The sequence below is a fragment of the Mytilus galloprovincialis genome, chromosome 9 (assembly GCF_965363235.1).
Source record: "Mytilus galloprovincialis chromosome 9, xbMytGall1.hap1.1, whole genome shotgun sequence".
In the NCBI taxonomy this organism is placed as follows: domain Eukaryota; kingdom Metazoa; phylum Mollusca; class Bivalvia; order Mytilida; family Mytilidae; genus Mytilus; species Mytilus galloprovincialis.
The window spans coordinates 21984670-22094688 of record NC_134846.1 but is presented as its reverse complement, the minus strand read 5'-3'; the positions used below and the strand labels follow the sequence as shown (position 1 = coordinate 22094688).

At 32.5% G+C, this 110019-nt stretch overlaps 1 protein-coding gene and 2 long non-coding RNA genes across 4 annotated transcripts; 1 reads left to right on the top strand and 2 right to left on the bottom strand.

Annotated features, from left to right (window-relative positions):
- Nucleotides 1-6616: 6616 nt before the first annotated feature.
- On the bottom strand, nucleotides 6617-48939 carry LOC143046514 (immunoglobulin superfamily member 10-like). The gene is made up of 10 exons (XM_076219668.1): nucleotides 48654-48939; nucleotides 46090-46395; nucleotides 43882-44181; nucleotides 24383-24670; nucleotides 19254-19547; nucleotides 16504-16806; nucleotides 15117-15155; nucleotides 11691-11738; nucleotides 8108-8121; nucleotides 6617-7132 (listed from the first exon to the last, which is right to left on the bottom strand). Exons 1-10 carry the CDS (start codon nucleotides 48937-48939, stop codon nucleotides 6617-6619), a joined length of 2394 nt encoding a protein of 797 aa, XP_076075783.1.
- A 2530-nt stretch (nucleotides 48940-51469) lies between these two features.
- LOC143044624 (uncharacterized) lies at nucleotides 51470-56514 on the top strand. 2 transcript variants are annotated; one of them, XR_012968735.1, is made up of 3 exons: nucleotides 51470-53041; nucleotides 54762-54859; nucleotides 55936-56514. It is a non-coding gene; the product is annotated as an uncharacterized LOC143044624 (long non-coding RNA). The 2 variants fall into 2 exon arrangements; XR_012968736.1 differs by having other exon boundaries at nucleotides 51474-52951.
- A 9823-nt stretch (nucleotides 56515-66337) lies between these two features.
- Nucleotides 66338-77712, bottom strand: LOC143046698 (uncharacterized). The gene is made up of 6 exons (XR_012969234.1): nucleotides 77576-77712; nucleotides 73664-73707; nucleotides 71278-71589; nucleotides 70037-70354; nucleotides 68694-68960; nucleotides 66338-66625 (listed from the first exon to the last, which is right to left on the bottom strand). It is a non-coding gene; the product is annotated as an uncharacterized LOC143046698 (long non-coding RNA).
- Between the last annotated feature and the right edge of the window lie 32307 nt (nucleotides 77713-110019).

Here is a 110019-nt window from a genome sequence, read left to right as displayed (position 1 = left end):
GTATTGAATGCTTCTTTTTGTAACTTCATATGGTTGAAGTTTCCTGCTATTAATCATCAATGACCATGCGCACATTTTCAGAATGTACTTCGGTCAACGTTTTTACATGCCAATGAACTTACATAAAGAAGCATTCAATTCTTAAATATAGGTTTCAACGTCCTCATGCAGTGTGCTTATTTTTAGTTTTTTTTTTTGTTATGTAGACTGTTTTGTTTTTTAAACATTCTTAGCTTTCAAATATTTGGCTTTAAACTTCCGGATGAGGGTAATCCAGAAACACACTTCGGACGCATGCAATTGGTGGCGTTTTGTTTTGGTTGCTTTACAAACTTATTACACATGTTTCTTATGATATGGTCTTGCTAATTTCAATGCCAAATTAGAGTTCTTACCCCATTTTTAGGGTCCACTGAACATACAAAATGATAGTGCGGATTGGGCATCCATGTACTTGGGACACATTCTTGTTTGTCCAAGTATGGCCTTCAACACGAAGCATTGACCCACACTGAACGACAATCTATAAAATCCAAATAAAAACAAGAAATGAAACTGTCTGTCTCATCGATATACAGAACTAGAAACAAGAAACACATATGAAAAATAACAAACAATGACAACCACTGTACAACAAGGTCCTGACATAAGGCCGATGCTTAAACATGCAGCGGGTTTAAACGTGCACCAACCTTCATTCTTACACGAGACCGTAGTATAACATAACAACATAAAAAGACACAATGTAAAACATCAACTGAAATGCCTTCACTTAATCAAAAAGAAATTTAAACAAACACTGCACGAATACGTTTGATCGTAGACGCAATATTAGAACAATATTAAAACGTAGGTGTCGATATAACATAGACATTATACATTACAAATAGTTAAATACGATTTAAAGAATACATATGGTCCTGATGCATACCTCTGATGTCTTCATCAGGCTTGGCTATGCATGTTGTCCTTTTCGCTGTTTTCAGATCTTTTATTCTTTTATATATTTTTGATTTTCAAATATTTTTACATGGAACATTTATGAAGAAATATTTGTACAATGTAATATCAAAATGCTTGTCTTGTGCATATGAGCAGTAACGTTAATTGTATTACTATCACCAGATATGTTATTTAAGTGAATTATAATTAAGGTATCTAGATAGCCATCCGAGCAGCCAGTAACTCGGTATTAGCAATAAACCATATATCTCCTCCATAAACAGCTCTAATTCTATGTAAATTTTAGCTTTTTAGATATTTTGACCTTAACCATCACTGAGTGAAAATTTATTTTGGAAATGCGCAATATGTACAGTAAAATGGTACCGTTAATGTTATTGAACGTCATATTTGTCATTGTTTGAGACAACACAGTAACCTAAGGTCACGAGTTTCTTCTCTGATACAACTTGATTATTTCTATGATATGCGTAAAATTAAAAAAAAATTGTACAACTAATATGATTGAATTAAATTAAATTCACGTATATAACTATGATTTTTGCTGGTACAATAGAAAAAATACCAAACAGCTCAGTATTATAGATTAATGAATACTAGTAAGTAAGAAAGTTTAAAAAAACAACGTATGGTTAAAGAAATAATTGAATAAAATGCACTATTATAACCTCTTCATACATCTTAAATTGAACAAACAAATACAGTTTTACATATATGTGTTATAATCTGTTATGATACATACTTGGTTGTTTCGTTCCTAATTGTTCTTCACAATACAAATTTAGCCTGAAATAGTATGTTAACGGTTTCTAGGATTTGACCATTATATCATATACTCACACATTTGATATCCAAACAACAAATTAAATAAGACAGACAATATCAACTTTTAAATAATCCATTTAAACTCGACAGCAACGTTTGTAAAATGTCCGTTTATAAATTTTGAAATTATTAAGAAACTATGGTTTCAACTCCCTCAAGCAAAATTAATGAATTTGGCTATAAATTTTAGGTATTTTTGTCATATAGCTCTTCAACGGTTTCGGTACTTATACATCCTCGGATTTCAAATGTTTGGCTTTGAACGTTCCTGGTGGAGGTAAAACCAGAAAATCGCTTCGGACGCATTGACATTATTAAACATGTTTCAATTGTTTGGCATGTGCATTTTAATGACTATTTTATTATACTACATAAGGAAAAGAAAGACAGAAACCATTAAAACTAAAGAACGCACCAGAGCTTTTTATGTTGAATTTCTTGTAATAGCAATATTCTTTAGTACTCTTACCATGGGATACTTTGTCCTTAAAGCTGTCATCGATTTGATGCAACTTCTTATATTTGATTAATCACAATGTACAATATTTTTCCAAAGTTTGGAACAATTTACAGGGCATGGACTAGTTACGTTTCGTGTCTATTTTAGTCTAGACGCAATCTAGCTAACATTCAAGTTGACCCTCGTAGACCTCCGACGGTCATATAAGAGATATAAACATGAATATAGATATAAATAGATAGGGCACTCGTGCAATTGATTTTTGTTATGGTCTGTTTGATTTCATATTGTAGATTAAAAACATTTATCATCGTATGTACCTGTATAAGAATTATGTTTTGTGGATCAAATCAGTAAATCATACGATTTACCTTTGTTTCACTATCAATGTTGACAGTCTTTATCTTTAAATAACCCAAACAAGCACAATTCATGCGTTATCCATCTAAATCTAAAGGTTAGATTGAAGTTCACATGAATCTCGATTCAATGAGATAAAATTATTCACTTGCAAGTGAATAACTCATCATAAATATTACTTAGCTTATTTTGACAACTTTGAACCAGACTGTCAGCTAAAAGCGAATTATTATTTAACTATATATTTCACTTTCATTTATGATTGAACAAAAACAATCATATTTTAGATTTTTTTTATAAATTTGGTAGATAGTGCCTCTTTAATGAATAATTAATAAAATAGTATAAAACGATTTTTATTATTTTGATCATGATTATATAATAAACATAAATGCCTTTTACATGTTTTACTGGTTCATTTAATTCATAGTATTGGTGAAAAAGTACGATAATTCGTCTTCTGCATTTATAATATTTCTTTATTACCGATTTAATTTCTACTGATTTTTATATTCAAAATTCACAACAAGTATAAAAAAGGGACGAAAGATACCAAAGGGACAGTCAAACTCAAATCTAAAATAAACTGACAACGCCATGGCTTAAAATGAAAAAGACAAACAGACAAACAATAGTACACATAACACAACATAGAAAACTAAAGAATAAACAACACGAACCCCACCAAAAACTAGGGATGATCTCAGGTGCTCCGGAAGAATAAGCAGATCCTGCTCTACATGTGGCACCCGTCGTGTTGATTATGTGATAACAAATCCGGTAAATAGTCTAATTCGATAGGTCACATTCATGAAAGGGAAGGGAATTGTAGTGACGACGTAAGGAACATATCCGATATCATTTGTGAAACGGTTATTCCATAACGGTCAACCAACTCGTGATGGCGTCTGTAAAATTTACGAAGGGATGATTTGAACTTCACCATTTGGAACTCTTGGTTTAATAGCTTCCTTGTGAGCCGCAACCCTCTATCAAGAAAATCATGATAGGAAATGCAAGCACGGGAATATCGTATCAATTGGGAGATATATACCCCGTATTCAGGTTCTGCTGGAATATTGCTACTTAGAAATGGAAAGTTCACAATTGGAAACCTGAAATCATCTCTTTTGTCATAAAGTTTTATAAAACATGTGAATATTTACCTTTGCGCGTAAACCAAGTAGTATTTGACATCCATGGGTAGTAAATCACAAAACTGAATGACAACGTATACTGGATCAAACAGGAGTATGTAAAACTTTAATGGGTCACTGGTCCATTTTATATTAACGTTAATAAATTTCTGGTATATAATGGCAATCAAATAAGATGCTTTAGACCTATCAGACGACATGTATGTGGGTTTTTTTTATTAAACAAACAGAAAAAGAAAACATAATCACTGAAAATTAAAAAAAGAAAGAAACACCAGCATTTAGCTTCAACAACACAAAATCGTAGGAAACAACAGTCTTTGTCATTGAGTTGAACAAGCTTTTAGTAATTGCTAAGTTTTTAGATGGCCAGATTGTGTCTTCCGATCTTTTAATCTAAGTCGATTAGTTTTAGAAATATGAGACTTATACCACTTTCCAAGGTTAGGAGAAGAGTTGGGCACACACACACACCAATTACATTAAAAAACCATACAAAAGAACAAACACACGCAAAAAAATAACATCAAAAGAAAACAAAGAAATATATTTTGACCTCTCCCTTATCAATTTTGAAAGTGTGACGCCCTCAGTCCCTGCTTTAATCGTAAAAGTAAAATGTATTGATATAAATCAATTAAATAAAGAACAAAATACATAAGCATAGAAATAACTGTTTCTCTTGCTATCGGAAATAACATGCAGTGAAAAAAAATTAATTTTATCTCGTTTTAGATTTGATGTTGCCTTTATTCATGCTCGACATATTTTGAAAATAATATTTTCAAGTGTATGTTCTTGATCATTACGGCAATGTGATATTCGAGTTGACCAATATTTTGATCACGTGACCAATTTATCTATTTTTATTTTCAATCCCAATGTCCAAATTGGGAGGCTGGTTTTTTTCAACGTTGAGACTGATTTTGATTTGTCCCAATTCTAAGTTTAGTTCGATTAAAACGATTCGAAAGAAATGCGAAGTAACTCTAAAAGAGGTTAGTACATGACCACAGTATATTATTGCAGTTAATTTAGATTTGCAGTCAGTGACTTTGTCGACACTTTTTATAATTTCAACTTTAAAATTTGCATTTACTACGAAGACAATTTATTCAATATCAGCATTTTGGACGTAGTAACTAGTATCTTTTTTTGTGAATATAATTTTTATGAACACTTTTCATATAGATAATTTCTGTAAAGCCAAGCATAAGGTCGCCACATACAAAAATTAAGGGCATATCTAATAGGTTTTTTTCTGACGGTTAAAAATTTTCCCTTTTAAATATGTAGGTTATTTTTACCTGCTAAAAACAAAAATGTAATAAAATATACCTTCACGTCCCATTTTTTTTTTATTAAAATGAGGTCGAAATTTCATATATTTTTGCTCAAAATTCGGATTTGTGGACGTATTTTTTCTCCCCACAGACATGCATAACTTGTTTTGTTTTTTAAAAATAAACACAAGCTGGTTTGTTGTTATTAAGTTCTCTTCCATTTAAGTACCCTATATATTTATGAAATATTTTGTTTAGAACTAACGTAAATTTAACAAATGATGATGAATGAAGAAAAAATGTCTTTTTTGCTGTATATTTATAAAATAATTTTTTTTTACATCATTGACTTATTCATGAAATCTGGTACAAATAATCTTCATACGTAATCATACCAAATGAAATTTAAAAAAAGGGGGGTCGATGAAATTGTTTTCAAGTTAAATCAGTTTGAATGATGAAAATCAGCCGAAACATGCATCTTTTCCAGACATGTCACAGTTTGACGTCGCTAAACATTTTACGTTAGCAATGTCAATATCTCTTCTGTAACTGTATTGAAAGTGTATAATTATGTAGTCGACGAATGCACGAAAGAGGGACGAAAGATACCAAAGGGACAGTCAAACTCATAAATCTAAAACAAACTGACAACGCCATGGCTAAAAATGAAAAAGATAAACAGACAAACAATAGTACACATGACACAACATAGAAAACTAAAAAAATAAACAACACGAACCCCACCAAAAACTAGGGGTGATCTCAGGTGCTCCGGAAGGGTAAGCAGATCCAGCTGCTCCACATGTGGCAACCGTCGTGTTGCTTATGTGATAACAACTCTGGTAAATAGTCTAATTCGGTAGGTCACATTCATGAAAGGGAAGGGGGTTGTAGTTACGACGTAAGGAACATATCCGATATCATTTGTGAAACGTTATTCCATAACGGTCAACCAACTCGTGATGGCGTCGGTAAAATTTACGAAGGGATGATTTCAATTTCACCATTTGGAACTCTTGGTTTAATAGCTTCCTTGTGAGCCGCAACCCTCTATCAAGAAAATCATGATAGGAAATGCAAGCACGGAAATATCGTATCAATTGGGAGATATATATCCCGTATGCAGGTTCTGCTGAAATTTTGCTACTTAGAAATGGAAAGTTCACGAATCATCTCTTTTGTCGTAAAATTTTGTTTTTAACCGACATGAGTGAATCATGAGTGACTCGATTCATTAAATGTGCCCGTGTCACTTCGAAAAAAGTATCAGTGAAACATCCGCCAATGTACTGTTTGTTTCTATAGCCATGCGGGGTCAAATTCGTACTACATTCAATAGAGACTTTTTCCAAAAATAAGTAAACCGTTAGATAAATAAATTAATGATTATTTTTTCTGTATATTTTATAAATCGTCAATGTTAAAACATCATATAACGAGTTATTTAGAAAAATAGTTGGTGAAAAAAATTATTATAATTATAATATATAGTATAACAGATAAACATTTTTTGGGATACATTATCTAAAAAAAAAGAACCCACATCAAATGAATTGAAATTGTACTTACAGTTTGTCAAGTAGAATAGTTACATCTATATTTGCCGTCGTTGACACAACTTCCTTTTGTTTACAAAAAGCCAAACCTGTCGCACAATAACTTGCAAAATGTTCGCAGTTGAATGAAAAAGTTTTATAGTAAACGTTAAATCTAATTTTTTCAAAGGCCTCATAGAGCAGACAAGCTCTTTTTGAAACAATACTTTCTGCTGAATCTTCTTTTTGAATGCCTTGTATGTTTCTGTATATGTTGTCTATTGAATACTTCTTATAATCGTAAAAGCTTATTTCATCGTCGCCAAAACATTTATGTTGTTTCCTGGGCTCAGCAATGCCAGCAACTGTCTTATCCATAATTGTATCAAAATCACCAGTCATATGAATGACTTCATATGTGTTCTTGGTATTCATCACGTTTGTCACAATACCATGGTGTTTGTATCCTGGTCTTTTAAAACATACATGCATTCCTACTTTCAACATTTGTATATCTGTGATTAGAGGATGTTTTTCTCTTTGTTTCTGTAAACATAGTTTAAAAGCAATTGCAACTATTTTGATTAAGCAGCACTTGGAAACTTCAATAGTTATAATTACACTTTGCTTGTTTGCAGGATCTGATCTTAATTAATCTAAATGTATGGGGTTAATTAACCAACAAAGAAATCATCATCTGTTATATTGTTTTGTTTATGCATACCAACCGTACAATAAGATATTTATTACGTCTGTTTTTTTTTAATTATTCATGATTGAGTTTTGGTTTATTATGCACATGTGGACTATGCGTCTTTGAAACAGTTTTCACCAATGAAATGCCATACATAATAATCTTCCATGAGGTACTAAAAGTATACATAGCAATCTTCCATGAGGTCCGAAATGGTATTACTGTACATATAAATCTTCGATGACATACATATTATTCTTCCATGAGGTACGAAATGGAATAACATATTCATCTTCCATGAGGTACGAAATGATATTATATATAATTCTTCGATGAGGTACGATTTGGCATGCATATTAATCATCCATGGGGTACGAAATGGCATACATATCAATCAATCTTCCATGAGGTACGAAATGATATTACACAATGTTACATGTTAACATTCCATGAAATGGTCAAGGTACGAAATGGTCAGGGTACGAAATGGTTTTTAGCAGGGTACAAAATGGGAGGGACGAAATGGTTAGGGGTACGAAATCACTATAATTCGTTATTCTAGTATGATTTTCAATTTATGTTCATTTATATATTTCGATGTTCAGTATGACGTCCATAATCTCCGAATTAAGGGCCAACTGAAGCACGCCTCTAGGTTCGGTATTGTATTGCTGTGTTGAAGACCCATTAGTGGCTCTCAGCTGTTTTTTGCTGTTTTGGTCGGGTTGTTGTCATTTTTTCCGTTCTCAATTTTTTCCATTAGTACCTCTTTTTATAAATAAGTTAAAACATCTAAATATCTATATTATCAGAAATGTCATACTCACTAGACTTGGTGCATCTACAAATTGAAGAAAATGATATTACAAATTAAGTAAGTTTTAACACTGAATTTTAAATTAACTACAAAAAAATCAAAACAATTCTGCACTTTCCAAAGAAAAGTGCACTTTGTCTTCAACTGATGTCGAAATTGTGCATAATTAATTCTGAAGACGGTGTTACTTGTATCATGGTACTAGCTGTCAGTGTATTTTTCAAAATAAAACTTAACATATCACAAGCAGATTGTTACGAATTCTCAAAACACTAAATTCATTTTGATGACATGCAAATGATAATGTTGAGTTGCTTAAGGTGGTACCTAAATATAACACTACAGGGAGATAACTCTGTAAAATCAGCTAAACGTTTTAATTACGTTGGGTTGTTAAAGGGATACTAGGCTTCTAAATGATCAAAATGAGTGTTTGTCAAACTGCTATATAACCAATGTAATTTTTCTGATAAAACGGTTGGTTCAAAATTTCTGAAAATTTTATAATTTTGTCACAGGCACATACGTAAATAATGTGGCGGGGTTAAACATGTTCGCGGGATCCCAACCCTCCCCCTAACCTGGGACAGTGGTAAAGCAATACAACATAAGAACGAACTATAACTAGAGGCTCTTAAGAGCCTGTATCGCTCACCTGATTCTACTTGGGTTCTTGAAATCATATAAAAAAATATAAGATTTGGCTAAAAGTAACAACACAACCTCATAAGGAAAGGAACATTTAGGCTATGTTTGATTTCATTCAAAAGTCCCCCACTGGCGGCCATCTTGGATGATGGATCGGCTACAAAGTAACAACACTTGGTCAGCACCTCATAAGGAACATTCTTGCTATGTTTTGTTTTATTCCATTCAGTGGTTCTCTAAAAGAAGTAATTTGAATGCATTTCCCATAGAGTCCTATGTTAAACTAAGTCCTCCTGCTGGCGGCCATCTTGGGTGATGGATCAGCTACAAAGTAACACTTGGTCAGCACTTCATAAGGAGCATTCATGCCATGTCTGGTTTCATTCCATTCAGTGGTTCTCTAAAAGAAGACTTTTGTATATATTTCCCATAGGGTCCTATGTTAAACTAAGTCCCCCGCTGGCGGCCATCTTGGATGATGGATCCGCTACAAAGTAACAACACTTGGTCAGCACCTCAAAAGGAACATTCATGCCATGTTTAGTTTCATTCAATTCAGTGGTTCTCTAAAACAAGTCATTTGTATGCATTTCCCATAGGGTCCTATGTTAAACTAAGTCCCCCACTGGCGGCCATCTTGGAATACGGATCGGCTACAAAGTAACAACACTTGGTCAACACCTCATAAGGAACATTCATGCCATGTTTGGTTTCATTCCATTCAGTTATTCTTTAAAAGAAAGTCATTTGTATGCATTTCCCACAGGGTCCTATGTTAAACTAAGTCCCCTGCTGGCGGCCATCGTGGATAATGGATCGTCTACAAAGTAACAACACTTGGTCAGTACCTCATAAGAAACATTCATGCCATGTTTGGTTTCATTCCATTCAGTGGTTCTCTAAAAGAAGTCATTTGTATGCATTTCCCATAGGGTCCCATGTTAAACTAAGTCCCCCGCTGACAGCCATCTTGGATGATGGATCGGCTATAAAGTAACAACACTTGGTCAGCACTTCATAAGAAACATTCATGCCATTTTTGGTTTCATTCCATTCAGTGGTTCTCTAGAAGAAGTTCAAAATGTAAAAAGTTAACGACGACGACGACGGACGACGGACGCCAAGTGGTGAGAAAAGCTCACTTGGCCCTTCGGGCCAGGTGAGCTAAAAATCAGTTGAAAAAGGCTTAACTCATCAGATGGACAAAAATACAAGTGGACGTGGCAAGGTACTTATACATCCCGACACAAAAAGACACAATAAACAGATCTGAGAGTACTCGCAGTTATCTGGCAGCTAGTTCAAAGTCACTAACAACTAATAAAAAATCTTGCATCTAAGACTATCAATCTGTACATATTCCAACATACAAACAGCTTAACACAAACATTATGCAAATGGTGATAAAAGCATGACTTTTTGTGTGAATATGTCTTTATGCGTATTCAATCACACAAAAAGAGTAGACACGAAAAATTCTATCCGATCGTTAAATAATTTAAATGTAGCGATAAAAAGGTGTGTGTCTTCTTGTACATGCGTTAAGTCATCCTTAGTTTCTTGATATTTTGTTTATCAGTTTATCATACACGTTTTGTTTTGTATTTCATTTTAAATACGAATAAATACTACATATACTTCAGCGGATAGTTCAACAATGTTATGCAGCTCTATTCTTTCAGTATAAAATTGAAAGATAAATATTTATCCATTTAAAATCGAAAACAGTACATCTATATTTAAAAAAAGAAGATGTGGTATGATTGCCAATGAGACAACTCTCCACAAGAGACCAAAATGACACAGAAATTAACAACTATAGGTCACCGTACGGCTTTCAATAATGAGCAAAGCCCATACCGCATAGTCAGCTATAAATGGCCCCGAATTCAAGCAAGAATTGTTCCTTATAAACTACGATTTCTCACAAGTATTAATTTATTATTTAGTTCCACACATGCAAAAGAAATAATCTTCGACGATGTAACATTTCAATTTATTACAACAACCTGCCTTCACTGAATTCTTTCAGGTGCACCAATGATACGATTAAAGTTATTTTGTTTCTATCGTTGGGGGACAATTTCCTCCGTTTATGGAACGCTTATAGCTACATTTTTGTACTGTGTGTATGTTTTATAGCATGAAAATAATAAAAGAGGAATGTCAGTGCAACCCCTCATTAATTATTGTGATGGATCAGTATTATGAGATACTTATTATAAGTGACTACGACATTGTTAGGATAATAACCTATCGTCAATATGAAAGAAATTAAAAGTGGTTCATATATTCATCCGTATAAAAGCGGCACATGTATTTTATTTTATCCTTATATTTCTCATCATGCCGGGTACAAGATAATTGAGTTGCTGCATGCATAAAGAACTTAGAATATTACTTAAAACAAAATATCAGTATAATATTTCGACCCTACTATTTGGAGTTAACAAAAGATTTACTTAATTCTTTTGATCAAAGGTTTGTAAACTATACAAACATTGTAATTACGTTCGTAGTAACATAGTAAATTCCATTATCGGTCACCTGTGTCAATTCACGTGCACACTGACGATGACCTATAGTTGTTAATTCCTGTGTCATTTGGTCTCCTGTGGAGAGTTGTCTCATTGACAATCATACTACATCGTCTTTTAATAATTCATTATGTTTATAATTGTCACACAAGTGATATGTTTAACTAGCTTTAAAACAGGTTAAATCCACTATTTCCTACAAAAGAAAATGCATGTACGAAGCCAGGAATATGAAAGTTGTGTTGAATTTGTATGATGTGTTGGAGCTTTTGATTTTACCTTTTGATAAGGGACTTTTTGTTTTGAACTTCCTGGGAGATCAATATGTTTGAGATTTTACTTTTTATTGGTCTATCGTTTAACACATTTTTTTATTATCAAAGAGTCTGTTCATAATCAAAATCTTACCTGGCATGTATTTTAAATCTCGTGATTTGTGGTCATGTGGAACCAAAACTATAAAAAAAGTGATACATACAGTTTGAAAATTGTATGGTTTATGCATTTCATAAGATGCACTCCCATTTTTATTTTGTTCATTTTGCTTTATACAATTTAGTAGTTATTTTTATCAGTTAAATGGTGAATACATAGATATAAGAAGATGTGGTGTGAGTGCCAATGAGACAACTCTCCATCCAAATAACAATTTATAAAAGTAAACCATTATATTTCATTGTACGGCCTTCAACACGGAGCCTTGGCTCACACCGAACAACAAGCTATAAAGGGCCCCAAAATGTCTAGTGTAAAACCATTCAAACGGAAAAACCAGCAGTCTTATCTATATAAAAAAAAACGAGAAACGAGAAACAAGTATAAATTACATATAAACAAACAGCAACCCGTTTGTGCAATGTCATTGACAGTTCGTAACAAACCAATGAGTTTGATTATCTCACTTCCTTTTCCATGTTTTCATGAGATGTAGTTTTTGCTCTAGTGTTATATTGTTATCAGTAAATATAAGTTTAATAAATATAAATCATGACAGATACACTATTCATAGAGCAGTATTATTGCACAATCTGCCACTAGCTGTAATAACTATGTCTTACTCAATCATTTGTTTATCCATCAGGCATATATAAAAATTAAAAATATTTGATACCCTGTCGCCTTTGTTCTTAAAATCGAAATCAAAATAAAGTTCATAAAATGCATTTCAATGCAGGTATATCGCTATAAATAATAGTTTGTTATTCAGTCTTCGTGGAGAATGTAGTAAGACAAGGAGTTTCATATTCTGCAATTAGAATAATTAACGTTTCTCATTCAGAATGAGCATTTATATTCACATTTTGTGGATGCTGCTTTCCGTTTTGTGCAACATACATACATAATTATAGGTACATATAAATATAATACATGTAATATTGTTGATTTTTTAACTGTTTGATACTATACGCCAGGAGTTATAACTATGTCTTAGAGTTGAGTTATATTCATTCTGATGATCGCAAGATATGTTTTTGAAAATAAAGGCAACAGTAGTATACTGCTGTTCGAAACTCATAAATCTATGGACAAATCCAAAATCGGGGTAACAAACTTAAACTGAGGGAAACGCATTAAATATAAGAGAAGAACAACGACAACACATTAAAATGTAACACACACAGAAACGGACTAAGCATTAAACAAAATCCGATGAGAATAACAAATACAACATCAACACCAAATACATGAATTTGGGATAGAAAAGCACCGTGCCACGTCTTATAGTAATGTGAATTCACACTCAAATATAAGAGAAAACAAACGACACAATGGAAACACAACGTTAAAATGTTTCACACACAGAAACGAACTATTATATAACAATGGTCATTTTCCTGACTTGGTACAGGACATTTTTAAAGAACAAAATGGTGGGTTGAACCTTGTTTTGTGGCATGCTAAACCTCGAACTTTAATGGCAATGTTAACTATAACATTAAAATGACAACATAATATTACACGTATTAGACAAAGAAACACACGAATAAAAGATAATAAAAGGCATCAGGTTTAAAATTCAATACGCCAAAAACGCGCTTTGTCCACACTCGACTTATCAGTGACGCCCAGATATCTAAGTTCAAAAGTAAAAACAAGCACTGAGGATCAAAAATTGAAAAAAGGTTGTGCCAAATACGGCTAGGATTTTCTGCTTGGGATAAGAACATTCTTATTATTTAGAACAATTCATGCTATTGCAAACAGTGAATTTGATCAAATGAATATAAAAGATATACATGATAAAGTTTGTAATTTTGATTCTAATTATATATGAACAGTCGTTGAAAGATATAATGTTGCTTTAAAACCAAATATTAATCTACTATTTTCATCTTTCATTGGTTGATAAATTCGTTCGTTTGAATGCAGTCGAACATCGTAGAAAATCAAATTTTACCTCGTCATTCGTAAACTTTATATAAAAAAATAGATATAATAAGATTTTACGATGACAAAACTCTCAAATAAATTAAGGAAATATTAACAACTATAGGTTTGAATACGTCTCAACAATAAATTAAATCTTTACCTCAAAGTTAGCAATACAAGTCCCAAACATAACTGATAAAAACAATTCAAACGAGAAAACCAGCGTCATAGTCTATGAACAAAACAATAGAAGAACACGAATATGATAAACAGAAACAAACGACACACACTAAACAGTTACAGACTCCTTACTGGAGACAGGAACGTATAGAATGTACTTTATGATTGACATATAGTGTCAAACATTTGTCCTTTCTTTAAACGTCCCAATAACACAGCCTGTGACGTCAGTTTTACATATTATTTTTTTTTATCAAACTACTTACAGGTTATATCCCCAATTTCTCTTCAGTCAATCATGTCTGTTGAACATCTTAAAGTTAGTTTCTTAATGAGTATGGAATTTATATAAAAATGTTTAAATATGTATAGTTAATAAAACACGATCATAGTGTATCAAAACTATCCCTAACGATCTAGTTATCCTATGATACTATCGAGGACCACCAATTCAAAAGCAATATAATCGATACAGTGGTAATAAATAAAACAAACATCATTCGACAATCCGAAGCACATTTTGGATAATCTTCATCATGCGCACTCCATCTTAACATTTGAAATCCAGATACAAACAGAGACCAACAAAATACCTTGACATAATAGCTTATTTCCTCCAAAGTCGAATTTGTCTGACCGATTAAACACTTTTTGTTATCATTTCGTTATCTTTTAGCTGGCAATTTGATATTCAGTACCGACGCCAACAACAAAATCTCAAACCTAAACTAATAGCAGACAGAGATGCATTAAACCTGGTATATGCTGCAACTTTATAAGCTCTAAGACTAATACAGACATACTAGTCCAACTTATCAAAAATAGACATCCTTCACCATTAAGGATTCCTTGCTGGCTGTTCCAGATAGAATACTAGTAGTTAAAGTTTCATAACCTTAGTGTTTTTGACGGGTTATTCATATAATCAATAAAAGTTATAAGTACGACATCTGCTGTGATACGTTGGTTTTCCTGGTAAATTATAGTTCAGTACAGTGATGTCTCTACTCATATAATGTCATATTGTCTTAACGTTTATTTCAACCTCAATTAAACAGTATATTTTTAACAAATCATTAACGCATGAACTGATTTTTGACTAAATATATCATGTCTATCGTACAGCTAATATTTATATTTGTTAGGCATTTCAGAAAACTATGTAAGCAGAAATTTCCGATTATATAAGAAAGGTTTGCTGTGATCAAAATAAATGATTCTATTTGATCTGGTTTCGTATTATTAATATGTAAAAAAAAAAGTGGTCTAACGTGTTATACTAACCTTTTGACAGTATGAAGGTTTCCCGAAGCGACCTATAACCTACAGAAATAATCAAACAAAACAGAACGTTACTGATCATCCTACCTATCTACGAATATAAAATACCAAATACAAATTCAAGTGAATAAGGAATGTACTTTTTTGGAAATTCATGACAACATGAACAAATGTTCAGACTTCTTGGTGTTTTTCCAGAAAATACAATGTCAAATATTTTGCCCCGTAACACCCATTAATTTTTTCATATAAGACTTAATAGCTCATGAAAGGTCATTTACCAAAATTTTAGAAGATTTTTTATTTTCTTTGTTTTGTTTTGAGACCCAAATCATACCAATGCAAATGTAAGATAAAAGTCCGAATCAGCCTTTTCCCACCATATTTTAAATCTCAAATATCTCGAAAAGGAGGTCCATGACCGTTCAATATTTTTAGCGTATTTTTGTCCTTAACGAATGCTCTACCGGCTTATAGTACCAATTTTAGTTTCTTGATTTATTAGATTTCATCTAACCTCACCTAAGTACATCCTTAAGTAATGACAAATACAAAATATCCGTGTTGGTCCAATTATATACAGATATGTATACCGCAGGTCGTACTTTGACCTATAATGGTTTACTTTCATAGATTGTTACATGGATGGAGAGTTGTCTCATTGGCACTCATATGCATACCACATCTTCCTATATCTATGCTTTTGTTTAACGACTCTGGTGAAAGATAGTGATATACTCATAAAGATGAATGGTATACATGTATGAACAATTAATTTGACATACATCATCTATCATGCAATGTCGTTCTCTTTTCTGAGCTCAAAAATACTAAGATCTCACTCAGACATGTTAATATTGAATAAAACATGCAATCTGATACTTCATTAACATTGCATCACTTATTCCGATTTTCATGTGGCTGCATATGCGTAACAAGAAATATTCCTGAGAGTTTGATGAGTGATGTGTGACCTAATTATTGGTATGCAATATAATATTACGTGCATTGACATAAATAGCAAGAGTAAATTATATATGGCGAATTCAAATAATAATGGATAATTTTAAAATATATTCAAGGTGTTATTGTATCATTCTGTGTACTTATAAATACTCACTCAAATGTGTTTATATGTGTTGATATTTTTATGGACTTATTTATACACATCAATATATATCACACAATGCTTAAAATGTAAAAGGATTTTGTTTTTAATATTTATTTATAAAAGTTATAAAGCTTTTGAAAAAATTGTTACACATGTAAATTAAAGGACGCTTGCATCTAACCCTATCTATCAACTGTTTCTCTATTGTCTGGACATAACTATTTTACAATTATATACATTACTTAAGCGTTACTGTTGTTTATATTTAATTCATGTTACCTCCGACTACAGACAACTGGATTTCGTCACTTTGTATGTCCAAGTCCTGATTGACTGCTATGCATTTGTATACTCCTTCATCATTGTCATTAGCATCTTTAATCGGTAGAACCTCATTATTTACTTTTGTTGGCAAATAGTCAGAACAAGGTTTAGGTCGTACGACAGATTGTGTCCCGTCTTTCACCTTTATCCAGTAAACAAAATGTGGTGGAGGATTTCCAGATATGCTGCATTTAAGATTTACTGAGTCCTTAATCTTAACATTGTATGATTTCTCGGTCACACTAACTAATAATTTACCTAAAAAAACGATGTTGCATTAAATTAAATAGTATTTATGAAGAATGCAATATGTCTACAGTATATTTGGTTTCAATCATTACGCAATTATTTATAAGATTTGTGAATCAATATTTGTATTATTTTCAAACCAGAATTTTAAGTTGGTTTATATCAACATTTCCTCTTTTTTATTAGTTAATATTTTAAATTTCTTATCCATATTTGTATTTATAAATATATTTATATACCAAAGTTTCAATTATAAAAATATGTATCTGCCTTACTTTTATTTTTGTTTAAATAAAAGTATTTTAAAATAACAGTATATTCTATAAAGAGAAATAAAGATAAAAGATATATGTATATTGGTCATGATTTGTAAAACTCAGAATTTTCAAGTAAATTTAAGATACTATTCAACATGTTCAAAATGTTCAGAATATGTTAAGCGATACTGAGAATAAAAAACATATCTAGAATATGTCGAGTATTTAAAGACAGTATTCCAATTTCGAGAATTTGTCATTAAATGTTTAGAGCATATTCAGAACGTCGAGAAGTTGTTGAGTAAATTTCAAACAAATTTAATATAAAATTTAATCAACTTTGCCAAGAAAAATTAAGACACCAGTCATATTGTCGACAATTTCGAGTAATTGGTCATGCAAATTGGAACAACATATGGTCTGTTCAGACTTTTGAACTTTTTGTACTGATATACCCTTTATAATCATAAACGATACACAGATGAAGAGAACATAGAACAACACAATAGTTTTGATATTGTTGATACTATTGCTTACTAGATGATTTTGTTTCAGGGCATTACCTCAATTAATAATCAGTAGTTTAGGCAACATTTTTATCTTAATTTGTCAAAAACAAGATGACTGAACAATTTGATGATACCCATCAGTCAATAGTTTACATTTATTCTAATGATATGAATTTACGTTTAGATGTGCAAATCAAAAACGACAATTCGAGTCAAATTGGTGAACATGAATTGGACAGCCAATACCCCTTTAATTTCGGACTTGAATACTATTTACGAAAACAAAAGAAATATGTTACGGAACAACATCTGATAAACAAATATAATGATACTTTTAAATATTTGGATGATATTTTGGCTCTCAATAATGACGACTTCAGTATGTATATTAAAGAAATTTATCCTGTTGAACTTACTTTGAATAAAGTTAATATTAAAATGACCATTGCCCTTTCCTCGATCTTGATATCTATATCACTAACGGAAAGCTGAATACTCAAATTTATGATAAAAGAGATGATTTTTCATTTTCTATCGTTAATTATCCATGTTTAGATGGTGACGTTCCCTTGTCACCATCGTACGGTGTTTATATATCTCAACTTGTACGATTCGCTCGTGTTAGTAACAATGTTTTAGATTTTAACGAGAGAAATTTATGTATTACTAAAAATTATTACACAAGGGTTTTAGATATCACAAACTAGTCAAAACATTTTCTAAATTTTATCATCGGTATAAGGACATCGTTCGTAAATATAGCTCAACATGCAGACTTCTTATACGTTCAGGTATTTCACATCCAATTTTTGATGGAAATATTCTTTATAAAGCACAAAGGTGTCAGTATTCACCTCAGAAACTAACAAAACCATTGAATAGACTTTTTAAGAAGGGATATAATTACAATAATGTTGTCAAACCATTAAAGATTGCATATTTTGGCGTTAATATTGAGTCACTGATAGGGTCTTTGCATCGGATTTAAACACATTTATTCAAAAAAACAGTTGTTGGCATGACACGGGTTTTGTTCTTCTCATATATGTTATGATTTTATGATACTAAACCCCTAACGAGAAGGATTGTGCCTGATGTTCATATGATAAAATCATAATCTTTCAATCAGTTTAATTGAAGTCTGCCACTGGCATGTCAGTTAACTGCTAGTAGTCTGTTGTTATTTATGTATTATTGTCATTTTGTTTATTTTCTTTGGTTACATCTTCTGACATCAGACTTCTCTTGAACTGAATTTTAATGTGCGTATTGTTATGCGTTTACTTTTCTACATTGGCTAGAGGTGTAGGGGGAGGGTTGAGATCACACAAACTTGTTTAACCCCGCCGAATTTTTGCGCCTGTCCCAAGTCAGGAGCCTCTGGTCTTTGTTAGTCTTGTATCATTTTAGTTTAAGTTTCTTGTGTACAATTTGGAAATTAGTATGGCGTTCATTATCACTGATATATATTTGTTTAGGGGCCAGCTGAAGTACACCTCCGAATGCGGGAATTTCTCGCTACATTGAAGACCTATTGGTGACCTTGTGTTGTTGTGTTTTTTTCTTTGGTGGCTTTGGTGTCTCTTTAACACATTCCCCATTTCCATTCTCAATTTTACGGGTAGTATTATATAATTAGAGAAGCTTGACGTTTCTAATTTGGTATTACTCTTGAAAAGTATAGAAATACCTTTTACGCAAACTGATACAGTATGTCCTCTTAGCTCTAGATCTTCAATTTCTCCAAAAGTTGCTGTGCAAAAATAGGAACCGGAAGCATTGTCATTAGCATTTACTATTACGAGCGAAGGGCTACAGACAGTCGATCCCTGATATTTTGTTCCGTCAATGATGATACGTTCTATTGTATTGTCAAGTAAAGTTTTGTGCCAACAAACCGTTTTCGGACTTCCTGTTATAAAACACTCCAGTGTAACTGTAGTTCCATAGGTCACTGTGTACTCCAAAGTTACCATGTTAATCACTACAAAGACAAATAATGTATTAATCCAGTGCGTATAAAAATTTAATTTTCGTTTACAATAAATTTTACTACTTAACATTTTGAAGTCACGAATGTATAAACTATCATGTTTGTTTGTTGTCTCTTTGACAGATTCCCAATATCCCTTATAAACGTATAAAATAATTTTGAGGTCTAGTTGGCCTTATAGAGTCGGAACCTTTTTTTCTTAATTAGAAAAAAAAAACAAAGATTTTATTTTCAAACCAAAGACTTCTGATGACTTCCTTAAGCTGGGGTCACACATTCACGATTTTTACTACCGTCCTCGACAGGACCATTCCCGATTAAAATTTATCAAAAGTCTGATCAAGATCCTGTGAATCGTGGATGGAAATTCAAACTTAAATCAAAATTTGTAAAAAAAATTAATTTGATCACGACAACAATCAGATAGTGTTCGGGAAGCGACGATATTCAACCGTTTCTAAGCGAATAAGTCCCAATAATCCCGTTCTGAATCCGCTTCTAACCCGATTTGTATTTTTCACCAGGTAAAATTCGACCGAGTATGTCACGACTTCGTCCCGACTCTACCGAACGTAATCCTACAAAGATCAGACAGTGACCAGACAGTGAACCGACGCTGACGGAAGATATCCGTTAGAAAACTGTCGGCATATTCGGGATGATCAGGTACTGTCGGAACGTAATCCTATCACGGTCCGCTCTATCGCATTGCAAACGGCTTTGTCATGTCTCAGTCGTATTGTATTCAGTAATTGTCGGGACTCTGACGTGGGTATCATTGATTAATTTCGTATTAAAAACGGGACTGTTTCGGAACGTTTTCGGCAAAAAACGGTTCGCAATCGACAAGATCTGGATGCAATCTGGACTCAATCGTCAGAAAAACAACTATGAAAAATTACTCCAGATCATTCCCGTTCCACAAAACACCGTCCAGAATACACAAGACATTGTTCGGAATTCGATCCGATACAGCAGAATCTGTCACGACATAGCCACGATTGTAATCCGACTAGACAAAATCGGCTGAGTTGTCCCGAATGTTACGGGACGCACCTAACTGTCGGGATGCTTTGCCGAACTATTCGGACCCTTCCCGACCCGTAAGAATCTGTTACGAACTAAAACGACTGTGTTCAGACAATGATAAGGACATTCCAGATAATTGAGGATACTAATCCGACTTTTTAACTTTTCGTGTCGTATTGCTGTCTGATCTCAAACGGGAGCAATAATCGGCAATGTGTGAACCCCGCATTAACAATATTGTTCATTGCTTGCTATCTTGCCGAATGAGCAATGCATTAGGTGTTTTGAAACTAGAATTTACTAGACATAGTTTCAAAATTATTTTAACAACCAATCGTTTATTATATTTTCTTTTTTATCAATCATGTTTATCACCATGCACATGGTACTACTTTATAGTAAAACGTTGCTGCAACAACGATCTACTGATTTTCCTTATATTTTTAATTTATTCACTTTATTATACACACAAATTGAATGTTAAAAGAATCCAACTGTACACATGTATTGTCTCAGTTTTAGTTTGTAACCCGGATATGTTATTTAAGTTTTTTATAGACTTTGCAGATGACGTTTAGATTAAAATGTGATGAGTGTTGAGAATATTGATAATCGATTTAGACAATGTGAAAATAAAAATATTTTGTGATGAAAATTCATGTTGTTAAAACTCATCAATTGAACATGTTGAAAGAAAGTTAAAAAAAATTACAGATTTGTTAAAAAGTCAGAATGTTCGAAATAGGTTAAGCTTAAGTCAAATATACTTCATACTTTTCAGAATATGAAGACGAAATATATATATGAACACTTTTTTATTGCATATCTGGTGACTTTGTTGTGTAATATTATAAGTTTATCACTGTAGAGGATTTTTAATTTAAAATCATTAAATGGACATACATTTCCTATATGCAAAGAAACTTTAACATATTTCAATATTGAAAAAAATTAGATACTGTGTCACTATATTTATTTTAGAGTAATAACCCAAATAAACAATAAATAATGTATAATATTTTTGGATTTACACAGGTCAAACGAAAAAAAATGTACTATGCATTAACATGTTTATGTATTGTGATTTGTATGCTAATGTTTTATTTTTAACTTTGTTTTCAAAAGTTTTCTTATTCTAACACAGTAAGCTATCTCAGTTTCTTTCGACCTATTTATTCCAGATACGTTATAAAACGTTGCATGGTCTGTCCCTTTCAAATATTCAGAACATTTAAAAAAGGATAACCAAAAAATACCTAAGAGACTTTCAATATCAGTATTCGAACATTATTTTACAACTCAATTATAATTTAGTGTTTACCAAAACAACCGTATAAATATCAATAGGTGTTAGTAAAGGTTTCCCGATTTGCTACCGTTCCAACCGTAGTACGAACTTGGAGCCGTCATTTAACTTTATGAAATAATTAATGTATACACGTAATATCAACGTATGTTTTGTGAATCATATATAGAACTATTTTGAGAATTTTTAGCTGTAAGTTGGTACTAATTTCATGTGGTTGCTTCTTGTATTTATAGTAAACAACATTGTGTGCACTCGATTATGTTTTCAGTCAATTGTTGCAAGTAACCGTTGGTACGAAAGAATTATAGTTAAGAGTTATTTCCCCCTAAAACTTAATAGACAAAAAGAAACTTAATTACAAAACATATTTTAAACCTACATGTATATAAATTTTGTTCGATATAACTTTATATCAATATAAAATGTTAAAGTTTTGTATATTTTGGTAGGTTTTAATAAAAACATTATGATAAAATTCATTTTAACAAAACAATATTGACCTCAATAACAAAAACATAATGATAAAATAAATTTAAAGCCAAATCTTTGTTGTGCTTGACCGACCGTGCAAGAGCTATATAGCCAGTCAAGAATAACAAATTTAAAAAAAATAGCCAGTGAAGGTCGTTAAAAAGTTCCAATTGTTGTGCTTGCTTTGCAATAAAACAAATCTAAATGTTAGGGTTATACTTTCAGTCGTGTCTTAATAAATTGTTAATCTTAGAATAAATGAGTCAATAGTGTACGAGTACAATGTATGGAATAAATGCACTTTTGATATGGCATGTACAAAAAAGAATAAAGTCCCCGTTATATAGATCAACTTCTGTTCCATATAGATGTAAGAAAATGTGGTATGAGTGCCAGTGAGACAACTCTCCGTCAAAGTCACAATTTGTAAAAGTAAATCATTATAGGTCAAAGTACGGCTTATTATCTTGAAATCTTGAATAGAGAGAGATTTACTGTAGATGGTATTGTAAGTTGTTATATATGAAAGATTTTGCCCTTAAATGGCAATGTTTATACTTTTGTAAGTGTACGGCAAAATATGAAAGATAGAGAGAAATTGACAAAGAAAAATGATCAACACAAATGAGATTTTAGTCATGAATTATATTGTAGTCTTTATATCCTCTAGTTACTTTTAATTTCGATAACTTGATAGCAAAGATATAATTTGCCTTTGAGCAATTCGATAAATAAAAACAGAAGTCCATCATTACTATACGTCTATCTAGTAATGGACATCTGATATAACTGATATCGTATTCACTTTGCATATTTCCTTTTTGAAAATAACTGTACCCTCGACCTAGAAGTTTTTCTTTGAAAAAAAACTCCTTAAATAATTAAGCTATAAAAATTTAAAAACATATCCTATTTTAAAACACAACAGGTCTTTTTTTTTCGCAGTCATCCGAATGAGAAAAATAAGAAAACCTAGATTTAAAGTGTTTTTGGTAGGATCGTATTCATAATACATAATAATCGGAACAAATTATCTAGAAACATTTATCATCCGATGAAAATGATCCTTAATTTTGAGTCCAGAAATCAGCTTTTAATGGTGAAAAAAGACATTATATAGCAAAAAAGTATTTCCCGTAGAACAATACCAAGAGTTAGAAAGACATATTCATATAATAGCATTAGTGCAAATACAATGTCAAATTATTGCCGTAACCAGAAAACAAAATACGCTGTGGTGTAAGGAGTTTTTCTAGCATTGCTGTACGATAAAAGGATTAATAGATGGATATTGATTTACATTATCCGACTCTCGTAGATTATATATATTAGCACTACTCGCAAGCTCGGTTTTAACGAAACCAGTAAGATATTATTGATTCTATTTAAGTATGTGAAAAATTCTTTATTCTAATTTATTTGTTAAATAAAACATTTTTTTATTCTAATTTATGTGTTACACAAAACAAAATCAAAGCCAAAAAGCATAAACGCAAATCTATATTTAGAATCTAAAGGTCGAGGCAACTCAGTTCAAGTAAGCACTGTTTGATTTATTCTCTTATGCACAAAATAAATATTCTTGTTTAAAATCACAAACAAAGTGTTCTAGAAGCTGTGTAGTCGTAAATAAATAAAAGATTATGATTTATCGCTGATATTCAATTTGATTTCTTTAATTTCATCAGGATGAATACAATAATCTCATGCATTAAATGATACCGCCAAAACAGCATCAACGGTTGTGTTACGTACCAACCGTACCTGATACGTAGCAAATTGGTAAATATCTAGTAAGACGGAAATGCAATTAGATACGAGATATTCCGTACGGACATTGGTACCTTTACATGTCATTGGAAAAGACTAACAAAAAATAGACAAATTGAAGGATTTTCTGTACCTGTTTCTCAAATTGTCAATTGTTTGCAGCTTTCTGTGTTTCGTAATAATTATGTGATTTTTCTGCAAATTACGAACAGCTCAATTGATTTTCGAAACACGATTATTGACTAACCTTCGTTTAACCATACTTCTTCTCCTCGGATTTCCTTTTCCTTTCCAGCAATGGTACAAAAATAACCACCGCTATCAATTTGATTTATACTAGAAATGATTAAAGACGGATTTCCCACTGTCGATCCTTTATATTTTAAGCCGTCAATGATAATAATTTCTGTTGTTTTCTCCTGTGAATTTTTTTGCCAAAACAGTGACATTGGATTAAAACTCCCAACTAAATCACACTCTAATGTAATAGTTTTTCCATAGCTGACTACGTAGTTAAGTGATTTCATTATGATAGCTGCAAGAACATAGATTGGTTATGGTATGCACATTAATGGAAATGCTTTGGCAGAATTGATTTATAGATTATAAACTGTTTAACAATAAACAATTTACTTAGTAATGATTTTTTGTATGTATAATTTAAATTCAAAAGACAAACTAAAGTGTTTTAAAGCCACCTTGTGCGCTAGTACATGTATCCAAAAGTCAGATGATATTATGAATCAATCAATTGCCATTGTTCAGATACCGTTAGATATGCTTAGTGCCGAATAAAGTTTATTTTTTGTTTTATACATTTCAGTGGTTCTGAATCTAAATATGAATCTAATGCGAAATTTGGAGAAATATTGCGATATTAACATTATTTGACAGATATTAGTACTTTCCTTTCAATAATCTAGTATAAAGCTTTAAATCACTAGTAACCCGAATTTAACTTGATCGGACAAAAACGCATTAACGCATTTAAATGAGATTAATCGTCATTTGATAAATATTGACAAAAATTAAAAATCATTATTAATTTTTTTCAATGCATATCAAATCATTTTAATGCCAGTCAAATAGATTCGCTTGCAGTCGTTCAATTTAATTCAAGTTGGCGGTAAGTTACGTCGAACAAATAGGCCACGCCCCCGTTAAACTATTTCAAACTGGTATTAATTCGTTTTCAACCGTGTTGAGACCCGAGCTTTTAACAGGTAAATCACTCAAGCAAAACAACATCGATGTATCTTTCGTTTATTTGTTTCAAACTTTATCGACTTATATATATAAATGCGTGTATTCTTATTAAAGTCATATACTTCACAATTTAAACAAATGACTGATCAATACACGTAACATATAAGGAATTTAAATAAAAAAATAAAATTTTGATGCACGGTTTAAAAAATTTAAAACTTGTGAATCTGTTAAAAATAAAATAGTTAGATGTTTAACATATCTTTAATTTACCCAAATGCAGTAGATCTTTATCTCACATATTCGTTTCAAAACTTGCTGAGCGCTATGAAAACTTGTGACATGTCAGTAATTTATGGTCCATTGCAATGACTTACGAAACTTTAGGTATTCCTGTATATTTCCGTTTCTCTTTTTCTGTCTTACTATAGTGTACTCGTAAATTAAATGTAGACACGGAAATTAAAGTTACTTACAAAAATTATTAATTTTTCACATAGTTTAAATCGATGTATCTTATATTTTCGGTCAACAACAAATATTCCCTAGCTGTATATTGATATATGAAATAGCTTGTAATAAAAGCAATGTTGTGTTAAATAATAGAATTAATGAAGATAATGTTGACATTTGTTGAATTTAATAAACAGTTAAGTCTTGTACAACTTTGTAAATGAAGGAACAGCTCAATAAACTTTTAAAACTGTGTTTCAAATTGTAATATCGGTCACTGACGAAACGGGCGTTAATTGTGGAAAAGCAGCACAATACGAAAATTGTGAATTGTGGTTCCGATTCTGTAAAGGGATTATTGTGCTGTCATGCACAGTGACGTACAAAAAGTCTTGCTATAAATGAACATATATTCTGTTTATATGAGATAAATTTTAGTCTGCGATAACGATGGGTTGATTGATTTAAGTTTTACGACCTGACTTGCTCCAAGTCGACATTATCTTACGTCTAATGCATTTAAAAAAAACGTATATTTACGTTTAGGGCATTTAATGTAAGTCTACCTGCCAAATTAAAATCAACATAAACATTATTAAAAATAAACAAAAATGGAAAAGAAACAATTATGCATTGTTGCTCTGATATAATTTTTATTAACTATATTTGAGCGGTAATGTCTTAATAATTACATTAGATGTATGTTTCATTATAATACGTTATTCTGATTGGCTAACTGCACATCACGTACTATTCCTGAAACAATTGTATTAGACAATAACATTTATCATTCATGATGACACGAGGTCCCACAATAACGTGCACAGGTAAATTAAATGAAAACTTGATAAAAATCGTGTTTTCATGATTCTAGCTAAACAAATGTAATTATAAGTATTGAATGCTTCTTTTTGTAACTTAATAGGGTTGTAAAAGCGTTGACCGTGCGCACATTTTTAGTATGAAGCGCTCTGCGCTTCATACAAAATGTACTTCGGTCAACGCTTTTACACCCCAATAAATTTACAAAACGCAGCATTCAATTCTTAAATAAAAACTGATTGTCGTATACATAAAATATTTCATCTAGGTGCTTTCGTTGAAGTTGCGTTACATATCAAAATGAATTTCATTGGTTGAAATGTTTGCAAACTTTCAATCCAGGTGTTCTCATCGAGGTCCGCGTTCATGTTTCAATTCAATACACATTATTTCATCTAGGTGCTTTCGTTGAAGTTCGCGTTACATAGTAAAATGAATTTCATTGGTCGGGATATTTGCAAACTTTCAATCCATGTGTTCTCATCGAGGTCCGCGTTCGTGTTTCAATTCAATACACAGTATGGAGTCTAATATGGTAAAAAAAAAAAGAATTTTAAACTCTACGATGTCCGAGTAAATAAATAGAATTTAGAAAATAAAATACTTTTACGATTCTTCCAACACAATAAACTTCCAACACAATAAATATACTATCCTTTTCGCCGATGAATAATTATTACTATAATATAAGAACTAGGATTTGTATACTATTCAATCTGGGAACAATATACCTAACAATATATATGTTCCTGATTTGATTTATACCTCGAGAAAATAAATTTCATTTATTTACTTTAATCAATAACTGATCAACTTGAACTTTGAAAAAGTTACATTAATATATCTTTTCGCATCCTTTAATTTAAGGTAATTAAATCCGAAAAACTAAATAAAATTAATTGTATTATTTAATTTAGATTCTTTATTTCTTATAAAACCAAGTGAACGGTAAAAAGAAAGATATTTTTACATATAATATTAACATACGGATTTTGCGTATGACAAGTTTGCACAAAGCGAGCAACAAGAACGAGAGATTGGTGATCAGCCTGGAGAACATACTTTTATGTATATATAATTCAAATTAATTTACACAAATTTTTCAAAACACAATATTTTTTGAAATAAATAAAGTGCCCAATTTCGAAACATTTACTCGGCTTACATAGTTAGGTTTAAGAAAAGGTCTTCTACTTTCTGTTAGAGTTGTGCAGTTTAGAATATAGTGAAATACATCAACCTATCTCTTGAGAGTTACAAAGTACACAGTACCTTTCCTGTCTCATAATTCTACGCCATCTACCGGTTGCTATAGGTAACCGATGATTTCCAGTTCTAAACATATACAACGTTATCTTATCTTTATAACGTAATAAGTCTAAATATTCTGCAAACTCAAAGATTTCTTTAAACAGTTTTTAACATAATACTTTTGGAGAATATTCCATTTCTGATTTCCAAGTCTGCTGAAATTGGTAAACAAAAATCTCTGTTTAATGCTCAACTTTAACCCTTTTGGATTAAAACTATAGTTACTCTAATATAACCTCCTTGCTCTGATTTAACCAAATATTTTAAAATACATATTTATTCAAGATATTTTTTATACAAATCAACCAATCGAAAGTAAATCCACCATCTACGTTGAGTTTATAAATATATCTATATAATTTACTATCGGAACTGTTTACAATGTTAGACCAAAAAGATACCATACGGTGTTCCACATATACTGACATAGGATAAGCGCCTAGCTCTCCATAAACCATAATGCTTGGGTTTTTTTTCAAGTTTAAGAAAAGTTTACAAAACTTGAAATGCACTTTCTATTGCATCAATAAAACTAAATCTCCAAAATTCACAGCCATATAGCAATATAGGCCTTACAATCTTATCAAAAATATCGTACTGACATTTAATTACTAGTAGATTAACTAAAATAATTGATTCGATATTTTTATTAATCAATCGATAAATTGAAGAACTGAATGGAATAAAAACATAAATAAAGAAAATATTTTTTTAACGTCATTATCTTTGACTATTCTACAGGTATACTAGCCAGGAGACTGTACAGTGGCGGATGCGGGTTTTGTTCCGTAGATAAGACCTCCCGTTTGTTTGACGAAATTATTTTTTAATTGGGACATATGGTTTGAAACCCCTCTTTTCTGTGACCAGTGGTTGTCGTTGTTGTTTATATTTTTCTACAAGTGTTGTACATCAATCAGGCCGATAGTTTTCTTGTTTGAATTGTTTTAATTCATATTTTTAATTTTGGGAAATTTTATAAATGTTTAAGCGGTTAGGTTTTCGCTCGTTGTTGAAGGCTGTACGGTGATCTAATTCATTGGCAAGTACATTACATCTTCTTACATTTATTCGTTAAATCATGTAGATCTTCATCAAGTCTAAATAAATAAATCATTTTGAAAATGTACTTATTGATAACTATACAACTTTTAATTCCAAATAATTATGTTTATCTAACATAGAATTGTTATCATGGGAGACAAAGACACACTAAGTCTAAACTGGTTTAAAAAATTATTGTCACATGTATATGTAATAGTGTGTTTTTATGTAAAAAACCCTGTGAATATCTACTACTACTGTTACCGGCTTAAGAGATCAGCGTTTCTCGCGAGCTTTGAATAAACAAATCCAAACCAAAACAAGTACATAAAATGCATATTTTTAATCACAATATAGAAACACTTAAATTGTAATACATATTTTTTATGAATAATTCAATTTTATTAAATCTTTGTCAATCAGGCATGTACAGCAGCATCAAAGGATTATAAATATACAATTCCTTATTTACAATTCCTTGGCAGCATGTATTCTTCTATATTGTGACCTTATTTGAACTAAAAGAAAAAGAAGAAGAAGAAGAAGTCTGGAATTATCGCTATCTGTTCGACGGTCTAAAGATTACAGTGTGTTATCGATCTAGGTGTTCTCGTTGAGGTCCGCGTTCTAAATCTTAAGCATTTCATTGGTCAGTAGATTTGCAATCTTTCAATCCAAGGTGTTCTCAATGGAGTTCGCGTTCATGTTTCAATAGGATAAACTATATTGTTAGTTTTCTATCCGAGTTAACAAAGTAGATTTTTTTTATCCGAAAAGACGGATTTTTCTTCATGTTCTACAATAAATTTGTACAACGATTGAATATTGTTTAATGCATAACTGTCCAGGTCTAGATCGAACTTGCTTTCCTTCGACGAAAGTACGAATATAGAAAAATCACAGATTTAAATTAAAACTAGAACGTTCAAGAACAGTTAAAGAAATCATCACAATTTTTGTTGTTGTTAGTTATTTTGTACAAATATAACTATAATCCGAACCCGAGGTTGTGAAATAGCACGTGAAATCGCAACTGAGCGTGAATTTTTTGGAAAAGCGACGGTTCTATGAATACCTATTGTCAATTTCAAGTTCTGTTTCGACATCATTGTAATATATGTCACTGGACGTTAAAACTCAATCCTTAATTTCGTCTTCGTCAAATAGTGCTGTTGGTTTCTTTTTATTATTATTACATACTAGTATACATGAATACACCACAAGTAATTCCTATGTAATGTCATTTACTAGATATTTAGTGCAAAGTAAATTTTAAAGATGAAAGTCGTATTAGTTCGATAATGCTTCAAACTAAATATAAACTGATAATACATGTATAACTGCCATATTCCGAATCCCCGACATTCATTTGTGTAAATGAAGAAAAGATAACAATGATCGGTATCTGTGTGAATCTACGTCTCAATCAAGCTTCATACAGATGTTACAGAATATTCAAGATTTACAACTTTTCTTGAATATGATTGCCAATGGAATAAACCATGCAGGAGATTTCAAACTAGCCCAATTAATTTGTGTGTGAACTATAACAACTGAAATCGTAATTCTGTTGTAGTGTATATTGGTCGTTTCTGTAACATGAAGGCGCATGGCAACCATACTACCATACTCAGTTCAAAAATACACCACAACCCTTTTCTTTGCGCATAATACGCTCAGGAACATACATCTTACTATTTTGCATGGATTGGTAGTAAATGTAACTTTTTAACTGTAGTCCATTTGACATCAAAGTATCATACGGAGGCTAGGATTTATAATTCAGCTAGTCTGGATGATTTCGTACAATACCCCCGCTCCGCATTCATTATAGTTTAAACATACATAATTTAAAGTTTAGATCCTTTAGTTTGCATATATATGGATATGACATTTCAATTTTGTATTGCTTAGTTCAACCTGCAACACATTTTATTTGATGTCACCAATTGTAAACATGTAAAATGAAACAATAACTTACTATAATACCAATATAAACTTTTGTTGTATGATTATACAAACCGAAATCACTACTAGACTAGGTGTTGACACGCTCAAATTAACAAAATTGTGTTTCAAAGAACCAATGCACCAAATTGTTTCATAGGATTTAGTTTAACATTTAAACCAGTTCAAGGAATGTATTACTTGACAAGAACAATTAAAATGTAGGACAAATTCGGCTTACAACACGAACTTTGTTCAAAGAATAGTACCAAACATGTGACAAAAAGACGGGTATGTAACAGAGGTATCGCAATCACTGATGGATTGGTGGATAGTTACTGTTTGTTCAACGTTCAGTGACAAGTACCTCATGTGCATATTGCAATACCAAATTAAACTAACTTGGGCAGACGACAAAAGCGAAATTGTGACAAATTTTATTTCCTAGTGTTATTTAGGAAGTCAAACATGTATATGGAAAGTAAATTTTACTATTATTTATTGAACAAGATAAGAAGATCAGTCACTATTATTTATTGAACAAAACAAGACTGAGTTCAAAACCGCTAAAAGAAGTTAAACGACACTCCTTATTGCTGAATTTGGCTTTGGCTGACCTTAATTTCTATTACGTTTTAAAACAATTATTCAAATTAAATATACAATTATTTTACTGTTTTTTTAGGGGGGGGGAGTCATTGACCCTAAAAAAACCAATACCAGCCTATAGTATTTTGAAGCATTTTTGAAGTATTCAAATATAATGAAACGTCTTATATTTTTTACAAATACAAGGAACAAGCAAGTCTGTCCAAAAATGATTGATATTTCAGAAAATTGTATAGTGTGTTCATTGTAAACGTAAACCAGAATGCATATAGTTGTCTCTACTTAAAACAGGCACAAATCATTTCTAGAAATAAAAATCAGCGATTTACCATTCATGCAATAATATTTTGTCGAAAGTGATCGAGATAACCTCATCAGGTAATTCAAGTTATCGGACACTTATTTTTTTCCAGAACATGTTATAATAGTTAATATCCGAGCCATAAAATACATGTATTATATCTGGTATAGTCCCAGATTATATTCTTTGTTAATATGCATCCTTCATTTAAGGTAGCACAATACAAAGATTTTTTCACTCCCAATCAGACAACTTTAAACTGATGTAATTCATTTCATCCTTCTTTATATTTTATAAATGAGGTACCAAAAGAAAAAAGAAAGATTTATCTTTCAAATTGTAATAATGTCATTATGACAAAATTATTATATAATTAATTATTATGTAATTAGTTGCTATATTGTGATGTCCACACTTGAATGAATTTAGCGTCTTTGTTCTTCATAGCATCCCAAAATATTTTATAGATTCTTGTACAACACAGCTTGACCTCCAAAACTGTGTCTCAGATTTCCAAAAACATCAATAGAACAAATTTTACACCCAATTGAATTTAGTGGTCTCTTATGAATTGATGTTGCAAACTTCATTGAAGATTTATGAGAGAATGAAATGCAATAGGAAAAATCTGAGACACAGTTTTGGAGGTCAAACTGTGTTGTGCAAGAATCTATAAAATATTTTGGGATGCTATGAATAACAAAGAAGCTAAATTCATTCAAGTATGGACATCACAATATGGCAACTTATTACATAACAATTAATTATGTAATAATTATGTCATAATGAAATTATCACAATTTGAAAGATTAATCCTTCTTCTTTCTTTTGGTACCTCATTTATAAAATTTAAAGAAAGATGAGTGGAATTACATCAGTTTAAAGGTGTCTGATTGGGGATGAAAAATCTTTGTATTGTGCTACCTTAAAGTCTTGTTTTTCTTATAACACTTTACATCGTATATCAGGGGCACTGCCGAAAATAATCTTTCAAAAAGTAAATTTAAGTTGTAACCTTTAGAACTTGTATGTCTGATAATTTTGCTCACATGACAAATTTTTTTACAATAAACATTGGTCACGCACGATAGATTCTGATGTATGACACGTGCCGTTACAATAGCCAGTTTACACGCATCAGCGCACACATTTTTGTCGAATAGGCCAGTTGATTGGAGGAAAGTTACCGAAAACTACGCCTACCTTTAACTAATACCCAATCAAACGCCTTTGACATAAACATAAATAATACATGGGTAGGATTACAGAGGTTTTTTTTTATTTTTTATTAAACAAAATTATCTTTATATTATTTTATTATATTTATTTTTATATTCTTTTCTTTTCTTTATTTATTTACTTATTCATAAATTTTTATTCATTTATTTATTGAAATTGTTGTTTATTTAAAATATTTATTAAACTTATTATCATTCTAAATTATGTCAATAACCGCATGGTAAAAATTAAATTATTTAATGCCCAAAAAGGCGCAAGCCAGGACCGACCGTGCAAGGGCTGTATAGCCAGTCAAGGTCGTTAAAAACTTCCATTTGTTGTACAGAGATTTTGTTGCGTATTCAATATTTGAAAAACTTTAAGACTCTTGATTCAAACTTAAAATTATAGAATATGCTCGTAATGCACTTTCGCAATTTCGTTAAATTTAATTTTATACATAATTTCACCTACCTGGTGAGGATAAAATACAAAGGAGTAGGTTCAGTAAGACCCCTTTTTTGACCCAAAATATAGCAGTTTAACAAAGTTGTGATAATGTAATCGTTATACTATTTATTGGAAAGTAGAATGATTCTACTACATAAATATGGGCTGTTTTTGACAATACAATGCACATATATCGGGTACTAGCATCATAAAGTCATGCTAAATTATTGAAATCTTCACAATTTTAGCATTTTAGTTAAATTTAGATGGTTTCTGTCTAAAATGAAAATGCCCGCATTCGTGTTCATTCATTATATTGAAACGTAAGTTGTATTTGATGATAATACATAATATATATATAAGGGTTGAGGATGAAAAACGGATGCGGCCACTTTCATTTTTGACAAAAACCATCTGAAAAGTGACGATTTTTGGCAAATTTGATAGATTTTTCATATTCAAGCTTGAATCGGAGCGTTTTTAATGACTAAATCAGTTAAAATCTTTCACAAAAACTAATTGAATCAATTGAAATAGACACTTAAGTGTTTTAAAAGTGTCTAAAATATTTCGTCAGATGAACTTGAAAATTGAGGCCAAAATCGGCCCTTACTGGACCTACTCCTTTAAAAAAATTGCAAATTACAACTATTTCGAATTAAATTGTTGTGATAAATGGGTATCAAAATGTATTAAACAAAAAAACCAAAGACCAGTTTCAACAAGAATGCTTTGTTTTTATTGCAGAATCGCATAAAAAATTCATGTCGTATTTTCAAAAACAATAAACAATTTGAAAACTGTTTTTCATTTTTACCTTACTAAATTCATATATTACGCAAATATGCATATGTGGTAGTCACCACTTGCCGCTCAGTGAGTCTAGAAGGTGGTAGGATTTATATACACAGAGAAGACAGAATATGTCGTCTCTGTGACACAAACAACATTGATGACGAGTACCATTTCATTATGAATTGTAGAACATTTAAACTATAGAAAGGAGGAAATGTCCCGAACATGCATTAACTATTTGCCACTGAACGTAAACAACCATCAAAAACCGAGCAATTATAAAACTGTTTACTGAATCATATTTTTATAAAGTACTATATTTCTGCATGGATGAAGCAACGACCCCACCATTGCCTTAAATGATGGAATAAAAAACTCAGTAATTCAAATGAATCACACGTGAAATTTTTCATGTTATTTTCACGTGAACTTTGCAAAAATATGAAGGTATTTTTCATGATTTTAATTAAATTTAAGAAAAAAGATATTATTTTAATAATGTTATTTTCAAAAATAACGTGCATTTAACGTGTACCAAATTCCGGTGATTTATGCATGAACCATTATCATAAGTTTCACGTGTAACCAACCAGTATAAGCAAGTTTCAAGTATTTCAACTGACAATTTACACTTAAGACTATAGCCACACAGTAGGACAGTAAATGAACAAAAGACAAGTAAATCAGAAACATGCATGGATCACGCAAAAACATGTAGGGGCGACACCGGAGTAATGGGAGTTTGCTTCAATTTGATATGAAGACAAGCCTTTGTTTCAACTTTGTTTTAAAATTTCCAACATAAGGCTGTTACGGCCCAGGTCAATGTTCTTAAGCATCACATATTTTTCTTTCGTTGATTGTTAGCTTTCTTAAATAAATATTCACATATTATAGACTATATTTTTTATAATTTCTTTTTTGTTCAATTTCAGTTAAACTCTATTTCTGATTTCTTTTTTATAAATTTTAAATGTCTTTTTCTTTTTCTTCATCTTTTTGAAACCCTGGTTTTGTATTACCACTGACCAGTTCAGTAAAGAAACAACTGCTTTATGTTTGCATAAATGTGTTTGTAACCAATCTATAGCTAACATGTTATTATTTCCATATTTTTTATTCCGTGTCTATAGATAGTCTCGATCGGGGAGACAATATTTATTTTGTCTGTTGATTGCTTGGCTAGCGTAAACTGATCGATTTACCTCATACTTTGAAGTTAGATGGGGATTGTTTTTGAATAAATAAATTAATTTTAGTAATCTGTGATGTATTTATGATGGCTTGGTTTGAAGCGAGAACAGACGAAATATGCGGACTAGTCCTTCAATTAAAGGATGCGAAAAGATATATTAATGTAACTCTTTCAAAGTTCAAGTTGATCAATTATTGATTTAAGTGAATGAATCAAATTTATTTTCTCGAAGAATAAATCAAATCAGGAACATATATATTGTTAGGTATACTGTTCCCAAATTGAAAAGTATACAAATCCTAGTTCTTATATTATAGTAATAATTATTCATCGGCTAAAAGGATAGTATCTTTATTGTGTTGGAAGAATTGTAAAAGTGTTCTGTTTTCTAAATTCTTTTTATTTACTCGGACATCGTAGAGTTTAAAATTCTTTCTTTTTTTTACCATATTGGACTTCATATTGTGTATTGAATTGAAACACGAACGCGGACCTCGATGAGAACACCTGGATTGAAAGTTTGCAAATATTCCGACCAATGAAATTCATTTTACTATGTAATGCTAACTTCAACGAAAGTACCTAGATGAAATATTGTGTATTGAATTGAAACATGAACGACCTTCTACCTAGATTGAAAGTTTCCAAACGTTCCAACCAATGAAATTCATTTTGATATGTAACGCGAACTCTAACGAAAGCACCTAGATGAAATATTTTATGTATACGACAATTAGTTTTTATTAAGACATTACCGCTCAAATATAGTTAATAGAAATTATATCAGAGCAACAATGCATAATTGTTTCTTTTCCATTCTTGTTTATTTTAATAATGTTTATATTGATTTTAATTTGGTAGGTAGACTTATATTAATTGCCCTAAACGTAAATATACGTTTTTTTTAAAAATGCATTAGACGTAAGATAATGTCGACTTAGAGCAAGTCAAGGTCGTAAAACTTAAATCAACCAACCCATCGTTATCGCAGATTAAAATTTATCTCATATAAACAGAATATATGTTCATAGCAAGACTTTGTGTACGTCACGGTGCATGACAGCACACTAATCCCTGTACAAAATCGGAACCACAATTCACAATTTTCGTATTGTGCTGCTTTTCCACAATTTACGCCCGTTTCGCGTCAGTGACCGATATTACAATTTGAAACACAGTTTTAAAAGTTTATTGAGCTGTTCCTTCATTTACAATGTTGTGCAAGACTTAACTGTTTATTAAATTCAACAAATGTCAGCAGTATCTTCATTAATTTTATTATTTAACACAACATTGTTTTTATTACAAGCTATTTCATATATCAGTATACAGCTAGGGAATATTTGTTGTTGACCGAAAATATAAGATCGATTTAAACTATGTGAAAAATAAATAATTTTTGTAAGTTACTTTAATTTCCGTGTCTATATTTAATTTACGAGTACACTATAGTAAGACAGAAAAAGAGAAACGGAAATATACAGGAATACCTAAAGTTTCGTAAGTCATTGCAATGGACCATACATTACTTACATGTCACAAGTTTTCATAGCACTCAAAACTTACAAATTTCCTGTTAACAAAACTTTGAATTTTTCGAAAAATAAGGATTTTCTTATCCCAGGCATAGATTACCTTAGCCGTATTTGGCACAACTTTTTGGAATTTTGGATCCTCAATGCTCTTCGACTTTTTACTTGTTTGGCTTAATAAATATTTTGATATGAGCGTCATTGATGAGTCTTATGTAGACGAAACGCGCGTCTGGCGTACTAAATTATAATCCTGGTAACTTTGATAACTATTTACACCACTGGGTCGATGCCACTGCTGGTGGACGTTTCGTCCCCGAGGGTATCACCAGCCCAGTAGTCAACACTTCGGTGTTGACATGAATATCAATAAATTAACTGTGGTCATTTTTACAAATTTCCTGTTAACAAAACTTTGAATTTTTCGAAAACTAAGGATTTTCTTATCCCAGGCATAGATTACCTTAGCCGTATTTGGCACAACTTTTTGGAATTTTGGATCCTCAATGCTCTTCGACTTTTTACATGTTTGGCTTAATAAATATTTTAATATGAGCGTCATTGATGAGTCTTATGTAGACGAAACGCGCGTCTGGCGTACTAAATTATAATCCTGGTACCTTTGATAACTATTTACACCACTGGGTCGATGCCACTGCTGGTGGACGTTTCGTTCCCGAGGGTATCACCAGCCCAGTAGTCAACACTTCGGTGTTGACATGAATATCAATAAATTAACTGTGGTCATTTTTACAAATTTCCTGTTAACAAAACTTTGAATTTTTCGAAAACTAAGGATTTTCTTATCCCAGGCATAGATTACCTTAGCCGTATTTGGCACAACTTTTTGGAATTTTGAATCCTCAATGCTCTTCGACTTTTTACTTGTTTGGCTTAATAAATATTTTGATATGAGCGTCATTGATGAGTCTTATGTAGACGAAACGCGCGTCTGGCGTACTAAATTATAATCCTGGTACCTTTGATAACTATTTACACCACTGGGTCGATGACACTGCTGGTGGACGTTTCGTCCCCGAGGGTATCACCAGCCCAGTAGTCAACACTTCGGTGTTGACATGAATATCAATAAATTAACTGTGGTAATTTTTACAAATTTCCTGTTAACAAAACTTTGAATTTTTCGAAAACTAAGGATTTTCTTATCCCAGGCATAGATTACCTTAGCCGTATTTGGCACAACTTTTTGGAATTTTGGATCCTCAATGCTCTTCGACTTTTTACTTGTTTGCCTTAATAAAATTTTGATATGAGCGTCATTGATGAGTCTTATGTAGACGAAACGCGCGTCTGGCGTACAAAATTATAATCCTGGTACCTTTGATAACTATTTACACCACTGGGTCGATGCCACTGCTGGTGGACGTTTCGTCCCCGAGGGTATCACCAGCCCAGTAGTCAACACTTCGGTGTTGACATGAATATCAATAATGTGGTCATTTTTACAAATTTCCTGTTAACAAAACTTTGAATTTTTCGAAAACTAAGGATTTTCTTATCCCAGGCATAGATTACCTTAGCCGTATTTGGCACAACTTTTTGGAATTTTGGATCCTCAATGCTCTTCGACTTTTTACTTGTTTGGCTTAATAAATATTTTGATATGAGCGTCATTGATGAGTCTTATGTAGACGAAACGCGCGTCTGGCGTACTAAATTATAATCCTGGTACCTTTGATAACTATTTACACCACTGGGTCGATGCCACTGCTGGTGGACGTTTCGTCCCCGATGGTATCACCAGCCCAGTAGTCAACACTTCGGTGTTGACATGAATATCAATAAATTAACTGTGGTAATTTTTACAAATTTCCTGTTAACAAAACTTTGAATTTTTCGAAAACTAAGGATTTTCTTATCCCAGGCATAGATAACCTTAGCCGTATTTGGCACAACTTTTTGGAATTTTGGATCCTCAATGCTCTTCGACTTTTTACTTGTTTGCCTTAATAAATATTTTGATATGAGCGTCATTGATGAGTCTTATGTAGACGAAACGCGCGTCTGGCGTACTAAATTATAATCCTGGTACCTTTGATAACTATTTACACCACTGGGTCGATGCCACTGCTGGTGGACGTTTCGTCCCCGAGGGTATCACCAGCCCAGTAGTCAACACTTCGGTGGTGACATGAATATCAATAATGTGGTCATTTTTACAAATTTCCTGTTAACAAAACTTTGAATTTTTCGAAAACTAAGGATTTTCTTATCCCAGGCATAGATTACCTTAGCCGTATTTGGCACAACTTTTTGGAATTTTGGATCCTCAATGCTCTTCGACTTTTTACTTGTTTGGCTTAATAAATATTTTGATATGAGCGTCATTGATGAGTCTTATGTAGACGAAACGCGCGTCTGGCGTACTAAATTATAATCCTGGTACCTTTGATAACTATCAGCAAGTTTTGAAACGAATATGTGAGATAAAGATCTACTGCATTTGGGCAAATTAAAAATATGTTAAACATCTAACTATTTCATTTTTAACAGATTCACAAGTTTTGAATTTTTTATACCGTGCATCAATATTTTATTGTTTTTATTTAAATTCCTTATATGTTACGTGTATTGATCATTTATTTGTTTAAATTGTGAAGTATATGACTTTAATAAGAATACACGCATTTATATATATAAGTCGATAAAGTTTGAAACAAATAAACGAAAGATACATCGATGTTGTTTTGCTTGAGTGATTTACCTGTTAAAAGCTCTCAACACGGTTTAAAACGAATTAATACCAGTTTGAAATAGTTTAACGGGGACGTGGCCTATTTGTTTGACGTAACTTACCGTCAACTTGAATTAAATTGAACGACTGCAAGCGAATCTATTTGACTGGCATTAAAATGATTTGATATGCATTGAAATAAATGAAAAATGATTTTTAATTTTTGTCAATCTTTATCAAATGACGATTAATCTCATTTAAACAGCGTTAATGCGTTTTTTGTCCGATCAAGTTAAATTCGGGTTACTAGTGAATGCTTGTAAACGTTTTTATTGTATTAGGAAATTCCTCTTTGTTAACGTACGTAAACAATTACAATTTCAAATCTAGTATTTCTACTATGCACTGTGGTAACATTAAATATGAATAAATTCGCGAAATGTTTAGATAGATTGTTTAAACTCCAATACTATATTAACACTCGTTTTACACAGGTGTTGAATTGATTTTTTTATGCTTGAATTAAAACAATGCAACTGTTATTTCTTATTCTGAATACGCTTATTCAGATATGCTCTATAACTTTTTCACTCTAAATGTGCTCATTTCTTGATGGTATCCTTATTAAACATTTATGACATCATTGAAAGTTATTCGACCGTAATATAATCACTGATGCACGGATGATTTTTTTTTTATTTTTTTTTAATATATGAGAAATGCGACTGGTACAAACTCGGACCCCTATTAAGGCGAAGTGTACGTAATTAAACTACACAATGGATGTTTTTTAAATTTTACATGTAGATTCTGCTTGTAAAAATAAATCGGAAAATAAAATAAAAAAAGGGGGTAACCGTTTTCGTTTTTGAGATACGAGCTGTTGAAGTTAACAGCATCATACACCAAAATTACGAAGAATATATAGGGAAAATCGTGAAATTCGGCAGGAATTGTTATATTTCCAAGATTTTCTATTATATTAGACAATCGATTTTTTTTTAAATTTACGAGACGATTCTAAAATGTCTAAGGAACCGATTGGTGCAAAGAAAGTCCTTAGCAACCGTGCTACTTTTCAAGCTATACCCTGTTAAAGTTGAATCTTGAGTGTAAAAAAAAAAACAAAAAACAACGACAACGTTATTGACGTCGCCGCAACAGTTACGACGCTTCATATAGTCCTATACTTGTATGAAATATATACCGTTTTGTTGGAGTTCGTGTTGCTCGGTCTTAAGTTCTTTATGTTACGTTTTGTGTATTGTTGTATTGTATTTGTCTATTATATTCAGGTGCGTGCGGAGATCGCCAAGCTAGAAAACGGTTGACATTTTCTTCATTATGAACTAGAACTATTTTCTACCTCGGTGCCTTATTTTTTGTTAAAATCTAAACACTGCGACGTGTTTTCAAAATCTTTGTTCTCATAAAACTTCATTTCATCAAGGTCTCTTCTCAGAATATCAGCCATCTGTCTGGCACAGGATAACAAATCAATATTTAAGTAAATTTAAGTTGTGTGGTAATTCTTAGTACATTTGGGTAAATTAATCTTATCTTTGTGCCGCATAAGCATCTCTATAATTCAACACATCCCTGAGCCACGACATTATATATTTTATGCATCGCATGCGCTTCTTTTTATCACAATCCAGACCGGCTAGTAACCGTTGTATAACTTTACACGTCGAAGACGAATATTTGCGTGAAACATTTTTGTATGATTTTTATTTCTGGAAATCAATCTGAAATCTACAACAGTTCATTTCCGAAAGTCGGGCTGGACCTTTACTTTTATGTGCATTCGGGATTTACACAAATTGTAACCCGAATAATTCAGTCGTATTTTTCAGCTGATGTACGAATGCTACATATCTCGTGTGGGAGAAAATCGGACATGGAAAGGGCTTGCATTATTCGAGTTACTCAAATTGAAACTCGGGAATATATTTCTAGCTGTTCGGAATTCGTGGAAACAAATTTTCGGCATTACGGTATTGAATCAATAGAGATACCAATTATTTCTTTTAACAAATTCGAATACCAGTCAGTTTATAGGACTTCAGTTTGAAATAGGGGCGGCAATCCATTCGTTTTATCCAATCAATTGGAAAGGGGGGGGTCAACATTGATAGTCAAAAAGCCTTGAAATATTCAATAAAAAACGTTGAATGTAAATTATATGAACTCCAAAATCTCATATTATAAGACTAGTAAACCACAGGCTTCTCAATTCTTGTATGATAATGAACTAGGTGAAAACCTAGAGCTGACCGAGTGCGAGATCCTCATGGATAATCATCGAGGTCGTTAAACACCCCTTGCAGTAAACTTTGGTTAAATTTAAAAAAAAATCGAAATGTAATAGTCTGAACACATTTCACCGCTCATTCCACTAAATATTAAATTGCAGTTACAAGTATCACAAAACTTCCCTGGCCTCTTTTCTTTAACCATAATAGAGGGAGGAGGGGAGGAGGGATCCAGATATTGAAATCCCGGGCTTAAAAACACGAAATCCGGCGAGGTCCCGAATTAAAAAAAAATCAAATTCCGACTACCCGAAATTCGGAAATAGAATTCCCGGATCCCGGAGTTCCGATAAAGGTCCTACCCCCTCCCCCCTCGTAATTCTATATTCTATTCATTCTTAATCTTGAATTGAGACTTGATACTTCAAAATTACATTCTCTAATTTTGAATGATGCACACAGGCACAATAAAAGAAAACAGATTTCGCTATATATCTCTTCGAAATTGGAATTTGTGAAAGAAGAAATGACATGTTATATTTTATCTTACATGTGTACTTTCAATTTCAATATGGTTCTAAATTTAGATTTAGTTTTCCCATAAATTGCGGACGGAATAGAAGACACCTGTTTATTTTCTGCACATGTAGAAAAAGTTGAAAACTGGGAGTTGAATGACATAATTTTTACTTATTTTAAGATAAATGTTAGACTTTTTAAGTTACTGAGTAATTTTTGGGGCATAATTTGTTTATTTTTTGTTTGTTTTCCGTCTTTGTTCTTCCGACTTGTAAGTGTTGCACTAGTGATCAAATTATTCTCTTGGTATCGTCTGATTTCTTATATGAATATAAGTCATGTCCTTAAATTTTCAATTGCACAAAATACGAACATTTCAACGTCTTTTTGATTAAACAATTAAATTCACACGTCTTTCATTAATCATTTGTAACCTATTATAAAACTTTACGTTGAGTACTGTGTTTTTCGTTCAAGACTACGGCTTTGTAAAACGATATTGTTGGGTCAATTCAGGTTTCATTTTAATTAATTTGATATCAATAGAAGAAAATTTGTTACATGTTTATTTGTTTATTTGTTTATAATTTTGTTGTGAGGCGTTTTTTCTTTCTGTTGATATCATAAACACGAAATGCCTTCTCCTACGCGCCTAAAACAAACAAAAAACAGTGTTTTTAAGTCAGGCTGCACACAGAACAACGTACAGAATGCTGTGATTTCTAATTGGAGTTATTTAGACAATTTCTATGAGGTTTAAGACAGCACAGGCGTGCTTGTTGGATTCATTATAGACCGCAGAAAGTAGTTTCTCTTTCGTGTGTCCTTTCTTGGAGTAAGGGAGATAACTTGCGTAACTAACGACGAACGTTTTTAATCCCGTATTCCGCTAGAGGCGTGCAATTACGTACACTTCGCCTTAAATAAACTTTCGAAGCACCTTAAGCACCTGCAAACATCCTCGGTGTAAAGTACACCTAGTTTTAGTCAGTATTCTATGTTTTGTTTTGTAGACTGGGTTTATATTTTGTCGTTTTCTTGAAAAAATGTCCGTTTTGCTTTTTTGTTCGATAAATGGAATCATTCATGTCCCAAATGATCATGTGAACTATTATTAGTATGTTTGTCTTTTCATTTTGTAGCCATGACATTGTCAGTTTATTTTAGATTGATGTTTTTGACTGTTCCTTTTGGTATCTTTCGCCCCTCTTTTAAATCCATTCAATGTCAATTAAATGTTGGATGAGGTAACGTTTTGCGAAAAAAAGGAATCAATATAAAATATGTGTTGCAAGTAGTATTAGTAAAGCTTGACTCGTAATTATTTATCGTCAATACATGTTAAAATTCCTACAAAGATAGTTGGATGATACATTTAAAGAGTATTTACATACCTTGTACACAAACTGATACAGTATCTCCACAAAGCTCCAGATCTTCAATTCCGCCAAATATTGCTTTACAAAAATAGAAACCGGTATCATTTTCATCCGCATTTACTATTACGAGCGAAGGGCTACTGACAGTAGATCCCATATATTTTGAGCCATCCATAATTATACGATCTGTTGTATTGTCCAGTGATGTTTTGTGCCAACAAACCGATTTTGAATTCGAACTTCCTGTTAGAATACACTCTAGTGTAAGTGTCGTTCCATAGCTCTCTTTGTACTCCAAACTTACCATGCTTATCTCTACAAATACAAATAACACCTTATAAACGTAGTTTGTATGGGCCGTTTCCTTTATTTTCCTTACGTAGTAAAAATAATAAAAATTCATCTCTGGTCAATTTGACCAAGGCAGTCGTGACTTTATTTTCTTCATCATCATGAAAAAGAAAATGTTATTTTCATGTCTTTACCAAATGAGTGACTCCTGATGACTTTCTGTGTTATTATCTGTCCATTTGATTGTTGTCTCGATGATATGAACAAGGTATATAAATGTCCCTTTCTCAGTAGGTATTCTTTGAAATTAGCATTTGCCAATTGGATAAATGTTGTTACACTCGATTGATAATGTTTGTTTCTGTATCAGCATATACAAATTTTGGTATAATAACGTTACAGGAAAAAAGTTCTACTGCTTATTTTTATTATTTTATTATAATCACAGCATTATAAACAAGATTTCAAACGACTCTATATGTATTGTCGCCGTTATTTACCGGTGAGATAACCGTTTAAGGATATTCGCTATCTGTTTCTAAATAACAAGCGTTTGATATGACTGTTATAAATTTAAAGTATAAAAATAGAGGATCTAAGAAAGTAGTTGAAAATGAATGGTCAGTGTGCTTGTTTTCCAGATAAAAAATATTGAAAATTTGGTGGGAAATGATTATCTCTAGATTTTTCATACACTTAACCAATGTTATATCAAATTGATGAAATAATAGAAAGGGTATTAAAATGGGCAAGATTTGTAAAACGCTCTTCATGGATTAATCCAGAAGATTTCGAAATATGGCAAACATTTTAAAACAAAAGAAGCGAACATTCTTTAAACATCACCGTTGACAGAGTGTTTATACTCATTAGAATAAGTGACTTTCTGCCACTTATAGTTCATACTTTGAATGATGATGTAAGCATCTCTTTTGCTATTTTTGTTGAATTTTAAGTTTTTTTATTTATTTACTGACTTCAGAAAGATGATACATAATTAATTGGAAATACACTGCACAAGTGTATGGCATTAATTTGGCAGTCAACATAATATTTGAATCTGATGCCTTTTGTATAGTGAGCTGTATGCTTTCTGCAAGTAATATATTAATTGGAAGAATTTTCTGAAGGGTTTGTTGGTGGCAAAACTGCAAAACGAAATGTAAATCCCTATCCAACATTTTTTTCAGAGGCTGTTCCATTCTGTCTTCAATTTCTAATAATTGATAATAAATATTCCTTCTGAATATGCATGCTACCGGATTTATAGAGATACACAAAACATGTATAAACTCATTTAAATTCAATAAAATGAAAATCAACTTTTATTTCAATACAAAAATTGATTACTGAAAAAATGTTCTACCTTGCTTTTTCGGCACAGGTTCAAAGTTCAACTGGTTGGATGTATCAATAAGGTTCTGTTATGAATTTGATATTAGTATATCCCTATTTGTAGACTGGGGATTGAAGTCATAAAACTTTACTCAGTGCTCGGAGCACAAAAATCATGACCGAATCATGAAATCAAGTATTTTGATTGGTTGATTCTTGAGTCCGAGTACAGAAATCGTGCTCGAAAGTTTAATGACCGCAAGGCCGGGTATTACCAGGGTTTATGCAAAGTGTCTACCTTAAGTGCTTATGATCATTACAATTTCCTTGTGGAATTTATAAACATTGGAACGTAGTTGCTTCATAATTTCAAAAATGCTGACAGATTGCAGTTCATTACTGTCTCAGATATTAGCAGTTTAAGCTAACTAAAATGGCTGTTTCGGATCTAAAACTGTTCGTTTGAGGTAACTAAAGGGTTTTAATTTTCTGAAATGCAAATGATCATGGAAGTGATCGCTTTTTCGGTGTTTTTTAAATTAATGTAATGACTTTATTTTCAACTTACTAACGCCGTTTGATTACTTATTGACTTACCTTCAATGGTCAGGGAAACGTCGTCTCCTTTTATCTCTTCTCCTACTCCGGCAACAGTTGCAGTACAAAAATAAGAACCGGTATCACTTTGATTTGCATTAACAATCACCAATGATGGGTTTCTGAGATTCGATCCCTTATATTTGGAACCGTCTATGATAATGTTTTCTGTTCTATTTTCTTGTGATGATAATATTCTTTTCTGCCAAAACACAGACGTTGGTGTAGAAATATTTACTAAAGCACACTGTAATATAATTGTTTTTCCGTTCGCCACATAGTACTCTGCGGCTGTCATTCTGATTGCTGCAAACAAATTAAAAAAAAATAGTTTGAAGGCATAGAATGTTAAAATATATGAGGTACAATATAATATGCCAACGAAAAAAAGTAACTTTTTATTTATGAATAGTTTACATGTACTTATTCCACAAGCAAAGGTCAGTGAACGATAAAAACCAATTTCGGCCGTTGAAACCGAATGTCAAAAACATTCGAAAAATGATATTATGAATCTTTTAAATAACAATTTGTCAGTTTATGATTAGATTTCGTTGAGTCATATATTGTTTTTCTTATGTTTCGTATACATTGTTTCAAAGATCCCAGAACCTATTGCAGAATTTTCGATACCTAAACATAGACTTATTAATGTATCGGATTATTATTTACTATATCTGCACCATTGCAATACATGACGTCTTATGTGATACGATACATTCCAATGACATGTCTTCAAGGGAAACAGCGTCGTCTTCTTTTCTTTTCAAACTTACGAAACACGTGTAATTTAGAATATGTGATATAAGTTCAATGCTTCAACTATTAAACTAAGTCTAAATGACAGTGATAAAAGCCTTATATTTTGTATTCCTCACACATTGTCAATATGATGGAATTTTACGCAAATATTATACAAGTCACAGACTTAGGAACCTGATTTTGATCCACCATTTTCTACATAAGGAAATGCTTTTACCAAGTCAGGAATATGACAGTTGTTTCCCATACGTTTGTTGAGTATGAGGTTTTGATTTTAACAGTTTTTAAGGTATATGTATTATTTGTTTTTGAGTTCTTTACTTTTTTTGGGGACATTTTACTATGTATTGTCTTTTTTTTGTTGATATACAAACTATTATTAAATTCACCTGGCCAAATTAAATCGTAGAAAGTGTTTATATATTCCTAACTTAGTACATGCATTTTCTTGTAGAAAACGGTGTATTGAACCGGGTTTTATAGCTTGCTGAACCTCTCATCTGAATATAGATAATTCCATATCATTGACTTGCTGTGTATTTTTTTATTTCCTTTTTGCTGGAAGTATAGAGGGAGGGTTGATATTTCAGTACATATGTTTAACATGGTGTGTCTGCGTTTTTTCCATGTCAAGAGCCTCCGGCCTTTGTTAGTCTTGTTTCTTTAATGTAAGTTAATTTATATGTTTTTTTAATTTAGTTTGACATTCAGTTTCACTGATCTAAGGTTTCTTCATTGTTGAAGGCCGTACGGTGAACTTAATTGTTAATGTATGGGTCATTTGGTTTCTTGTTGAGAGTTGTCTCATTGACAAGCATACCACATCTCCTTTTATATAGTACACATTTGTGTTTCTGGGCCAGCTGTAGGTGATTTCAAGGTGCCGTATTTTCATGCTGTTTTGAAGACTTATGGGTGGTCTTGGGCTGTGTTCTGCTTTTTTGTAGTGTTATTGTCTCTTTGATATTTTCTCCATTTTCATTCTCAATTTTATTTTGATAAATGTCAAACCTCTTAGGTTTTCGAAAGTGTATGTTATACAGATGTTTTTTTGTGTTATTTAAAAATTAAGGCCAATGTGTCTTTCATACACAAATTGAAATCAAATTTTAGATAAGTTGATGTGACCAGACATATAGATCTCACTCTATCAAGACATGTCATACGAAAAGGCAAGATATAACCATGTGCAGGACTGATGTTTTCACATTGCACGATACACATTGTGAATATCGACGTTTATTTTTAATTGTCTAACTGCTAAAGCATTGCCTCCTTAAACATATTTGAAGATGAGTTTTTCCGGCCTTTGAATTAGTTTTGGGAATCAGGAATTTTAAAGCACATGGATGATCGATAAGTTAAAAGGTCTTTTGTGGGGTTCCCCCTTTTAAATAATTGTTTAATCATTGATTTAAATGGAAAGGGACATTGTAAGTATAGAAGTGAAATATTGTCATACCAAACTTATAGGTAGACTGTAGATAATGTAGGTAGCACAGTCGAAATACTCTTAATAAAGCTGTAGTTTTCGTAACCTTATATGGTTGGTTTCTTGTAAACCATTTTTGAGCTATATATCTTTAACGTACATTACAATGTTTCAGAAAATAATTTAATCAAATGTATCGGTCAACCTGTACTCTGTTAATTAAGATGATGTGAATCAAACAGTTATTGGCATAATCTTAGGTTTTCAGGCAAGTTGACTTCAGTCAAGATTCATTGTCTAATATATACCAGCAATACTTGTTTACTTTCCTGAAGAACAAAAGTATTATTTTTCAAATTTTATAACATACCTTGTACACAAACCGATACGGTTTCTCCCCTTAACTCTTCATTTTCATTAATTGTTGCAGTGCAAAAATAGGAACCAGTATTATTCTCCTTTGCATTTACTATTACAAGTGACGGGTTACTGATCTTTGATCCCATATATTTTACGCCATCAACGCAAATATCTTCCGTTGAGTTGTCCACTGGTGTTCTCTGCCAGGAAACCGATTTAACATTAGGATTTCCAATTAAATCACACTGTAGTGTAATACTTCTTCCATAGCCCACTGTGAATTCCAAAGCTGCCATTTTTAACGCTGCAATACATATAATGTATTTTTTATAATTAACCAATACTAAAAAGGTATGGACACCTTAACAAATGGTTTGCAAATTAAATAACACTAGAACACACCCGCGAAATCGCGGGCATTCAGAGCGTAGTTGAAAGTATGTAAAGTGTTGTTGGAAGAATTATGTAAAAAAATTTCAGCAAAAGTATCATAAGTCAAAGGTTATTGGGGACAGGAAAATGTGTTTTTTTTTTTATCCCTCCTCCTTTATTTCCAAAATTCCCAATTTTGGTTTTCTATCAATTTCAATATGAACATAATACATTGAGTATGTTCTGAACATTTAAGTAAGGAGCCTGTAATTCAGTGGTTGTCGTTTGTTTATGTGTTACATATTTGTTTTCGTTCATTTTTTGTACATGAATAAGGCCGCTAGTTTTCTGGTTTGGATTGTGTTACCTTGTCAGTTCGGGGCCTTTTAAAGCTGAGTATGCGGTATGGGCTTTGCTCGTTGTTGAAGGTCGTACGTTGACCTATAGTTGTTAATTTCTGTGTCATTTTGATCTCTTGTGGAGAGTTGTCTCAACATGGCTATCATACCACATCTTCTTTTTTGTAATCAATGAATTTTGTAAAAGATTTAATAACTGGAGAATTTCAGAAAAGGTATCAAAAGTTCACTTGAATAATTTTAGGGCTTATCTGTATATTATGAACATTCATTACTATATAAATATAGTGTATTTACTTTCAATTTTAAGTTTACTAATCGATCCATGGTGGTCATTGATGTAGTATACAGACCCTCTCTATTTAATAAACTATGTGACCGCCGTGGATACCATGGTGGTCATTGATATAGTATACAGACCCTCTCTATTTAATAAACTATGTGACCGCCGTGGATAGTAAACTTGAAAATGATAGCAGATAGAATTCTTAAAATACAGTATACAGAAAAACGCAAACCGGAAGTCTAATCAGACTTAAAATTTCGTCCAATGACGGGACAATATCCGGATGCCTTTTTCTCGTTTTTCTCCCAAAATAACTAAATCTGAATAATCATATGAATGGATGACAAATGCGACTATGCACTGTACCCATAGGACACAGAGGCGTGTTGATTAATTTGTTGTGGAAAGAAAAGAAGCGACACCAAAAATGAGGTCTTCTCGTTTAATAGTATAGATGTATATACGACAATTAAAGGTCAGAAACCTTGTACATGTAAATGATAATCATTTTTCTGTACTTTCATTTCAAAATTGGTTTATAATCAAATACTATACTGGTACGTGTTATACTACCCGTTATTGTGTTATTATTCTATGACAATTGTTTTATTCTAGTCTTTCATTTTTCTAATGTGTTTTGTCTATTCTATATGTGTGTTTCGTAGCTATGTTCTTTTAAACATCCCGTTTTTGTGTTTTTGTGCTCTTTTTTTAACGCAGCGACATTAAGGTGATTTTCCCGCAAAACCGAATAAAAAATAGTGCAGGAGTTATTTCCCCTATCTGGATCAAAATGTTTAATGGCGGGCGACTTTTGACGCAATCTCCGGCGCAGAGATCACATATCCGTTCCGTTCAATACTTTGTAACACTACACTCAATATGACTTATTAAATGAAACCTCCTTTTAATGTACATTTTATGCATATTAAAAAGCAAATTCAAATGAAACATAATTTTAAATATAAATAAAACTAAGTCACATACTTAAGTGAATATACTTGTATGGTTTGTTATAAAAAGGTCCATGTAAATATGCCTTGCATGACATTTCTATTGTTTATTGTTTATTTATATGTGCTGTACATATGTTGGAAATTTTGTTTTATCATTTTAAAAAATTTTAAGTTAAGGGAAAACTCCATATATATTTGGAGGTGCTCCTAATTAAAGGAGGCTTATACCAAGAAGAAGAAGAAGCAGACACAGTACTAAATGTAGCAATAGGTAAGCTACGCGTATCGCATAAATGATGAACTATATCTCATATGGTGTCTTTTTTCATATTATAATGTATTTTCACACAAAATAATGGAAATAATTTGAGTGAAAGCTGTATTTATCAAAAGAAAGATTGCAAGCGGAGTTTAAGCTCCGCCCACTTTTTACCTTATTTGGAAATTCAATGTAGTCGTGAAGCTTGCAGTTTGCAAGTCTGTTAATTGAAGATAATTGAAGCAGCCGTGCACTTGTCAGTTGAGATTAAAACGACCTGGTTGAAGAAACTGATGAGAACAAATGGAAAATTTATTCAATATGATCCATTTTCAGGGCAAAACATGATTTAAAAGGATAATCATGGTGTAATTTATCGCTTTCAGGTATTATAATCTAGAGATATACTAAAATTATGCAGACTGGCTTGTGCATCGGGTAGATCAGATATAACCACGTGTTGCAATATTTAATTTCAACCATAGCCAGTATCTATCACAGGGGTTCTTCTTCACAGGTGTTTGTTAATCCTATGGTCGGTCCACACAAATTATGAACGTTCATCTTGTGTCAGATAATTTAGGAAAATGAAGAAATAAAATAAAAAACATGTGCCTGTGCCTCTTATCGCCTTTTTAATAATAATATGCATTAACATACATGTATTTCAATTGCATGATGCCACAGGGGCGGATCCAGCCATTTTATAAAGGACGGGTTCCCGGCCAACCCAGGACAAAGGGGGGTTCCAACCCTTGGATCCGCCAATGTGCTAGTCCAAATAATTATGACGTCTTGAAAGGCTAATATAATTTTTTTCTTTGACGCCTTACTTTTTGGACTACCAATGTGCCATCAGTTATGTAAACATTGTACTTATTTACATCATGCCATTCGTCCAAAGTAAAAAAATTATTCCTGCAGGACACATCAAATAAAAAAACTTATTTACCGGGGCTAATTATTCTTCATCAAAACTACTCCAAATGAATATGACGTGTTGAAAGGCTATTATATTTTTTTATTTCGAAGTAAGGTGTCAAAGAAAAAAAAGAAAATAGCCTTTCAAGATCGAAAGTAATTAAGGTGTCAAAGAAAAAAAATAAACTAGCATTTCAAGACGTCATAATTATTTGGACATCAAAACCACCTTTAAATAATTATTTCAATTCATCATCCCTAACAAACATTTTTGTGTTGGTCTGTAATTGGTAATAGTCCAAATAATTAAGACGTCTGGCAAGACTATTTTTATTTTTTATCTGACACAGCCAGTAGGAAGCTTAAGGCGTCCAAGAAAAAAAAATTAGATAGCCTTGCCAGACATCATAATTATTTGGACTAGGTCTGTAATTTAGCAGTTCATGTTCAGATGTAATTGTAACCTCTTACAAGGCTACATGAAGCTATTTCATTTTTCGCAGGAAGGCTCAAAGCTAAAATAAAATAGCCTTGCAAGATGTCTTAATTTTTTAGACTAAGAATAGACCATTTGCTATTATTATTGTGTGCAATATAGATAAAGACTGAGAAAGCATTGTCCACTTGAATGTTTCGTACATGTAATGTGGGGCTGTATCTTGTAATTATTTGGAATAGAGGGAAGAACATTTTACACCAGAGTTGAATTTCTACAGTCTTACTCTAATGTTATTGCATGTATTTCTTCTTTCAATTTTTTTGCTGCAATTCCTTTCTAATAATGGATTTTGCCATTCATAGTATGAAAGTTATTATTACATGTATAAGGCAAACACAATATTTGTCTGTTTAAGGTTACATACATCAAATAAATAGGGTAGGTAGGTCGGTATTTCCATTTTATTTTATTTTTTCATTTTAATTTTTTGGCATGATTTTAGAGTTATGTGGTTTTATCTTGACATGGGCCGAGTTCACCTGTATTTTTAAAGATTGAATTATTTCCCTTTGTTATTGGTTGGAAAAAATGGTGGCGAAGTGTTTATTTCATCACACGAGTTGCGAAATTTCCTTAAAACAGCTGCTATATTTATGATTGTGAACATTAGGATGTATCAGGCAATTGACTTATATTATTGGCAACGCTACAAAAATGTAAATGCACTTTTGACTCTAGTTCAGTTTATTTTTCACTTTACGACGGAAATAAAATGACTATTTAAAGGATCGGTGCTCAAAAATAGGGTAGGTCAGGTAACCGTAAACAGACATATATTTTTTTGGCCTAATTAGGAAAGACTAAAAGAAGCAATAATCTGAGGCTTGTTAATATGTACTTTGCTCATCACGACTGCCTACTTTGACATATTATTTTTTTATATATATACAAAAAATGTATATATAATAATTATTATCAGTATTAAAATTGAATAGTCACTGCATGCATTTTCCCTCTAAAAAATAGAGTACATGTATGACATCAAATATCTGAACTGTGTCCCTGTTCAGTGTTGGTTGGAATTAAATCCATTACTCAAAGCTAAATCCCCAGTAAACAGAATCGAACTATAATGGTATTTGTAAAATTTTATTTGTGAAACCACATGACCAAGAGGCAGAAAAAAGCCCCACTTGTAATAAAGCTGTGTATTCTGTTACAACAGACAACTGTGTGCAAGCATGAAAGTATGCAAATCATCATTTTTTAAACTAAACAGCTGTTTAGAAACGGTCAAACCGATAGATGAGAGGGAGGGTCTCATATTCTTATTGCTGTGAATGTAAGTCTACCTCAATCTACTGATGATACAAAAAATAACACATACATGTACAAGTGTTTTTCATGACACTTAGCTGATATTGTAACATAAGCTCCCTTATGCTCATGATTTTTATTTATTTTAGATTTACTTATTCTAGTTGTCAGGATTTTATCTTTTTATATACCAAAACTTTTAATCTTTTAAAAAGTGCGGGTACAATTGCAAATGTATACTGTTTCTATTTCTATCTATCTATACATCTTTAAAACAGCCAGATTTTTGGATAGAGAGTCAGGGACGGATCCAGCCATTTTAAAAAGGGGGGGGTTCCAACTGTATGTCCCCATTCAAATGCATTGATCGGCCAAAAAAACGGGGGGTTCCAACCCCTGGAACAGACACCCCCCCCCCTTGGATTCGCCAATGAGAGTTGTCTCATTGGCACTCATACATTTTGTACCTATACATCTATATCTAGACAGACTGACTATATTAAAGTCAGTCTGTCTGTCTGTTCCATGAATTTTTTTCGTCCATCTTTCTCAGGAAAATAACAAGGATTTCTAAAATTTGCTTTCAGGGTTTATATGAATCAGCAATACCTTGTGATGCTTTTTCATATACATCATTCAACAACTTCCTGTGTACCTTAAAATTCTTAAAGTTTATGGGGGTATCATAAGCAATCAGTAGCTCACAGATTCACTTGTTTGTTTCAGATTATTTTATATATTTTTTGTTGGGGGAGGGAGCTGACTATTTTGAGCAGTGCTCTCAGCACTTCTATTTAATCATAAAAGTTACATTAAGACGAGCAAACATTAGCAACATGCGTATCATGGGTTTATTTAATTTGCATTATAAACAAACTTGTGTGGCAAAAGTAATTTCTTTATTTTAAAAAATATATGATTCATTATCATGATGATTATACACATGATACACAGATACATGTTACATGTATACACAGGTTCATACTATTTTTGTATATATAGCTCTGTAACAGTTTCTGTACTTCATTTGTTTGTACTTATACATCTTTGGATTTAAATGTAGGCTTTGATGAGTGTTCCTGACATGCCTGATGAAGGTAAATCCAGAAAAGCACTTTGGACGCATGAAATTATTAAACGTGTTGTTATCAATTTTTCATGCTCCTTATTTTAAAACTAAAGTATATTATTACAATCTTTTTCTTTTAGGTCGCCTGAGAATTACAGGACTAAGGTTACAGTATGCCATTCAAGCTTTGGTGATATATAAAGTAATGGTTTGAATTTGGGATCTTTATTATAGACAGGTAAATTGTTTATCCTGCAATTATCTAACTATTGTACAATGAGACCACTCTCCTCAAGAGTCCAAGTGAAAGAGAAATTAAAAACTATAGGTCACCATTTAGGCATTATGGCCTTCAACAATGAGAAAAACACATAAAAGGCCCAAAATCATAAATGTTAATAAACATGTTGAAGGAGAAAACTAATGGCCTAATTTATGTGGGAAAAAAATGAATGAACAAACAAACAAACAACAAGTGCTTAATTACAGACACAAACATACAGAATGTGGCGGGGTTTAAGTTGATTGTTTAATAACGGTTAAATATGTTAGCAAGCCAGGCTTTTCTTCCTGTTCTCATAATACATGTACATGCAAATAAATTTCTGTTTTCTTACATCGTGAGAAGATTGTATGATGTAAATTTAGAACTTTATACATGTGAAATGGCAATGATTTTAAAAGGCAACTTTGGATACATTTTTTTATAAGAACTGACATTCTGAAATCTATACATCATGTACATGCATGACAAATAAGTAACTGTACAAGTATGTAGATATATTCTGAAATAGCACAATTTTCCATTCTTCAAGAATTGCAATACAATAATTAATGTACCCAATATAAATCATGATAATTTCTTAATTAAAAATGAAGTGTCTGTACCAGCAATAATATTTATAAACACAGACATGACAGATACACCTATAACATGTATAATAATATACTGAACTTGCAAGCTAAAATTTCTTTTGGATTACTGATATTGATCATGTTGATATTGAAGTATTCCTGTCATTGTTCACATTTGGAAAAGGAGATATAAATACATAAATTTAAATATTTATTACATAGTGCTCTTTTTTAAAATGTGTGAAAATTTAATTTTTGTTCAAATGTTGAATGAAGACATTTATATACTACAGGTAAAAAAGGATGGGAATTATTTTGTTAGCATTTTAATTGTACCTTTTTGAAGAAGTATGTTTGCACTAACTTTTGATTACTTTTTTCATTTTGAAAATTTCATTTGATACATGTATATACATTTGTACATTGTACATGTATTATATTTGGATTTTTATATTTCAGGGATAAAGACCTTAGACCTGCAGTCAGACACCAGTTAAAAGTTACTTATTATATAACTCATGATCATCATGGCCATTATCATGATATCATGATTATGGAAGATCTGATTAAAATTTGTTTAGAAAGCTACCAAATATGTCCGTGAAAAATAGAAAAAAGACAGCAATTCTACATAATGTACCGTACTAAGCAGAAGCATTGAATGTTTCAAGACCAAATGAATTGGAATTTAGTGTTTTGATGCTGAAAAACGAGGAATATTAATTTTCATCATTAAAGAAGTTAATTATTGAATTGAAGATTTTTTTACCTCAGTTAAAATGAATTTCAAATATACATGATATCAGCAGTTCGGAGATTTGTGAATATTCTTAGAATAGGAGCTTCAAAAAGGATTTCAGTTAAAAAATTGTATTTCATGGATGTAAAAAATGTAATTTGTTGTCTCTTTCATGAAATATATGAAAAAATCTGCAATATCTAACCAAGACGAGTGAGAGATCTACAAATAGACATGCTATTCAGTTGAATTGTAAACATGGTAAAGAGGAATTTTGAAATATTCATTTATAAGACTTATATGAGTGTTTTGTTATTTTTATGGCGATTACAGGCAATTCAATATAAATATTAATCATACCAGTAAACCTACAGATATGTACATTTTCATGAGATATGTACATGTATGCATGCAAATCACTGATGCACCACTAATGGAGTTGCATGTTCATGTAATAATAAAAGTAAGAATATGACATATGAAACAACTCGCCATCAGGGAACAAATTATAGTCCTATACATTTTGTACATGTACATTTATGTATTGGCCACCAGAGAACAAGAAAATCATATTTTGTCATTATTTATATTTCAATCTCATTTCATAACACACAAACTACAGGTTTACAAAAGGTTCAAAAGCATAATAAAGTGTTTTGATTGCAGTTGTTGGTCATATTGATGTTGGCCTTCAATACTGAGCAAGACCTCTGTACAAGACTACAAGTGTAACAGCCACACAATGTTTGAACCAAAAAAAATGGGTAGTTTTCTTTGTTTGCATTTATATCATGTAGCTGCTATTTTGTACATGTGTACATTTACATACATGTTCATGTGTATCTAACTTTTCTACAGGTACGTACATACATGTATACTTGGGAAATCGGAATTATATTATATTTGTCCTGTCCCCTATATCATGATTCATTCATTTGATTACCACATTACAATGTATACATGTATGGCAATGAGACAGCATTCCCAACACACAGACAGAAATTACTTTCTTCTTATTTTAAATTTACATGTATCATATTTATGTACATAGTACAGACTGTACAGCTAGAATTTGATACAAAAATAAGATGATGTGGTATAATTGCCAATGAAGTTTTGATTAACAATTACAATTAAGTTTTGTTACTTTTGTGATTGGGTCAGGTAAAGATAGGTTATATATACTGGTACATAGAATTTCTTTTATTCTGACAGAAAAGTTGGCTCCAATCTCAGCAATGAAAACACGATTGATCATGTTGATTGTGCTGAATGTCACGTAAGCACTTGCAGCTATTTCTTGGCTGTCCATTTGTATTGGTGGCCACTTTGTACAGTAAACAGGATTTTAATACGAAATTAGCGACCTAAAAAAATAAGTCACTATTTCCAACGTCATGGTAAAAATGTATACTTTTAAAACTTTTGAAAATGTTAGAATAAGTAAAATTTTGCTCCAAATAGCATGAATAGCAATGAATGGGTTGAAAAGGAATATTCTGTCCAACAAAATACAAGAAATACAGGAAATAACAAGGGACATAAAAAAAAGCAAGCCATACAAAATTAACTAGCCTGACAACTGTTGAAAAATCAATCATTTAGAGGCAAAAAAAAATCACCCTGTGTATGCCCCCCCATGAAAATAAATTCAAAAAGACCTCCAAATCATGATTAACAAATTGATACCAGTCACTTAACAGCAGATATTCAACAAGTAAAATTTGAATATTTTTATGCAGGTAGGTTATTTTATTTAAATTTTAAAATTGACAATGACACACCGATCAAACAAAAAAATGAATTTCTGAATTCTTAATGAAAATGCAACTTTTCCCAGTAAAATGTTGATGGTTTACAATACAAAAACACTAGAAGAGACATAGTAGGGTAATCTATTAATTTATATTATGAACATACACTTGTGAAATCGGAGCTATAATACAAACACCCCAGATGGCGAATTTAAACAAAAAAAGGGGGAGGGCTGCGTGCCCCAACACTAATCGACGTTTGGAGTGCTACACATAAACATAATAATGACCTGAATAATTCTGAATTTGTTTCCTTCAAATGATAAAGCAAGCAATAAGGGCATATTTGTTTATTCGCTCAATTATATTATTACATAAAACGCCGGTGAAAACAAAATGTACACACAGTTTTTCCGTCAGCCGATACATGGTCTTTTAAACGCTTTTTTCTTGCATTTCATGGCGATTATGTTACTACACGTTAAATTAATTGAAAAGTGCAGGTACAAGAGCTATACCAACCCACTACATTCTGGTATTGGTAGAAAGGCCACATTTCATATTTTTCAAAAAGTGCTGCTACTAGTTATATAGCGTTCGTGTAAAGGAAATTTTACAACCCGAAGTGCCAAAAAGTCAATAAATCGATAAAATTCTCCATGTTTTATTGTTTTTTATTTACAAAACATCTAATAAAAAACTAGTAACAGCACTTTCGAAGTAAAACAATGTATGCCGATTACAGGGAGACCAAAATCAGGGTGATCCGATATCATCTTCAACCTGCACTTTTGACTTTTTTGGAAATTGTCGTTACTTTCAGTTTGAAGTCACGTGACACTAGTGTATTTATATTTTTCTAAAAATAAAAGTTTGGAATGTAAATCAGAATAGACCCTTTTCCATCCGTTTACTCCTTTGACGTGTATTTTGACTTTAAGACAGAGAAAAATATCTCTGAGTTCAATATGATGTTTCTTGTGTATAAAAATGGGAAATTTCTTGAAATGCCCTTAACATCGCTGCGAATGTTTAAAATTGAGAATAGAAATGGGGAATGTGTCAAAGAGACAACAACCCGACCAATTAAAAAACAACAGCAGAGGGTCACCAACAGGTCTTCAATGTAGCGAGAAATTCCCGCACCCGGAGGCGTCCTTCAACTGGCCCCTAAACAAATATATACTAGCCCAGTGATAATGAACGCCATACTAATTTCCAAATTGTACACAAGAAACTAAAATAAAAATAATACAAGACTAACAAAGGCAAGAGGCTCCTGACTTGGGACAGGCGCAAAAATGCGGCGGGGTTAACATGTTTGTGAGATCTCAACCCTCCCCCTATAATTCTAACCAATGTAGTAAAGTTAACGCATAACAATACGCACGTTAAAATTCAGTTAAAGAGAAATCCGAGTCTGATGTCAGAAGATGTAACCAAAGAAAAAAAAACAAAATGACAATAATACATAAATAACAACAGACTACTAGCAGTTAACTGACATGCCAGCTCCAGACTTCAATTAAACTGACTGAAAGATTATGATTTCATCATATGAACATCAGGCACAATCCTTCCCGTTAGGGGTTTAGTATCATACCATCATAACATATATGAGAAGAACATAACCCGTGTCATGCCAACAACTGTTTTTAGAATAAATGTGTTTAGTTCCGATGCAAAGACCTTATCAGTGACTCAATATTAACGCCAAAATATGCAATCTTTAATGACTTGACAACAGTATCGTAACTATATCCCTTCTTAATAAGTCTATTCTAAGGTTTTGTAAGTTTCTGAGGTGAATACTGACACCTTTGTGCTTTATAAAGAATATTACCATAAAAAATTGGATGTGAAATACCTGAACGTATTAGAAGTCTGCATGTTGAGCTATATTTACGAATGATGTCTTTATACCGATGATAAAATTTAGTAAATGTTTTGACTAGTTTGTGATATCGAAAACCCTGGTGTAATAATTTTTCAGTAATACATAAATTTCTCTCGTTAAAATCTAAAACATTGTTACATACACGAGCGAATCGTACAAGTTGAGATATATAAACACCGTAAGATGGTGACAAGGGAACGTCACCATCTAAAAACGGATAATTAACGATAGGAAATGAAAAATCATCCCTTTTATCATAAATTTTAGTATTCAACTTTCCATTAGTGATATAGATATCAAGATCGAGAAAAGGGCAGTGGTCATTGTAAGTATTAGCTTTATTTAAAGTAAGTTCAACAGGATAAATTTCATTAATATACATACTGAAGTCGTCATTATTGAGAGCCAAAATGTCATCCAAATATCTAAAAGTATTATTAAATTTGTTTATCAGATGTTGTTTCGATGGGTCTTTGCTTATTTTTGTCATAAATTGTAACTCATAACAATACAAAAACAGGTCCGCAATAAGTGGTGCACAGTTAGTCCCCATTGGAATTCCGATAATCTGACGATATACGGAATCCCCAAAGCGAACAAAAATGTTATCTAGTAAAAATTCAAGGGCATATATAGTATCAAAGCATGTCCAATTAACATAGTTTTTTTGTTTATTGCTACTAAAAAATGACCTTAAAGACTTTGAACATATATATTCACATTCTGATTTTTTGAATGCCCATTTGATTAGGTGTGTAATTTTTTTCTTAATGAGAATGTGAGGCAATGTGGTATACAGGGTAGAAAAATCAAAACTTTGAACAGATTCAAAATCACCAATATAAGCATGCAATTTATCAAGTACTTCCAACGAGTTCTTGACACTCTAAAAGTAATTTATTCCACTATTTTCGTTGTATTCTTGTCTTATATTCTGTTATTGTGTTTTGTCTGCATCCCTTTTTTACATGTTTTTTTGCTTTTATATTGATTAGGAATATAACATAATGTTGACTGCTGTACCCCTATTTTTGACATTTTTAACCATTAACCAATTATGTCTGTTTGTTTACACAACGTAATTAATATAATTGAATTTGATGCGACTGCAATACAAATAAGAAGGTTAGCTAGCTATAAAACAAGGTTTTATTCACTTTTTTACATTAGAAAATGCCTGACAATTGTCATCAGTTCGTTTGATGTGTTCGAGCTTTTGATTTTGCCATTTGATTAAGACTAAGACTTTCCGTTTTGAATATTCATCGGAGTTCATAATTTCTGTGATTTTACTATTTACTTTAATATTATATTAAAGCAACGTCGTGCAACTAATCGTATCAAAAATATAAGAACAATCACTTCATTGCTGCTAGCAAAAGTGTGCATAAGTATCAATTTGAATTTGATTGTATAAAGGAAAAAGACATCTTTGTAAGTAAATGGACAAACAAACAAACGTAGAATAAAGTATTAATAATAGTGTTGTCAAAGTAAATAATGCTGCTTTTTGTCTACAGTGCCCTAAACATATAAATATAAGACGATTTAAAGTTCTTACAAACCTGCTCTTGCATTTTTCATTGTTATTCAACGCAAAATAATTATCTAAGAAAGCTGGGACGATCTCATGTCACAAAAAATTTCTATTGTCTACTTATTGTACCTCGAACTTATTTACCCGGTGTAGGTCTTTAAGTTGAGGTTCAATTTACTTAAAGTTAATCGGGCATGACTAATTAGATACGCCCTCTTAAAATCAGGGGGTACGAAATAGGATCGGGAAATAACACCCAGCAAAAACCTTAATTTACAATTTAAGAATTTAAATATGGTGAGCCAACACCTGAGTTGGTAATTCTGTGATAGGGTAATAGAGGGTGGATACCACACGGACAGGTATTCACAGTTGTCCTCCACTATAAAAGTAAATAATCGACATTAAAGACAACAACAATTTAAAAATTTGTTTGATTCAAAGTGCTTTTGGTCAATAATCAGGCGGTATTTGTGGAAATAATAACCTGTCCCGAACCGGGAGATGTTGGCTTCAATACGAATTTATTTCTAAAAAAGTCCATATCTCATTTACTTATAGTAGCCGTTATTGATTGTAAATTCATGACGTTTTGTTTATGACATTCGTCTATCGTGGAAAAAAAAACTTTTTTTGGGCGTTTAATTTTTTTAAAGTGTCTTGCTGATCGGTTTTGTTATAATTTTTTTTTTCATCTACTATTGTTCTAGCAAAAGTCACCAAAAATGTTTTTTTAAATCAGCCATGCGACTTATATGAAAAGATTTAGCTGACCTTTCTTGTTGTTTTCATATTTCAATCATTCAACTCGTGCGTAGATCGTCTTCCCCAATAATGTTTTTTTAAGGTAAAGATGGCGTGAAATTCTCACTGCACCAGGATATACATGTACATTCCTATCATATTTTAATCGGACACAGCTGCGTATTTATATAACCAAAAAGCCAAACGAAGGCACCAATTTAGCAAGGGTATACTGTGGGACGGGGGAGGTCCAGAGATGTCAATATTTCTATACCCAAGCAAATCATTTGGTTTTGAATAAAAGGAGATAAAGGTATACATTATTGCGACAGCAACCCAAAGACACTGATAAATAAAAATATTGAAAATCAATATTGGTTTATTTTTTTATTTTTATACAATATATAATGATAATGGATGACGACCAGCGGCAAATAAAATTAATATTCAGGACGATTACATGTAAATATAATAAGAGTATTAACCCCGTTTTTTTACTAGACTGACAAGCTGAATCGGTTTTTTTTTATTGTGTAAGTTCACAAGATATTAGTTCGCAGGAAGAAAAGTCACCAGACCCGGACACATTTCCGACTCTGAGCCAGCCAGCCTGTGCTCTTAGTCCATGTGTTTAGCGTTAAAATATAATACCAATTTAATAAATGTCTTTGTTTGAGCCGTTCGGGATTCGAACAAATGACCTCCCGCTCTCGAGCCGAACGCCCCCACACGAGACAAACCAAGAGAGCGGGAGGGATCGGTAGTACAGAATGTCATACAAAAAACTAAAGTACAATACTAGTACACATTTAGTTTCACAGAATTATCACAGTTACTAAAGCTAGCTAAAAGTATCGAACCTAAATTGGATGCGTGAAATGATATTTTAAACTACACGGAAACATGGATGATCGACTTCAGGGTGGATTTTATGGATCAACGCTCTCGGCAAATAAAAAACTCTTGCACCTTAATTCGATTGGTCCGAATATTGCCAGCTTTTTCAAGTATTAATTTCTGTCCTTATTCAATATACATGTACCCTCATTTTCCAGTGGTATTTGAAAGTTACACTACACGTCCAACCTCACTGTCGACCTCCTATTGTACGACCTATCTATTGTATATAAATTTATGTGTTATAGTCATAAACATGCATGAAATATTTGCTACTGGACATAAAGCAAACAACAATCAATCAACTTAATTGATTTCTCTATACTAGTACATAGCACACGAAGACAAGATCTTGTAAAATGCTTTAATTTATTTACAATTCCCATTTAAATAGGAGAAAGGGGGGGTTTGGGGGGACTCTTCGGTTTATCACATAACTGACTGCTTATTTAAAAAGTTTTAAATATTTTTTTTACTATGGTTCTTATCTACTATTTTAATACGATTTATAACATATGAACGTTTTTGCCAGGCAAGGATAAAACTAAGAAAGATAAAAGTTTTTTTTAAGTGTTTTTGCTTTATTTAGACATGAAAAGGGAATAACAGACGACTAAATTAAAGAGTTTGTTTTCATATAATGCATTAACCTTGCGAATATATCTCACCTCACAAGTTTTGATCGGGCCAGTGAAACCTAGTTTAATACGGTTTTATTCATTGAAGTTTACATGCATAGTTTTTTATTTTAAAAAACACAAATAAAGCAAGATCTTTTTATTAATTGGACTGAATAGACAAAACTTATTTTGCATTCGCATGTAACGTAATGTAGGAAAATAACCAAATCAGATACAAAAGGAACATTTACCAGATGAATATTGTGAAGGATCTTATACATCTACGTCTGTCCGATTAGAAGTTCTAAATCAAGCTGTTTAAAAAACTAATTGTTGGAAGAGTTACTTACTGTTTTCTAAGATCAGATCTTTACGAATCTATTTCACGATTACTTACAGATCAAAAACATCAAGTATATATAGCATGAAGTTGTTGGGCATAATAATCATTGGTCAGTTATAAATGAGGTCTGTATGGGGTGTTCATGCCTAATTTATTAAATAAGAAATCGTTGTTTTGAAAAGTTGGATAGAAATTATAAATTTACCCCTTAATTTTGTAAAACTATCATTTAGTGTTATTTGCTAATTTTTTTTAATAAGAAATAATTAGTATATGATGGTATGCCATTAAATCGGTCCGTTTTCATTTCAATTTGGTAACTGTTAATTGTATATATCAGTCTGAGTACTGTTTAACTATCATTTAAGTTGAACATATTTAGACTCGTCCAGTTAAGGGGAATAAGGTTTCTGCAAGTGCTTTTTATGTACTTTTCTTATATTTTTGACGGTTTGTAAGTCAGTAACAGTTCAATGATTAAGTAAATATTGACATTAAAAGACCTCCTCACAAAAAGGGCTGTTCAAATCCCCTCGCCCTTCGGGCTCGGGGACTGAACATCCCTTTTTGTTCGGAGGTCTTTTAATCAATATTAACTTATCATTGAACTTTTACTATTACATATCGAATCGCATTTATTAGAAAGGTCCTAAAACAGGTTTTGAGATACATCACTCATCATTTTATATTTACAATCAAATGTTAAAAAATGCTATCAAAAAATAATAACCTTTATTACTTGTAATGTTGTATCCTTATTTCATGAAATAACTTTTCAGAATCACACAGAGCCGTTTCCAAAAATTCGCCGATTATATTCATTCAGATCAATACAAAACCAGGGTCGCGAAATTTTTGCATCCGATTGATTAAAATCATAACACGACTAAAAACGATCTTACTTAATCTAAATAACTTTTGAATATGACGTATTTTAACGCTTGGTAAGCAAAATCATGGTATAATTAGCACAAAATATGTGTGAAACATTTGCAAAAACTTCGGATCGGATTCAGAATTTGATGCATTACAGAAAATATCTTTGAAGCTTAAACTACACAATGTTGGATTAAAGTTTTGGCTTCTTAAACATGTTAAACAAAAATTTTAATGTGAAATTAACTTACTTTTAGAGATAAATTGTGTTTTTGTCCGGCCGTTGAACTGATTTCACTGATGCGGTTTTTGATGCACAAATTATAATAAATTAGTATGTAATTAGATGCTATATTGTGATGTCCACACTTGAATGAATTTAGCGTCTTTGTTCTTCATAGCATCCCAAAATATTTTATAGATGCTTGTACAACACAGCTTGACCTCAAACAGAAAAATCAGTCTAACTATTGAATTGCAAATCTGTCTCTAAATTTGCAGTTTTAGGCAAATAACTAGACCGATTTTGTACTGTGATTGTACAATCCAAGATGGCGGTATACCATCAATCTACCTTAATAACAAAAAAAGTATTGCAAATTTAAAATACTTAATTTCAAGGCAAAGTAAAAAAGGAAAGTCCATTAAAATTGAAAAAATCGAACGTTATGAATCAATGGAACAAGTGAAAGACACCTTCCGTATCTGTGACTTGGTAAAGGCACAATACGAAAAATACTGTGTGTTAACCCTAAATAAACTACTAAACTCCAAATTGTACACAAGAAACTAAAAGTTAAAATAATACAAGACTAACAAAGGCCAGAGGCTCCTGACTTGGGACAGACGCAAAAATGCGGCGGGGTTAAACATGTTTGTGAGATTTCAACCCTCCCTCTATACCTCTAGCCAATGCAGAAAAGTAAACGAATAACAATACGCACAATTAAATTCAGTCCGAGTCTGATGTCAGAAGATGTAACCAAAAAAAATAAACAAAATAACAATAATACATAAATAACATCAGACGACTATCAGTTAACTGACATGCCAGCTCCAGACTTCAATTAGTAGTTATCAAAGTTACCAGGATTATAATTTAGTACGCCAGACGCGCGTTTCGTCTATATAAGACTCATCAGTGACGCTTGAAAAATTATGTCTTCATCATATGAATACCAGGCACAATCCTCCCCGTAAGGGGTTTAGTATCATACCATCATAACATGTACGTGTAGAACATAACCCGTGTCATGCCAACAACTGTTCATTTATGCAAGCTAAACCCCAAATCTGTATAAAAGATGTTTATGTGAATTTTAGAATCAAAAGCCCGAAACACGCCAGTTGACTTCAATCAAGATACAATACCTAATGGTGACCTGCAATAATTGTTTACTTCCCTGAAGAAAAAGATTTGTTTTTCAAATGTATTGACACACTTGTACCTTGTACACGAACCGATACGGTTTCTCCCCTGAGCTCTTCATTCTCACCAAGCGTTGCAGTACAAAAATAGGAACCAGTATCATTCTCCTTTGCATTTATTATAACAAGTGACGGGTTACTGTCATTCGATCCCTCATATTTTAAGCCGTCAATATGAATATCTTCCATTGAGTTGTCTTGTTTTGTTCTCTGCCAATACACTGATTTTGTATTAGGATTTCCAATTAGATCACACTGTAGGGTAATATTACGACCATAGCTCACTGTATACTCCAAAGATGTCATTCTTAACGCTGCAATATACACACTATATGTTTCTTATACTTGATAAAAACTAAAAATGTAAGGATTGATACCGTAACAAATGAGTATTAATTTATCATTTGTGCATATGACATTTCCAGGTTAAAAATTTATACATGTTAATAATAATTATAGTTCTGTACTTTCATTACAATAGTCGTTAACTTATATATATATATAATTAAATAGTACATTGTAACATGGTCAAACAAATCGTATATGAAACCAATCGATAATTCAAAAAGAGCTGTATATAGTGTTAGTGTTATCATTTCCGATACTCAGAATAAGACACTGTTCATATTTTTCTTAAAATAATTCCAAATAAAAGACTGTAAAATTTTCAGTCCGTTTGCTTTGAAACAATTCTAGTTGATAATTTTCTTATTTGATAATATTTTAGCTGGTACTAAACACATTGACTAAATTTAAAATGGGTCGTTTAGTTTTCAGAAAAATTTGACAAAATGTTAACTTTTTTAACCCTTTGACAAAAAGATAAAAATTTCAAAAAAACTTAACCCGCTTTATCAGAAATATTTCATTGTATATGTAGCAGCTTTACTAACACTCATTTTGATTATTGAGAAGCTTGATATATCAATACCATTAAAATGAGATTAAAACGTTCTCTTGATTTTTATAGAGTTAGCTCCCTGTAGTATAATATACCACCTTAAAAATAATAAAGTTTCAGTAAGCTCAGGGAAAATGACCATAAATGGATTTGCTCAAAACAAAAATATTAATATAGCATGCTTAGGTATTCAAATCCTTCTATTCATATATATTCTTGGCTTTCGAAGTATCGGCTTTGGACGTTCATGATGAATTAAGGTATGCGTAGGTTAGTTAATAAAAGCGCTTAGGACGCTTGAAATTCATAACGTGTTATTTTCCTTTCTTTCAGTTTTTTTAGTGTGTTTTTTCTATAATACAGCAGATATTCAAAAATACATTGATTTTCTATATGCCTTTAATGTGTGTGTAATACACTAACATTTTAAATCGGAAATACAAGAACTCACTCATAAGTGAGCATCAAACGGTGTGTTTTTGTATCTGCTGTTTACAATAATTTTGGTTTACCGACTTGTAATATGTCTGAGTTTTTTCCACACATCGTTGACAATATAATGGAATTAAAATCGACTGTCATACTGATTAAAGGTTTAGCTAGCTATTAAACCAGGTTTAATCTACCATTTTCTACAAACGAAAATGCCTGTATCAAGTCAGAAATATGACAGTTGTTATCCCATGTATCCGTTCAGTTGATTTAACCTTGATAGTCACAATCAATCTTTTTTGTATATATATTCCAAATTTACTTTGATTTTCCTCAAACTGTACAGCTAGCATATATATTGAGCAGTATGTAGTGAAAACAATTAAAACAATTCAATTGACTTTGAGCGATTGTGATAATACAGTCAAAGAAAATTATACTATGGGATTTTTTGAGACATATAATTGACGCACATCCATATTTCTTGAAGAAAAGTTCGTCATCATGACATCAAATAAAACGTTTGCAAAGATATTTCAATGAAGTCATTTAGAATGCCAAAATAGTTATAAAATTTAAGTGGTCACATAAGCCTGGGTAAAATACTGTTGACTATATCAATGGTATAATAATGAAAAAAAAAATATATGTTTTATAAGATATGTATACGTACATACATGTAGCTCAGAATGCAAAAACGGTAATGTTATATTATCACAAAGGAGACATATATTCACCTGAATTAATTGAACTAGTGATAGGCATTCAACAGTGATGAGGACCAACAGTGCAAATTAGAAAATGTATGTTGTTTATTACGGATACGGCATAAAGGCCATGATATCAGCACAGAGCGTAATTCTAAATCAAAATGTTTTTGTCTTTTTTATTGTATTTTGTTTGCCTAGTTGATGAAATAAACTTTGATTTGTAATACCCAATAAGTTTTGAGTTTTGATTTGGTCATCTCTAACCTGATGTAATCGGTGAAACAGTAATATGTAATAAAATAAGTATTCTTATTTAATTTATGTTTTAATTTAATTTACCATGGACATTCAAACGAATGTTGACAGAAAATTCAGATCTGCATCCATTCAAATTGTAGTAGGCATGACATGCATATGCGCCTGCATCCTCCAGTTTACTGTTTCTAATAACTATACGTGGATCATGTTGGTCTTGCGGAACTAGCTCACTTTCATCGCAGTTTTTATGCCAATACACTGAGGTTTCAATTGGTCTTTCGACCCAGCGACATTTGAGAACAATAGTATTTCCCAAATTAACATCATATTTACCTTTATCGGCAATAACTGTAATCAAAAGTTAAAAGAATCGATATAAAACATGATATCAATATTTTAAGATATTCATTATTATTGTAACCGGACAGACGGACGAACAGACGGACGGACGAACGGGTGCACAGACCAGAAAACATAATGCCCCTCTACTATCGTAGGTGGGGCATAACAAACAAAGATTGAGCAAATTTCTGTTTGCATCACATCATCTGCGCATGCTTATCAGCACTATAAAATAACTTAGATTGAACGATAAATTTGATTAGCTTATTTTTCGAAACCTTGTAGATCTGATCTCAAAATCAATGACACAAAGTAGTTCATTCTTCTTTAATTATATACTATAAAATTATTATAAATATTGTTCGTTTTAAAATCTTATTACGACGAAAGAGAGGAAAACCTTACTTGTAGTTTAGTGTGTTAGCAATATAACGGAATGTTTGTCATATAAGGTAGAAGTTCAGCTGCCTATTAGAACAGGTTTAATTTACCATTTTCTACATAGGAACATGCCTGTATCAAGTTAGGAATATGACAGTTGTTTTTCATTCGTTTGGTGTGCGGAGTTGAACTTGTGTTTTAGAGGTCTCATTCGTCTCATTCGTCACCTTTTGATTTCTTTTTAATATTTTGCACATACCTCTTTTTTTAAATTTGTTGTGTTGAAAACTGGGAAAAAAAAAGGTATTTTGGCAGTCACCACAATATCATATAATATCATTTTCATTGCAATATATTATTCATGAGTTTATCCCAATCGTTTTGAAAACAAGATGATCTGACACAAGTGTAATTCGAAGTTCACGCCAAGAAAGTTTAATACACGTTTGTCTCAATTTGCAGAAGTTGTAAAAAGAAACACATTTTAATGGAAACCAAATCATTACACTTTCAAAATACGCAATCTAACATTCAAACCATGTATTGCTTCTGCGAAATTGTATAATCTCTGAAAGAAACTGTTTCTTATAGATACATATTGTAGTTGCCTTAATTACATTCATACACCATTTTTATAATCCTGAAAAGTGAGTGCTGTAAACAGTTGTCAGCAATATATATATATAAATCTATGTACTCACGTCCGTAAACACATAACTCTATGTCATCGCTTCGAAGCTCAGTTTCTTGATAGCACTTGTCGAGTCGTATTTTGCAACTATAAAAGCCAGAATCATTTTCATCTGCTTTTATTATTTTCAAACACGTCTTAAAAATGGAATCCCGTTGACAAAAACTCTCAATTGTGGTGTGGACTGTTTGTGCATCGGCTGCTAATGTTTTGTCCTTCCTTTCCCATATTACGTCCCCCTGAAATATTCTTGGAAAATCTTCAAATGTACATTGAAGTGTTGTCTCCTTCTGGTAATTCACTTCGTATTTAGTTTTCACAGGAGTTACTAAAACGTAAAAAAAAATACTACTAGTAAAAAGAGGCAGAAGATACAAACGAGATATCAAATGGAAGACAAAATGACAGCATCCTAGCAACAACAAAATATGACCAAAACAAAAACTACAAACTGAATACAAAAAATACAAACCCCGTCAAAAAATGATGGTGTTTTCAGGTGCTTCAGAAGGATAGATATTGTTCTAAACGTGGCATCATTCAAATCAATATTTAAATCATGGTGCTTAATTTAAAAATGAGTCCCTCCAATTTTGACATTACACAGAAAGACGCTTTTTGTAAAGTAGTATGCAAATTACAGTTTTAGATGTATTCATTTTTATTATCACATTTCTGATTCGTACTGAAATTCATAAATTAATTGGATATGTGGAGCAATTGTAACCTTCCCCTTTAGTATAATAATACACATTTTAAGTTGTACAGCAACAATCTGACCAAGAGCAAATCGAAGCCACAGGCTACCAATTGGTCTTAGATATATTTAAACAGTTTATGGTAAAGGGGCGAAAAAAAAATATTTGAAATGAATTAAAAGGAACATCAAAAGTACGAAATGTATCTGAAAAAAATCAAGAATAATTAATACGCCATAAATGATTATTATTAGCATATGCAGTACAGACGTTTTCATACATTTTTGTAAGTTCACTCTAGTAAAGATTAAGAGCTAGTTAAAATGCAAAGAAATCTTATTCGTAGATAACTTACAAGAGACTAACATAAAATATGTTTGACTTTTTTGTGTGTGTAGTTTATGTGCCCAAAAAATAGAGGTAAGATTTAAATGTACCAAAAGAGCCTTATTCCGAAATTGTTGCTATTTCATTACGACACTTTTATTTGTAAACTTTAGATCAGATGTATTCACATCAACCATACAATGACAAATGAATATGTAAATCTTACTTCTAACCACATTTATCTTCATGTCAGCACTTTTTAAATGTTCTGTTTTTTTTCGCAAGATACAGTTGTAAAACCCAGCGTCAGATGCAGTGGCAAACTTGATTGTTAGAGAACATGTCAATATTTTACTGTTTTTATTCCATTCTTCTGTTGCTATTCCTAGGTTTTCTGTTTCTGTTACTAATGTATCCGCCTGTTTTCGCCTTTCCCATGTAATGGACGGAATCAAGTCTCCAGAATCACCTTTAATGGTACATGTCAGCGTAACTTCTTTTCTATGAACAACAGTATAGCTTGTCTTTTTAGGCTGAACTGAATGGCGAAGATGAACAAAATATTACATGTGTAGCATTATTCTTTCAAAATATTGACATTGAATACAGTCTTAGTCTTCCTTTTTTCTAGGAAAAGATGTTAATTATATGTTTTCCGCAAAAAAAGATGTTTGGTAATTTAACAACATCCCTGAACTGTAAAGAGCAGGTCCGTGAAATCAAATAAGCCAAATTCTCGACTGTATCAACAGCTGACAAAAAGACTTGGTACAAACATTTTCCCCAAAAAATGGTTAGTTGAACTTGTCATAACAAATGTGTGACCAACCAACTACAGACAATCGGTTAACGTGACAATACTTTGGAATGAATAAGCATTTTTATATGATAACAAGCTGTGTAATGCGTTCAGAACTTTAATTACAGGATTTCTATCTATTCCAAGTGTATGCATCTATATATAATTTACATCTTTTAAGTAAAGTCTTCAGTTTTTAGATGGGATGTTTTACTAGATGTGTTAAATCCTATTTAGTCGTAGTTTGTGTGGGTTTGATATTATGATATCTGATGCATAATGTATGTATGAATGCTTTCCTAAAATTGCATAAATTTACCTAGTATTTATGCCCTTTCCTTCAAAATTGCAGTAATAACAAATGAATAAATGCATGTAATACATGTAATAATTTCTAAATTTACAGTATGCAAAGAAACTAAAATATATAAATATCTTGATGTGCAATACATTAATCAAACAATGTAGTAGTAATGTATGCCGTTTGTTCATGTTGTTGGTGGATTGCACTTAATTCGTAGATAAAAAAATAGTAGAGGTGGTCTGATTGCCAATGACATAACTCTCCAAAAATAACCTTCACTGTATTGAGGTAGAAATTAACAAGAATAGATCCCTATACGGTCGTCAACAATGAGGAAAACTCATACCGAGTTTTCATCTATAAAAGACCCCGAAAGTCAATTGTAAAGCAATTTAAATGTTAAAATTAACAGCCTGATTTATGTACAAACTAATGAACAGTTGTCGTATGTACAGCATTTAAACTTAGAATTGTATTATGATTTCATTTTGTTGTACATTCACGGTAAACCGTTTTCGTGGTCTACAATGTTTGTACAACATATGAAAATAACGAGTTATAAATTTCATGCGTCCAAGGCGCTTTTATGGATTTTTCTTCATCATGATCATCCTGACTGCTCAAAGCCGACTATTTTAGAGTCTGGGTTGAATAAAAAAGAAACAGTTGAAGAGCTTTATAACAAAAATATACCTAAAAAATAAAAACAATATAAAGCCAACTTTGTCCGACGGAGTTGATACCATAGTTTCTTATAATTTCAAAATATTTAAACGGCAATCTTCGGAAAAACGTGACACAATTAAGTTATCAAGTTTGTGGTTTTAGTTGGCTCTGATTTCTACTATAGTGTTGCTAATTTATGTTTATTTTGATAACGACTATGGTATGACAAAAATCAGTTGAGTTCAGATTAACGGCCATTTCTATAGTTCTGACGACTATTTCATACATCTCAGCTATTTTGCGTAAGCTTCACACAGTCATTGTTTGTTCCTGGTTTTTGTCCGTTTTTTCGTAAAACAACGAGTACAAGAAGGAATCCACATATATATGTATTCCGTGTCTGACCAACAGATTCAAGGCCTCTGGCGATTGCGTCCTATCTGTCATTAAATGAAATCATTTAATGGAAACGGGTAATGTGTCAAACAGACAAAAAAAACCAAAGAGCTGACGTACATAATGTTTTGAAAAAATAATTTTGACAAGAAGGTCCAACGGCACATATTCAATATTTCAAATAAATAGCAATATAAATCGCAATACAAATAAGCAAAAGGTACAAAATGCTTCGCAAATCCCTAATGTTTGCTTTCCTCCTTCCTCCTTATTTGAATATGCACAGCCGGCCGTAAGTTATTTTGTTGTTTACTTTAAAATGATATAATACATGAATACACTAAGTCAGAATTTAAAAATATATGCAAAAACCTTTAAATTTAAAAGTTTGTGTTTACTCATACACCACATGCATAATGAAGATAGTTTTAAACGTCAAATACTTACTTGACACATCACTCCCCATGGTTGCTTTCAGCTATTATACCATTCTGTGAACAAAAATTGATATATTGATATATTCAGTTGCAATCTTGCAGTATTAAAACTTATGAGATAAGATTTTACAAATATGCCAGAACAAAATAGATAGCTTATAAGTTTAAAAACGTTTCTAGTTTCTAAGAATGATAGACAAGTTTAAAGGAATAGAATATATTTTATAATTTGTATTCAATGAACAATAAATTTTATCATTTTGAAAGACATATGTAGAACAGAGGCGGATTTAGGGCGGCAGGGGCACGGGCCTCCCCTTTTGGGAAAACATTTGGTTGCTTATATAGGTAATTACTGAAACGTGACTGGAGCGGGCCTCCTCTTACGTCAGTCAGTTGGCCCCCACTTATGAAAAATTCTGGATCCGCCACTTTAGAATTAGTGTATACGAGTAAAGAAAAAGTGTTTGACATGTAGTTGACAAATGTCACATTTCTTGTGACAAAACAAGTCTTTGTTAGATTTAACCTTAAGGTGACAAGCGACTACATTGATTTGTAAGGGTATCCGATACCTTTTAACCCCTTTTAATCCGTCAAAATAACACAAAAATATTTTGTTTAAGTTTTAAAAACATTTTTGAAAAATGTTGTAAAAATATCGTAGAAAATATCAAAATCACGTTTAAATGTATGGCTCTAAAAATATTTTAAAAAATATTTTAAAAACATGTCCAGGATATTTTTTAAACATTATTAAAACGTTTCTGATTATTGTTGACAGTGTTTATAAAATGCTTTATAGATGCCTTAAATATGTTTAACCCCGCCGCATTTTTGCACCTGTCCTAAGTTAAACACCTCTGGCATTTGTTAGTCTTGTATTATTTATAATTTTAGTTTCTTGTGGATAATTTGAATTTTAGTATAGCGTTCATTATTACTGAACTAGTGTATATATTTGTTTAGAGGCCAGTTGAAGGACGCCTCCGGTGCAGGATTTTCTCGCTGCATTGCAGACCTATTGGTAACTTTCTGTGGTTGTCTGTTGTTTGGGTAGTTGTCTTTTTGACACACTCCCCATTTCCATTCAAAATTTTATTGTTTATAACATTCTTCAAACATAAAAAAAATATTTGCAAAATGAAATGTTCATCACAGTTTTCATGAGAACTATTGAAAGCGTGTTTGAGTTATTGTCCGAAAACTGGAAAATATCCCCTTGTTGATGAATAAAACCCCAGAACTCGGAAAAGTAAAATTTAAAAATTAGGGAGCTCATGGCAACAGATATAAACGATACAAAAAATCAACCAAAGTTTTCTTCAAATAAGTAAAAGCATTTTTGAGTAAATGTCCGACAAGTTGACGATGGTCAGATGAACGGACAGACGTACAATTGTATATCCTGATACGTCTGGTAAACAGGCGTATAATGCAATACAATTCAAACAATGAAACTAATTGCATAATTTATAAAGCAATTGAATCGACAACTACTGAATCAAATTTCTGTCTTGGGACCGGCACATAAATATTTATCTGGCCTTGGGAATGATTTTAGGGCTCAACACAACTATACAAGTTACATAAACAATATATATTCGAGGCAACAACACTCATTTTATCGAATAGCAAACGCTTTAATAACCATTGCGTGTTTGTGATTCCCTAGACTAGTAGATATGTAGACAGAAATTGAGCTAAATAAGAACTGCATAAATAGCTCAGTCTGCTAAAGCCAATACAGAGCGGACTTGTAACTCAGAACATTTCAAACATCATCACTGTTACAAGTGATTACATTTATGAATTTTAAAATCATATAAATTACCCTTGAGTTTAACCCTTTTTGTATGATTCGTAATGTTCACTGGACATAAACATCATAATATATAGGCAGACTTATTCATCACCCCACTCCCTTTTTGCATTGTGCTAGCTTACACTTGTATTAATTCTTGATATATATAGAATTAACTAAGACATTTCCAGAACCATAACAATGCTTTATAAATGTGAACTTATGTCATATCTTACGAGTTTTAATGCATGTTAAGGCTTTTCTTTATTTTTAGGTTTTATTTGTCTTTGTTTACAGCATGTCGGTAAATAAAACTTCAAGTTACTGGTTTCCAAAATTGCACCGTATCAAGTTCGTTGGTCTTTGGGAGCAGTTAAATTTCAAATGTTTTGTGCTACCTGGATGTTCTTTTACAAAGTATTTTGAAGATGAGTTTGTTCTGACTAATAATGTTCACTTGTACGAAATAAGGTATATAAACACGTTGCAATTATGTAATTTACAATATATTTTAGTTGTGGCTGTTGAACTAAAAAGTTTACACACGTTATACAATAGGATATTATTAGAGATTTCAAATCAAATGACATACGTACCTAACTCGACGTACGCATATGCACGGGACTGGTTATTGCTAACCTATTTATTTTGTAAAATGAGTCACTGAAATTTTAATATTCCTATACTATTAAACCCATTCATAATCAATTTCATCACTTTCATGTATTTTTAAGATGATGATAAACTAAAGAAATCAGGATTATTATATATCACGTGATTATTAAAACTCACGCCAAAACGTCACTGTCATAGAAACGTATATACACGTCTCTTTACCTATCATACGATCATTTGACTTGAGTTGTCTCTTATGGTTTTGACCATGACTTTGTGTTTCGATGCACTTTGCAAATGAAACTTTTTAATATTTGACATGCTTGTATTTGTAGTTATCAGATTGATGTCCTTTTACCTTTCGTCTCTTAAATATAGATTCTTACATTGATACCAGTGGATTATCGGATTTATCCAATCGAGATAGTTAAATTATCAATTTTAAAGTCCGAGCCTCTTTATTTTTTTATAAAAACAAAACAAGTGTCACTAGAATAATGCAATATACATTGTATCAACATTTTTTTTTTTAATTCAATATGGAATTGACTGGCTGGGTCAATTATTTTGTTGAACCCCAGATCGAATGGTTTTAAGACTTCGGCTTCTCCACCAAGTATGATACATTCACAAGTAAGAGAATGTGTTGGTTTAATCGAACAAAGACAAGTGCGTCTGTGTATCGTGCACCCTGTCTTGTTACCTCGCATATAATTATGCGACTCAAAGGGTTGGTCATGTACAAATCATTATCATTTCACCGTCCTTAATTTATTTGAAATGAATCATTTAATTTGCTTTGGTACTTTACAATTTGGGGTCAGAAGTTCCTTTTACAAAATATTCCAATGTTTACATACTGACAAAATCAGTGTAATTAACGCTCCTTGATATGGCGAGGTTACTACCTGTGGATAATGTATGATAAAATGAGATAATTAGGTCAACTTATTGAAATTAGTCAGTCTGTTGTGATTTACTTTTAATCTGTGGCATGTCAGGAGTGAAATAATATCAATTACAATCTTTTTCGTTAATCATTAAATGATTAAAAGCGGATCGATGACTGTTTTGACAGCTATTACCCATCTCGTAATTATAATAATGAAACGATTAGCTGTAAAGCATTTAAATACTAATGGTAAATGCAGATATATGTATTTAAAAATGAATGTTTTATATGGTTTTAATTTTATAAAAGTGAATGGTATGTTGACAATACTTTTTGTTTTTATAAACTTTTATCCGACGTATATGTGTACTGAAATTACTTTAACAACGGAATCACTTAACCCTACCTCAATGACTGAGGAAGTAATATCAAGTAGTAATCAATAATGTTTCAAAACATTTAATGCAAAAATCAAACATAAAATATTGAGTTCAAAATACAAAATTAAGTTTAATTTTGTATAATTAGCCAGGTAAGAGTCAATTTTAGATTTGTTACAAAAAACAATCTAATATAACTAGAGGAAAACAAAGAAAAAACATAAAACTTACTTTTATGAAATCTTTTACTGCATAAATATTTCTATCTTCTAGTACTAATATACATAGATGAAATTAAAATATCGATCCAGTTATAACACTTTGTTTTACTGTGTATAAATAAAATATCTAATTCATCCATCCTACACATGTAAATTGTACTTGGTCTGATAAGGAAACGTGCTCCACTAACACAACAATATTTCTGCTAAAAAGGTGTATTAATAGAAAACTTGGATTTCCTTTATTGTCGGACAAAGAAATGTTATACAAGTGTACATTTTTTTTTTAAATAGCAAAGGAAGAATATTAGAATTTAAGATTATTTGTATGATATAAAGGTTCAAAGTCTCATATTACCGTAATCCCGTTCAGTTGTTTCGGATAAGTTTCAAATATGAGGTGATTACTTCTTAAATTTAAAGTATTTTTATTTTAATTATTCAGTCTATAATCGACCATCCTACAATACAAATAAAAATCGACAGATTTAATGAAGCGATACACGTAGAATATACATTAAAAATAACCTTGTATACCGCTTATGTGTTTGATCGAGCGGTTACATTGCAATTACTGTACTGTATGCTGATAATATTAATAAAAATCAGCGACTGGAAGGCCCTGAAATGACAATTGTTAGACAATTCAAACGAGAAAACTAGCGGGATAATTTATGTACAAAAAAATGAACGAAAACAAATATGTAACACATCAACATACGACAACCACTAAATAGCAGGCTCCTGACTTCGGACAGGCGCACAAATACATTGTTTTCCTTGCATCTTGGACAGGTTTTCAAATACATTACATCTATTAAAAAACACTGTATTTTAGTTGGACTTTACAATTTTTTTATAATCAGCAAACTCTGTCAGTTTAGCAAGCCCATGTACATGTACATCAATATTTAACTTGTTTAGGTTATTGTGCATTGAGAACTTCATTACAGTTATTTCTTTAAAATCGCGCTCATAAATCATGTTAATCTCTATTCACCGGTATGTACATGTATGACTTGAGACTTGAACAGTAAACAATCTGTAATGAAAGTAAAAAGGGTGTTAAGAGAAGCAGTCAAATACTGATCCGTATAGATTGAAACCCACATACCCTACGAAAAAAGGTTGATAGATCGGAACAATTATAACCTCTTGAAAGCAGTAGGGAAGGAAGAGGAGTTTGTATTGGTGTCAGGTCACATTAAGAAGCGGGGAACTGTAAATGTTAATACAAATAATGCAAATGACAGGTATAGGAAAGACAATTACAATGAAAGTTACACTCAAAACTACTCCCGTGGGTCAGGGTATAGACAGAATGGTTCTACAGCTAAAAGCAATGTTAGTAAGAGAAAAACACAAAACTTTAATAACAATCAAAAAGATCAATGGTACGCCCCTGTTCGTGGTAGGACATGGTAATACCGAAGCGGGTTATGGAACATAAATGGATTATCAAAGAATGTAAATAGTGACAAAAACATTTTAATTGATGCATGTTTAAAAAACTTAGATTTTCATATGATAGGGATAGTAGAAACACATTTGGTGAATCATAGTATTTGCATTGATAATGATAAATGGTATGGTAATAACTGCAAGCTAATCCATACCCGTGCAAAGACGGGCTCAGGAGGGGTTGGCCTTTTAGTGAAAGAGGAATTACTAACTACGTTCAACATTGATATTGAAGACGAGCCAACGGATGGGATAATCTGGATAAAATTTGTAGAAAAAAACAACGATAGTTATAAATTTTATGTTAGTGTTGTGTATTTACCGCCTGAATTTTCTGCACGTTCAACACTTATGTCTCAAATATACTCTAATCCGAATGGATGTCCGTTTTATATTTGTGGTAATAGCAGGATTGGAGATATGGAGGATTATATTCCAGGGGTAGATAATTTGCCAGAACGTGGAGTAATTGATTTTAAGGCAAATAGATATGGAGAAATGTTTTGAGAATTTTTATCAAATGTTAATTGTTGTGTTTTGAATGGTCGTAATCATATTAGTAACGACTACACATATGTATCAACAAGGGGATCTTCAGTAGTTGATTTTTGTATCACCCCATTTTAAAATATTAATAGTTTTAAAAAATTTGAAGTTATTCGTGCAAGTGAGTTAGCAAATAAAAGTTTAACACAGGATCAATAGAGCCAAAATTTATCCCGGATCATTCAGTTTTTTGCTGGGAATTTGAAAGTGCAGTATTTGAAAATACCAATAAGCAAAGTTTAAATAGTCATTATAATAGAAGTAATCATATTGTTTATAATGTGAAAAATATTCCTGATACTTGGATGAATGATGAAAATAGTATTAATCTTATTAATTCATGTATTGCAAATATAGAAAGTTGTAATGGAATTCAAGTTGAATTAGATAATATATATAATGATTTTATAAATGTTATACATAATGAGATAAATGATAAATTAGACAAAAAGATAAAAAAATTATGAACAGTGTAAATAACAAAAAGCGCCGCTTTAAGAAACGATGGTGGACCGATGAACTAACTGTAAAATGGAATCAGGTATGCCTGGCAGAAAAACCGTATTTACATTGTACCAAAGTTAACAGTAACACACATTTACGACAAATTTATGTTAGTAAGCGAAAAGAGTTTGATATAATTGTTCAACAAAGTAAACGACAATATTGGCACAGTTGTCAAGAGGAACTTGTAAATTTAAACAACAATGATCCAAGACAATTTTGGCGTAAAATAGGCAATATTGGTATTGGTAATGCCAGACAATCGAAAATTCCAAATTAGGTGTTGCGAAGTGATGGATCCGTTACAAATATCATGGACGATGTTTTACAAAAATGGAAAGACAATTTTCGTGGTTTGTTGAATTCCGATTTGGATAACAACAAGAATTTTGGTGTGGAAAATTTAATTGTAAAGAATGATATTGTGTGTAATGATTTAGATGATTAAATATCTTTTGATGAAGTTTATAAGGTAGCAGTGACAGCCAAAAATGGGAAAAGTCCAGGTGAAAATTGTATTCAGGCAGAATTATGCAAAAAATATGCAGTTATTTTTACTTTAACTAAATTGCTTAATATTTGTTTTAAATTTGGCAAAGTTCCAAATATGTGGAATAAAGGTATTATTACTCCTATACCTAAATGTTCAACTACGGATCCTAGAGATCCATTATCATATAGAGGTATTACCTTAGCACCTTGTGCATATAAACTTTATTGTGGCAGTTTAAATAAAAGGTTAACTGAGTGGTTAGACAAAAGGGATATAATAAATGATGTACAAAATGGGTTTATTAAAGGTAGAAGTACAATAGATCATATCAGTACATTAACATCTGTTATTGAAACTAGGAAAAAATGTAAGCTGTCAACTTTTGTATCTTTCATTGATTTTAAGAAAGCTTATGATTCTATTGATAGAGTTTTGTTATTTAATAAATTAGGAAAACTGGGCGTTAGTACAAAATTTATGTATGGTTTAAAGGATTTTATTTTAATGTAGAATGCAGTGTCAGATTAAATGGTAACATGACTGAATGGTTCAATGTTAATACTGGTTTATAACAAGGCTGTGTATTGTCAACAGTAATGTTTAATATATTTGATAATGATTTAATTGATGATATAAAGTTGTTAGACATTGGTATTAATATTGATGGTGAAAATTATCTATCTTACTGTATGTCGATGACATAGTTTTATTAGCAGAAAATGCTGAGGATTTACAACAATTATTAGATGTTTTAGATGTATGGTGTAATCATAATAGTTTAAAAGTAAATTTATGAAAATCCAATGTTATACATTTTAGAAATCCTTCTGTCGCCAGATCAGATTTTCAGTTTAGATTAAATTATGAAAATATTGAGTATGCTTCAAATTACCAATACTTAGATTTATTGTTAACAGAGTTTTTAAACTACCAACTAATGGCAAAAGCTGTAGCCAGGTCAGCAAGTATGGCATTAGGTTTACTTATTGTTCAATGTAAAGCGCATGGATTGTGGTTTTCAGCACAATATCTACACAAAGCTATTTGATACGATGGTTTGGTCAGTCATAAGTTATGGCTCATCTTTTTGGGGCACGAGAGATTTCTCGTGCATTACTGCAGGACAGAATCGCGCCATGCGTTTCTACATGGGTGGGGGTAATTATACCCCAAACGATGCTGTGTCAGGTGACATGGGCTTGAAACCACCATGTGTTAAACAGTGGATAAATATTTCTAGACACTGGTCCAAATATACAAAAAATGGACAATAATAGAATTAATTATAAAGTTTTTAAATGTTCAGTGATCAAAGGTAGTTGTAAATTAAAAATAGGTGCTACAAAGTTATGGAGATGTTGAAATCCTTTGATTTTGAAAGAAAACTTTCTTGAATGTTATAGTATATCTCAGTTAGAAGAGAAAATGTTTGATAAATATAAAAAAAGACTAGTGTACAAGATTTTTTTCATATAGTACCTGTTGTAAATTGAGAACATATGAACTTTTAAACATACTTATAACACTGAGCAATATTTGCTACAGAAAATGCCACAGCGCCATCGTAGGGCTTTTTCAAAGTTTAGATGTGGTGTAGCACCATTAAAGATTGAAACTGGTCGATATGAAAGGAAATATTTAGACGAAAGAGTCTGTTTTAACTATTGATAACCTTTGATAACTATTTACACCACTGGGTCGATACCACTGCTGGTGGACGTTTCGTCCCCGAGAATATCACCAGCCCAGTAGTCAACACTTCGGTGTTGACATGAATATCAATAATGTGATCATTTTATAAATTTCCTGTTAACAAAAGTTTGAAATTTTCGAAAAACTAAGGATTTTCTTATTCCAGGCATAGATTACCTTAGCCGTATTTGGCACAACTTTTTGGAATTTTGGATCCTCAATGCTCTTCAACTTTGTACTTGTTTGGATTTATAAATATTTTGATATGAGCGTCACTGATGAGTCTTATGTAGACGAAACGCGCGTCTGGCGTACTAAATTATAATCCTGGTACCTTTGATAAATATTAACTGCAATATTTTAGAGGATGAAAAACATGTACTTTTAAATTGTCCCATGTATGAAGATCTAAGACATACTCTTTTTATTGATATATTGTGTCATAATGATATGTTTTTAAACTTGTCTGATGAAGAAAAATTTATATATAATATATGTTTAAAAATACTAATATTTGTAATATTGTTGCCAAAACCTGCAATAACATTTTTACAAGGAAAAACAGTATTTTATATCATTAATTACTGTATTTGTAGTATTTTATAAAATGAATAAGTATTATTTGTCTTTTAATAGTCTCTCATAATTCTTTTAAGAATGGGACATACATGTATTTAATTGTTTTAACTAAGTTTACTGTATATTTAATTTTATAATTGTATCTTGTTTTAATCATGTTGTATGTGGTGAGACTTTAATAAACTATTGAATCTGAATCTGAATCTGTATAATTCGTTGCAATATAAAAAATAGTGTTTGTGTATCATACGGGTTTAACTACTTGAGCTTGAATAGTTTTATTTCGGAATTGCTTTTTTTTGTAATTTTTTAGTGCAATATGTATGATATATGTAACTAATTTAAATTCACTTTAAGATACTTTAAAACAAGAATGTGTCCAAAGTACACGGATGCCCCATTGGCACTATCATTTTCCATGTTCCATCGACCGTGAAATTGGGTCAAAAGTCTAATTTGGCTTTAAAATTAAAAAGGTCATATCATGAGCATCAAGTTTCAAGTCGATTGGACTTCAGCTTCTTCAAAAACTACCTTGACCAAAAACTCAAACCTGAAACTCCCACTTTTTTTTTTCCATGGACCGTGAAATTAGGGTCAAAAGTTTAATTTGGCTTTAAAATTAGAAAGATCATATCATAAGCAACAAGTTTACTAAGTTTCAAGTTGATTGGACTTCAGCTTCATCAAAAACTACCATGACCAAAAACTTTAACCTTAGGACGAACGAACGAACGGAGCCACAGACCAGAAAACATAATGCCCCTCTACTATCGTAGGTGGAAAATCGAGCTATGCAGGAAATAAGAAAGAAGAGATAATTGCCTTTGTAATCAAACAAAAAACGAATGTTCATATTTGTCTATTTATAAAACTTGTTAGCATGCGTTATAATTTCTCCCTTTGACTTCTCATGAGTACTTACAACCTGCGATTCATTTGCGTCTATAATTCAATCTGCTCGTATTGTATATAACGCTTCAACTAAATCAAAATTTTACACACCTATCACATATTTGAGAATTTAAAATTGCATTTAAAATCAAAATAAATAATTTTGAATGTTATATTAAATCATTTATAATTTAAAGTGACCTTCAGAGATTAAATATTCATGTTGGTGTGAAGGTGTGTGTTTTTGTTCTTAAATTAATATATCAGATAATGGATCTTTTTTTAAATGACAAATACAACGGTTACTACGCTCTTCATTTTGACATGAATAGAATTTAAAAAAAAAATCGTGTTACATTACCGTCTATTTTATCAAAGGACATATTATTCTTGTTGTCTACTTATTTCAGACTGTTTCTGTAATTGTATGAGTTACAATGTATGACTTAAAACAGCAAATACCCATCGAAAAAATATCTGATTCAAAAATTATTCTGATGATATGTTGATTATCAAAATGAAGACTTCAGTATATACAACAAAGAGATTTATCCTGCCGATCTGACTTTAAGATGAAAACAAACAATGAACTCTGCCTTTTCTGGATCTTGATATCTTTATCTTTATTTGGAAACTGAATACCAAAATATTTGATAAAAAAATGATTTGTCATTTCCTGTTGTTAACTACATTGTATCTATTTTAAGTAGATGACGTTCCCTTGTCCCCATTTCATGGTTTTTATATATCTTAACTTGTTCGATTCGCTCGGGCTTGTGTATGTATCAACGATTTTTACTTTAACGAAACATCTGCATGACTGAAATATTATAACTCCAGGGTTTTCGATTTCACAAACTAGTAAACAAAAATACTAAATTTCATCATCAGTACAAGTAAAAAGTAAAACTTTAAAAATACTAAACTCTGAGGAAAAGTCAAAACCGAATGACTCTAATCAAATGGCAAAATATTAAGCTCAAACACATCAAACGAATGGATAACAACTGTCCTATTGCTGACTTGGTACGGGCATCTTCTGTTGTAAACTATGGTGGATTAAAACTGGTTTGAAGGCTAGCTAACCCTCTCACTTGTATGACAGTCGCATCACATTTCATTATATTGACAACAATGTGTGAACAAAACAAACAGACACAATAGGTAAAAATATCACAAAAAGGGGTACACCAGCAACCCGAACCACACCAATATTGGTGGTGATCTCAGGTGCGTCATAAAGGTAAGCAGATCATGTTCCACATGTGACATTAGTCGTGTTGCTCATCTTAATACAAAGCCTTTAAATAGTCTAACTCGGTAGGTCATACTCGTGAAAAAAGGGACATGGAAAGTAGTTATGACAAAAGGAACATCATTCGTTAAAAATCATTGTTGAGTTTCAAAAGTATTAATCAAAGTCAAGCTATAATCATTTAAGTTGGGTTTTTTTTCGTGCAATACAATTTGTGGTTATTGGCGGATCCAATATATTTGATAGACGGTGTAGTTTCCGATAATTGAATTTATACTGACGATTATAACCTAAACATTTGAATATAGATAATGTGGAAAACATGATATTTTAAAAATTATTTAGCTATCAAAAAGGGGGGAGAACACCCTCTACCCTTAAGCTGTCAGGCTGTGAATCGCATCTCATTGTATATAGTATAATTATGAATATTACTTTTAAAAAGTCTATAACAACCAAATAAATGTACACTATTTAACTAATGTCCTACCTTGGATTCGGCAGAACCAACGATATCTATTCGACATGAAATATTAACCAAATAATTGTGCAAGTTCTATCTAACATCAACAGTAATTAATTTAAACTGACTGTTAAATGATACAAATTCATATTGTATTCATACTAATTGTGTGACACATTTCCGTGGGCGACTTCCAAAAATTGAATTGAATAGTCGCTGAGGAGGTCCATGATATAATCATCTCATTTAAATGTGTAAAACTCAAACGTGCATAAATATGCTATTACAATGTTGTATGTTCTTAATTTAACATATCGCAAACAGTATGCCGTGATAAATAAGTACAATGGAATATCTGTTGTTTGGTCTTTATGTATTTTGATAAATTATTTTAAACTATGTTTCATGTCCTTCAAATCACTGCCCTTACATGTATATCTATGTAGTTACCATACACGATACTTTCTAATAGCTTTTAAAGAAATTTGCCTTTCTTTTATTATTTTATTCTGTTACTGTAGAATGGATAAAGCAGAATAACAAGGACACCTTTTATACATCTTTTTGAAAGTGGGGAGATGTGATATGATTACCCGTGAGACAATTTTGTACTACAATAACCAAATGACGTGTAATTCATATCATTTATGTATATTTTGTTTTTTTACTTAGCGAAATTGTGAATCCCGCATTGCACGAAAAAATGTGTTGTATTTCAATAAATAACACGTGTTCTCGGTTGATTGTAAACACGTAGTAGTCCATCATGCATTGTTACTCATTTAGTGGATTGGTCAAAAACCTAGGTAAAAATAAATTGCGTCACATGTAAATAAACAATTACATGTGCGAGAATATAAGTATGCTAATTTATGCATTTCCATATAAGGTAGTGGTCCCGACCTGTTATAAAGCTGATTTATATTTTAGATTTAAACTTTATTGACGAAAAATGTATTGTTATTTTAAGAAGTATAGGACGCAAGATATATCAATTACGTGTTACTATTATGTATTCCTATCTGTGTGTGATGATCAACTTTAAAATTGGGTGATTTAACGGTAAACCAATTTCAGCATGTTAGTTGACAGAGTCACGCAGCTTTGAATTACAAATAACGGTGTATCGTGTTTTAATATAATTGGTCATAGGTCATAGAAACCTAATAAACTTGTAAACAACATTAATGTGACTCAAGTAAGCAGATATAAATGCTTTAACAAGAAAAGATAAAAGACAAAGCGGATATATACTTGAAAGACTACCATTTAAGTAATTATTCATACACTATATTGTGAATAATCCTGAATGCCGAAAAAATATTTGTCAAAAATATTAAAATATATATCAATAATCCTTTAGCATTTTTAGGGGGCATTAGCTGTAAATATTCATCTTAACCAATTTGACCCAAACTCTCATATTTGACTTTTAACATACTACATTGTAGTACCAACACGTATATCCAAATTACAAAAAGGTCAGACATAAACAATTAGCAAACTGAACCATAAACGTCAAAATCATTCAATCGCGTAGTGGAATTAACTATTTGATGATTCTTATAAATTCTATATATAACTTTTGGTCTATTTTCAATCTCGGTCTATTTCTGAAATTTATCCTTACATACTTTTGATTTTTTAACCCTATATGCTAATATTGCCTATGTAAATTTTAAGATTGTTTGTATGCACATTGAACGACAAATCTATGTGACGTATAAAATTTTCTGACGTCAGACACACAAATCAATGAATGTGTTTGTAGATAGATGTTTTTGTGTTCTGTTAAATTGATCCTTTTAAAATTGTTATACGATGATGACTGACGTGCCAATGTTTTGACTGTAAAGTGTTATTTGGCCTGTCTCGCTGAGCTCTATTGTTACCCAAGGGGCTAATGCAAGCTATGCTTAGTGTTAGAATGCCCTTACCTTCCTACTTAGTGTCAGTCCCCGCTAACCTCGTCGGGTCCCAGATATCAGGCGCATTGCCTTGCTTGTTCATCCGTAACAGAGAGCTGTACTCGAGGAAGAGGCTGGAAGTACCCAACTGTTACGTCATGTCATGTGTCCCTTCTGATCCCTCGGTAATGTACCAGTACCCGTGTGATAGGTTGGGGAAACTCCCTAGAACTACGCGACAATTACACTACACCCCTCCATCTTATAAAGGACGAACTACAGTAACGACAAAAACGACTGTATAATCTTTCAAAAACTCACAAGGAGAAGACTGGCAACGTCTTTTACTAACTAAACCATGACACAGGGTATCTAAAATATCCACCCCCTTAATCCTGGATAAGGGAAAAATTGACAAAACTTAATATTTCCCAAGGAAAAAAAATGAATTACCCATGTACTTATTCAGTTCTAAACAGCTATCTAGCTATGGAGTACCAAACTCCCAACAATTTACACACCAGAGTTGCTACAGGGTGCCAACCTTAACAGGTTCTTCAGGACAAATAACAGCCGAACTCCATGTCGACCATAGCCATATACTATTTCAACTTATACAGTCCTGCACTCGGGTCTCACTATAAGACGATAAACTGCGTGTTTAACACGTCTAAAATCCCTGACTTTTGTGTAATGTTCACATGCATGCACATCTATCAACTGTTCAAAACTGAACTGACAAAAATCATACTTCATAATATAAATGCACAATATAAAACAATCTCAATGTCCACATGACAAGTTCATTAATTTCCAAATGAAAATAACTAACATGTATATCCTTATACATAATTTACAATCAACTAAATACTATAGGGCTATAATCCCAAAACTGGGAAGGATGTACATGACCATAAATAATTTGACTCTTGTCAAAAATCCCACATATATAGTGCCTCTATATAAGGATGCATTTAACTATTTTACTACTGTAATAGTTAGTATAACTACAATTTACATAATATCAAGGTCATGACACCACTCTACTATCTGTTGCAACTATTCAACATACTTGTACACTTTACATGTGAGTGTGTGAAGCAAAAAAAAAAATCACATAAAATACAAACTCAACACAATACTAAAGGCGTTAAATCCCGAACTGGGAAAACTGTTCTGTTATAACAATTTTACTTCTGAAGCCGCCTCACCTCAATGTGAGGACGGTGACCCAACGGGTCAAAGCATACACTATCTTCTAAGACTGTTCCTTCACAGATCAGTGAAACATGCCCACTTTCAGGGAATCGTTCTTTTACTACCTTGTACAGTTCCGTCATAGAACTTACTCTTGCCATACACTGCAAACCTTCATACTGTACAACCACAAGTGTTGGAACTTGAGGGCTCTGACTCAACTTGAGCTGCGAAGAAGAAGGTTCTACCTGGGATTCAGCTAGTTGTGAAACTTGGTGTCCCAGAAGAATTGCGTTTTCATTCTTCGGAGTATGGTGTGCATTTGTGTCAATGTCAGCAATACTGGACTGCAATTTTCTCTTTCTGCTAGATGTGTCAGTGGTCAAACTTTCATTCTCATAGTGAATTTCTTCTATTTCGTCCATTACTATGGTACGTCCTTCTTCTTCAGACTGACCATTGTCTTCCTCCCCTTCTTTTTTAAGGATTGCTGACTCATCTTGAGTTTTGTTTACAAACACTGGCCAGAAACTGGCATTCATCTTAGCAAGTTCCTCAGATTCTGGAGGATTTCTAGGATTGTAGTTAAATCCTTCGGCTACCATGTCTTGTTGTTCAGGAGTTAAAAAGTTAAGAACTGAAGTTAGAACTCTCCAGATGAGTAAACAAGCAGGACTGTTTAATGGTCTCAAACTATATCTGAAATAATCTGTCCATCCCATCTCTTTACACACTGTACGATGGATTTGCATCTGTATCCCGGTAACATGTGAAGAACGGGGCACAAAAGACTTTTCATTGAGGAAGTTCACTAATTCTTTGGCAGTCACTGTTTCCTGCCCGGTTAACCATTTTGTTATGAGCATTACTACATAAGCTCTATGTTGGTGAAATCTACTGTCATTCAGGAGTCTTTTGGATTGATAAGTCTGAAAGATTTCAGAAAGATATTCTTCGAAACAATGTCACTTTACGTCTCTTCTATCTACCACAACTGCGCAGTTCTTTGCAGGACATTTACGACCTGTTTGACTTTGAACACAAGTCTTCTCCTTTTTCCCACTTTTAGGACAAGTATAAAACCCAAGGTTTTCTCTTCATTGTACCTTGTTACTATAGCACTGATCCCCACTGTCTCTACATTGATCAGGCTTTTCTTGTATTCCTTTTTCATCAGATTCCTGTGTAGATTCCGAGGCCATCATGCCTAGGTTAGACTCTACTTGAGGAACTACTGTATCAAATATTTGTGTTAACCCTTCAGTACTGGGTTTCTCATCAGATGATGAATCTGAACCATGAACTATGTTGACAATTGGTTCACGAGCAGTATTATCATCTCCTATGATTAGCGGCATGCTCCTGTTCTGTACAGTTATAATTAATTCTCCAATATTCATGACAACCTTGTTTTGTAGTATAAAGTCACATCCCAGTATCATATCACATGAAACTGGAGCTACATACAGTTTTTGATTGAACTGCATATCTCCAATTTTAAACTTGATAGGACTAGTAAGTCTGCACGGCATTGTCATGTTGGTACCAGCACCATACATGGTGGCTTCCCTGATCACATAGGGATTAGGCTCCAAAGTGTCCAAAATTGTGTCCTTTAAAATTGTTACTTCAGAACAAGAGTCAACTAGAGCAAGTACTTTCCTTCTAGCTATATCTACTTCAACTCTGCAGAGTTTGGCTGCTCCTAGTGATCTAATTGTACTGACTCCTGATACTACTCCGTCAGATTCATAAAACTCATCGTTGTTCTCACTGAAAGATACTTGGTGAGATGTTGACTCTTTCTGTACTGACTGTCGACTTCCGGTATCTTGTACATATAGGTCTGGACAGTCTTTGACATAATGACCTTGCTTGTGACAATTAAAACATTCATTATTATAATATCCAGGTCTGATATATCTTCTGTCACCCGAATTATTCCTCGGCCCACTACCTCGGCCATAATTACGTCTAGGCGAATAATTGTTTGATCTGTCTTGGTTAGGTGACCTAGAACTAGGACTTGTTCCTTGTTTGGCTGATTGTTCCTGAACCAAACTGTTTACTGTTGACATAATTTTCTCTATATACTCCTCTATGCGAGAGAGACGATTATCCATACTGGACTTGGTGCTACCTACACCAAGAACTACTGGTGAGTTAACTGACTTCTCTGAAAGAGACTCATTTGCCTGCTTGCCTGTTTTCTGAATGGCACTAACTGCCTTTCTAGTGTGCTGACACCATCTTATCATATCCAAAGCTGCATCCATGGACCTAGGTTTAGAGATACAGGCTTCTGTTCCAGCAACAGTATCATTGCAACCTTGGCAAAATCTCATGATTGCCTGTTCAGTCATCAGTTGTTCACTATACATGCTATAGACTCTAGTGTCGAGAGTCAACACTCTTTCCGAACACTCCTCCAAGGTCTTCTTTTCTCCTTTGGCACTCGTCTGGAACTGAACCTGTGAGGTTTCTGGCAGTTTTGGATTACCAAATCACTTATTCATGTTAGATATGATTTTAGTAAAAGTAGCTGACTTGTTGTTTTCCAGCATTAATGTATAATACTCACTGGCTGCATCATCCAGACACCAGCAGAGCTGTTCCCTTTTGTGTTCGTCTGTCCATTCAGCAATCTTAGCGTAACCAGAGAACTTGGTATAAAATGCTTTCCAGTTGCCTTTCCCATTGTAGCGGAGCGTTTTAGAAATCGAGGACAGAAATTGTCTTTTCTCAATCTTTTTGTTCTTTTTAGACTGACTTTTATAATGTCCACTATCTGTCTCAGACCCTGAATGTGACTCTCTATCAGTAAGGCTTATCTTAGAACTATGTCTACTATGTGCTGGAGAGGTCCTTGTACTTCTCAAAGGTGAAAAGGCTCTGTGTGAATGATCACCCAGGTAAGCAGGTGTTGACCTACGCTTATTCCTGGTCTGGCGGTATGGTGAAGCATCTGACGTGTCCGAATCAGCTGTATAATAACGACCTGGATCACGCCTACGCTGTGTCTCGTGATAATCACTATCATACTCCTTTCGTCTTGCTGATTGTTGGTTGTTATGTGCTGGTGGTGCTCCAGATGAGGGAGGTTGTTGCTGTTGCACAGGTAATGTGTGGGACTGTGGCTGGTAATTACTTATGTCTGGAGGCCTTGAAAATGTAGGCTGACCCATGAGTGGGTACGTTACACTAGACATATTGTGTTAGTTAAAGGACTGTGTTGGTCCTTGTGGTGGTGGTCCAACCCTAGGAGATTGAAACATGGAAGTTGGGTGCCCAATCGTTGTATGTGGTTGGGTCCTTGGTACACAATTTGGTGGTTGATACCCTGGTTGTTGGTAAGCGGGTTGTTGTTGATGCAGCTGCTGTTGAGGTAAAGAAACCGGTGCAGTAGCTGGATTTTGTTTTCGTGTCGGTTGTGCATAGCTGTTGACCCCAAGTTGAAGATGGGCTAGCCGTTGGTGTAGGCCTTGTACCTGTTGTTGCCATTGCACACCTTTTTTAAACGGCAACATAGGCTGTTGAACCCTGTTGACACCGCTTTGTATGTTATTAGTACCAACTTGATATATGTTAGTTGAAGGTATCACTGTATCATATCCGTTGAATTGTAGTTGACGGTGGTAGTTGTCCTGTTGAATAGGTGGTTGGAACGGTTGGACACGTTCAACTGATGGCGTCTCAGGTTTGTATATATCTCTATGTTGTTTTACAGGACTGTCACTATTAAACAATCTGTGATATGCCGTTGAATAAAATTGAGAATGGAAATGGGGAATGTGCCAAAGAGACAACAACCCGACCATAGAAAAAAACACACAACAGCAGAAGGTCACCAACAGGTCTTCAATGTAGCGAGAAATTCCCGCACCCGGAGGAGTCCTTCAACTGGCCCCTAAACAAATACATGTATATACTAGTTCAGTGATAATGAACGCCATACTAATTTCCAAATTGTACACAAGAAACTAAAATTAAAATAATACAAGACTAACAAAGGCCACAGGCTCCTGACTTGGGACAGGCGCAAAAATGCGGCGGGGTTAAACATGTTTGTGAGATCTCAACCCTCCCCCTATACATCTAGCCAATGTAGAAAAGTAAACGCATAACAATACGCACATTAAAATTCAGTTCAAGAGAAGTCCGAGTCTGATGTCAGAAGATGTAACCAAAGAAAATATACAAAATGACAATAATACATAAATAACAACAGACTACTAGCGCCAGCTCCAGACTTCAATTCAACTGACTGAAAGATTATTATTTCATCATATGAACATCAGGCACAATCCTTCCCGTTAGGGGTTTAGTGTCATACCATCATAACATATATGAGAAGAACATAACCCGTGTCATGCCAACAACTGGTTTTTGAATAAATGTGTTTAGTTCCGATGCAAAGACCATATAAGTGAATCAATATTAACGCCAAAATATGCAATCTTTAATGACCTGACAACAGTATCGTAACTATATCCCTTCTTAATAAGTCTATTCAAAGGTTTTGTTAGTTTTTGAGGTGAATACTGACACCTTTGTGCTTTATAAAGAATATTTCCATAAAAAATTGGATGTGAAATACCTGAACGTATTAGGTCCGAGACCACAATTGTCGTCCCTTGAGTTTTCGTTGTTCACGAATATAGTCCCTAGTGTTGACAGTGGGTTACTTGCCATTAATTTTTATACCCCCTCCAAATTTATTTCTCCATGTTTAATGCCTCAAATTGCAAGTAGGGGGGGGGGGGGGGGGAATTTACACTGTAAAAAAATTTGGGTCCAGAATTTTAAAGGAAAGTAGTGATTTGGTCCAGCTGAAAAAGGTTAAAAATTAGCACTTTGGAAGCTGTCAAAAGATTTCAAGACGCCCTAAACATAGAATTGTCCATATTTTGAGTTAGAGCCGATGAAATTTTCTATAATTTTGATATAATTTGTCCCAAAAGTAGTACAACACACTGTAAAAAATTCTTTGAGAAAGCGCAGGTGGGATTTTTTTAATTTTCATTTATGTTCTAAAAGAAATGCACTACGAAATAATTGTGTTCTCGGACCGTCTGCATGTTGAGCTATATTTACGAATGATGTCCTTATACCGATGATAAAATTTAGTAAATGTTTTGACTAGTTTGTGATATTGAAAACCCTGGTGTAATAATTTTTCAGTAATACATAAATTTCTCTCGTTAAAATCTAAAACATTGTTACATACACGAGCGAATCGTACAAGCTGAGATATATAAACACCGTAAGATGGTGACAAGGGAACGTCACCATCTAAAAATGGATAATTAACGATAGGAAATAAAAAATCATCTCTTTTATCATAAATTTTAGTATTCAGCTTTCCGTTAGTGATATAGATATCCAGATCGAGGAAAGGACAGTGGTCATTGTAAGTATTAGTTTTATTTAAAGTAAGTTCAACAGGATAAATTTATTTGATATACATACTGAAGTCGTCATTATTGAGAGCCAAAATATCATCCAAATATCTAAAAGTATTATTAAATTTGTTTATCAGATGTTGTTTCGATGGGTCTTTGCTTATTTTTGTCATAAATTGTAACTCATAGCAATACAAAAACAGGTCCGCAATAAGTGATGCACAGTTAGTCCCCATTGTAATTCCGATAATCTGACGATATACGGAATCCCCAAAGCGAACAAAAATGTTATCTAGTAAAAATTCAAGGGCATATATAGGATCATAGCATGTCCAATTGACATAGTTTTTTTGTTTATTGCTATTAAAAATGACCTAAAAGAGTTTGAACATATATATTCACATTCTGACTTTTTAAATGCCCATTTAATTAGGTGTGTGATTTTTTTCTTAATGAGAATGTGAGGCAATGTGGTATACAGGGTAGAAAAATCAAAACTTTGAACAGATTTAAAATCACCAATATAAGCATGCAATTTATCAAGTACTTCCAACGAGTTCTTGACACTCCAAGAGTAATTAATTCCACTATTTTCGAAGGTCTTATTTGAACAATTTATTATCAGGTTTTTAATTGTACCAATTGTGCTGGTAAGAAGAATAGACAATTTAGTAGTGGAACAATGGCTTGAAGACGAAATAAATCTATATTTGTAAGGTGTTTTGTGTAGCTTCGGAAGCCAGTACATAGTTGGGACTTTCATTGTATTTGGCTCTGCTTGTAAAGCGGTAGCTAAAAGTTTATGTTTGTTACAGATGTCGTTTTCTGAAAATGGAGTCAGTTGGAATGTTGGTGAATTGGTGATTTCTTTTTTCAGAACCTCCATGTAAAATTTACGTCAAACAATAATAATATTATTAGCAGCTTTATCGGCCGGAACAAAAACAAATTTCTTGGCTAGTTCTTTTAGTTTATGTTTGATACGAGAAAAAGTTTTTTTCTGGTTATTGTTAATAGTAAAATGTTCTTTAAAATGTTGAATACGTATATCAACTATCTTCATTACTGAATTAAAAAAAGAGTCCAAAGATTTTTTGTCAGCTTTTTCCCGTTTTATCCATTTCATACAGTAAGTATGGAGTGAGTCGTGGATGATATTACGACACTCATTCCAATTAATAATTGACGGGGGACGATATTTAGGTCCTTTACTGAGGAATGATTTTAACTCTCGGTCTTGCTATATGCTTCATCGGCTATATGTGTTGCAATCCTCCAAAATTTTATTTAACTTATTAACCGGTAATGAACAGAGTTTTGTTAACAGATAATGTCTGCCGTTGTTTCTTTAAATAGAAATTAGGTCCGAAATATTGGTATGATTGGTCCGAAATTTTCTTTGATTGCGATTTTTCCTACGACCGTGAGAACGGTTTTTACGAACAGTTTTAGAAACTATATCCAAAATGTTAACGGAATCGGTTCTAGATATATTACCAATTCCCATGATATTATCATTAAGACCGAGAGGGTAGACTGTCTGTAATTTTTTAATCCAATTTAATTCAATTATTTTCCGTGATCGTACAAACTTTGAATGAGATTCACCAGGCTGCTTATTTACTACTTCTAAAGGTTGAACTGCTAAATATTTAAAAGGATGGTTGTGCTTCTTAAGGTGTTGGTAAATGATACTTTTGAATTTATTGGGTCTTTTAAAACGATACAGATGTTCTTGAGTGCGTTTAGATAAATATCGTCCAGTTTCTCCCACGTACTGAATACCACATCCCGGTGTGTTTCATGTGAGTAAATAAATAATACTGTTTGTTTTTCAAGATATATCAGTTTCAAAATTCAAAGAAAATGTGCGACCATTAAACGTGGACCGAACCGTATTGTTGGTGGAAAGACGGGGACATGTAAGTCATTTTTTGGCATGACACTTATCGATAGAACTTCAAGGGTAACCACGATTTTTATTGTTAAAAATGTTAGCCATGGTAGTATTTTTAGATAACCGATTTTGAAGAATGAGACGTGTAGATACCCTTTGAACAAGTTTAGTATTTAATATTTTTCCATTTCTAAGCTTCATAATTGTTTTTTGTTATTGAATTATATTATAAAGGAGCAAACACTGGCGTCCAGAATATGAACCAGCATACAATAATTTAAGTTATGTAAAATTGATAAATCTGTTCGGCTAAAAATGTCAAACGCTATCAGTATTAAATACCCGAAAAAGAAAGGGTATATCAGGGTAGGACTGATGGCTGACTAAATAGTAGAATGGGGCTGAATATTGAAATACTACTTTTTGATAAATTTATATTCCTAAAGTAATGAACTAGAGCAGTTCTCGCTCGGACACACACTCCATAATCTAGTATATTATAAGAGCATAAACCTGAAGCACGGGGAGGCACTCACCTGCCTCCACATGGCACTAAAGACAAACTCTGTAAAAAATACGAAGCCTGTTGAAGATGGCTAGCTTCCTGTTGATCTTGTTGACGGTATTGTATGTCATGTTGAACACTTGGTGGAAAGTGGAGAACATGGTCATTCGGCATATCATCACTTGTGACTGGTGTTATATCTTGTCGTTGACTGTTGTTGACCGGTTGAGGTCTGTTGATAACCTGTTGATCTATTTGTTGCAAATTAGCCATAGGTGGTTCTTGTTGAGTATCCATTGAGAAATGTTGCCTGATGTCATGGCTGTGAGAAGTGAGAACTTGTGGTCTTTGTAGGCTTCCTGCAAAATCCTCACATCACTGAGATGTCCCAGCTCACCAAGCAAACTTTCTATTTCCCCGGAAACCTTCTGTATTTATGACTCAAGGACTGATTGCAATGCAACAGGCGAGATTCTTTGTCAGAAATCAGGCTGTTCAATCGGTTTCAGGTATGGATTGGTCTTAAAGGAATTTGTCTGTGTGGTGTCCCTACTAGCATGGTGTTCTTCAATCCATTCACTGACATTATTACCAAAATTACACATCTCTGCAATCCTTTGTTTGTTTTCCTCATGTTGTTGAGCAGGAATTGGTCTACAATATGGTGAGTCTACATATGCCTCTGACATACCCATGGCTTGGTCAGGACATACTTTGCGCAAAGGCGCGTCTCTATCATGATATGTCTCCACACATAACGGGCTGAAAATAGGCGTCGACTGCCTGTCCTTGTCTCCAAATGCAATACTGGGATGCTCTGCGCCAGCATTATCCTAATTGGACTAGATTCAAAATCAATCAATCCCAGGAGACCCTCAGTTACTCTCAGATAAAGAATTTGCTCTAAAACCTCCCTATCAATATGGATCCCCTTGTTCCTGATATCCATAATTCTATTTCCTATGGCATCCCCTATGCCAGGCATACTGTTCAGTACCACATCAGGACAGGTGTTTATCTTTATAGTGTAGTATCTTGCTCTTTCCATAATGACTTGGTATATTATTACATTTATTAAATTTATTTTACTTTATTCCAATATCAATTACAATACTCAATATTCAATGTAATCAAAGCAACAATAAATCTTTATTCAATATATATAAAAAAGTCAATATAAGCATGTATAGTACACCGTTATACAATATGCATAAAACACCGTGTTTGTTTATATCCGTAATCCAAGATGGCGCCCAAATCTCGCGGCAACAAACCTCGCGTGACCTCGCTATCAAACTATAGCAAACTTTCAAAGAGTTTTTCCGGGCCCAAAAACTAGTTAATTACGATGTAATTTTCCCTACTTTCACCCAGAAAGTAAAACACGGGACCTGGTATGACTCTTCAGGACTCTTCAGGTTGACCGAAGGCACTCAAAATTTTGGAGTGATGCCCAAAATGGCGATCAAGCCCCTGCAGGACCAAAATTTAAACCACCCGCAACTACCAGTAAAGTGTTATTTGGCCTGTCTCGCTGAGCTCTATTGTTACCCAAGGGGCTAATGCAAGCTATGCTTAGTGTTAGAATGCCCTTACCTTCCTACTTGGTGTCAGTCCCCGCTAACCTCGTCGGGTCCCAGATATCAGGTGCATTGCCTTGCTTGTTCATCCGTAAGAGAGAGCTGTACTCGAGGAAGAGGCTGGAAGTACCCAACTGTTACGTCATGTCATGTGTCCTTTCGGATCCCTCGGTGATGAACCTGTACCCGTGTGATAGGTTGGGGAAACCCCCTAGAACTACGGGGCAATTACACTACACCTGTTTTATTTGTTGTATCTGTTTGGTTAACGCATCAATGTAAATATGACGGAATTTGATGAGACTGTCATCAAAGTGACGGGGTTAGGCCTATAAAACCAGGTTTAATCCACCATTTTCTATATTTGAAAATGTCTGTACCAAGTCAGGAATATCACAGTTCTTGTCCATTCGTTTTTGATGCGTTTTGTTATTTGATTTTGCCATGTGATTATGGACTTTCCGAATTGATTTTCCTCTAACTTCAATATTTTTGTGATTTTACTTTTTTTTGTAAATACAGCTGTTCCTCAAATATATAAACTTGGGACTGTTACAAGTATAAAACATGCTATTGCAGGGGAAAAGTAGAAAAAAGAGTAGTTGGCGGTAGTACATAATTTTAGTACAAGTTTAAACTCTAACAAGTTCAGGGCATATACATGTAGATGTTGAAAATACGCTGCCAAGCGCTATGTTTTGACCTTTGAATAAAATAGTTACTGTAGTGCATATAAACTTTCCATTCTAAGATATATAAAGGCAACAGTAGTATACCGCTGTTCGAAATTCATAAATCGATTGAGGAAAAACAAATCCGGGTAACAAACTCAAACTGAGGGAAACTCATGAAATATTAGAGGAGAATAATGACACAACACTGAAATGCAACACACACAGAAATGAACTATGATATATCACTGGCCATTTTACTGACTTGGTACAGGACATTTAAAGAAAAAAATGGTAGATTGAACCTGCTTCTGTGACTAGCAAAACCTCCTGCTTATATAGCAATAATAAGTCTTTGAATAACATTAAAATGACAACATTACATGACAGGTGTCACACCACTAATTAAAAGTCCCTATCTGTTCAACCAAATTTTGCAATTTTCACAGCTTTCTAAATATTTTACCTTAAGTTTAACTTCATAGAAACCAAGTATGACTTTTTTAATTGGAGGGAGTAATTGGTGGTGTGACACCTAAAAAGACAAAAAAAGTTGATTAGAAATCTTTTGTTTTGCTTTATTCTTAATCCTTAGTCAATTTGTAGTTAAAAACAGCCTATCTGAGCATATGCGACTTATATTAAAAATTTCAAAGCTCAATTTAAACTGACTGTAATGTATGACTTTGAAAGAAAATACTTGAAAATTTCATTTTCGGCAACAGGAACGTAAACTAGATATATCAAGATCAGTTTCTGCTGATTTGTCCTTTTTTGTTCTACGACCTTAAAGACTTTCCACAATTTTTGCAATAGATTTAGTAAAGAATGCAAGGTATTGAAGTATCAAGGAATATTGACCACCTTTTTTTCATCTGGTGTTAGTAAAGTACTACAAATTGATCAAAAGTGCAGTCATGGTCATTTTTTATTTACATCAGTTAATAAAATTTCAGAAATACAAATTTCATTTGGAATAATAAATGGTATTTTTGTGAATTTCTGCAGTGTTTTCATTAGGCTATGCTATCTGCCAAGTACATAGTATGACGCAATGATATACAGGGTAAAAATCAAATAATTTCATTAAATCTGCATGACAAAATTTGTTTGGGGGTAGTACACAACCTATGTTTTAATATTTAACACCAGAGAAACAGCTGTCTGTGCATTTATAACAATTTAGGTCATTTATTTATATAAAAGCATATTGTCAGGGTGAGAAAAGCTAAACATAGCACAAACTCAAGATTTAGACTCTAAATTTGCAATATGTGAAATTTTGCCCCCAAAAATATTGAAATGTGGCTACTATTATTTCAAATGATCAGTTAAGACAAAAAAAAATCAATTGTTTTCTGATTTTGATGTTTCACCGCATTTCGCTTAAAGAGACAAAAAATGATCAGAAACCTTTTGTTTTGCTTTATTCTTAATCCTTAGTCAATTTGTAGTTAAAAATAGCCTATCTGAGCATTATGCGACTTATATTAAAAATTTCAAAGCTCAATTTAAACTGACTGTAATGTATGACTTTGAAAGAAAATACTTGAAAATTTCATTTTCGGCAACAGGAACGTAAACTAGATATATCAAGATCAGTTTCTGCTGATTTGTCCTTTTTTGTTCTACGACCTTAAAGACTTTCCACAATTTTTGCAATAGATTTAGTAAAAAATGCAAGGTATTGAAGTGTCAAGTAATATTGATCCTCCTTTTTTTCATCTGGTGTCAGTGAAGTACTACAAATTGATCAAAAGTGCAGTCATGGTCATTTAACTGGTTTTTTTATTTACATCAGTTAATAAAATTTAAGAAATAAAAAATTCATTTGGAATAAATAATGGTATTTCTGTGAGTTTCTGCAGTGTTAACATTAGGCGATGCTATCTGTCAAGTAAATATTATGACGCAATGATATAAGGGGTAAAAATCAAATAATTTCATTAAGTCTGCATGACAAAGTTTGTTTGTGGGTAGTACTAATGTTTAACACCACAGAAACAGCTGTCTGTGCATATACAACAATTTAGGACATGTTTTTATATAAAAGCATATTGTCAGGGTGAGAAAAGCTGAACATATTAGCACAAACTCAAGTTTTAGGCTCTAAATTTGCAATATGTGACATTTTGCCCCCAAAAATATTGAAATGTGGCTACTATTATTTCAAATGATCAGTTAAGACAAAAAAAATCAATTGTTTTCTGATTTAAATGTTTCACCGCATTTCGCTTAAAGAGACAAAAAAAATATGATTAGAAATCGTTTGTTTTGCTTTATTCTTAATCCTAAGTCAATTTATTTGATAAAAACAGCCTATCTAAGAATAATGCGAGTTATATTAAAAATTTCACAGCTCAATTTAAACTGACTGTAATGTATGACTTCGATAGAAAATACTTGAAAATTTCATTTTTGGCAACAGGAACATAAACTTGCAATATCAAGATCAGTTTTGGTGATTTTTCCTGGTTTGTTTTATTACCTCAAAGACTTTCCACAATTTTTGCAACGAATTTAGTAAAAAATCCAAGGTATTGAAGTGTAAAGGAATATTGACACCACTTTTTTTTCATCTAATGTCAGTAAAGTACTACAAATTGATCAAAAGTGCAGTCATGGTCATTTAACTGTTTTTATTAAAATCAGTTAATAAAATTTCAGAAATAAAAATTTCATTTGGAATAATTAATTGTATTTTTGTGAGTTTCTGCAGTGTTTACATTAGGCTATGCTATCTGACAAGTACATAGTATGACGCAATGTTATACGGGTAAAAATCAAATAAATTCATTAAACCTGCATGACAAAATTTGTTTGGAGGTAGGTAGTACACAGCCTATGTTTTAATGTTTAACACCACAGAATCAACTGTCTGTGCATTTATAACAATTTAGGACATTTTTTATACATGTATCAAAGCATATGAACAGGGTGAGAAAAGCTAAAAATAGCACAAACTCAAGTTTTAGACTCTAAATTTGCAATAGGTGACATTTTGCCCCCAAAAAGATTGAAATGTGGCTACTATGATTTCTAATGATCAGTTAAGACAAAAAAAACATTTTTTTTCTGATTTTGATAATTCACCGCAATTTGCTTAAATAGACAAAAAAGTTGATTAGAAATCTTTTGTTTTGCTTTATTCTAAATCCTTAGTCCATTTGTAGTTAAAAACAGTCTAACTGAGCATAATGCTGATGTTTAATAGATCTTATAATTTAGTAATAAAAAAAGAAAACGTCCAAAAATCTTTGAAAAAGATTAACTGTAAATTTGAGTCATATCACTTTCACGTAAAATACAAACTGGTAGAATCCGAAAAAGAGCAGGCTAATGCCGCTACAAGGCAGCACTCGCTCAATAAAAGTAGAGAGGGGTATGATTAATTCAAGTTACAATAACTTGTTTCCAAATCCACTTAAAATAACTATGTTTAAACTTACCTCTCTAGAAGGTCTGTTTTCTCGATGATTCTCCAATACTACTAGTTTTGCGGTTTGCTCTGATAAAGCAGGGTAACTAGTATAAATCTAAGCTGCATTCTATTGAACAAGAGATGTCGATGTACATCAATTGGCGTGCGGGTGCTATTGAGAGGAGTCACTTGCGGGTACACTATTGTCTGTTGGTGAAAATATATGTATGGGTGTATAAGAGGGAGTAACATGGCTAGTTTGAAAAACGGTAGTATTGACGGGTAAATAATGACTAGTTGATTGTGATGATTGAAATTTTTTTTTCTAATTTGACGGGTTTTTTAATCTTAACGAACATATACTGATATGTTTGCTGAATCTCTTCCACCACCTTTTCATCCGAGCAAGCTTCTACAATTTTATCATTAAGACCTTTCTGAATATCACTTTTCTGTGATACGGAATATAAAGTACCTGTGACTTCTTCAATTTCTATATCGAAACTATCAAGTTATGTATCCAAAATTCTTCCAAATTCTTGTAAATGCTCGTTTATTTCCGGAACAAATGGTTTTCAGCTTTGTATCAATTTTCTTTTTTAAGATAGAAATAAAGGACTTCATGACTATGTGATAGATGTCTTAGTCATATAAAGATGTCAAAGTGACGTGACATTACATTGGGTAAGGCACATCTCCTCTAGTTTTAAAAAATCTCACTCCATGAATCTATTGAATCTATTGATTTTCTCTTGTTTGTTCTTTTTGTTTTGCTAAAAAAAAAATCATTACCTGGTTCTCTGTCATTTTATTTTCGTAAAGTAAATGAATCAATGATTCTGCATGTTTAAATTTGTGGTCACATTTGTCCAGCTTGTCCATTATTTTTTCTCGCGTTCTTTGATTGCTGCATCATATTCTATCTTCATCCATTTTATATCCGTTTAAATCTGGCGCACGAATTTCATACATTTTGTACGTGCTGTCCTTTACCTTTTTAATGAACCACCATTTCATTACAGCATCTGAACTGGCCCTCGGAGCTTTCAGAATGATGATATTGTTGTCATACATGTTCCAGTATCTGAAGACACTACCCTCTTTATCAATGGCACTTTGTGTTGTTCTATTCCCTGAAAAGTGCTATTCAAGTTGGGCGAGCGTTTCTGATGGATTTGTACCCTTTCTGATGAGTCGTCCAAGTTCGTCCCAAAGATTCCCATTGGCGATAATCTGAAGAAATACTGGCCACGGCAACACTCGAATGTTATTATTCTCCAAAAACTCATTTAAATGTATTCAACGTCACAACGGGCGTTGTTCTGCTGAAAATCGTAGTTTAACGATGCCTTCCGAGAAACGGGAGAACGAGTGGAGCCAGAATTTCGTTCCTATACCTTTTTGCATTTAGATTTTCTTCAATAATTGTCATATCGGTGCATTCCTGGTAGGTTATTCTGTCCAATACCATAAATTCGTCACCCTAAAGCCGATCTATTTCCTGTACGTACGCATCAGAAAATCGTGCCTTGCACCTGTGGTAGACCATGGCTCTGTCGTCGATAAATGTCAAGTTGAATTTTAATTCATCGGTAAAAAGGACTTGTCTCCATGTTAGTCTATTTCATCGAATCCGTACACTACCGTTTAAGTCGCGACATCCTTCGACGCTGCGTAAGGATAAGTCCCTTCAACGAACGAAGAGCTCTGATGCTGACTAGATGTAGTCGGTTACAAACTGTTTGGGCATATAGCCTATTTTTGTTTCTTCCATGAGTTTGTCAAAATCGAATCCGGAGATGAACAATGCGGATGTTCCTGTGTCTTGACGTAACTTTGTTTCACGTGGTCTACAAACCTCGGGACGATAATATGTCGTACCAGTATCTTTAAGACGAGTCTTAAGCGCCTTTCAATAGTCATTCTATAGACATTGAGATGATTTGCAACCAGTAATAGAGTTAGTTTTGCCGCTAACATCCCAATAGCTCGTTCTTTCTCATTATGACGTAGACGTAGCATTACCTTATTAACGTGTTCAACGTATTTAATGCGACAATAGTGCTCGACACATTTAATGATCAAAAGGACAACTCAATCCCATCTCTATAAAGGTAAATGATTGAAAAACTGCTTATTTGTTTGAAATCGGAAAATGGCGTAACGTTATCTTCGAATTTTTAACAAATTATTAAATGATCATAGATACATTATTCAAGTCATAAGTTTTAATCTTGAAATTATTACAAATTAATATATCTAATTTCTTTTACTTAAACACCAAAGTAGTGTTGTTTTATATATATATATATATTTATCAGATAATGCCCGCATGTGGACGAGAGTACTTATACCGTCTTTAACACACGTCGAGAACTCTAGATTTCTTTACGTCAGAATATATTTGCATAGTAATTTCCCAAACACAATGCCAATACGGCCTTGAAAAACTGACCAATCGACTCAATGAGTTACAATGCATTGTGGGCTACTACGAGTTCACTACAACCGGAAAACACGTGGAATTAGTGGAAGATCTGTCAACTAATATAATAGTGTCTGGGATTCATAAAATATATGTTTTTGTTCTGCGAATGTGATTATTATAAAATATATAATGTAATCTTCAATTTGCATGCTCAGATTAAAAAAGTATTGTTTACGGGCTTCACTATTCGACTTTCTTTTTCGCCTTGTTTAAGTTGTTGAACAGGTTTTTTTCCATTGTTATGCATTGTACCTGTGCAATAATTTTACGACCTGAAACAGTGAAATTTCAGATAAAATGACCACTGTCCACTATGATTTTTTTTAACTCTTTTAAATCTGTATAATGTCATTCCAAAATCATATCTGCCTAGAAAAACACGAAAACTTTCATTGAAACACTTCTTTCTGTACTGGATGTGTAAACTTTGTATCAGGACCTGAACTGAAAGTAAGAACATCATATTCAGTATGCTAAAAATAAGTGTTATGAAAGCGGAAGGGCAGATCCGGCCGTTTTAAAAAGGAGGGTCCTAACCACGAACAAAAGGGTGGGGTTCCAACTTCATGTCCCCATTCAAATGCATTGATCTTTCACCCCGCCCCCCTTTTTGGGTCCGTCACTGAGCGGGTACGGTATATAGCTTATACATTCAATCTGTATACTTCATCCATCAATAAAGTCCGTTTGTTGCTAATTTTATCACAAAATATACCTCAGAGGTTTGTTATCGTTCGGCTGCTGTCATGTTGACGTATGTGAAATATCTTCAATGATTAAAGCCTCTGGATCACAGTGGGTGCCATATTACCTATTATTTTTATTCTAAAACGTGCTTTGTATATAGAAATAAGAAGATGAGGTATGAGTGCCAAATGAGACATCTTTCCAAAAAGACATAATCTAGTAAAGTAAGCAGTCATAGGTTCAATGCCGAAAAGTACGATATAAATGACCCAAAAATTACTTGTGTAAAACAATCCAAAAAAACAAAACAAAAAAAAAACAAAAAAAAAAAAAACGCCCCAATATATAATATATAAAAGGTGAAGAAATCTATCTAATAAATAAAAACGTATATATGTTTGTATATATAGGAGCCTGTATTTCAGTGGTTGTCGTTTATTATGTGTTACATATTTGTTTTTCGTTCATTTTTTTTTATATAATTAAGGCCGTTAGTTTTCTCGTTTGAATTGTAACAGTTATACATTGTCATATCGGGGCCTTTTATAGCTGACTATGTGGTATGGACTTTGCTCATTGTTGAAAGCCGTACGGTGACCTATACATGTTAATTTCTGTGTCATTTTGGTCTCTTGTGGACAGTTGCCACATCTTCTTTTTTATATTAGATCCAACGCTGCAATTTTTAGAAAACATATCAAATTTTCCACCTCGTCGCACATACATATGGATAACATCATTACAGCTTATTTCCTACTGCATGTAGAGCAAATCTTTAGTTAGCTTGCTTGCTGTGTTTGTATATTGTACATCATATTAGGATAACAACCAATTAACTTCAAATGTAAAATATACAAGTTAAACTATGCCTATATATATTGTTTAAAGATGTCAATCTTATTTTGAAAGCTTGTATAAACAACTATACACACAAAGCAAGCAAGCCAACCAAAGTTTTACTTTGCAAGCATTAGGAAATCAGCTGTAATGATTTTATTCAGTTTGGCAAATGTCCGAGTCCGTTAAAAAACAAAAACAAAATGAAACTACAGTAACTGTTGCTGACTTCACTATCTTTAAAACAAAGAGAACAGTTTGGAAGTCTCATATACTGAAATGTGACAAAAATAAATACTTATAGATTTTGTTAACACTACCATGTAATATGTAAATATTTCTTCGCCCTTTTAACACAAAATTCAAGGATCACACCTTTGCCTTTTATCTATATTGAAATTGCTGTACTCGTGAATATTAGCACCGGCTGTTATCGACGGCTTACTTTACACTATATATATATCTAGTAAGTTTGTCTCGTGGGTAATTGTGTTTTTCGCTGTTGTTTCGTTGCTGTCTGGTGGACGAATACATGAAATCTCCGTGCCATCATCAAACATATTAATGGCTATATATCGGGTAATTCAAACCCTTTTTTTCTTCGCATAAAAACAACTCTTCGTTAATCTGAGCATGGAAGGAATACTTTGTATCACGAACTATAAATGAGGATACACAAAATGAAAAACTAAGCGAAATTGTGAATCCCGCATTGCACGAAAAAATGTGTTGTATTTCAGTAAATAACACGTGGTCTCGTTTGATTGTAAACACGTAGTAGTCCATCATGCATTGTTACTCATTTAGTGGATTGGTCAAAAACCTAGGTAAAAATAAATTGCGTCACATGTAAATAAACAATTACATGTGCGAGAACATATTAAGTATGCTAATTTATGCATTTCCATATAAGGTAGTGGTCCCGACCTGTTTAAGGTGGTTTGGGCGCTTGGATTGTCATTTATAAAGTTAACTGGTATTGTATGTAGTTTTACATTATTACTATTAAGTTTGTAAGTGTATATAGAATTTAAGGTTGTATACCGGCTGTCCTTCGCACTAAAGTTCTTTCATCTTCGTCGTTTTCTTTTCGAAATACCCTTGAAAAAAACCAGCCAGTATTCAGCATCGTCTTCATCAGTACTTACATTACGCATTTTACAATCTCTTTTATCATGTTATTTGGATTGGGAAATTATGACTTTATATGACAAAAAAGTCTTACAATTAGTCTTTGCTGACTCTGATATGTTTTTTTTAAGGTTTTCACGTTCTTGTCTGACAGTTGAGCTGGATTTGTTTTTCGTTAAGTTCTATTTCCTTTCGACATAATTAAACAGAGCAACTCTTGAAAGCTTGCGCAAACGATGCGCCTGTTTGCTCTTTACATGGGATTTACTAATGAGTCTTTTCAGTGTAGACTTATAAACCTGCTCGTGCATTTTTCATTGTTATTCAACGCAAAATAATTATCTAAGAAACCTGGGACGATCTCATTTCACAAAGGATTTCTATTGTCTACTTATTGTACCTCAAACTTATTTACCCGATGTAGGTTTTTCAGTTGAGGTTCAATTTACTTAAAGTTAATCGGACATGACTAATTAGATACGCCCTCTTAAAATCAGGGGTCCGAAATAGGATCGTGAAAAAAAACACCCAGCAAAATACCTTAATTTACAATTTAAGAATTTGTTTGATTCAAAGTGCTTTTGGTTGCTTAAATATCTCCGATCAATAATCAGGCGTTATTTTGTGGAAATAATAACCTGAGATGTTGGCTGCAATAGGAATTTATTTATAAAAAAAGTCCATATCTCATGTACTTATAATGACCGTTATTGATTGGAAATTCATGACGTTTTGTTTATGGCTTTCGTCTACCATGGAGAAAAAAGTGGAAAAAGTTGGAAGGAGGGCTGATAGCTTAACTTACAAGTTCTATCATTATGGTTCAAATCTATTCTATTACGGCATACGTTCTACCTCTAGCGAACGCGCTGCCTTATTGTAAAAAAGTGCCACTCTAAATTTGTAAGCATTTGATTCAGATTGATCCACTTTGAATCTAGTCGTGAATATGCATGACATGTTTGCCATTGGACACAAAGGAGCAATAAATTAATCAGCTTCATTTAGTGATGTATAATCATTTGTCCTCAGTTGATTATAGTCTCAAACAGTTTTCCAATTTTTATATATTTCAATAATTATTTACATTTGAATTTTTATGCGTAAATCTTAGCATTTCTTCCATCCTTTTTCTCTTTGCATTTAATATTTTTTTTTAACATTAAAAGAACGTTGTCGTAGTACACATCAGAGGTTACATTGTATGATTTCCAGCAAAACTGATAGGGGAGGGACTAGAACAGAAAAACAATCTTCATTGACTGGCAATAACTCATATATTGAAGCGTACAATAACGGCTGTCTCGTCTAGGTGACAACATTTGCTGTTTCAAGTATATTCATATCTCAGACTGGTATAATAGTTGTCATAAAAGCAACAACAAAAATGATAAAAAAAGTTTGACAACAATTTATAAAAAGATTCAACTTATTTTGGGCGTTTCATTTTTTTTTTATATTGTCTTGCTGATCGATTTTGTTATATTTTTTTCATCTACTATTGTTCTAGTAATCATTTGCTGTCATTTGAATTATACAATCCATCGTTACCGGTATATGTATTACTATAAGTGATTTAGTATGCGGCTATATATATATTAAGATTTTCATAACAAAGTGTAATTATGGTCAGTTTTGGTTGATGCTGTCACATATGGTCAGTTATGGTTGATGCTGTCAATTATGGTCAGTTTTGGTTGATGCGACACATTTTGTTATATTCATGAGTCAGTCTGAGATATTAAAACTACTGAAATTAGTTTACTATTCAAAATTTTGATGAAAAAGAGGACATGCTGGCACTATAAACTGATGTGAGCATAATTTTATTTTCCAATATTGCTTTCATTTTTATTAAACAATCCATCCTGATATTATTAGTTACATAGTGTGCTAGTGACCTAATACGGTATATATGGGGTCAGTAAATTCCATATGGGGTGAGAGCGACGCTCGAATCCCCATATGGAATTTACTGACCCCATATATACCGTATTACGTCACTAGCACACTATGTAACGAATTTATCTTACCGACTATCTTAACGTGTGAAATTAAGACTAGTGATTCTCAAAACGAGCAAGTCTTCAATACTGTTAGCGCTAAGAAAATACTTCCATTAATCCTACAAAAACAGATGCCAACAATAACGATTGTAAGGTTTAAATGTGTTTTATGAATTTGTTTCAATCTGAATCATCAATTTCTTCGTCTGTTGGAACTTTTAAGATTTTTTCTCAGTACCGTTTTGTTTTTTACAAAGGGACATAACACCATTACTAACTGTGTATTAAATAAGCCCCGTCCCCTTCTTACCTAATAAGGAATATAAAGGGACGTAACTCCACTACTAACTGTGTATGAGATAAACCCCGCCTCCCTACTAACCTAATATCAAATATACACGGTTTGCACGCGGACGCTTTTAACCAATCATATTCCTGGAAATGTATAGGAGGTAAGATAAAAAAATATACATGATTTACTTTGCGGCTATTAAGATTAACATTATGTTCACATCATGTTCATAATAAAGTGCAAATATGGTCAGTTTTGGTTGATGCGGACAAATTATCTTGTTATACCAGTCAGTCTGAGGTATGAAAACTACTGATATTTGTTTATGATGCAATATTTTAAATAAAAAGAGGACATGCTGGCATTCTAAATTGATGCAAATGAAATTAGGTAGCATTGTGTTCCCATATTTTTATCATTTGTATTTTTATGATTTTACAATCCATCCTTACATAAAAATATTAAAGATTTACTATGCGACTATAAGAGTTACATACAAAAGAGCAAATATGGTCAGTTTTGGTTGATGCGGTCAAATATGGTCAG

Excerpts from the sequence above, each read along its gene's own strand:
- LOC143046514 (XM_076219668.1), bottom strand. The coding sequence starts at position 48,939 with ATGGCAGCTTTGGAATTCACAGTGGGCTATGGAAGAAGTATTACACTA. Across the intron at positions 46,396-48,653 it reads CGTATCGGTTTGTGTACAAG|CAATCAGAATGACAGCCGCA; the intron begins GTATGTTATAAA and ends ATTTGTTTGCAG. Across the intron at positions 11,739-15,116 it reads AACCTTCATACTGTCAAAAG|TTTTGGTTCCACATGACCAC; the intron begins GTTAGTATAACA and ends CTTTTTTTATAG.